This window comes from Salarias fasciatus, chromosome 7 (assembly GCF_902148845.1).
Source record: "Salarias fasciatus chromosome 7, fSalaFa1.1, whole genome shotgun sequence".
Taxonomy (NCBI): Eukaryota; Metazoa; Chordata; class Actinopteri; order Blenniiformes; family Blenniidae; genus Salarias; species Salarias fasciatus.
In genome coordinates this window covers 12,516,691-12,660,869 of record NC_043751.1, presented here as the reverse complement: position 1 = coordinate 12,660,869, position 144,179 = coordinate 12,516,691, and the positions used below count along the sequence as shown (strand labels likewise).

Sequence of the window (144,179 nt, the reverse complement as noted above, 5' to 3'; positions counted from 1 at the left end):
AGCTCCCCCTTACTTTCTCTTTTATCCACTCCTTGTATCTTTTCCCCTGCTGTTTTCCTTGTCATCTGGCTCTCTTTCCATCCATCCCTCCCTCACTGATTACACTCACTCTAAAGAAACCTTTCCATAATCTCCTCACTCCTCTCCCTCCCTCACCAGCCTTATTAAAATCTCTCCCACTCCAACACTGTCGCCACTAAATGATCTGAGGCGTCCTCCAGGCACTTCGACTCCTTTCTCTCTTCCTTCCCTCTCTCCCTCTCTCTCTTCCTCTCTCTCTCTCGCTGTCAGGAGTGACGCACAGCGCTGCTGTTTGAGAGAGATAGCGGACCTGACTCTGGCAGTGACGTCATGAGGTTATTCCAAGCTGTGCTAATGCAGAACTTAGACCTGCTACACACGCACACACACACACACACACACACACACACACACACACACACACACACACACACATGCGCGCACACACACGCGCTATCTTTGTGGGGCCTTCCACTTCAAGTAATGTATTTTCCAGCCGATTACTTAGCGATTGCTCTGAGCCCAGCCACCACAATCAAGTATCCCACCTTAATCCTCCTCAAATCCTTACCTTAACTCAACGGTGAGCGTCTCTTCACCGTCAAATATATGTAAACTCATGTGGGGCAGGCGACGTGTTCGATCCATCAAAATAGCCTGGGTGTGTGCTCCCACTTTACAGGCCTCACAAAGGGAGCACAAAGTGAGACTGGGACTCAGCTTAACACTGTCTTCCACACAATATGACTCAATAACAAACATACCCTCTTTTCCTGTTTTCCTTCACGATAGATTAATTATTACTTTTTATTATTATAATTTCACAGTCAATAAATTCTACAGTCACACACCTCTTTACAACACCTTGTTATTGTATCAAATGTTTAACATTTTTGTTCAGTTTAAACAATCAGTAATCTGAAAAGTTACTTTTCCTTTTCTTTTTTTTTTTTATTTTTTAAATCTCAGAAACATAATCGCGGATAAACAGTCAGACCATCATTAGTGAACTAGTGAAGCCCTGCCCCAGAGACGGATAATGGAAAAATATCCCAGCTGTCCAGCCATTAGTGGGGTTAATTTGGAGCTGGGGAGCTCGATTGCTGCACCATCTCCTCCAGTAATGAGAGCAGAGATGTGCTCTGCTCTGCTGTGTTTTCACAGGTGGTTACTGGACTCTGAGTACCCATGATGGATGGATCGCGCCGTAACAACCCCTGGACAGCTGTTTAATCACTGCTCCCTGCTTGTAATTTACCTCTTTGTGGAGTTGGCATTAATAAGCCCATAAATTCATAATTAATTCATCACTTTTGCGATTCGTGCTGGATTTGTCGTTTTATTTCAGCCATTTCTTTTTCTCTGTTAGCTTTTTCTTCGTCAGTATAACAGACTGGATTCCTGCCGGGCTGTCAGAAGTGCACCACCTCAAGAAAAAAGCTCCGCAGAGAGAAAAGATCTTCGCTCAAATGAAATTTTTCCAAAGCCTGATTTCACAGTGTAACAGAGTGAAACCCTGAGTCTGAGTCCCCAACTGATTGGAACTATAAACAACCAGGGAGGAAGAAGAAGGGCCGGTCTTTGCATATTCCTTTGATGTTGAAAATCCGGCAGCAGTGGTGAAGTTCGGTCGGTTTGAGTGAGATTCACATGAATAAACCTGGACGGCCCATTTTTCTTCCATTCCATTGAATTCAGAAGACATAATGCCAGCTCTCGGTTGTGTCCCATATTAGGCATCACTAGTGAAAGCAGACGCAGCTGTACAACTTAAAAAAAATAAAAAGAACACCTTATCTACAGTGGGAAAACTCCACCAACGACAGCGTTAACTGCTGCTTATTTTGAAGAGCAAAGCTTGTTTCTATGCTTATTATACGGCAAACTTACACAATGTGTGCTCTGACTCAGATTACTGTTAGTGTGTACCACGATATGTGGACGCTGTGTTTTATTGTGGTTGTGGTCTCCAGCTGCATACTTGACGTTAGGCAGCCTCCAGAAATTGGCCAATCGGACCCGTGGTTTCAGCAGAAGTTGGGTAAAGCAGGCAGATGTTGCAGTGTTGTTGGACTGTGACCACAGACGATATCTGAGGGAATATAAACAGCGGGAGAGAACTGATGCTGGGTATGAGTGCTTCGGTGGATGTTTCCGCTTCGGTTTCATTTGTGTTTACCGGCTTACATCAGCCAACTGACGCAATGCAGCGAGGAAGAAGAAGAAGAAGAAGGTCAAAGCAGATACAGCAATGTTGCAGAACGTCTTTGAACATGAGCTTTGTTTGAGAGTGATGTGACATCTGCAGTCTGTCAGGAGAACTTTGACACTTTTCAAGTAGTTGCGTTGCGTTCATGGTTTCTCACTCTTTCTTTCTGGTCAATCTCTTTAAAGTCAGTGTGGGTCACAAAGGAAGTGGCAGACTTATGTCTGTGTCGTTCATTAACCAATCTACATTAGTGAAATCGAATGAAACAGAACTGCATGTTGATGGTCACATGTATACATCTGTTGTCACCTTAAATCTTCGTTTCGTATTAGAGACTGTCTTTTCTGGGGTTGCCTCTTTCGCTGGGGGGTTTCGGACAGTAATTCTGCATCTTAGGAATGAGACTGGCCATGCAGGGGGGGAGAAAAAAGATTTTTTTTTTTTCAAGTTTTAGTTCAGTTGCTGGTTTCATGACCCTGCAAGCTCAAAGTTGATTCTGCAAAAAAAAAAACAAAAAAAAAAAAAACAATGAAGCACCTGGTTAGCATGCACAGTTTCAAAAATAAAGCTGTTTTATTGAGGTCGGCTTCTCTTCTCAGGTCCCAAAACTTTCTTAGAAAACCAAACAGTGCAAAGCTCAGCTGAGACGAAGCAGGATGATTGCTGCACCTGACTGGTGTGTGTGAGAGGGGAGGATGGAGACGGTTGTCCAAGCAGACTGAGAAGCAGTGAACTGAAAGGAGTGAGTTACGGTGTGTCTGCCGATGGTGGGGCAGACAATCGGAGCAGAAACACAGTTTCTCGGCTCTAACAAAGAGTTGAGGACTTCTGGACAACAGCAGTGATTGAACAGAGTCCGATCACTGCAGCCGTCCAGCTCAGGCTCTGGGGTTGGAGTCTGCACTGCTGTCCATGGGATTGTGCTCATCTGGAAGTAAAGACACTGCTCCAGACAGTGCTCTGAGACCTCCAGGAAGCTCAGAGTTCCTCTTCCTCCACCTGCGTCCGACCACTCCGCTCCATCCTTCAGCTTGGATTAGTACTTCACTGCACCACACCCTCTCAAACTTACACATCCTAGATGAAACAGTCAACCGCATTTAAGCATTATGATGGGTTCTCTTAATGTGTTCAGCAGATGTAAAGATGAAACACTCAAGGTAGATTTATGAGTACAATAAAACCCCTTATGTCTTGTAATGATGATGAATCAGCAGTCGTGCCTCACTTGATCCAGTTCTGCCTGATTGAATTTCAGAATTCCTTCAAAATAAGATGCCCAATTTGCTGGGAGTTAAATGGTAATTTCAAAGGATTGATACCATCCAATTGTCCTGTCAAATCTTGTAACATGTCTTGATATTACAGAGATACGATTTAGATTTTGGCTTTGCATTGTGGGAGACATTCAAGTGACATTTATTTTTCATAACATGCACATTCACACACGGCCCTGAACGTGTTACTGTCTCTCCACACTGACTGATAATAACAGAGCAGAGGAATAAGTGGAAATGGGAATAGCTTCAAAGATTATCCCCCCCCCCCCCTTAATTTTTCTATCCTGCTTTTTCCTGAAGCCTCAGTGAAACAATATGAAGCTCCACAGTCATGTCTTTGCCCAGATCCGTAGAAATCGAAAGGAATGACACAAAGAGTTGAGAAATATCTGATCAATCCAGTAGTTTATTCTGACACTGCAGTCTAAATATTGAAAAGCAGTGTCAGCCCTCATAAAATGGGGGGGGGGTCTAAGCTTCACTCCGCTCATCAGCCACCTCCAGCGAGAGGAGATCAGTGTCATGAGCTTATGAACGTTCACATGATTCACAGCTGTAACTGTCATTTATTACCAGAGCTGTTCAATGAGGGTTGTTGCCCAGTTCGCTTCACGATGACGGATAGTTACTACGAATCCAAAGCATTTCCAAACTTCATGTTCTGATTACTGGCCAATGTTCCATGTTGTGCACTGAGCCGACTGAGAAAAAGATGACTGGGCTTTCTAATATGGAAATGTTTCCCTGGCTTTTGAAGCTGCTTTTTGTGTAGCAGATTTGCTGCCCTCTGTCTCTCTCCATATATATAAAAGAACAATACAAATGGCTCTTGTTGTGAATCAACTTTATGAATGATTATCACGGATAGTTCATCATTAAAAGGATGGGATCTGATATGCATCAGATGACCTCAGGAAATGACATGCCAATTCACTGATATCAGTCTCATAAAATACACTGAAGTCCTTGACTCAGAAGACGTTGGCGTTTCATTCACCTTTATGCAGCATTAAGACAGCAACTGATGATTCTACAAAAAATGTTTATTCACAAAAGAAAGCAAACACAAAACACAAAAACGTAAGAAAAAATTGACACTTTTTTTTTTTATCTGTCTCCAGATTTCATACCTAAATAACCAAAAGAGACAGAACATGTGCCTCTTTTACTGTCCGAGAACAGATGTTCACCATTTTGTCCCCTGCAAAGGTGTACTTAGTTACCTTGAGGTACCCTGGGGTCTTCATCGCTGTAGATTACACCCTGGGGCTCAGAAATGAACATCAGCTGTACTCTCGGTTTTGGCACTGCAGTCTAATCGAATTCACTCTGTCTTTTCCACCTTGAGAGGGATAAAAGTGTAATTCTTTTAAAAAGTGTGGGCCATTTTGGATGCTAGTAGACCGGCAAAGTCCTGCTTTGGGCATCGCAAAACCATTTATGCGACACCTGATTTATCTCAGTGAAAACCGAGTCTTTAAAGGGTCAAAAGTCAGAGAAAATACAAAGAAGCCATTATGCTTCATGCAACCTTTTTTCATTGGATGTTCTGTGTTTGATGTAGTGTAAAAGTTGCCTGCAAGGTAATAAATAACATTTTGGTTGTAGTAGAAGTGGTCGCTGTCATTCAATGAGCAGCAGTTGATGCCTTTTGAAACAGGACTTTACTTTAATCATGTTAAATAGCCACATCTGATTTCCATTTAAAATGCATATATTTACTTGGTTAGTAAATGAAGTTTAGAGTTAGTCTACAGTAATGTAACACAGTGTAGTCGCCTGTGATGTGTGTGTGTGTGTTCGTGTGTGAGCGGCAGAGAAATCCTGAGAGAAACTAAATCGAGATGTGGCCGTGAATCAGCCCATTAGACAACCCTTCATGTGCAGTTTTAATGCAGGTTTTTTTTCTCACACCCCTCAGCGTATCCAGTGTGCTTAATCTCCCGGTGTTGTCGGCTCGACAGCAGAAGGCCGACGTCGGGGATGGATGTGATAGATGGTTGTGGTGCGCCCCACACTGTTTATCAGGCCCCTTCTTCTTTACTGCCTGCGTCTCTCAGGCTCACAGTAGTTAAATACTACAGATAAAAGCATATAGTGAGGGGCCCACATAAAAACAGCCACTCAGCTGATTTATTAGGTTGTCCTCCACCAAAGATACGTATGTGATTCTCATGGCTACAGTGCAGAGAGGACTGACTGGTGACATGACATGTTCTTTAAAGCTGCTTTGTGTCCTGCTGATGGTTATCAGCTCCTTACTGACTGTTTTTCTGTGTTTTCAAGCATTTTCCAAATGTGCAACCACTGAGATTGTAGCGTTCTTCAGATGGTCCCCCCGATATTTGCTCCAAATGCCAGCTTGCGGCACAGGTGGTCTCAGTTTTCTGTTCCACATGTGACTGTAGCACCGACGCTTTGCACGCGTTTGGCAAGGATTTGTTAATTTAATATAATGTGGGAAACACATCTTCTGTGTCCTGAGTGTTTATTCTGAAGCTGACACCATGATGGCCATTCCAAATGTGCTGCCTGCAGTTCTCCTCTCTATTTGATTGGCATTTAGAGATAACAGAGGCCGATGGAAGGCGCATGTTTGCTCAGAGCGCTGCAGCAGCAGCAGCAGCAGCAGGCGGGGGAACCAAAAAGAAGAGGCGACAACGAGAGAAAACCAAGAGGTGGGAATCCTGAAGTGGCTATGAGCCCTCCGCTGATAACATGTTTCCAATCCTGACTGGCCTGCACAAACTTACATCAGGATTCTTCTTCTAAAGAAGAAGACAGATTTTATAAATAGTGTATAAAAAAGGTAAGTTTTTATGAACTCATTTAAAATATTGAAATATCCACTCTCTAAACCCACAGCATTTTTCAATTTAACTTCCTACAATCTGAATTCCGTAATGAATGAGCAGTGTGAACAATCTACTGTTATGCATTGATTACTCTGAAACTAATCGTCCATGTTGTCCTTGGTCACGTTTTTATTGCCAGGGCTCAAGTTAATGGATGATCAAAGATGACGATTATGTAATCTGATTAAAAGATTGAGTCCAACAGAACATCAGAGAGAGCGATGTCAGTTTTACATCTGACCTCGAGGTCAAGGCCCCCATTTGGCGTCTACGGCATGATCTGGTCATGTGACTATGAGCCTCAACGCTCATGTTTATGTATGAAAGAGGAATCCTCAGGGTGAAATTATTTTCACGATTCAACATTATTCAAGAGGGATCTGTTGTGATATTCAATTCCTAGTCAAAATTGCCACACACAATGGAACACAAATTAGAGGAATGGAGAACTATAAAAAGCTTTATATGACTTTAATAAGGGCACATGCTGCAGACACGAATGTGTGCGTGCTCATGAGTTTGTGTTCATGCATACAGATTTCCGTCTCCAGGGATTCTCTACATTTCTTGTTTCGGCTCTTACATGAGATCATGCCAGGGATCACTGTGAGTGAGCCTATTGTTCGTGCCTTGCACGTTTAACGGGGCGTAATTCTCGCATGCGTTTTTGTTTCCATCTTGCTGCTCTTCTTACCCGGGAAACTTACCATACGGGCTTTGAGCTGAAGTCCACACGGAGCCGGTACATGATTAGAATCTTCCAGCCCGACCACAGCTACCACTGCCGTCACCGCCGCTGCCTCAGTTCCTTCTAAGAAATAGATCACCTCCAAATATTGTGTTATGCAACTTTTTAAACAACTGCAGATTTTTCTCCCTCCCGTCTTCCCTGAGAGACACCGGACCACAAGCGTGCCTGAAGGCCAGATGCAGATGATGGTCTGTCAGTTTGCGGACCCACGGTCAGGCTATCATGATGACATTTACACTCCAAGAATGCCTGTAGCGCTCATTCCCCACCATCTTTCCACCCTCAGCCTCAGCAATGTAGGCTAATTCTCCACTGCAGAATGTGGATTGTTGTGAGGGATTGCTTTTAGGGTATATTACTTAAACCACGGCCAACTCAATCTTAGTGTATTCCTTCTTTTATTAGTGGCACACACATTTACATATAGTGTGAGTGAAATTAATCAACTGGACAAAACAGGCACAAAACTTACTCCGACTGACAAATGATGCTTTCATCTAAATTTGGAGCAAATTTCTTGAACTGAAACTGCTGCTTCCCAAACCAGAAATCTAATCTCCACCTCACCCTTAAACTGACCCTAAAATCTCCAAAGAATTATTGGCCTTTGTATATGAAGATTGAGCGTGGAACGTTTTATATGCCGTCCATGTATACAAATGTGTTTAATGCGATTTTCAATTTTCAATTAGATTGAAAAAAATCACCCATGTAAACTGGACCCATGTCGCTGCCTAACAACACTCAGAGCTCATGCCTCTGTAAACGAACAATCTTTGCACAAAAGTGATCAGAAGTTTCAGAGCAACATTTGTTCCCTTGCAGACAAGATCTAGAACAAAGTGGAAGAATTGACCCTTTTCATTTCGTACAGTGAGTGTGGTTACATGGGTGTTTTTAATTTGGAATTGTTTTATTCTGAATTCAGTAATTCTGAATCATTCATGAGCGTCGTGTTTACATTGGAAAAACGAAGGATTAAATCCTCTCTCATGGGGTTTGCAAAGCGTTCTGATTGGACGGGGGGCGGCCGTGACATACTTACGCCTCCCGGAAGTAAACAGCGTTTTTCTCTTTCTTTCTTTCTCGATTAACATTGATGCTACAGCTTTGAAAATGTCCACGTTAAGTCCGCTCGCTTCATTATATCCAATTCTTTTAAATTGTCTCAATGCGAGTCGAAACTCAGATGGGGGGGCCGCCATCTTGGAAAATTGCATCATCACGACGGAGCATGCGCAGAACGATCGGATCTACATATCGATATCTGTATCGCCTGATATACATATAATTCTACTTCCAAAAGGGAACAAACTCACCGGTCTATTTGGGATTCAACTTAATTCTGAATAAAGCGTTCAGGTATTTCCATGGTCATTTTAGAGTGGAATTAGGCTTTTTTTTGGATTTATAGAGGAATAAAAAGTCCCATGTAAACGCATGGAGCGTAAGATGTTGGACTTTACTGTTCCTCGCCATTGAAGTCCAACATCAGACAACACTCCTCGCTCATAACTTCTGCAACCCGCTTGACGTCTACTGTTATTGCAAGACGGGGAGGTACTGCAGTCATAAACATGGTCGAATATCTTCCATTCAAAGGCTGCTGATCACTTCGTTGAGTTATTTTTATTTTGCAGATCGAGCCAGCATTTCTGGAATGGGGGTTATGTTTATTTCAAGCAACACAGTGAAACATCAAGGAGTGTAAGTGAGGACAGATTAAAACGCTGCAGGGAAGTCCCTCTGGTCCGAAGCTGCTCTTCGCACGTAGAGCACAAAATGCTTGAAGGGGTCACCCAAGCTTTCATCAACCCATCTCAACACCTGATATCTGCCTCTCCGGCTCCGCCTCCTTTTTTCTTGTTGACCTTTTCTGTGATAGAAGCCCTGATATGATGAGGGCTATATATATTTAGACAGATCACAAGCGCGAGCCTCGGCTTTGAAGCCCACGATGGTGGCGATGACAGCCGCTACTGGAGACGCTAATGAGGCCGTGGAGGCTGCACCTCTGATGCAACCTGGACGGCGCCCAGCTCATGCCACCGCCGTCACATGGCCAACATCAAGCCTCTGAAAGAGCTGATTCCTGTTTACACCGGGCCACTTACAACAGCATCCTGGCCTTGCGTTCGGATGTGATCGTCAAATCCTCCAGAGAATAACCAGGAGGAGATGTGACATTTCGCTGACAGCAAATGCTCTTAACCGCGGTGCGGGGAAAGCCTCGGCCTGTCCCTCATGTTTGATGTACGACCTTCTCAACATAAATCTTGGCCACAAGTTCCATTTTGATAAAATATCTGAGGAAGGAAAGTGAAGTGGCGGTTGCCTGAAAAGTCGGCTTCCTGTATGGAGCCGTGCTCCACGGGCCCTGTATGGATTAAACATGGACCAGGGCCAAAACAAACCACAGGTCAGAACAGTGAAACAGGGATGCTGGAAAAACACTGTGAACAATCAAATCTATCATATCTGCGACTTCACTGAGGTGAAGCCATTTTAGCAACTGCGAGGCACCGAAAAATGTCTTAACCTTTAAATTCGCTGTAGTCTTAATATGACAGGACCCATGTCTCACCCTCTGTTAGTTCATCCATGTAGAATTTTAAGATTTAGGTTTCTGTGAAGCTTAGAGAAGCGAGGGGTCCCTCGGGTAATTTGGTTTGTCCCTTCAGAGCTACTGTACAAACATGGCAGATTCTCAGAGGACTTCCGGGACGAGGACGAGCTCCCTGCATTGAGGAGATGAAGAGTTCATCCAGAGGTAACGCGCGTTTTTATGGGAGAATGAAGGCAGGATGATTTTCATTTAATAAACACTTTCTGACTTTAAAATGTACAGTTGATATTACATTCTGTCTGACATTTAATTCAACTCCTGACAATCATGAACCTTCCATAAATTACTAAAAGTGTTGTCAGTTAATAAGTGATTTATAACAGTAATAAAACATTTTCTAATGATCAAGTAAAAAGCAACTGCAGGTGTCACTTATTTACTCATTCCTATTAAAACTTGTGATGTTACACTCACTCAGAACTTTTTGCTTTCCTTAGTATTACTTGTGTCAAATACAACTTTTTGGTATGAGGTGTTTTCATTATTTTTCAGATAATAGATACATTTTTTAGTGGGAATACCCTTTAGAGTTTCCCCAACAAACCAGTAATGATCATGTTTTTAAAAAAGCTGAAAAGTTTGTGATATATTTGCTTTAAAAAAACAAAACAAAACTAAGTTGTTGCTGAATACTGAAATCTGACGTTTGATGTTTAAAATTTTGTTTTTATTCATTTAAAGTTGAAATGAAGCATCAGATTTACATATCTGAACAAATCAATCAAAGTGTGAAACTACATTTACAACTCAACTTTGTATTTTTCTGGGTCATGTGACTCTAAACAATGGAAATCTGTATAAAAGTGAGATTCAAAAAATAACCTTGTGCTCCAGGAAGAGAAATAGTGATCTCTAAATTATATTTTCAGCTCTAATCATGAAGTTTTTCGCAATATAATAATGTCCTCTTCCACTGCAGGTACCTTGTTATTGATCTTCATTGTTTTGTCTCCACGCCGCTACAAGTGTGAAGAAGAGAAATGGCAGCTTCCAGCAGGATATTTCACGATGATCAGAGCTTCCAATCGGCGACCCTTTACCATTAATCACCGTCTAGCAGCTGCTTTCATGTTCACTCGTGTCACGGTCGAGACACTGCGCTATTGTTCCTCCCAAAGCGAAGTGACTGCCAAGTCTCTGCTCACCCCATCCAAGTTTCACACTGGATAAAAACCAGACAGTGTTTGTTTCATGTGCCTGAGTTTTGTAATCTGCACCAGGAAAAATCACTTTGATGGAGAGGCCTCTTAAAAGATGGCAGAAGTTGACCAAAACACATTTGTCTGTCACCTAGTGAAAATAAACCGAATGTGTACAAATTGATCCTGCAGGCAGGGACGATCCCGAGCAGCGCGGAGCATAAACACTGTCGGCTCTGTTTTGCTCTGAGGCACTAACAAATTACACGAGGGGGAAATTCCTTTAAGTGATACCGCATCATTTATTGATGTTTTCACCCATGTTAACAGCGTCACTTGTAAATAAGTGTCAGTGGCACGGTGCAGTTTCAGAGAGATCCATCTGGATCTTTTGTCAAACACAGAGACTTTATGGGGGGCTCTGGTGGTCAGGTTGAGGGTGGCATTTAGACAAGGTGTGAATTACAGCCGTATAATTCACCAACCTTTCGCAAAGAAACAAAAATATGCACATTAACCTTTTGATCCAATATTTCACCACAACTTACTCTGTTTTACCCAATCCAGGAGTCTACATACGTAAAAGTTCTGTTTAATTTCCCTGAAATTAAACAGACTGATGCTTCTTGATCAAGATGTACTGACTGTGATTTTATGGCTTAGGAGATTCAGAATTTCTCACGTGTACAAGGCCAAGACGAGGGGACAGACTCCTGCCGTAACAGATGGTTGTATAAACAGCAGGATGAGCAAAGAGCTGTTAGATCTGAACTGGACAGATAGGAAGCTGAACAAACGTCACACTTTTCTGAATCACCTCCAGGAGTTTACACTTTCGCCACGTTTATTAATGGACTGGCCTCCACAGTGCGTCAGTGGTAAGTAGTCCAGCCCCGTTATTCTGTTTTAGATTAGCTCTGGAGCTGGCCAGTCAGCAGAGTGTTGGTGTGTCCTGGAAGAGTTCAAGTCAATTTACATGTTTTGTTAAAAAAATAAATATGAAGTGAATTTACCGATTGAATTAGTAGTCCGAGACATCAGTAGTTTAGTTCATAAATGCCAAACCTATTTTGTTGTAGTGCTTTATGGTCTTTCAGGGTGAAGTTTGCATGTTCTACCCCGTGTGTGAGCTCGGTTCAGATACAGTTTTGTGCTCCACTTTGACCTTTCTTCATATTCCCTCTGTAAATACAACACTAATCATGAGTGTTTTCATAATCAGCTTGCCAATATCCTAAATTCTTTCCAGTTTAGAGCAAATTGAACCAATTAAACTCAACATGCCCTTTGTTTTGGTCTATGGATGCCTTAACAGCTCATTGACCCTGATCTGTGATCAGGGTTTAGTGTTATATCAGAAGGCTCACAGTTTGATCTCCAGCACAAGAACAGGGCAGCTATTAGTTCATCAATAACTGCAATTAACCTTCTGCTCCAGAAAATGCAACCCACTCACCTTTCTGATGGTGGCCACATGTTTTCAGCCTTGCAGATGGGTGGTCGTCTATTGTTGACAGGACAGAGAACTGAAGTTTTGTAGATTTCTATTTTTAGCAATCATTGACGATCATTTGTCTTTCACTGTTGTCGCTCAGCCGAAACTCTTCCTTGCATGCGTTTGATTAATGACACGTTCAAAATCCCATTGAATCGAACCATTGTGTTTTTGAAAGCTTATTGGTTTATTAATTTTTTCCAAGTTTTGCCCCTGAGCTTGTGCCACATTATTAAGCCTTTAATTTATTCCTTTTTGCAGCTGTGTTCCAGAAAAACAACTGAAGAATACTCCATGTGTTCGAGGACGCTCATCTCTGTTTTGCACCATTTCATAAAGAATTTCTTTGGATTTTGGATATTCAGTTCTTAACCTTTAACCCAAGCTTTCGCCACTCTCCCAGGAATAAGAGACTAATGAATTTCTGATGACAGATAACAGATTTGTTTCGCACTCCTGTATATCTCTGATCACCTACGGCGCATCAGCCATTCAAGACTAACAGTGCTGAACTACAATCAGGTTCATATTATTGGCTTTATATTCCTGTGATTCCCACTCTGAGCTTGGTTTTACTTTGCCGCCGTTGTGTCTACATTGTGAATCTCACCGTGGGTGTCCTGCAGTGTTAGTGCGACTTTATCTTTCACATTCCTCCGTGTCAGACAGACTATCGTCTGGTGTGGTCCGAAAGGTAAACAGGACCCGGGGGGTCTGGGAGCTCCGGTCTGTGTTCACTCCTCAGAGTCAGAGTCAAGTGTTGCCTAATGGAGCCTGTCAAAACCACCCGTAGCCTAAAACCACCTGCCTGGAGAGGCCTTGTGTCTCGGCGTCGGCTGACGATGGTAATACCCAGCACCCCTGCAGCCACACTCAATAGTGTGCTGTCACACTTGATTTATACACTAAGCGGAGAGGAATAAATGCGACAATTAATCTTAATTAAGCCTTGGTAATCCTTGCAGAGGCCTGTTAGCGGTGACTTATGTGACCTCTGAGATGAAATTGCGGCTGTGTGTTGATGTGTTCGCTGCAGTTAACAAACCTGACGGAGTTTAGCTGTGGATCGCGGACGTGTGGTTTCTTTTACGTATTTCTGCTGTGAGTTGGACCCCTTTCGCAGGCAGCGTATGAAGTTAGTGAGTTATTAACAATCTGTGATTGTTGAAACCCCGACAAGCATTTAAGCGAACGTTCCTTGGCACTGGCTGTTGTGAATACACACAAACGGCTCGCTGATATCCCTTGCAAACCTTGGCACGGCGCGGCATCCTGTTGTCATCTTTGTGAGTCGCTGTGTTGCACCAGGGCCGGACGGTGTGGCCAGAACTCTTATCCCAACTGTGATCTTGTTTGTTACTTTGAGGGAACGCACAAAGTAGTAAGAACATAATCCCACAGAAATAATTCAAATCCCAAGGAGTATTTTCTGTTACAATCCTTTCCAAAAGAAATTATTAAATAGTTTTTAATCCATAATTTCACATTCCCCCAAATTGTGACCCCTGATGATATTCACCTCAAAGATCAACATGTTACACGAAGATTATTGCATCATATTAAATGCATATGTAATTCATTTTTCAGTGCTAATTTCCTAACTCTATTTCCAATTTACAGGCGCCAGATAAACGTGAGGAAAAAATGCGAACTCCGCTCAGAAAGGTGAGAGCGGCGAACAGCCCTCCACCGTGGAGCCTGACATCAGTCCGCACCTCTTAAAGAATCTGATAATTCACATTTTCAGGGATTTGTTTCATTTAATCTTACAGAAGACACAATCCCAGAAAATGAATGCGGAATGTAACACCCACTCAATTGTCAGAAAAATCTGTTGAAGGATTTTGAAAATACAGAAGTACAATACGACCATGATAGCATGAAGAGAAACAGTGACGTGAAATCTCACACGCTTCACGCTTGCTTTCTGAAAAGTACGCACACTTGGTCACAGTGGACTCACATCATGGACACTTCAACATTTCAGCAACCTTCCAATGGATCTGCTTTACCAACTGAGGCGCAGCCATACTGACACACTGTGTTGTATCTTGGTAGGAATGATTTTTTTTTTTTTTTTTTTTTTTTGTAGCGGTTCAGCCTGCATCTGGAGACCCTGAAGCTCCTGGAAGGTAAATGCTGGTCCTCCAGAAGGATGTAAGAGGGCTCTGAAACGATTCTCCTCTGACAAACTCCCCCATCTCAGAAACATTTCCACCGATCTGGGGGCTAAATGGTCAAAAATAAAAAGAATCACAGAGGGCCATATTAACCAGTGTCCTGCTTCAGCAGTCTTTATACGCTCCCGCCTGCGTCATCCCCGTTTCCTGACGTCAGCGCCTCCTGCAGAGCACGTGGCTCGGCAAGCTCCTCTCTGTGTCGGTGTAGTGGAAACTCCGTCCAGCTCCTCTGCCAGTCATCAGAGATCAGCAAAATATCAAGCCAGGGAAACGTGAAAATGCTGAGTTCTTCCCAGATGGTGTGCCTGCTGTTGCAGCCAACGATGTGCATGCGCCACGAGCCGTGCGTCCAAATAAATATGAAATGCTCTCACACACATGCATCCATAGCTGGGTTTGTCACGCACACTCAGCCGGGGCAACACGCTCACATATCCATCAGTGAGTCTCAGTTCCCCCGCTACATTTTATCTTTGGATTCCTGAGTGGTTAGTTAGTCTCAAGGCTTATCGGGCCTCTGAGGCCGAAGCCGGAGCGCTCGTGTAAGGAAAGCAGCACTTTTCCTCATGCACTAGACTAATAACAAGCTCTGCTAGGTTTTCATGCCCGGTGCCGATTAGATCAGAGCCAGGGCCCGATGGTTTGGTTTGTCTGAGCGCTCCAAGTCTTTTTGCTTTTTACCACTTGGACTATGCGGAGGCCCTCCCCTCAGGGAACGGTCCAGTCAGCGCAAAACAGCGCCGAGTGAAGCAGGCAAAGTCCAAAACATACACTGGTATGAGCACCAGGAAGTCCAGACAGGAAAGGACCTGGGCCTTTTTGGAAGTCATTAAACTGTTAATCTGATGCTGCAGGAACAGGACACACTTCAGCAGCTCCCCGCGCCTCTCCTTTGCATAGTTTATTCAGTTTTTCCACTGAAACAGTCTGCAGTTTCTGTTGTTGTGGTTTCGGGGTTTTTTTTCCACACAGGAAAGCCTTTGTTTGATTTGATTTTTGATGATAGCCTAACTAAATTATTGAAGAATTAAATGAGTGTGATGTTAAATATTTTAAAAACCCACATGCCATTGTAAAGTCACAGGAAAATAATTTTATCAACACAATCAACTAAAGAATAAACAGAAGTATGAAAAGACCGAAATATATAGATTAAGAACGGATCTCATTGAATTTCTGATTTCTTTACCTTGCTGTGTTTCTTTCAGTCTCTGCATCCTAAATGTTGTTTGGATCTTTTTGAGGTCTCCCTCTGACGTATCCCCCCCCCACCACCCCATGAACATGGTGCTGGTAGGACAGCGAGAAGAATAGTGCGGCGCCGGTCCGGCAAAAAGGGGGGAGGGTGTTTAAATTTTTAAACATATGCCATTTTAGCGCTTTAATTATTGAACACTCACAGTGAGCCGTGAATAAGTTGTGCATAATGCAGACCCAGGGAAATGTTTCAGCGCCATATATTCTGAGTAAATTTGGCTCGCTGCTGACTGTACCGCTCATTACAGTGTCCTGAAACAGACAAAGGAAGCAATCAGACGGTTGTGTCAATGAGATGACCAACATGTAGGAACATTTAAAGAAGAGGCGGGTTTAACACTGTCTGATTTATTCATCAGATTTCCTGCAGCTGAGTGAATTTTGTTGTAGATGGTTTGATACAGAAGCGTGCAGGATTACAGAAGCCAGAAATAACTCACAATTTCAAGCAAAACTACTGGAGATGTGGGTTTCTGTATATTACCACAATATTGTATGCACTACACCCTTAAAGACTGTAAAACCACTTTCCAAATGTAATTTATTTGCCATTTTGTAATGATTCGCTGAAAAATCTTCAAGTGATGAATTAAAAAAGGCATCTTGAGTTGCATCTTTTGGGCGTAATTAAACCTCATATGAAGTTTCTTTTTCTATCACCATCTCAGTGTTTTTTTTTAAATATGAGTAAACTTTGATCTCAAGACCAAAACGTGCCTCAAATCTCAGTCCACACACACTTGAAATGTGCATGTAGTGTATAGTGTAATGTATACATAAATGTGCATATAGCGATCATGGTTTACATCAGGTTAGATAATCAAGCCAATGCATCTTTGCTTTATAAATCCTCATCATCTCAGCAGTACTGAGCATCTCTGCCGGCTTTGCCTTTAAAGGGTAACAGCGATGTGTGTTGGTACAGAGTGTCTGAGCGTGTACCCGGCTCGTATAAACACTCCTGACACGGGGTAATGTTCAGTGTATCCTGGGGCACACACGCTCTCTGTAAGGAGAACCAAATCTCTTTAGCTCTAAACAAAAGCATCAGCTCTGCAACCGGTAACGGAGGAAGAGGACAAGGAGGACTGCTGTGGATCAAGAATTAATATTATTTTCTTGCTTGAAAATCAAACACTGGGTTTGGTAGTCAATTAAACACACTTCCTGTGCCAACACTAAATCGCTGTTTAATTAGCATCAGTCAGAGAAATTCTTATTACCTATTAAACGGTACATTTATAGAATTATCCAGTCAGATGCTTTAGCTGAGCTGCAGCAAAAACCGATGACTTTATATTTGGGTTCATTTCCATGGCAATCGAGTAAACACATCCTGGGTTTGAGTGACCAGCTGAGGAAAAGTGAGTCTACATGTGAAAATGAGGAACTCAAACGTAGGAAAACATGCAGAGGATGGCGAGCGTTCGGCGTGCGTCTGCCATTGTCCAGTGCGGCACTTTTCTGTGTGGTCACCTTGGTAAAAGCTTCTATCACAGGAAAATATGAATCACAGGCAGAGATTCAAGTTACGGTTTTGATTTCGGGTACTGAAGTATTGAATGAAACTATCGATGCCAGATCTACTACTTCAGATACCCATTCATCCTCTTTGTGTCAGATTTATGCCCAAGATGTTCTCTGTTCTCCTCGGAATGCTGAAATGCTATGGAATAAGAGGAACGTCATTCCTGTCTTATGAGGCACATAATTATCAGCCTTTCTGGGTTTTTTAAATCTCAACATCCAGCACACTCTGCTCACACAAGATCGTTTCCTGATGTTTACACTGCTCAGCCTTCACCAGATGACAACTGTGAGCGAGGGCTTCTCGATCTTGTCGGTTTACTCAAGAAAACCTTTCCGCCATTAAGTGACGTCAAAGAGCAACTGTGAAGGCTAAGTAGGGCTTTTTAAATCCGTTGTCCGTCTACAAAGCTGCCCTCGCGCAGCTGTTAAATCCCTCCCGCTCGTTTTGACGAAGGCAGAACTGCGATGAGCGGCGACGCTTTATATTCTCATTTTAAGCAGCTAAAAATTGTTGCCTTAAAAGTCTCTGTTTATGGTATCGGCTACATTGGTGTTTCCCATAAAATGTTCCTGACAGAGGGGAGAACAAGAGGGCAGAGTGAGAGTTTGTAAATGGAGGTCTAAATCTGCCTGCTTCCTCTTGAGGGACCACACACTTTATGGATTACTTCCTCCTCCTCCTCTGGTCCGAGAGCAGCGTAGCGTGTGCGGGCGCCATGCTCTGTGATGGCAACCGGGATAAATGGTACAAACAGCGGGGGGGGGGGACACATGGCAGCTTAAAAGCCTCTGTCCCAAATAAAAAGTTCGAAAGAAGCCGAAGGGGAGAGGCCTTGTCAGATTGTAGAGATGAAGACCAGCCATGTGAGTCGTGAGCCGACTGGACGAAGAAGGGACGAGCTGAAGTCCGCAGCTTCATCTTGTCGCAGGGACAGGAAGCCCGCGCCGCCGCCATCTCTCCAGTCTGCTCTCTTTGTCTGCCTGCTTTTTGTTGGAGTGCCAGCCCCGGCGCGGGTCGGCCAACATCAACCTGAAGTCTCACCGGGCCGAGTCCTGTTTCAACGGCCTGACAAGTGATTGAGAAAAATAGAGTCGCCGCGAAGGCCTGCTGAGGTTTGGAGGATTTGGCCTGAGGAGAGGAAAGTTGACTTGCATGGCTCACTGAGAGCCCGCAGCTGCTGGCTGATCCTGATTGGTGCCCTAAATTGTTCCGTAGGTTTTCATCCTCGATGATTGTTTGTGTCTGGCATCTGAAAGACCAATAGCATGCACTTCAGATTCCTCTGTGTGTAGTCCTTCCTACGCAGCAAGAAACATTCCCCGATAGCATATTTACACTGCAGCTGAATAAAGTGGCCGGCCGGCCCAGGCAGTGTCACTAAATTACAAAGGCTTGGCGGCGCTGACCTTCTCTCCCGATATGGATTCTGAACTAAACACAGAGTCTCTGCTGCCATCGAGCACCTCCGCTCGCTGTTTCTCAAACTACAAATCTGTAGCTCCTGTTTATAAATGAAACATGAGTCCACGTCAGAGGACGTGCCAGTCCTCTCCACCCAGCTGGTATCTGCTATGAACCACATTTACTGGAGCTCGAAGCCTCTGAATGTCCTCAGCTGCAGTCTGTGAAGGCAACATGTTTTAATTACCACAATAACTCCAGACAACCTTGAAGTAAATTCAACAAACTTGGCAGAGCTGTTCTCAATCATGTGAATGTTGCAGTAAAATTACAAATTTATCGTTGACTTTCGTGCCCACTGAGGAAGATCTCTGTAACAGCAGCTCCTGGAGCTCCTGAGTGTCTCACGTTATGTGGGCAGAAAATTAGGATGTTGAATATAAAAGTCTTGGGAGAACACCGATCACGTTATTGCCATGATGCTACAGAAGTGTGTTTGTGTTTTGCTGGTTGTGTGTTGGACTCAGTAGTCTTCACATGGACTCGTTTGTGAACTGGATTCAGTCTTTTTAATTTGGTCTGAACCTTTTACATTGTAATTGTTCCATCTGAAGGGAATTGAACATTGTTTGTGTGACATTTAATTTACCCATAGAAATCATACGATATCAGATCAAAGATGGCTTTTGGATCATTCTCATCTTCCTAACCAGCACTGTTGTGGTCATTTATTCAAATCTGACAGCATCTTCACTCCAATGGAAGACAAACTGTTTAGGATTTAGTTGTCAAATGTCTTTGTAATTTTTAGATAAATTGTATTTTGTTGGTCAAATCTCCAAACCTCCCAGACTCTGACCTCATGTTTGTAGCATTTTGAGTTTGTAACTGAGAGCACACTTGATAAATCTTGCAGCGCTCCATCACTAGATGCTGTATATTATGAGTTTAAGCAAACAAAATTGTCATTTGCACTACTGTTTGGAGGAGGATTATCCTTGCATGGCAACAACTCTAATGTTGACACTACCAAAGAGCTTTTTACATTATCTTGTCACACTTCATATAAGACACTATCATCTAACAATAATGAATAAAAATAAAGAGAAAAATTGAATTTCTGTATCTTGAAGTAACAGAAATGATCATGTCCTCACGTTCATGTTTGAAACTTAACTCACTGTTAAATGTATATTTTGGTCCTCAGTGTGTAGCAGCACTACTACCTGTCACAACTTATTGTGGATGAACTGAAAGTGTCCAGAGAGTACATTCAGTTTTCAGTTTGACAGTCCTGCATTTTTCGCTTCATCCTGTTGCCACGGAAAGACTTTTATCCGCAGTGTGTCATGGGATTTTGTCGTCCCACACAGGTCCTGGTGATCCTTCTTCTGAGAATCAACAAAGTTCCTGCATTTCTCCCTCCTTCTGAGGGCTGTTCCAGGTAATTTGGTCACATAAACATTGAGGACAAGGCACAAGTTTGCTGCAGTCAACAGTTTGTTTGTTTGATTATTTGTGATTCTGCTTTTGGAAAGCGCTCCCTATGGCTCTCATCATTTTTCCTGACTGGAAAGCCACCGTGGAACACATTACCCATGACCCCCTGTTTCCCTGACAAGTGAAAAGAGCCTAAGGATCTGTTTTTGGGCCTCAACTCCAAACAGCATTCCTCGTGTTTAGGAAAACATGTAAACTGACGTTGAAAAAATAAAAGCGAGCAGTCAGCTCTCTTGGCCTTTCTCAAACGGCCCAGACGCCCATATGAAAGCTGACTTTTGTGTGCCGGACAACTCGCACACAAGGTGCACGGCCTGTGTTTTTCCTGGCTTGTCTTGAACAAACACGGACGAATCGCATTGCGCTGCCTGTTGTGCCACGATCCTCATCTGCGCTTTTATTTTGCAGCATTTAGGAAAGCTTAGGAAGTACTCCTCTGAACAAAAGAGACCAAGATATATAATACAGGTTCCTGCAGTTTCCCTGGGTTAGCATAAATCCCAGGCTCAGGCGGATATCTAGTGTCTAAGACATGCGCCGCGTCCTGCGCCAGCCAGCTGCCACATGGTCCAAGCACGCCGTAGTTGCACAGCAGCTTTGAAAAACTTTGATCTAAAATATTCAAAACTCATACATGCAACTTTCCCAACTCCCCCGAATATATATGCAATAAAATGTGTGGCTTAGATCCCCTTCAAACCTTGAAATTGCATTATTCATCTGAGGCAGTGTTTCAACTTTCCCCCTCTTTTTGCCTGCAGCACTCCCACCCACACCAGCGAATTAAGCACCCATCTTCTAATTCAATCACAATATTCTTCCCCGTCAGTCTCCTTGAAGTGATTCCTGTTTGTGCGCATGCATTGTCTTTTATGCGGAGTGGAGACACACAAAACTACTCTATGTGTTTATGCCACTGAATTTGGCCAGATGTGTGTAAAGATTGGCGAAATAATGTTTAAGAAGTGTTCAAATCACTGCAAGTAAGAAGTAGGAACGGTTGAATTAAAAAAAAAAAGTTTGTGTAAGAGAAGTCATGAAAGAAAGCAGTAGGTTCTGCATTTTTTGCTCAGTTTGAGTAACACAACACAGCCTAAACTAATTACCCTCTGCTTAACAACAAGCATGTTTCTAATGCTCCTTGATTCCTCATGTCCATGTCCTGCAGGCACTTCTATGTGTGTGTGTGTGTGTGTGTGTGTGTGTGTGTGTGTGTGTGTGTGAGTATACACACGGGCAGATAAATTGACTGCGTCAGGAAGTGTGTGCACGTGCATGTCGGTATATATGATGGTGTGTGTGTGTGTGTGTGTGTGTGTGTGTGTGTGTGTGTGTGTGTGTGTGTGTGTGTGTGTGTGTGTGTGTGTGTTGGTGAAATAAGTGTCCAGATCACCTCAGTGGAAACTTGGCCTTGAGCCAGCTGTTGCTCGTGAGGACGGGTAAACACACGGCGATGGATCACCTTCTCTGCTCCCAAGTGTCGGACTCAATGTAAAGTTGTTTCCATCGCTTCGTTCAGCTGCTCATTCTTCTTTCTGTGTGTTTCTCACTCATTCAGTATTGAGTCATGTTTGATTTATGATGTAAAATTGGGCATTTAAAGATCAAACATTGACTAAACACACATTTTCTCTGTATGCATTGTTAAATAAACCAGAATTTCTTGATTTGTAAAGATGTAGACATGACATCGGTTTGTTTTCATATTGGGCAGCGGGACATCACGGGGGCTTCAGGGTGAAGCGTTCTAATGGTAAATAACTCTGTAGGAAACTGGCCTTTGGATGTTCGTGCTTCCTGAGTATCCGTCTGATCTGTCAGCGGCGGCCCCAGAGGCCGGCGCAGGTCTGAGGAAGGTCACGTCAGACGACTGCCCCCCTGCGCAACATCAAATCCAGATGTCTGATGAATTGTTCCTCATAAAAGATTCCTTGTTGACAATGGACCGTGGCATTGCCAAATAGGGTAAGACGGTTACGTTTGTAGTCCCCAGTCATTCAGATTCCTGCGAGTAATTCAAGATGGCCCCCTAGATATGCTATTCGAAACAATTGAATTAGGTTTTTACAGTTGGGCTGCCCTTCACTGCTTATATTGTGGTGGTTATACTACAGATTAGACCCATAATTCAATGCCTTCAGAAATATATCTGAAATAAAGAGATGCTTCACTTCTGGTCTTCTCTTTTTCACACACAGGTGTTCCAGTTCGCTTCCATCTGGCAACACTGTTCTTCAACACCTTGTTTCCAGCCAACATCATTATTAAATTCATTTTATATTCAATTACCACACACAAATATACTTTTGGAGATTTATTTTGAAAAAATTGTGGCACTGTGATGGAAACGACATCGTTACAAAGTGCATTACTTGTGTAAGGTATCCTTGTTTCTCTGGCTGATTTCAACGTCTCTCTCTCTTTTCTTCTTCTTGCTCTTATCTGTAGTTTGTGAAATGGGAAGGTTTCCTGTCACCCACGAAATAAACTGTTCAGATAAAGCGACATTGTTTCAACTCTCCCACAGTAAAGTTACCTTTTGGGCTCTGATAAGACGGGAAGAAGAAGAAAAAAAAAAAGTTGGTTGCCTGGCCCCTGGTGCCAGCAGTCATCCTGTGTGATACATTGCACTGAAAGGGCCATCTGGAGCTGGGCGAACATGCGCTGAGAGGTGATGGACAGGACCCGGCCTCCTCCTGCTCCTATCACTCCCTGTTAGCACTTCTTTCCCTCCCCTGCCTTTCACTAATCACAGCTGACAAGCGGATACACAGGGCTCAGTATGGATGGAAAGAGTCGTGCTGGCCTCCGTTTGGGGGGGGACGAGATATGAAAGAGCTTGTGTGTGAGCAGGAGACAAAAAAAAAAAAGACTACATGTGTGGCAGCTTCTTATTTTTCAAAACAGGAGATTGCATGTGCTCTGTTGTGTGGGTGTCTATTTGCATATGGTGCCTGTTACCTCCTTCAGGTGAGAGGGTGTTACGTGGATTTCCAAGGGAACACACACACACGAGCCTCCTGACCTGTAAACACACGTACTTATACAGTCAGGAGATCCGCCATGCTGAAACATTGATGCAGACCCTTGGCTGTGACGCAAGACATCGTCGGTCACACTCAGAGTGGGGTGATGGGATAAATATTTCAATGACCCGGCAGAGTGGGGAGATTAGGAGTCAAACTGGAGGGCAACCCAAGGGCTATTCTGGGAATCCTACTGTCAGGCAGTCTGTGTGCAGGACTCCCGTCTCCCCCATCAGCATGGGTGATAGAAAATGCGGAAGTCCTAAATTAGAAAATAAATTCACGTGACGACGGTTTGAGACCTTAAGATTGGCTTAACCTCACAGAAAGTACAATACCAAGAACCACGAGTCAGAGTCCACTCACTGTAGTGCAGCACTGTTTGCTTCTGAATATTTATTACACACTGAAAGCAGCTTAATGGAAATATAGGTCAGCTTTAACTCAAACAAAGCAGATTTTTCTGATATTAAAACAGAAAAAAAAGTTTATTCTGGTATTACCAACGCACGTTTTTCCCCCTCGGTTTGTAAAGAAAGGAAAAAAATATCTAAACAGAAGTCATATCTCGTGAGCATAAAGCCTGCTGGGATGGCAGAGGAGGATTTGGGGGGTTTTCACTGCAGCAGCATTACCGTGCTCCATGTGTGGAGCAGGAACTCAGGGGTGTGAATGAGCCGAGTCTCACGGCTGCTTGGAGAGCTGGTGACAAAACACACCGGATTTGCCCTCAAAACGGACACTCGCGCACACAGCTTAAATTCCTCAGCTGCGTTCATCCTCGAAAGTGTAACGGGAGGCTACGCCGTTTCTGGAGGAACCGGGAAGTGGCCAGCAAATGGTTTATGGCTGGATGTTCACAAAATGGGAATAATGTTTTGCAAAGACTTCCTCTGCTGCTGCTGCTGCTGCTGCTGCTGCTGCACGGACCGGGCCGTGCAAGCCACAAAGAAAAGAGAATGACAACACAAGTCAATGAGACGGCGCGCCGCAAAGGAGGCCAAAGCGGGACGTGCGTGCGCAGAGGAGAGGTGCCCTAGATCTGCACGTCTAAGTTATTCTGTCATCCAGGCTCCTTTTCGTGTTGTTTTGGGCAGCGGTTCATCACCCCGCACCTGGTAAAACAAAGAGAAATGCATGTGCTGGCAGCGCATCTCCGTGCGTAAATGGAGAGGCATGTGTGCGTTTTCGCTGCTACTTTTTCATTATGCGCACAATAAACGGTGTTTGTTTTGTCACTAACTCGTGTCCTGTCCCATCACCGGACCGGTGTAGATGCTTTATAGACTTCCTCATACTTCATATCTGCCATGAGTGATGGCGATGCCCGCAGAAGCCTCCGGTACCGGTGCGCAGAGTAGCACTCAGGAAAGGAGCGTCAGCGCGCCGGATCGCAATGGTTATGTGAAAACATGTGTCATCCCACTGTGCCGTGACCGGGACTATGAGTCGTGGGTGAGGCTAATGTTCACCAAAATATGGAGTTCCCGGAGACTTCGGAGTGCGGTGTGCGTGGGGTCGCTCTCGGTTTTTCTCGCTCTGCTGGTCAAATGTGCAGAGAGGAGAGCTGAAGGCGGCAGCGGCGCTGACAGCAGACTCTGGCATTCATCGTCCCCTCTCCACTTCGTCCTGGGCTGCGCGGCGGAGCTGTTGCAAACTTGCTGGAGCGCGGTCTCGCCATTGTTCACCCTCGTATGTGCCTTCTTCTGGGTCGGCGTGTACTTGCTCCGCCGCGGGGTGCCGGTCCGGACCGCGCTCTCCCTCCTCACCCTGTGCCACCTGGGCGAAGTGGCGGCGCGGTCTCTCCTGGACGGGACCGATGAGCGGCTGCTCCCTTTCCCCACCGCGGCCGTGGTTGTGCTCGTCTGCGTGGCCGCCGGCGCACTCATGGTAGCGCGGCTGAACCGGGGCGTACCGGTGATCGTTTTCATCAGCGTGGTCAGGACTATCTCCCTCTTCTCGCTGCACAAAGTGCGGGCCACTTGGAGACCGTACGTCGCGTACCTGGTTGGAGTGCTGGGCATCCTGCTGGCGAGGTATGCTGACAGGCTTCTTCCCAACCAAGGGAGACACAAGGAGGGCTGCAACCCCGTGACTGGAGCCAGGGAAGAGATCCCGGTATTTAAAAGGCGCAGGAGGTCCAGTTCGGTGATTGCCTCAGACATGGCACACAGTCAGTCCAACAGTAAGTCCCATCGCCGGACCTCGCTGCCATGCATCCAGAGGGACCAGGTAAGAAGTTTCTGCCCCGTTCACTGCCTCTATTTCTGCTTTGTTTTTCTGTTCCCATGACGAATCTGGGCTTTGTGGCTACATGAAGGATGGAAGAATCGGTGCTTTTGCAATAAAAAGTATACTTTTATGTTTTTTTTTCATTGCTTTTTATTACACGTTTTGGAAATATTTATTTAAATTTGTGGACACAGGAAATGTGCAAATGCTGAACGTCCTAAATTAGGATATAAAGTCACAGACGTCAAGTGTAACACAACAACGATAATACCACTGAAATTCTTATTAAGTATTATTATGATTCTTATTATGTAGACATCTGTTTGTTTTTGATCTTAACCATCTTTGCTCCTATCTACATAGTTCCTCTTCAAACTGATCTCATATGCTGCCAATTGCTTCCACCTCCAGGAAAACATTTCAACTCAGTTCTGCTGCATTTCCAGTCTTATTCTTCAGATAATGTCTTGGATATGTTATATTTTACAGAGATATGATGAATAATTAATATCACTGTAGTCTTTCCTCTGGGAATGCTGCACACTTTAGATCAAGGTGATGTTTCTGAAAGAGGCCAGTGGTTTAAATTCAAACATTCTTTTTTCACCATTTGAAATCAAAGTATCAAATTTGATTAGATTTGCTGCTAACGGAAGGCTATTTTTAAGTATGTGCTTTCAAGTGCTGATGAGAAAGGGAAGCGGACGATACGACGTCAGTGATTCATCTCATTCCCAATTATTTATGCCAAATATTTTTCCCAGATGATCTCCGATCGCCCGTGCTCTCCCTGTCCAGGTCCCTAATGCCACTTGCTTCTCGTCACTTATCAGGCCTGGCTGTCTTTAAACCCCAGGAATGCAGCAGCACTGGCTTTTAAACCTCCTCTGTCAGTGATACACACTCATACCTGTGTTAAGAAGGAGGAGGGGGGCTTCGCTCAGACAGACTCGTATCAACTCCTCGGTCCATTTTACGGAAAATCAATGAGCGCGCCGAGCATGTGAATGGGAAACAGACTTTTGGAGTGATCAAAGCTCCCGTTGTGACCTGTGAGTGTGGTGAGGTTTGGAGATGAGAGGCTGCTCTGTCGGCTCGGCCACTTGAAAGATGCCCCCGGCTCTCAGGGCTAGTTAACGTTGTAGTGTGCTTATTTGTTTTTGCTTTGTGGTCACACATGTGCACATATTGGGTCTGAAAAGACTCTTAGATATTTTACACTTTACAGTTTTTTCCTCCTCATTTGGGTTTGATGTTGTTGCTTAGTCTGATTCGCGTGTCCATCTTCATTACGTCGATTTGCTGGAGTTGCTTTGCTTCAGGAGAGGAGTATGGTCGTATCTTTGTTTCCAGTGAGTGGTGAACTGGAAAATGGACGGCAATCTAGTTTGAGCTGAATAGTTGCTGTATGGCTTGAAGCAAACACGGGCACAAATGGCTCGTCGCGCCTGTTTTAATAAGCTTTAAGTGATGGAAACAGTCGGAAAAATATTTATTCACACGCTAATAAATAATTCAGCATACTCAGTGTTTTTTTTTTTGCTTTTAAATCTGAGTTAAAACTTCTTACACTTTGCTCTGTGTGAGCAGACAGAATAATCCCTTAATTTCCCTCTTTACATCCCAGCTGTAACAGCAACGCAGACATTAGGCAGCTAAACCGCCGTCTCAGCAGTGTGGAGACACTGAATCTGTTGAAAACAAAACAAGATGAACAGCATTATGTTTTGGATCTAGACGCCATTACTTTAAAACATTTAGGATGGAGTCACTTAGAGAACAGTAAAACAGCCCTGAGCTCTGGACGTTAGTCATAAACAGCTCACAGTGATGCTGCCATGGCAATTAACACATTTTCGTCTGGTTCAGATTTTATACTTTTTTTGTGTGTGAGTGTGTGTGTGTGTGTGTGTGTGTGTTTGTTTTGCATCAATGCCCCAATAAAAAGTCAGAGTGGGTTGGAGCCACCAGACATTCACAGTAGATGTTATCATGCAGCAGTGCAGACTGTGGCTGGAGCCCTCTGTCGAAGGATGATCTCAATTACAGCTTTTTCTTCTTGTTGTGCTTTTTAATGCCAGCATTACTGGACTGCCTGTGTGTATTAAAGCTAAGCTTGTACTAACGTTTATGTGACAAAACATGAACAATCTGTCGTTTCCTTTCATCTGTGATGGAGCTCCTGAGCAGCTGACCGGCGGCGGCCTGCCTGTAATTGAGACGCACACACATGGCGTGCATATGCTGTCTTAACCGTGTCTTGTCTGTGTGGTCTGTAATGTGTAAACAAGCCCGTGCTGATCCACGCTAGTCATCGCCTCACGCACAGTGGGCTCCGGCCTCCCGGGGGGGGGGGTCGGACACACTTTTTGGGGGCCTACAGTGCAGCCGCCACATGATGCTGGTGAACAGGAGAGACGGTCTCTGGGAGAAAACACATAGATTTACTGCTCTGAGGTAACAGGGCTGTAATTTTGTCTGAGCTGTATTGTTGCAGGAGCTGAAGAGGTTGGTTGATGTGTTAAAAGTTCACCTTTCTGCCGTGCCTGATAGAGTTATGATGTTTTAAAGTAGGAGCGTAGCAAGGAGACGATGTGTACTCTGTTGACCTGGTGATGTTTATACTGCTGCTGTGCATCTGAAGTGTTCAAAGAACAGTGTGGGGCTTGATGGAGGACCCTGCTTGATACTTAACTTTGTTTTTCTCCGGGTGCTTCTCCCACAGAATTGAGAGTGTTATTAAAAACGGGCCCTTTAGACTGATAGTTGCTCTGTAAAAACTGTTTATTCAGAAAATAAATAGAGCAAAGAGGAATCCCTCCTTCTCCTCTTACTGGAAGTTTTAAAGCTGCCATGTTGCCCTCCTCTGCCAAAGCCATGCTTCAAGGCTGCGCTTAAATCTGCACTATGAAGATTTGATCAGCAGCCATTTTCCTTTCTTTTGATTACAAATGGGCTGCCAGCGTCTATCGGCTCACTGTAAAGGTATGTTTTGAAATGTTGTGGTCGTCCTCCCCGTCACGGGCGCAAGAAAACAGAGTCATTATCAGCGGATCTGATGGTGGTTAGCAGGGCCTCTGTGGGACGCTCCTTCCTCTTGGCTTCATACATAATGACAAGCCGGTCCTCTGTATTCGATATTGGACTGGAGGACGAGGTGTGGACTTGCGGTGTGGATCGCTTTTCACAGCATGTGAGGAAATTTGAGTCCAAGGCTCTGCTGCTGCAGACATCAGCTCTGTGGAGAGGTTTCCTCCTCACATGCAGACAAAAGCAGCCTGTCCTGATTCCAGCGCTCATCAGACATTTTAAACTAAGCCCATCAGGGCTGCAGAGTTTGAGCTGATTGAACAGAGAGTGGGAGTGAGCTACTTTTCAGACATTTCTCTTTATGAGCTGCTGGAAGCCACTCCCTCTTTCTCTCAGGAACTCCGCCCCTTTCCACAGCGCTCTGCTCTCTGTCCTCTCACTGACACCAACACAAATATTATCCCAACCAGAGGAGGAAATTCTTTCTTAACTTGGATGATAAAGATATTCTTGAAATCTATGATAATGACTTCCTGTGGAATGGGATCCAAACACAATTACTGTTGCTGTTGTAAATGTTTCCTCTCCCTCTATTTTTGCTGCACCTTCCATAATTGAATTGTGTTTAGGATGGAGGAGGTTGCTGATGGCCTGTAGGACTGTGATGTACCGCTTCGTGCTGTCCTCCCATGCAGCTTGTTTGTATCCTAAACACACAGCATTATGGGAAATAGTTTTTTTCCCCCCCCTTCACCTTGGATAGGAAGTTGATATCAGTACGGGATTATGCATCTTGTGATTGGACGATCCGCTTCAGACTCTCAATCCCTGTTCAGGCCTGGTGTGTTCGCTGCGCTCGCATTGCGTGTGGGAGGAGGAGGGGGAGGCGAGGGGTGGAGGAATTGGGGTAGGAATGAAAGTAGGTCATTCGAGGTTTTGTTTGGTAGCCAGACAAAACAGCAGGCTTACCCTTACCCCCCCTGAACGCTGGAAGAGTCTTGCGTTTGACTGATGCGGCGTAGCAGCTTTCAACATGCTCGTGCTCCAAATTTGTTCGCGATACCTTTGCAGTGTTGGCAATTCGGTGTGTGAGTCCACCTCAAAATGGGTTCTGGTCTGTTTTAAGTGGTCGACGATTCAGTTTACTGAAGTGATCAAGGTGACTCGCAGGTCGGTGCAAGTGCAACTGTGACATTTGTGTGTTGCATTGGTGAGCAGTAAGTAGACTGGTCTTGGTTGACTTTTGATTATAACGTCTTGAGCACTTTGATTGAATTACATAAAAAACATAAAAAATCTTTCCATGCATATTTCTCAAATTTCCAGTCACCATATCCCAAAACACTTCATATAAGATTAAAATCCAGAAAATTCTGATTTTAATACTATATAGTGAGCACGTGCATCTCCAGTAGACAAATATACTGTTACCAAACCAGGAGTCAATATTTTTTACGGTGTGTTAACTAAAGGCACAAAAACAGACACAGGATGAACTTACCACTGTGACAACAAATTTCCATTGGTGTGTACAGTTAAGTTTTTTCACTTTGTATTATTCTCATACTGCATTAGCTCCCTGTGAGCTGGTATTGATACATTATTCCAGAATCACTCTTCTGATCATCAATACATCTGTCTGATTATGACTTTTGGGCTGTCAGCTGACAGCAGACTGGATAAAATGAAATCTTTTATAACATTTTTTTTCTTCCAGTTTGAAAACACATTAATTCAATAGGGCAGCTTGCCAAAAAAATTTTAGAATTTCACTCAGTGTTTTGTTTACATCTTTAAAACTGTAATAAGTTAAAAAATGTACTTAGATCATTGAAGCCACTGAATGTCTGGTGAGACCCACGCTTCAGTGCACCTCTTAATGCTGATAAAGCTTCTTTATTGTAGAATAAAAACATGAAATGTGCATGAGATCAAAGTTCAGCCATGAGGTAAACTTAGAAGTCTGAGCAGAAATGATGCTGCATTCATGTCGAAATGCAGACTTTTCTGAGGACTTACCTTCCTTCCCCTAAGATTTGGAATGACTTCCCCAATCAAACAAGACCTGATCCGAGGACTGATCAGTTCAAGACAATGCTAACTGAACACTTTATTGCAACGTTTGCACCGTTTTGGAGATGATTTTGCTGTATTTGATCATCATTCGCAGCAATTAACACAGTGAGAAAACAGCTTCATCGGCAACAGCCAGACCTGAGAAACTTCGACTTAACCTTTTTGATTTTTGATTTTTTTTTTTTTTTTTTTTTTTTTGCTTTATATGGCTCAAACATCTGTGTTCAGTTACTCCGCTACCTTCATTCACAGCAGCAAGAGCAGCTCACATCTTGATTCTCTATTTCTGATCACCTCAGCCAATCAAACTCCAGATCCAAATTGAACTCTCCCTCTTTCTTCCCCCCCCCCCCCCCCCCCCGAGCCCCGGCACGACCACTTTCTGCTTCCCTACTGATTACTATGGAAAGTGTGCGTGTATGTGTGTGTGTGTGTGTGTGTGTGTGTGTGTGTGTGTGTGTGTGTGTGTGTGTGTGTGTGCGTGTGTGTGTGTGTGGTGCCAGCAGCTTGATGGCTGCCAGCTGCTGCCGGCTGAGAGGTTGACTCCGCTCTGGGAAACATGGAGGGCCTCTAACCACAGACACAACCCGACACAGCTGGAACTGCTAGACAGGCGCAGGCCTCCAGTCCTAACACACATCACACATATTAACACCTCAGGTTCCTAATAACCGCCTCGCATTCGGACAGAATGCGGGGCGAACGCCGCATTTTCTCGCGTGCGTCAAAGAGTAGATTACTCGCTGTACTTTCTTCTGCTCGTCGTTCTAAACTGAGGCAATTATGTCGCTCAAGCTTTCTGTGTTACTATAAGAGATCGAGTATTTCAGCGGCGGAGGTGAACAGAATGTTCCTGGCGCAAACGTGTGTATGAGTTGAGTACGTGGGTGTCTGAACTCGTGCAAAAGTGTGTTTGTGTCTGTGAGGCAAAGATAGTGAGAGTGAAGGACTGGGCACACTTGATGGACGTACGTCAAGCTACTGCGGGTAATCAGGGATGGATATTGGATTTAAATCCTGCATAAGGAGTGCTCAGGTGTGAACAGCCATAACTGAGAGTGATAGCTGGATAATGGAGAATGGAGGATCTCCCCCCCCCCCAATATGAGTGAACCTCATATACTGTGTGACCATTTCAAGCAGCCCTCGAATTCAACTTTTAGTATTAAAAAAAAGAATCTATACACTCTAGAAACAGGAACAATCTTGTATGATAACATTACCAGAAGTTTTACTTTGGGAAATATCACCATTGTTCTCTGTCTAGCCTTTTTCATGAGGCAGAAATATGACAAACATGTACTATCTGAATACCGCTGGGAAATATTGCAACATTACAACACGGCTGGAAAAAAAAGACTCTCAGATATGAATATAAAAAAAAAAGAAATGATCCAAGCATTTGTATTAGCAACATTTATTTTTTAAATTTCCTTTTGCATATTGGTATAGGTTATTGGGTGTCATTCCATATGTGGTGCGAGAGTTTGGGTAACTGATCACCCCCCCCCCCCCCCCCCCCCCCCCCCCCCCCAACTCAGGTTTTCATCTGCATTTGTCCTTTGAAGCATCTTTTCGGGGAGCCCTCCTCCAGGACAGTACAGCCTCACATGAGGGGACATTCCTGCGCCGGCCCTGCCGCCGTACGAGCAGGAATGTGCAGGTTGAGCGGAGCTCGAAGGACGGGGGCCTGTGGGGCCCGTTCGGCCGACCCTCCCCTGCCTCTCCCTCACACACCGTGACCCGAGCCAACACCACCTTCCTGGGCTGTCACCAGGTGTGCAGCTGGCCTCCGCCGAATGAATAGACACTCTCACACTGCCCGGGGAAGTGTGTGCTCAAGTGTGTGTGTGTGTGTTTGTGTGTGCTCGTTCGTGAGAGGGGAGGTAAAAGTGCAGAGCAGGGGGGCGGAAAGTGTGTGACTGGATGTAAATAGCTGCAGTCTGTTTAATGTGTGAAAAACAAATGGAAGAAACAACTGTTAATTTCCCCCATTCAGAGTGTGGAAAAAAAAATAATAAGAAGAAAAAATTGATCTTGTGGCCTTTCATCTGTGTCCGTGCTCAGGCAGGAAGTTCAGCTAATCCCCCAGGTCCAGTGTGGCCATTGTGTCTGCCGTAGAAACGGAGCAGGCCCACAGTTTCTGCTGCCGCTGCCATGATTCATTTACCAAACAGGAACATTTCGAACCCCTCTGACTAGCACTGTCCAATAAATCCAAACACAGTCAGCTATTAATTGATTATATATTTCAAGAGCATGACAAGGGAGGCGGTTTCAGTGATGGATGACAGTGTTTAGTAATCCACTGCCTGGTCGCTTTCTCAGGGTTTCATCTTTACGGGCTATTGCAGATATTTTACTTTACTTTAAATTGTACGCGCAGCAAAAGGATGTCCCTTAAACATTCCAGCCGCTCTATTCCACCACAGGATTGTTGTATGTTATTTCCAAAATACCAGTGGTTGAAAGAAGTATTCAGAACTGTTACGTATGTAAATATTTTTTCAACAACTTGTACGTAGAACTGTGGTGGAAAGAAACAAAGTACTTTTATTCAGGTTCTATGCGCAAATCGTGCTGCTTGTTTTACATGGAAGATATTGGACAGTAGTTTTCACTCTTTTTCACATTTAAGGCAGATGATTTCCTGGAGTTTGAGCTACAACTTAAACAATAACTCCATGTTGAATGTGTTGATATAATGCATGAATAAGACATTTATACTGCTGTATACCCTCAATAGTTAAGTATTTAAGGATTACTTCATTTCAGATTTCACATCACTGCAAGGTTCAAAATGCCAAAAGCATCAAAACATATGTGTGTGTGCATGTGTGTGTGTGGAGAAGAGAAAAATGCAGACATTCTTCCGATTTGTAGTTTTGTTGAATCCAGAATCAACATTTTTACACTATATCTAATTGCATGCACTCATAATCAAGTTAAAATACTTTGGATAATCAGTAATTAGTATTAATGTACTCATGTCGGAGCTCTCTGATGTAACAGCATTGAGCCTTTGGACCTGTGTGTTCAGTGTGTGCTGCGTGTTTCTCCCACTAAGCAGCGCGGTGTAGGGAGGCGTGTTATTGTAACCTCTGCCTGGCGAGCCCTCCCTCTCCGTCCAGCCCGCTCGCCATGAGCCCGTCTGTCCCCGCAGCCAACAAGGCTTCTGCTGTTCCCCGCTCAATGCTGTGTTTTACTCTGAAAATACGTTACAGAGCGAGAGGGAGAAGAAGAAGAAGAAAAAAAAAAACTGTCTGTACATCTGTCTGTCAGGTGGGTTATTTCACCTCTCGCAGGGGCAGGAGTCTCACGGTTTGGGTTAAGGGCTGTTTTTTCACAGTCACTTTCAATTAGTCAGGCGTTAAAAGTGCAACATATAGCTGGAATACTGTGCTGAATTTGCATGGTGTTGTACAGCGTCTCTATGATTTAGCAGTTCTGGAATGCTTCTCATGATTCAGGCCATTTCTGGATCGCCTCGGTCGCATTTTTTGAAGATAGAATGCAAACAGTCTCCTGGAAGTGGGTTAAAAAACAGAGCGAGAGGTTTCATCAGTGAGCTTCACGTTTGTCTTCAGCTGTTAGCATCATCCTCCATTCAAAGAGCTGAAGTTCATGTACGTTGGAGGTCCATGCATTACTTATTAATGTGGGATACCAGACAAAGTTTAGAAAAACTTCATTTTCCCCCAGTGTGCTAAACTGGATAAATATTTAATTTATTTTGAAAGGGAAAGTTGTCTCAAGTTGACATTTGCTTGTAAGGTACATGTTGAGGACAAGACGCCCAAAAGGCCCCGAGATATTCCCACACTTGCAAGAGTTTGACTCCTTGCTGTATTATTCAGTTTGAAAGTGTGAGTTTCTGGAGGATTGTTGGGGATGAAGGCAGCAGTCGTGACTCGTCCTCGCTCTTATTTTCCAGAAGTGCGGCTCGGGCCCTCTGCTCTGTGAGCGTGATGGAGTGGCGCTCCCTTCCTCTGCCACAGTGCTGCTTTCCCCTGCACTGTAACCTCAAACACCTGCATGCACACACACACACACACACACACACACACACACACACACACTCGCTTGTGGTCCAGCAGACTGGCTTGGCAAGGTCTCATTGATTTGTTGCTGCTGTACTCTGCATTGCCTGGAGACACTTAGCGATGTCAAGGCTGACGTCTTCCAATGTAGGTGACATCCGTTTATGCTCTGCCACAAGCAGTGGTTATGAACAGCAGGCTCTTCTGTGTGTGTGTATGTGTGTGTGTGTTGTGCAGACAGACAATCCTGTGTCTTGTAGATAGTGGCCTGTTGGTTCCAGGCACCCCTTCCTGCCCAAGATAGCCGCGCTCTGCAGCTAATTGCTTTAGGGAGCACGAGCCCGCGTGGATTCAGGGACTCTGTTTCAGGTCACATCTTCAGCTGGAAGGAAAACCACGTGTCAGAAAATTAAAAAAGAAAGAAAAAAAAAACATGCCATGACAACATGTAAGCCTCGTTGATAAGACACATGGCAGAAAAGTCCAAACGAATTCGCAACTGCAACTCTCCCTCCATGCTGTGTAGATAGCATGCCGTGTGTTTGTCTGAAGTCTCTCAGCGTTACAGAGACAGGAGTTGAAAATTGTTGCCCTGATTAATGTAACCGGGATTGGAACAGGCATACTGGGCCTTTATTTTAATGGTTATGTGCTCGAGGCCACCTCAGATTTCTACTCTCTCTTACGTCCATAATGTTTTCCATTAGCTGCTGTTCCATTCATACTTTTTATGGTGGCTGCTCCGTCTCCTCCGGCTGGACGGCAAGAATGAAACCCCCAAGCCTACTTTAGCATTCTTCTCTTCTCTTCTCTTCTCTTCTCTTCTCTTCTCTTCTCTTCTCTTCTCTTCTCTTCTCTTCTCTTCTCTTCTCTTCTCACAGCCATGCCACCAGCACAGTGCCTCTATAATCTTCCATCTTGACTTCAATTGTTTCTCAGATCTGTGAGCTGATATGTTCGCATTTTTCAAAATCTTTTTTTACCCTCCGTGAAAATAATGGACCCTTCGCCGTGTTTCCTGCTGGTCATGGTCATACCTGCTGAGGGATTAAGAATAGCGACGGGTTTTAGCCGGCGATCCATCAAGATGTGAGGGTGACTGTTTCCATTGTAAGGATGAGGGAAGGCATGTGGTGGTTTTGGCAAAGCTCCACAAACCGGAGAGGCAGAAGGACTTTTGACGTCATCGGGAAACGTGACCCACTTCTCAAGAGGCAGGGAGCCTTGGGCTGGTTGAGCAGATGTTGCACAGATGAGCCTGCATGCACGCACACACACACACACACACACCAATCACCTTCTCTTCTTTGTGCACACTTTCTTCTCTTTCTCTTTATTTTCCATTAAAATGCCCACAGAAAATGAATAAATGGCACAGGAACTTCTGCCGGGACTCATTTGGGTTTGTGGTTGTGCACAGGCGTGAACTGATGTGGTCGTCCGCCCACACGCTGGCAGAAGAGTTAAAGCACGACGTAGCGGAGGGTGTTAGTGGGCCATCCAGGTCATATCTAGTGGGTTCTCTCTAAATGGGTCTCTGAGGGAGAGAAAGGAGCCTGAAGCAGAGTCTCCAGAGTGTCTTTCAGCGACAGTGCTCTTGTTATGTAAGGTGGAGGTTCACCTCTCCGTCAGCTCCATCAGTCATCAGGTATGCTACACTCTAATTAGTTAACTTAAAATTGAAACTACTTAAACCTTTCATTGATTATGCCAAACGGTTTTTCTCCTGCTTTTGTAAGCTGGTGAGTCGGATTGTGTGCCATAATTTGGCTTCACTGGAATTTGTTTTGCAAATCAGAGATTGGACCGAGGAACCGCTGAGCCTCTCTGGGAGGCAAGACGTGGAGCTCGAAACAAATAAAATCAGGAACCGCTGATCTTAACAGTCTGGCTCATAGGTGTCACAGAAGAACCCACTAAAGCTCATTCCCTGACTCTGCAGTTACTATTAGCTCTGCGGAGCTCTTTAGCATGTTTGAATGCATTGTTCTGGTTTTGTGGCCAGTATTATTACAGCTTTACTCTAAACCAGCAGCAGCAGCAGCAGCAGGGGACTGCTTTCAGTGAAACATCCTCTGTAGTCGAAAAGCATGGTATAAAACAGAAAAATAACTTTGAAATTTGATTTACAGGCACCAGTTTTTCTCTCCAAAGGTGCTGGAGATCACGATGGAGTTAATGAAAGCAAAAATACTGTAGCTGCTTCTAAATGTGTCTCTAAAACATGGTGACGTTGTGACCAGTGTGTAATGATTCTATACTTGCACAGTTATAGCACATTTAAAACGGTTTAAGAAATGTTCTTTTGTCTGATTGTTTTTTTGTGTCTGCTTCTGTGAGTCTGAACTCATTTCCCGATGGGAGATAGTAATCGCTTGTCTAATGTGATTTTCTAAACTGGATACCCTTTCTTCTATTTGTTGCGTAATCAGTCTTTCATTTGCTAATTCCACAATTGGGATTTAATTGAATGAAGACCCTGGTGCAATATTTTTCACAAGATTTGAAGCAGCTCTGTGCACAACAGTATGGTCTCTCTTCTCTATTTTCACTGAAGTCTTTTTAACTATTTTGAATATATTTGGTGCACATCTATGGATATCCTCGTTTTTAATAGGGGTAAAAAACCTTTTATAAAACTGCACTGCTTCAAGTCAAGCTACAGCTGGGAGTCAATATCTGGCTTTTCAATAAAAATAAATTAGCACATGTTCAAAACATCAGTTGAAAATAATTCATGTCGTTGCCAAATTGTGGTTAATCGTCAAAAGTTCACACGGATGAGAGGTTTCCTCTGATCGGGGGAAAAAAAGTAACAAAACAGTGAGGCACTCATTTTTTTGGTCTTCAGTTAATGAGATAAAGATCAGGCCACTGCTTCCGTTAAGCATTTCTGAATCACTTTGGGTTTATATATTTTGAATAATTTTCATGTTTAAAGGCTGAGTTTTTGTCTGAGAAAAAAAAAAACAAACAAACTAAAACATCTTCTGGTCTCACATCATTCATGACAAATGCATTTTTAGATATCAAATAGATTTGACATCAATTTACACAGTTTCACCCAGGTGGTCTTGGCGTCCTGGAGAGCCCTGCATGTTTTTGATGTGTCGTTACTGCAACACACCTGGCTGTAGAGAGTGCATTCTGCTCAGTTCACTGGTTTTTCCCCCAGTTGCTTTGGTGCATTTCTCACATCACTTTTTACATTATTTACATTACATTTTTACGTTTGCACAAAAGTTAGTTAATTAATACAATCTGCTTGCTCACTTGCTCAAAACGGACAGTTTTCATGTCAATAGAAGTGTCAGCTTCATTAAAATGAAAACTCCTGACACCGTTGTCAATGAACAAGATGGTCAAATGATTTTGTCATGTTGTCATGACGAGTTTTCTGGTGACACGCCCAAAAAAATGCTCAAGGCTATCTATCGTTACAACCATTTAAAAACTGAAATAAAGTTACACATTATTGCATTCAGTGAGGCAACTGAGTACAAGTCACTGAATATGTATGTGTCACATTTTTATTGCACATACACATAAATACTGGAATCGAACATACAATATACACAGTACTGTGAATTTTTCATGTACATCCAGATGTTCCGTCTGTCTGGACACATGTTTTCATCTCTTGCAATGCAGTGAGGAAAGTCTCTCCTCGACTGGTGAGTCCTCCCTCTGCAGGACTCCGCTTGACAGATTGACAAATAACTCTGCATTTTTTGTATGAAATGACTCAAGCAATGAAATACAGACTTCTCATTTTGCAGAGGACGACTATTCAGCATTCTCAAGTATTGTTCATGTGTTCATTTTGATCATGTCATGTACAGTGATCAACCATTTTTTTTTATATATATCTAAAACATTCAAAAACTTCCAGAAAACACCAATGTACCATTTACTCTGCTATGCAACTATCAAATCATGATCATGTTCTAGATGTTGACACTTGTTAAACACATTGAATGACTTTCAGATGTTGAAAGCAGAAGCCTTCATGTAAAATAGACAGAGACACAATCCTGCAGCCATAAAATCTAAATATATTCAGATGGCTTGTGTAATTTAAAATATGATTAAATCCATTTGCTTAAAATCTTTTGATCATGTTTGATGTTTCATATAGTTGTTAATCTGGTTCAGCTTAGGGTAACTGTTCATGTTTGGTTTTCTTAATCTTTCCAGGTGTATGTTTGGCTCAGCTGTTTCCTCTGATTATTCAGAATTCAGTCCAACAAACAAGATGGCGGTTGCTCAGGAGGGAGCTGTGATGAGCTCATTATCTCTGACGTGTCTCTGGTAATGGAGATTGGTCACCTTCTTCGAAGCAACTCGATTTACTCCCACTGAGGACTGTACGCTTCCCTCCGTGTCCATCTTCCCGTGGTTGCAGCCGGGGGGGTGGGGGGCGCCGAGCAGAGAACGAACCCGAATACATGACACGATTCCCATATCTCTTCAGCCTCACACGTGTACCAATGAGACATGCAGACACCTGCATGACGGGAGCCGGAGTCTTTGATGCCCCCTCAGATGTAATAAGCACCCATTCACGGCGCGCCGGCAGAATGTTAGGGCTGATTCAGGGGCCGGCAGATGAAAAGGTCAGTGGGCTTGTTTTGAGTGAGTGTAAGATTTCCATCATCACACCGCACGCTCGAGCAGGCTCAGTCCAAACTACACAAACAGTGTCTCTGAAGCCCTTGACAGCCTTGATTCTGCCATTAAGTCAATAATCTGCCCTGGCTCTCTCTCTCCTCCTCCTCCTGCTCCTCCTCCTCCTCCTCCTCCTCCTCCTCCTCTTCTTCCTCCTCACTCCTCCACAACTGACCCGCCGTTGGTTTACGTACTTCCCTTTTTACTTATCCTCGACAACTCTTATGCAAACAGCGGCGTAACTTTCCCCCCTTTTGTGTTTCCCTTTCTCCCACCGTGTCGTTTTCCACAAGTCTGTACGCTTTTCCTCCCTCGCCGCTTCTCACCCAGCATCCTTCATTGTTTCCAGACAGCGGTGAAACATATTTAGGGGAATGTGTGGAACGTCAGAGTCTGCACGGAGAACGGCAGGGACGCACGCGCACGCGCACGCGCACGCAAACAGACGGACATCGGGAGCTCTTCCAGGAAAAGTGGCATCTGTGCAGCCCATTAGACGGGGATGGAGTGGACCTGTGCGGGCCTTTTACATATGGTGGTCAGCTGCTGGAACGGAACTGGAACCGAGGGTCACATCTGAGAGAAAACATCAGCAGAGATGACACACATGGAACACACACACACACACACACACACAGACACACACACACACACAGACGGATGCATTGTCCTCAGACTCCCATAGTGTCCTTCACCGCCGTCCTGGTGGCGGCACGCCGGCCAAGTCGTTCATTTCTGCTGGGTTGCAGGTCAGCCAGCGATCCTGCAGGCTGCAAATAAACCCTCCCACTCTCGCAGACGTTCGGGGCCTCAGCCTCTTTTTGTCATTCGCTGAATCGAAACCTCCAAAAAAAAAAAAAAAAAAAGAAGTCAGCTTTCTATGTGAAGCAAGCAAACTGAAGAGTAATGAGTGGAAACGGTGTGGGAACAAGAGAATTCTCCTCAGTAGCAGCTCAGTTATTACTGCTGCTCAGCCCTCCGCTGTAATGGGTCTCTGGGGCGAGGGCGTGCCCCTCTGACCCCAGGAAGGAGAGGAGCACGTGGAGGTTTTCTCAGATGTAAAGGAAGGAGTTGGCCTTGTCTTCAGACCTTGCAGCTGTGATTCATCAGTGTATTTGTGTTGCTGGGTCAAATTTTGAAGTAAGCAGCCAGCTCCATATCTTTTAACTTCTCCTGTTTTGTTCTGATTGTCAGACGCACATTACTGCCAGCAGAAAGAGCTCGTGATTTTTGCTTTTAAATTATTTGTGAAATAATCTTAAAGTAGCTTATGCTGGTTTAATTATTAACAGAAATTCAGTATTGTTGCTGTGATCTTCAGGTCCCATCGGACGCACGTGCAATTAACTAGGATGTTATAAGCTGAGTGGCTGCCACTGCTATAAATATGTATTAAACAAGATTACAGTTTTTTTCAGCACAACCCAAACACACTATTTACAAATTTTGAGTATTTACAATAAAGTCCGTCCAGAACAAAGCCATTTATTGATTCAAGAATCATATAAATGGGAAACACAACTTCACTTGTAGTTAATGCTCTACTTCATGATGCAGTTAAAGGTAAAGCGATCCAATGCAATGTTTTACAGCTTTCCAAAGTGAGTTTCTATTAAATTGCATTAAAAGTGACTCAGTCGACCTCTGCTGAGTAATATTCGCAGAGGTTTTCCATAAAAAAACAGCAAAAACAAAAACCGCAGATGAAGGTTTGAAGGCGAAGTGTAGCTTCTGGGTGGTAAGGTGCCGGTCAGGGTGACATGACTGGAGGCGCAGTCCTGAGGGAGGATCCTGCTCTCGTTGTGCCGGAGCACCTGGTCGGAGCCTCGGGCGGCGGACATGGCTGCGCACGCTGCATGAGTACAAGACTCATTAAGTTTACTGGCCGGCCAGGTGGACTGCAGCCTGTCTGGACACACACCACGTGGTGCACAGACGCCAACGCCGAGATGTATACATCTGCTTGCTAATAGGAGCACAAACAAGACATATTCGCATGGTTCCCATGCAGACGGAGGGAGGTTTTATTCACCTCTAATCAGATCACCTCCAATATAGTATCATTATAACCAAATTAGGGATGAAGCAGAGTATAGTATATCAGGTTTAGTCTAGAGCTCAGTCACATTTGTGGCGCAGAAGTGACACGGAGCACTTGTTCGAAATGCAATCAGCTGAACTTGCGTCATGGACATTAGAGGCAGTTAAAAATATAGTTTTGAGAAAGGTGACTGATGTCTGACGAGGCTCGCTCATGTAACAACACGTTTGTGCGCACGTGGGAACTCTCGCTCCGACTCCTGAAGTCCCTCAGCGCTGAGCTGCATGAGCGGTTATATATACTGATTAGTATCAACCCGTCTCGTGCAACACTGTGCAGCACGAAGGTTGGAGAAAAAAAAAAAAAGTTCCAATGAGAGGAATCCCTTTTTGGTGTTGGGCGTGCACACTGTGCCAGTTTTCTCTGTCCCAGATGAAAGACGGGCGGTCGTGACGGTCTCTCGTGACGGTGGTTTAAAAACGGTGCAGTGAGAAGGCCGCTGTCACACTTTTACCTCCAGAGATTATCTGACGACAGAGTCAGAAGCTTCACAACCGCCGTCTGATGAAGGGTTCATTAAGTTCTGGCGACGTTACACCGGTTCGCGTTAGAGTCGAATATTGTTGCCCACGTGTTATTTTCATCTGTTTGAGTTACTCCATTTTAGAAATGTGTTCTCTCCACTGCTTTCATTCCTGGTCCTGCAATCGTTTTCAGCCATACCTTTAACTAGTCATTTAAGGGCTGATTATATTGTGTGTATTAAGAGCCTTCTGTAACTTTAAATCAGAGTCTTGAAACTTGATGCGCTTTCGCAAGATTAACATTTAGTGTCGCAGTTTAGTGAATTCAGTCATGTCTTTGACAGAACTGCATTATCACGTCACACTGGGTGGAATAAGAACTTGAACAAAGCACCGCCAAGAGCTTGACCTCAGTCAGACACGCTGCTCTTGACCCTTTACACGACAGTGTTTCAAGTGAAAACACGATGTTTTGGTATTTTCATGTACCTTTCATGTTGGGCCAACTAGCTGGTGCTGTTTGTTTGTTTATGTAATGAAACCACACACACTTGCACACAGAGAACAATACACTGTAAACATGAGCAATGGCGAGTGCATGGACGTTCATCTGGACAGACGACACGGTTGGATTGGCATTATGGGTGACTCAACAATAATAGTTCCGTCTCGAGAGCGTTTTCAAAAAGTTGCATCTTCACTGGCTGAGACCACTGTTGTCATGTAAACACCAAAACACATCAAGTTTTCCATTTTCACTTGAAAACGTTGTGTAAGTGGGACTTCGGTAAGACCGCCCTGTTCTTCAGATCTGCCACAGCGAAGGAAAACTGCCGTCTGAAAGCTTTGCACCGCCTACAGTGTGTGTTCTCTATTCAGAGCAGGACATTCATGCACGTTGCGCAGCAGAGAGTGAACTCCTAACATTGCTGAAATGGCTCTGAGAAGCCTTCTCAATGAAACTGGAAGAGTTAATTCCACTGCTGTCGGGTCAGGACATGTGTTCATGGTTAGAACCATTATGACTTCAAATCACTTCAAATTTATAGCATGATTAAAAACCATCCGTATATGTTCAATACTGAGAACAACATGGTAATCAGTACATTTTATGGTTGCATGTGGAGACATAAAATGAAATTGGGTCATGTTATGTCAGTGTGGTTGCAGTGCCTCATGTTATGGTATGTTAACAATGAGACTTTTTTTTTCTTCAACCCATCAGAAATTTGAATTAAAGGCAGCTGCATTAAATTAAAGACCCGAACTGTGAGAAGCTATAATATGCATCTCATTCACATTTTCAATTCATTAAGAGCATAAAAATATGTGAGCTGCTTCATTAGTAAAGCAGTCGTGGTAAAAATGGAAATCACTCCGCCTTAATCTTCATGCTGATTGAAAGATAGATGGCCCAAAAAAACAACAAAAGAAAGTGTCTTCTCAATCACAGAAACCTGTTTTTACTCAGTTGGATGATTTTTTTCCCCTTTTAATCAAAAGAAATAATATTACAGAGAGAGACTTTAATCTGGTTTTAGAATGAACCACAGTACAGATAAAGGTTATGAATGATTTTAGGTGCAACTTGGACTCAGATAAGGAAAACGTCCTTGAGTTCGTTGAGGACAAAACTGAAAGTTTAGTTATCGGTCCTAAAGCTAAGAGAGAGAAACTTTTGTCAAAATTTACAGGCATTGTCTTCAAAATCATCTGGATTAAAGAACCTGGGTGTCATTTCTGACTCTGAGGGTGGGATACGCCAACATGTTTTAGCACGGTGGTTCAAACAAGTTTTCAGGATCCACACATACATGTCTACAACCCTTGCTTGGACATCACAAGTCACAGCCTTACCATTTAAGGATTGTAAAGTCTGAGATTTTGGGTCTCTGTTCAGAAAAAAAAAAAAAAATTGGAAATAAATACTCATGATTCCTCTTCGACTGAGTTCACACTTCATCTGATGAATGGATTATCTGATCCCTTAAAATCAGAGAGAAATGTTAACCTTCTGGTCCGGCTCACTTTGTGCTCACACTGACGTTTTAAACATCAGACGAATAGAAACAAAAAGCCTGCTAAATAACTGTTAAAACATATTTTTGGAAACGGCTGGAGCCGCTTTGTGCTGACCTAAGTTCAACACAATGTGTTTGGGATTATTCTGGTGGATTTTTACCAGCTAAGAACTCAGTGACAGCCCGTAAAGCACATAAAGAGGTCTCCGTTATGCACATTAATAACCATATTCTGTGGGATACAGCAGATTCAGAAGTCCATCACGTCCACTTTTTTCTGGTCATGCATTGGGGTTGTTTTAACTGGCTGCAAATTACAAGTGTGAGCATAACTTATAAGTTTTGGGTAACTGTCCGTATTTGATCTCAAGAGCCTTTCAGTTTACAAAACTTGATCTCTCTAAACTGGGAAATTTCCTAAAATTGACTTTTCTCCAAACTCCTTATTTGCTCATTTGTTCTCCCTGTGATATTTTGTCATTTCCCATCCCTCAGACTCTTGAAATATACTTGAAACTAACCTTTGGGAAGCTCACCTTCTACTTTTAAAACTTCTGAAAAAGAAATCATTGTCTAGTCTCATATTTAGAAAGGTTTTTGCGTGAAAGATTATAGACAGCAGTGTGAACGTGTAATTTGAGATGTCGACAGTGTTTTTTGAGTTTCACTCACATTTTAGCCGTAGTGTGTAGGAGTGTCAAATTTATTTTAATAAAGCTGCAGACTCTGATTCAGCTTTATGAGAGCCTCATTATAAGAGATGTTTGTATTTTTGGAGTGTTTTAAGTTCTGGCAGCGCTCGCCATCTGTCTGGGCTCACCTAATGGTCTGCGTGGTGGGAATGTGCACGGGCCTCAGTAATGGAGTCTGGATCACATGTTTGTCTCTGCGTCGTCGTCTCTGATAGGCCCGTTGTTCTTAATTACCAGAGTGACTGTTTATCCACACTGTTTGCCTGGATCCTTATCAGCCCTAACAGTGTTTTAACTCCCAGAGGAGAATGTGTGGGAGATGGCGAGAGGAAGTGTGCATGCGGGTGTGTGTGTGTGTGTGTGTGTGTGTCTGTGTGTGACGCACAATAGCGTACATGTCAGCGTCCATGTTTGATGTACTTTTTTCAGACGAGGGTCAGGGTATGGGGAATGCAGAACATGCAGATTCTGTCAGCGATATCCCGGCTGCAGTTGTGCTGAGGAGGTAGTATTGGGGACGGAGCAGCGGACGCCGCCGCCGCTGCAGTCAAAAGCGAGCATGCAAGTCAAAACTTCAGCCCTGAGTGATGAGCGTTCAGGTTGTTGCCTCATTCCTCAGCTCTGAGGTTATCAAACAAACAATGAGTTGTGTGTTTTCCACTCCAAATCGGGAGCCCTCGTAAAAAGCGTGACAATTTTACTGTGTCTGGACTGTAAAAGTGTTCATCATCAGTCGACTTTCCACTGAAGATTTAGCTGCAAGATGGAGTTGGCACGGTGCGTGCGCACATGTGCATATCTATATGCTTTTGTTTGACTTCTCGTGTGTGCGTGCGTGTGTGCGTGTGTGCATACTGAAGCATGTGTGTAACCTGAGCTCCGGCCATCTCCCCGTGTGTGAGTAATGGTCCCTGTTTTATTGGCCCGCTCCTCAACAGACTCTATGAGTAATCACATAATGCGTGTTCTGACGTCAGAGCCGTTTCCATGGTAACACAGTGCTCCCCACTCCAGGGAGGTGCGTTCGGTTTTTTTTTTTTCTCTCGCTCTCTCTCTCTCCCCCCACATCTCGTCCTCAAGCCTTCAAAGCTCCGACTCGGGATGGAGACATTACTCCTCGAGCTGAAATCACCTCCCTCTCTAATCTGTAGTTTCACAATGTGCTCGTATGATTAGCGCTGTGGACTTTGCTCTCTTTTACCTTCTGCTCTTTTTTTTTTTTATTATTATTATTATTTCAGTCCCATCTCTCCATGTCCTCTCCACTTATTTCAGTCTTTCTGCCCTTCAGCTCCTTCCCTTCGTGTCACTTCCTGCCCTCTCCTTTCTTTATTTTCCTCCAAACTTTTGCCAAACAAACCACCTCGTCTGTTTTCATGCCAGATGTATTCACTTCTTTCCTCGCCTTTTATGCACCGTTGTAGTCCACTGTTGAATGAGGAAGAAGCTGACTCCCTTGTGTATCTGTTACTGTATTAAAGCAAATGTAGGCATAGTGTGGAACTGACCTAAAAAGCTGGATCAAAAAAAAAAAGTTGCTAAAGTAAGCTGATTTTTTCTTCATGATCATGTTAGTAAAATACTGCTTGGAGCATTACATACAGTATGTACCTCCATTTTTTTTCAGCCAAAAAAGGCCAAAATTCATCGAACCCAGATCCAAAGTCTGACTTTTTCCAAACCTGAAAACCATCAAAATGTCAATAATCGGGCCAGCCTTGATCTCCGGCGAGCAGCAGCCGCTCTGTCTGGCTAGCCGAACGCTCGCACAGAGAAGCCGTTAATGGCTCTGTGTTATGTCTGTTGTCAGTGCTCAGAAACACCGGGGCTGAAAGCATCCCGCTGCCCATTTCCAGCCCATTTCCTTCCCCTACCCAAAGTGGCGTGTTGCCGTTCGGACAAGGGGCATCGCTGTCTCCCAGATCGGGACGCCACTCGCCACCGCCTCCCCTGTCATGTGGACGCTCCACACGGGAGCGTGATTGGCTGCTGACACTGAAGACTCTGACCCGCTTGAGTTGAGAAGAGCTGCTTTGCGTCTCCATTATCAAAAAGACCCGACTCACTCAGGCATCCGTCTTTAATTTTGCCGCACGCCGCCTCTGTTCAGGTGCACACGTGAAGTTTCTTTGTGGAAGTGTGAGAGAGAGAGAGAAAAAAAAGAAAAAGAGGCAGACAGAGAAACCACAAGAAGTGGTTCATGAGCGTGTGTGAGTCTGTGCGGTTTGCCAGAGAGGCTGCCCCACCAGATGACAACCATAAAATAAAAAAATAAAAAAAACGACAGAAACCCTGCCTTATTGGTCAGCCTGGAGTCACGGCTCACTTTCTGGCTGACTTGGCCTTGACTTTCAGAAACAGACCGCGCCATACCCATTAGCGTGCTGCTGCATGTGAGTGGAATTTTGACCTGAGACCCTGGAAGCGCTATCGAACCATAAACCAATGAGCCACAGTGGAGGGCAGAACGGCCCGAGGCGAGGCCTGTCCTGCCAGTGTGGCTCCGCTGGTTGCCCACAGTTTAGCGTGGCACTGCCAGCTCAGCAGAAGGATCGAACGTTGTGAAGGACGAGCACAAGGTGAGCCTCGGAGCCTGGCGGCACAATATTTACTCACCGAGCAGAGGACGTTGTGAAATAACGGGGAAAAAAAAATGTTGGAAAAGTAGAGGAAACATTTTAAATGAAGATTTAGAGGAAGCAGACATCACATGAGATAGCAGAGTGTCTTCCAAAAAAAACCCTCACATGATTCCCTCCCATCGGCAGTTTAGTGGTGTGCAGTCCATTATTGTTAATCGTATAGTTTGCATCAGAGTCTTTAATGGATTGTAATGAAATGTGACACACAGTAAATGCTCTCTTCTACTAAAACAATCTCCCTGCGACCTGGCAGGCGTCATTTAGCCACTGCTTTCCAGCTCATGACAGGTCATTATTGCCGCTGTGATTAGTTTTGTAATCTTATAATCACAAGCAGTGAATGTTTTGGATGTAAATGCAGGCTGAGTTGAATGTGCTCGCTGGATTCTCGTTTGATGGTGGTGAGTGACGGAGACGGATTGGCGTGGATTGGCGCTCTGTGTCCGACCTTTACTTTTTAACCCCTGCTGGTCATCACTACCAGATCCATGTGGTTCAGACCAGTGCAGCTGTACTAATCAGGTTATATGTGGATAAGCAATTTATTTTGGGGTCTGTTTTCTATTAGATTGGTGCACACATGCGTATAATAAACATGCAAATTATTCAGATAGGGAAAAAAAAAAGTGCATGCCCAAATTTCTACAGTTTTTACTGCAAGGAGGCCGTTTGGTATTTACAAGTCCTGCACAGAGCAGCCTTATCAACTGAACCGGTGGAGCTGTTTATGGCTCCGTTTTACGATACCTCTTTCCTCGTCTGCCTTCCTAATTAATTGAACTACTTCCCATTATGGTGGATGATCCTTCCAATTGGGTATGTTTGGTGCCAGGAGTTCTTTTATTTTTTTTTATTTTTATTTTTTTCTTACAATGGTCGTCATTTATTCAGCGTTTCAACAGACGCTGTTTCTGTTTTTACACGGTCCACGGAAAGTGCAATTAAAGCAATTACAGACGAGAAGACTCTCTAGCTTCGGGCTGCAGGCTGACTTTGCCGGACGTAAACTGAATGTGAACCCCTGCTGAACACGATCTGTAAACTCAGACTAATCTTTCTTTTCATTGTGTGATTAATTATCCTGCCATCGTTACTGATTGGCCAATTAAGGCAATAACAAATGAACCCTGGAACAATGCGGCGCAGTGATTGAGCGAGGGTGAATGCACACTGCATGCATGTTTTCTCTGCTTTCTTTTTTTTTCAGACAGTAGCGCGGCGAGCCTGCTGCGCTGCGGTGTCTTTGGAGGACGGCGTGGGGAGCAGAATGGGAAAGTCAAAGGTCTCAGCAAATTGTTTCCTCAGCTGTGCCGCAAAGTGCACCGTCTATTTAGGATCGACTAAAAATTTGGAAGCGCTGTTGAAGTGTTGTTATCTTGAACTTTCAGCGTTGTGAGAGTTTTTCTTGGTTCCAGCAACCGGATGCAAAGTGTCTCCAAGTACAGTTTTTTTTCCCCCAACAAAACAACAAAGAGACATGTTTAGTTTTTAACACATTTATTGTAAATTTATTTATACACAGATGTATTTATTGATTGCTCACAAATCATTGAAATTCTAATCTGATGCTACTTGGTTGTCCCCCCTAAGCTTAATTGCTGTATAAAATATGTTCACATGCAGCTTTTTTTTTTGTGTGGGTAAGGGAGGTTAAATCTACATGCAGCTTATAAATGTTAATTTATTTCATGATTGTTTTCTCTTGTGAAAACCCTACCACACTGTACTGCGTAGCGATGCCACAGGGGGATGGGGGTTTGGCTTTGCCTGCTCTTTGGATATAATAAGTGGCGTATGTTAAAGAAAAATCAATCCTAAAATGTTTTCTTGGATGCGGCGCGCTGCTGTACGGCGGTGGAGTGATTACATTTCTCACCTCATAGTGAAAACGCCGGCAGTGTGATCTGAAGTTGGGCTTGGCGCTCTCTCTCTGGGGAGTTTGCGTGTCTCCCTGCATGCATCGGCTTCCTGCATGCATTTGAAGCTAATTGGTGACTGAATTGCCGGTGGGGCTCGGTGTGTTTGCTCTGTGATAGACCGGTGTACCTCCCTCCATGGCCCCATGACAGTGGGTTGGAGAATTTAGATAATTAAGCTGGATGGATGGACGAGGAGTCGACCAAACATTAACGCTTTGACTGGTACAGGAGACTTTAAAATCAGACAGGGGTAACATGCAAACCACACGCAGAAAGGAAAGAGCCAGTCATGTTGTCCTGCAGCGCTCCGGCTAGTTTGGGTGTGATGTCTTTAAAGGCCGTCTCATCCTGTCAGCGTGTCGAGTGCCTCGGGCAAAAAAAACACTGAAACTAAAGCCGTCCACAGTAGTGTGTGCCTCGGCATCGTCACCGCTGGTGTGTGGGCGTGTAAATCATTATACGCTAATGGGTGAAAAAGTCATCGATGAGAAAACAGATAAAGTAGTAGCAAACAAATGCTACGAACAGTGTTGTGTTTCCTTTTGTTTATTTGAAGTCATGCTGAATCTCCCCCGATTGCATAAACTTGTTCTCCGCCTCCGTTTCGGCACAGTTCACGCGCGTCTCGCTCGGTTATCTGCTGTTGTTTGCTGCGAAAGATAAGTGGCGCTATCATATCGTGTGTAGTTACTGTGACCAGCATGGCTATTGTTTTCCCTTGTCAGTGAGAGGGAGGTCAGGAGTAGGTCTAAATAATCCAAAAAGACCAAAAAGAGGCATGAAAACTGAAGAAAGCTTCTTAGAACAATCCAAAAGCATGGACACAAGAACTGAAAAGAATTCGTTGACCATACAGTTTCTCCCTCCCGCCAAGGGTTTTGTCTTTTTCCAGCCCAACAATGCAAATAACAATGTGTTCTTAATGACTTGAGTGGTTCAGGTAAAGGACATGAATGATTAACCACTATCATACCAGACCTCATATAATCCTCGGTGCTTCATGAAGTCTTGTTTTCTCTAAGCCACCGTCGGAAAACGCAATAATTAAACAATAAGCTGCCAACATAACTTGCAAATGCACTGAACAAAACTCGGTGTAGCTGAAACCTGAAGTATTCATGCATATTTATGGGCTGAGTTGTTTGTTCCAAATATCCATCTCCTGACAGCAGTTTTGCAATTATTTATGGTTTCTATGTTTTAAGTGGAACAGGAAGACTATTTCGGGCGATAGCTTTTCTCGAGTGCGCAACTGCTTATGAAAACAGATGGAAAACACGAAGTAGTGCTTATTTATTTTATCATGAAAAGATAAATATAGCGAGCGCGGGGCGGGTGAGTGATCGCTGCTTTTATAACGTATGATCTCTGCTCCCTCTGTTCCACGGCATCAGAGACATTATCAGTGAGAACCGAGTCCAGTGAATGTGAGGAATGCGGGCTGACGTCACTGGACGCACCGTAGCTTCTGTCACATGGCTAGGTAAACACGCGTCGGCCCGCCGTGCGGCCCGCCGTGCGGGTGGTGGCACCAGTAGCTCTAATCAGGAGAATCCAGGAACAGAGCATTCCTTCAAGACGGCTTCTCTCTCTGTTATTGAGCGTGGAAAAAAAGAAACAAATGCTTTGTGTATTTTTACTAGGATTCCTTCCATGTTTAAACAGCAGACTAACATAGTTTTTTTTCCTCTCTCACTCTGTCTCTCTCTCTTTTTTTTTAAAGCAGTGTTTTTCTTGGTTGCGGTCTGTCTTAATGCTGTTCCAGCTCCTGAGCAGCACACTTGGGACACATGCACGTAATTACTCATGGAGAAGCGTCCATGTACAGCCCATATATCTGGATGTGCTGCATGTTGACATGTATACATGGACAGACTGACAGGAGAGGAGCTGCAGAACGAAATAGCAGAAAAAAACATGCAGTGTAAACAAAGAAGAGCCAGTGTCCTGTTATTAAGAGAAATATAACCAAACATTTAAACCAGTAATAGAATATCTCTTTCCTTTTTCTCAAGAAATATTAGTCTATTTTTCAAAATATAGCAGTTTTTACTACTTTTTAATAATTGTCAACAAATATAGTTATTAGTCATCAAGGCTATAAATTCATGTCCATTCACCATTTGAAACTATTACCACTTAAACCAGGCACAGTGTTAGAAAACTGTTGACACATATACACTTTAATTAAGGCAATATAACAGCAGCAACCTAATAATTAGACTAAATAAACTTACTCTGCTGGGATCAGCTCCAGTGCCTTGCACTTTTTTTTTTATTTCTGTTGTTTTATCTTGTTTTTTTGCTTTACATAATTGTTTTCAGCACTTTGCGATTCTCATGAATGCAAAGTGCACTACAAATTAAATGCATTATTATTATTATTCATATTATAACCTTAAGTTGGACAGAAGACGAATGGGAGAATTTTTAGCATGACAGTGAAAATTGTAACCGAATTGTGTTTCTAAGTGGATGCATGAAGCTTTAAATTAGAGGGGGATTTCTCAGGGAGGAATCTAGACTGAAGCGCAAGAACTGAACCTTGCTTTTAAACTAACAATTTTTTTTTTTTTACCAAAGCAGCTCTGAATTCACACAACATGGCAACGATTTTCATGAAAGGTTAAAAAATAACAACAAAAAAAAACAAAACAAAACAAAGAAAAGTACTCAGTTTGTGTTTAAATCCTTTTTTTAGTCTTCAGAGTGATTTTTTTTTCATAAATTATGGTGAATTTTATCAACATTTATAATGATTGTTAGATATGCTAACAGCCGAAAACAAAAGCCATGTCTGTCCTGTCAGTGTACCTAAATGCAGCAGGACAGTAAATAATTGCAACCTCCTGAGCTCCGTTTTATCGCCCGCTTGCTTGATTAAACTTATGATTAGTTTCTCTCTTTTCCTGACTTGCACAGCAGCAATAAAGTGGCGCTGCTGGAGGCGGCCATGCTGCTTGTTTATTGTTGTGTAAATGCTGTAAACTGCAAAATTGCGATCTTTCCAACTTGTAACTCTCCCAGTTCCCAGCTGCATGAATTCACATTTACTCCCAACGATCGTGCAGTAAACTTTTGAAAATCAAAACCAGGGCTGAGGGACGTTTTAGCAGAGGCACGCTTTGGTGATATTGTGCTGCACTTAACTTTAAAGTGTCTCATAGAAACGAATGGGAAGTCATCCGGTTGTTAAGCAAGGCACATTTAAATATATGACCCCTGTTCACTCACTGCAGGACAAGACATTGTTCAAATAACCCACATAGAGAAAAAATCACCGATTATACTGCTGAGCGCTCCACCTGTGTTCGTCTCATTGCCATCAGACTGTATTTGAGACACTTCAGCAAAAATCTCCCAGTAAATGACCAGTAAACAGCCGGCATCGGCAGCAGCCCCACCAAGCAGTTAGAAACTAACGAGCCGAATAATTTACTCAGAAGCCGGTGGAGAACAAAATGGTGATAAAAGGAGGAATTTTTATTGGACTTTTGCAAAAAAAAAAAAAAAGAAAAAAAGAAGTGAGTTGTGTCTGCCAGCCTGGTCTTTTTCCCAGGACATCACATGCTGCTGATATCTCAGAGACGTTCACACGTGTATAGGCTGGATAGGCTGCCAGCAAAAGACGGGAGTAGCTTAAATATCAGCGGACATGACCATGAAGAGAATAAAGTAAGTATATGAATGTCTGCAAATGAACTTATGTAATGTATTTTAATTAATTTTAAACATACTTGTCAGCACAGCACTTCAAGGAAAAGTTCTAAAATTGTATTAGTTACAAATCCATCTGCAAACATATAGAAATGAAGAAAAACAGTAATTGAAATAGGTTTGAAGCATATCAATATAATGTGAAATATAGTGAAGCCATAATTTTATTTTATTTTTGTGCTCACAAACTATGTATTGTGTTACAGAATATTGAGAACTTTTCAGTGTTTGTTCCTTAACTTTACTGAAGGTATCCACATTGTCACTTGATCACAATAATTCTTCGCTTGGAACACATGATTTTGTTGCTCTGTGATTAATATTTAAGTCTCAAATTAAGTTATATATGAGTCATTTAGCTGGTAATGTGAAATATGCAAAGCACCGATTTTAACACAAAGCTCTTTTCCTGTTTTGATATGAACTGAATCGAAAGATGTCATCCATTTCCACACGGTATCAGTATTTTATGGTCTTTTATAAGCAGCTGCTTCCAAAGTGATCAAAGGATTTTTGTGCAAATCAACAGTTCAGTGCTGTTACATATAAAACAAAGCCTGTTGAAGTTGTGTGAACGTTCACGCAGCTCACCTCACTCTCTCACACTTTGTGGTGTGTGGTGAGACGCTCCCACGCTGGGCACGCTCTACGCCCGAACCGTGCAACGGAAAGGGACTTCTGCTGTTCAAACCCTCTGCCGACTTGAATCTGGATGAAATTATTCAATCATGGAGTCTCAACAGTAGCAAAGAGTGGGCGAAGCATAAAACATCCGCATGCTGACAGTGTTTTTGTAATAACTGCCACTGGCAGAAGGGGGCAGCAGATTTTACACACTGCAGGTCTTCTGAAGCGCTTCTCCCGTGCAGTCGTGACACATTTAAAGCAGACAAACTGACCGGTGGAGTAAAAAAATGCACTTGCTGGCAGTGAGTCTGGGTGGTCCGGCTCACTTTTCAGTCGAGCTCCCCTGAAGTTAAACATCGTGATAAATACCTTTTGCCAGAGGCACAACTGTTTCAAGACACACTGACAGCACATCATTAGCACACGATCTTCAGTTATAACCATGCCATATATCATTGATTCAGAGAGCGTTAAGATAGTGTGTATTGTTTGTCGCTCAGCCTCAGTGAGCTGTCGTCAGGGTGTGATCCAAGTAGACGGCTCTCTGTCACTCATGCAGCCTGCCGTTTATTTCCCCAGAGGACGGCCAGCATCTCCTCTATCTTATCCCCCTGTTTGCTTTTGCTCTTAGCCGGGTTTCCAGGATGCTATCAGCGTGACGGCCCATACCTAATGGCTCTGATCACGTCTCGTCGAGAGAGTCGCCCACCAGAGTGCGCCGGGAAAGGCTATCTCCTGTCCCCCCCCTCCACCCGTACCGACACGCTCCCCGCAGAAGCCCGCTTTCTCCTCCCCCGCGGGATTCTCCCTGACAAAGTTAGCGTTTTACGAGATAATGGCAGAAAACTCGCCCCTGGGGTTGACCTGAACCTCTTGAAGGGGGAACTTGCTCAGCAGTGTGAATCCCTCCACCTGCAGAAAAAAAAAAAAAAAAAAAAAAGAGGAAACAGAGATTTATGCCCCCGCACGGACACACATGCTGTTTATCCCAAGCTTGCATTCACACACTTTCATGCACACACACATGCTTTCAGTACATCGGTGAGTACATAGGTGCTGTCCTGACTGCACGTTCGTGTTTACACATCAGTGATTTATGAAGAATATAGAGATGTGATTTAAAGGCATATGCTTGAGTGGGCAATTGCTGTCTGTTTACTGAAGTCCTGTGGGAATCTAGATGGGACTGTGAATGCTGCTATAGTGTGTGTGTGTGTGTGTGTGTGTGTGTGTGTGTGTGTGTGTGTGTGTGAGGCAGACAAAACACAGTACCTTTGCTGAATCAGGCAAGTGAATAAAAGATTAAATAATGTATGCATGCACAAATTCCCATGCTGCTTTCAAAACATTGTCTTTGACTGAACTCTGCGTTCTCGGATTCTCGTTCCTCAGCCTCCGAATGATCTGACAGCGAAAAGCCCTGAGACGGGATCAGAGCTCTCTCCGAGAGAATAGTTCCACATGTCACCATTTAGCCAAAATTAACACTGTTCAGAAGTTCAGTGTTTTCCTTGGTTTTCACGTAAAGGTCAGCTCCAAATTGTTTTGTTATTCATCTATTCATTAACTTTGAAAATCCGGCTTGACGTACATCGCCTCTTCCAAAAGAAATATTGCCTCTTGTCCCAGTCAGAGTTATGGCTTCATAAAAACATTTTACAGTGGAACTGTAAAATTCAGGCTTGTTGTTGTCTGAGACCTGCTGCGCACAAAACTAGCACAAATTCGCCTATTTTCATGGCTTCAGTGACATTGCTGTGTGAGCAGATTTGTAAATTGCCCCCTTTCTGCAATCATACTATTGTATTGTTCAGAGACGCTTCATATAGTCTTGAAGATATCATACATATATCAATGTTACATTTCCATTTTAGAAAATGAAGGTGAAGCAGGGTGAATTACCAAGATGATGAATGAAAGGAAAATATACACTTTATCAATATGCTGTCCACTTTATTGGGGGGATTAACACTAAATAAGTTTAATAACACGTGAGAAGCACACTAGAGAGAGTTTGTTGTGGTCTTGATGTTTCACTCAGGTGGATCGATCACTGTGTGACAGCACAGGCTCGGTTTCTCTGTATTTTACAGGAAGAACGGTTGTGGGTGGGTTTTATTAAATGAATTACGGCGCCATAACCAATTTATTTTGACGAGGCAGTTCCCGGCGAGAGTGCTGCGACTATAGACCGGCTAACGCCGTCGACATGCCTTACAGTGTTTGGATCAGCTGGGAATTGAGTCCCACAAAAGCCACCGGCACCTTAAAGAGCGAGCCGAGCCGAGGCTGGTAAAACAAACAAACAAGGGAGAGCTGTGCTCCCTCCTCAGCTCTGCAGGCCCCTGCAGTAATCCTGACTGTACCATTATACACTAATGGCTTTGGCATGCTGCTTTCAAATGGGTTGCCAGGTCTACACCACCAGATACCCCCCCCTCCTTTTTTTTTTTTTTTAAACCAGGCTGAACATGCTGAGCTGGAACTTCATAGGCGAATAAAAAAAAAAAAAGCACATGTACAAACATGATATTGCTTGTAACTACAAAAAAAAATCAATGCTCTTTTAAACGTTTGGAGATTTCAAGCCGGTATTATCAGCTTTATGGAGCAGAGGTTCCTTTTGTGGGTGACACATTTCACGCCGTAGCGTTTGATTTTCGAGTTTTTGAGGTCAGAATGTGGGGCGCTCCCAGTGAGGCTTTTCTCTGGGCCACAGCATCCTCGTGGCCCGTGCCTTCACCCTGGGGGACCGGCAGATCCATCTCCGCTCAAAGACTCATTCACTTGCTTCCTTCTAGGATCAGGCTTAGTCTCCCCCAGGAAACGTAAGGACGATAAATCCCATTAGTCACACTCGAGAAATTAGAAGAGCCAGAGTAAGAATGTGTGAAGAGCAGCGGAGGGGCTAAATAACACGGTGCAGAGCGCAGAGGCAGCGCTGCAATGGGAAGTACGTCGCGGGATCATGTTTGCGCTTTTCAGCTTTTTTTTTTTTTTTTTGAAGTGTGAATTTGTTCATTAAGTGAGTGTTTTGCAGGTCGGTGCATGAAACAAGAGTGCGAGAGCGTGTAGCGGTGTGCTTGTGCTAATCCTTGCATGCACACCAGTGTGTTCCTCATTGCGCGCTCGCAGCTGCCTCCCATGCCCTTGGCAGCCCACCTCAACAGTTCCCTTCCCTTCCCTACAGCGATGACGCAAATGCCCCACGATGACTGACCCCCACGGTAAAACCTGTAAAACATTAGCCAGCATGAATAGGAATGACTCTCCGCGCTCTCCCCCGGCAGGCATGCAGGGAAGGATTTATAGGTGTCCTCCTCTGGCCGCCACGCTCAGGGTGGATGTGGCAGAGGAAAAGGTGAGGCATGCTCTCTCTCTCGCGCTCTTGCACTCTTTTTTTTTTTTTTTTTTTTTTTTTTTGGAGTCACCTGGACAAGGAGCCACACAGTTTGGGCCACAAACACTTCACAGTTTTACTGTATCCTGTAAACACGCCGGTTAATTCTTTGCACTTCTGCAGCTGTTTTCTTCATGAGTCCCATGAAATTCCTGATAATTCATGATGTTATTTTTTTTTTTTTGGAAGGATGACAACTGGAATTAAGATTATTTAGAAAATACAAAGAATATGAATACAATTTAACCAGTGCTTTAGGGTATGTTTAACTTGATTTTCTGATCTCAAGTTGAGATTTATGATACAACATGTCCAAATCTACCTCATTTTATGCCAATTTTGTAAGACCAATTGACATCCCTTCTATTGGCCTTTTCTAAGAATTCAGTGACCATTAACGCCAACAGCTGGAAATAAAGCAACAGAAGTAATTTCCTGTCAAGTTGGCCTAAATCCGCACTACAAAGAGAGGACAAGATTATATGAGCACCAAGAAGACCAAAAGAATTCCTGATCAAAGCAATCAAAGCTCAGTATGCAGGTTCATTAAGATGTTATATTAATCCCACTGAGCAATAGACGGCTAGTAGACGTCTAGTATTTTTTTAGACCTGATTTCAACCGTCTAGATTCCGTCTGTTTTTAGACGGAATTTAGACGTTGCAGTTTAATCAATTATTCTATAATTATTTATTAAAAAAAACAACTGTAAGGTGCATAGCTAATCTCCAAATACTGAACTAATATAATTATGAAAGCTGTTGAGCGATATACAGTATAGTATAAATATAGCCGAGATTTAGACGTCTAAATCTCTACCGCATTTCAACGTCTAGATATAGACCGAATCTAGACAACTGAATTTAATCCATTATTTAAAAGTTGTTTATTTAAAACAATAACTACAAGTTGCAAAACTGATCTCTAAATATTGGATTGAGATCATTTTAATAGCCGTTGAGCGATATACAGTATAGTATAAATATAGCCGAGATTTAGACATCTAAATCTCTACCGCATTTCAACGTCTAGATATAGACCGAATCTAGACAACTGAATTTAATCCATCATTCAGTACTTTAAACAATAACTACACGTTGCAAAACTGATCTCTAAATATTGGATTGAGATCATTTTAATAGCCATACTCGTTATAAGGTATAGTTTAGATGTAGACGTCTAAAATCCCTAATTTCAGCGTCGATAATTACACCATTCAATTTATTTTACATCTTTAGAATACAGGAAAACAAAAATCTGATGGAAGAGCCAACTCTTTGAAGTGCACAGCTTTCACAGTAGAGTGATCGGTGTTTTCGCGTTATTCCATCAAAACGTATGAAACCTCCACAAAACCTTCGGTAAATCTGAAAGCCCAGATCCTGCTGAGCACTCGACAACGAAGTTTGTGGCTGAAATTCCCTTAGATTATTAGATGTCGGTTGTGTTTTCTCAGCCTCTGTAACGCTGACTGCCACCATGTTGCTTTCGTTGTTGACAAAAACCTCTTTGGTGTACTACGCTCACGTGACGCACCTTGCAACCACTTCTGGGAAACGTTCTTCCGCTCAAAGAGAAGTAGTCCGTGATAAAACTTAACTACTTTACAGTCTTGTGGAGATTGTACGACTATAACCTGAAAACGCCTTCAACTTGTGCCTGTGGACTGCGCTACTTCCAACTGTGAAATCCTTGTGCTCATGCGCTCCACTGTACTGAAACAACCGCAGAAAAGTTGGTCGAAGAAGTGCTGTTTCAGGCATACAGAGGTGGGTGTCGCAGCAACTACTACAGAAATTTTTTTATTTTTGCAATGTTTGGTCCTTTTACCGTCATTCATTAATTTAGCATTTGCTTATTTTAATTAAGGGCCTGCTCTCTCTGTAGGAATTGAGGTTAAAAGCTTCTGCTTCGGCTATTTTCCAAACATTTTACTGTTTAACTTCGAAGACGAGATATATTCAGATGCCAATACTTGACCATAATACACATAATTCACCATAATTCATAATACAATAGGCAGCCACATTTGCAGTTTTTCTTCATTTGTTCTATTGCTTTGTTTGCAGAAGCAATTCGGAAGAATTTTAAGGAGGCTACAGACGACCAAATCCGCTTGGCCATGGGATTCTATTTCAAACAGGCCCCAGCTCGGACTGGTGGAGGGGGTACAGGAGACCAGGACACCAGTGGTGTAGTTTTATTTTAAAGGTTTGGTTTGCAGCAATAAAACAAACAAACAAAAAAAAATATATAAAAAAATGTTGTTGTTATTGTTATGGTTTTAATTTTGTATTTACAAGTTGTTCTATTTTTTCAGTGCAATGTTTATGTAACCCAGCTCCAGAAGGGTTAATAAATAAAATCAATTAATTTGCAGTCATTATGTAATTATTTCCTTATGTTTATAAGTGTTTTGTATTTTAATTTGAAAAACCTGAAGTTTATTTTGAAGACCGGAAGTAGTAGGCCGCGCTAGTGAAGCAGTTTAACCTCACTAATGCACAGACGGAGCACGCCACTTCACTTCCGCGTGAGAGAGAAAAACGGGAAAAAAGGTATGGAAACTGTACAATTTCGCAGTCAAACTGAGAAATGAAGTAGTTGTTGATACCATGCTCCGAAAACTCCGTTTCAGAGAGGAAAAACCGTCGTTGAAGCACTTTCCGGCCGCGTTTCTCCTGAAAAAACCATTGGTAAGCTTGCCGCTGCGTGTTGCAATGTGTGTGTATGTGTAGATGTGAGGCGACCATGCTGTTTCAATTAAGGGTGTTTTGTACATCTTAAGTTGTTTTTGATTCATGTTTTGCACTTAAAAACATTTATATTAATGGATTGATGGTGAAATTTGACTGGAATGAGCACATTATGAGAGTTTCACTGTGTAAAATGCCTCATCTTTTGCACATGTGATGCGAAGTTAAAATGTGTTCAGGAGTACAAGAAGTCATTTTAAGTTCATTTAAGTTGCTTAGAAGCAGCAAAGCTGTAATTTAAGTTAGTTAGGTTATGAGAACGGATGTATTTCAGTGAAAATCTCTTCTCTGATGTTAAAAAAAAACTAGAAAATGAGAGAAACACATGAGGAAGCACATGTTATGCCTTCATGTAGAAGTAAAAATTTCTTGGTTGAATGAAATCTTTAAAACATTATTCCTTTGAATTTTAATTGATTAAAATACATTTTGACATGATAAACTCTTAATTGTTAAGATTAATTACGGTTTTCAGCATGTAACCCATAGTATTTTGATTCCTGTTTCATAAAGATTATCAGTGTTGTACAACCACCTTGAACTGAACATTTAGGTGATCATTTGAAGATGTTCTATGCATTGAATTGGACTGTAAACCTGTTTTCTAAATACAGGTCAGGTTCTATTGTGATGCTTGGAAAGAGTGAAGCTTCAGCTTTCATGTCTGACGAAGCTGATGAGCGATCCAACTGATGGCGAGCTCCCAGTCCACCTTCGGTGCTTCAAGCAGAACTTTTAATTCCGCCACACCACTTAATGGATTAAGTGGTAGGATTTGTGTCAGTCCAACTGACCGGCAGCAACGAAAGCCTTCCTTGGATATCCTTGAATCTTGACTTTTGACTTTTGGATCCAAACCACCGAGGAACACTCCCATTTGGACATTTATTTATTTTATTTTATTTCTTAGTTTATGGGCCCAAGGTTGTAATGTTATTGTGTTTAGTATTGTTAAGATCTTTGTGGAACTAAAGAGTTTCAAATCATTCTGCCTCTGTGTCCAGTGGTTATTGTTTCACTTGGCTCCTACGAACCGAGTATGTGACGTGTATGTACCCTGAAGTTGGTTACATTTAAAAAAAAAAAAAAAAAATGTTTCTTATATTTTATGTCGGTAGTTTGTATTAGAGTTTGTGCTTCTCTTTTCAAGTGGTGTAAAGAAATTAAAAATTTTTTGGACATTCATATTTTTGAATTTTATTTAAAAGGTGTTGGTTTTGATTACAGTACTAATGGTTAAAAAAAATGTTAAAATACAGGTTTCTGGTGAATAATAAAAAAATTGCAATGGCTGCATTTTTATTAGAATATCTTAATACGTTCAATAGACGTCTATAAGACGAGTAGTTTTTGTAAGGGGTTTAGATCTGGTACAAAAGTAAATGTCTAGCAAACGTCTAAATTTATACGTCTATAAATAGACGTTCATTTGCGGTTATTTAAACGTCTAAGATCAGAAGAGGTGTATGAATTTGGTATATAAATGAACGTCTAATAAACGTCTAAGTTTAGACGTCTACAAATAGACGTATATTAGTGGTTATTTAAACGTCTAAGATGAGACGAGGCGTACAGACGTAGACGGCTAAAAGACGGCTAATAGACGGCTAAAAGACGGCTAATGCTTAGACGTCTAAAAGACGTCTAGCTTAGACCGCTAAAAAACTTTCATTTTTAGACCACTGGTAGACCAATTTTAGACTAGACGTCGAAGAACAATTAGACGTCATTTAGACGTCATTTAGACCGAAAAATGCTCGGTGGGATGGTTTACTGCTTTCCGCCCATAATTGAAACCATCAGTGTTTTTTCATTATCATATCATGTATAACATTTACAGCACCTCTGTGAAACCGTGTAAAAAGTTAATGAAGGAACAGTTTTCAGATTGTCCCAACAGAAGCAGCTACGTGGCAGTAGTCATGAAAATACCTCCATCTGCAGGTGCAAAGCAAGATTACATCTCGCGAAAGGTGTTCATGGTTTTAACACTCCTGAATGTCAGCGCACAGGTCTTCGATTGTTGCCTTCGCGGCGTCCTCTCGACTAATCCGCGGTTACTTCCGAAGCCTTCACATAGCAGAACTTAACAGGATTTGACCTACTTTCTTGAGTCAGCTGAAGTGAAACGGAGTGCAAGGGTGTCAGAGTCAAACACCGAAGACGTCACAGCGTTTTTGACAGAGAGCAGCGAAAGAAGAATAAAAGCAAAATAAAAAGCAAGGGAGGGTTTAGAAACCTCTGGGCAGAGGGTGTGAGTGTGAGGGCGACTCTGTCTCGGTGTGTACTTCAACGTAAGCAGGAGTGTGTGTGAATTCATGACTTTGCAGGCCTGAGATCATGCCGAGTTTAATTGGACAGAGAGGTGGTTCATGAAAACCCTGGGGTCAAGCTCATTGGAAATCCTGCAGACTGATCTCCCTTCCCTTCAACGACGCGTTAATTAACCCGAGCATACTGAAAGATCAGCAAGCGGCTCCTCTTTACCCCTCTTGGAAAGAGCGATCTCACACTGGCCGTGTCCTCGGCAGACTCTGACTTTGCATCTCTGCGAATCCACTGCACCGACAAACCAACACACAACACACACGCATCGGATTCATTAAAGTGAAGCAATGAGAGATAAAATAAGATGTGGGAGACAGAAAAACTGGAGGGAAGCAGAAAAAAACAGGGGAAGAAGCCCTGCTAGCTAGTTATCTTGCAATGAGCTATATTAGGATGTCAGTTTCTGGTTCTCATTTCCAGAAGATTCTGTCAAGTGCTCTGTAAGTTAACGACAGCGGGCGAGGCTTCAGGCTAATCAGGTGTGAGCGTGGAGCCGCCGAGCTGGAGGTGTTGCTGCTTCCACCACTTCACACCCACAGAGAAGTGGTTTTTCAGCTGGATATTGGCACGAGGAAGCCAAACAACGAGCCCGTTCCAGTAGTTTGTTTGTGCTGCGACACCGTGGTGTTTACCCAGCACCTCAGAGGCACGGCAGCTCGCCATGGTGGTGAGCAGGGCATGGCTGCGCGCTGGCATCCGCGCCGCTGCCCTCTTAACGCTCCAGCTGAGAGCGAGGCTGGGAGTCGACTTGGCTCGTGCTATTTCGAGTCATGAGAGTGCAGCTCAGCTGCTGACGGGGAGGCGGGCGTCCCGCGGCTCGGCCGCCTCCTCTGCATTTGTGGCATGTCGCCTCTCACATGCATCCTGTCCCTTATTTACCTTTTATGCTCACGCATGTTTCGCAACAAACTCCTGTCGAGGCGCACACATGGACAAGACACATGCAGGACGGTGGACAGCGGCTCGAGAGCGGCTGAGACACCTGCAAAAATCTGAAGCTGCAAACGTCTTCAGCTCCTCAGCAGCGTGAGAGAACCAGAGGTTGAGTGAGGATGCAGCAGCAGGAAAAATTCTAAAGGTCAAGGGTTTTCCTTTTCCCAGCTTGTTTTTTCCTCCTTTGAAGCTTCAGTAAGAAACCGTTTTTCTGAACTGTAAGAAAAAAGACGGCATCAGTGCAAATTAACAGGGCGAAGTTACGACGGTTCCAGACTGTATTATATGAAAACTTCCCAGATAAATTAAATCCAACAGGGGTGGGGTGCAAGCTCTGCGAGGGGACCTGGCGAAGGCAGGCTGATGTAGTTTTTATTTGAAAATTGGCAATAAAGAAAAATAAAATGTTAAAAAAAAAAAAGCAACGTTTGAATTTTCAGTGGCAAAAAACAAAATGATCCCTTGTTGGGAAAAACATTATAAAGTAACTATATTTCAGCTAATTATAGTGACATGCTAGGGATAGTGATAGTTATTCTGTAAATTCAATAGATTGCAGAGCATCTTCCTCCAACTGATGTAACTTCAGACGAACTAATGTGGAAATGTGGAAAATCGTTCATTGAACTGATCCACACAGTGGTGACAGCTCAGCTCGATGTGTTACAGCAATGCTGCAGATCGGTCCACCGGTAGTGTGATTTCACTGTTATTTGTTTTTAGAAAAACCCTCAGTCTGACTTCATCTGAAACATGCGGCTGAACTGAGGAGCAATCACTTTTTTTTTTTTTTTTTAGTTTTTTTACTCTGGTGTATTTCTGAAGTGCATCACTCTGAATAATGAAGGCACAGTAAATCTCCACAACGCATCCACAATGGAGCAGAGTCTCATGAAAATGCCTCAGAGCTTATTGAGTGTGTCATGTCGCTCTGGTAGCTATAACACTGATTGAATATTGACATGCTTGTATTTTCAGACACAAAGCCTTTTTTTTTTTTTTTCCTCACATCTTTCTAGGACTGGCTGCAGTCATTAAAAATGCTGAGTGTTGTCCCAAACGATGAAAAGCCACAACTGGGGCTGACTTCTTCTGAGTTCCCGGGCGGTATAATGAATCTAGCATATGGTTAAACAAAGGGCATAACTTCTTCAAAGTTGTTATTTTTCCCAGTAGGTGCACTGAGGCTTCGGGACGAAAACAAATCCATTTGGAAGTTTTACTGCTCGGGCGATGTTGTGTTGCCTGGAAGACGTCCCTGAAAAACAAGGAGATATCTACGAAATTGCTCAGGAGTGGTTTTACCTCTTCAGACATAATACTGGCAGTGACCTCTCGTATAATCTCAGACTGATCCTCTCCATCTTCCATTAGCAAAACAAGGTTTAAAACCAAGCACCAACAAGACTTTCTGTTTATGCTTTTCTATCATTATTGTTTGTGGAGGATCAGCTGGTTATAAGATAAGATCTTCTTATTGGTCCAACAGTCTAATGGGGGATTTTTTTTTCCCTTCATTTTTATGATTGATGTTACTTTTTTCTTCGTTGCCCTTTGCCTTTTTGTGCTGTGGTTTGACATCTGAAAGTTTCTGTGATTTCCCATCACATCCACACAGCACTCATTGTTCAAGGAGTGCACTGTCCATGTGTGTTTCTTCATCAAGTCTCGGAGTCGGCCTCAGAGAAAATGAACTCCGCTGCAGCGTGTCAAGTCGCTCCGTGCGAGAGGCTATCTACACCGCTCAAATTTTATGCTCAGCTTTGATATTGTGTTTTTCTTCTTCTTTTTTTTTTTATTTTGGCACATCAAAGAACACATGTAGACTTCTGTGTAGTCTGGGTCTGTCTCTCACTGCAGACAGATGAAAGGTTGGGTTACATAAGACCGTTAGGCTGAAAGTCTGTGCGTGTGTGTGTGTGTGCGTCCCTGCGTGCGTGTGTGTGTGCCTGGAGAGCTTCACTTTAATGCTAGGACCTTCTAATGGAGCAGGATTGTACCGCCACTGCCTGCGCCTCTACTGTCAAATCGAATCTTTGTCATCAGAGCGGAGCGGAGCGGAACGAGCAATGCCACATTAACCATCTCCTCATTTGTGAAAGAAGCTTCTCTAAAGGTACTTTGGAGGAAATGTGGGAAAGTCCGTGATCACGGACACATTTGTTATAAGTGTTTGGTGATTCAACAGGTTCTGGAGCAAGTATTTGTCGAAGGCGTCCTGTTTGATCAGCTACTGGTGTACTGGGGATTGTATCTAAAAGGGTTTCCACAATAGAAGTTTGTGTTTTAATTACTTTTGTTGGCAGCAGAGAAAACTGTAACACCTAACTGGATAAATACAAAGACAACCACAGTAAATCCGCTGGAATCGAGACTCAGATCGATTCTATCAGAAACAGATAATACACTGAATGACACTTTTAACCAAAGACAGATGTTGAATTAAGAATTATTTGGAAGTATGATCATCTCACACTGTCGAAAATGTTGGAAAGCTACAATACGTGTTTGAGAAATTGAACATTAAGTCCAGGAAACAGTTCTGTATTGATTTGTAGTTTATTCTATTCTATTGCTAGTTTATTTTTTCTGGCAGTTTTCTCCTTTCTATTACAGTTTGTGAAAAAAAAATAAAACAAAACAAAAAAAGTAGCACAGACTGACTTCATCCCAACACTTAAATCTTGATTTGCGTCCCAAACAGCTGGTAGCTTGTTTCAATAACCACGGAGAAAGATCTGAGCATGAGAAAATGTTGATGTCTACTGAGAAAATGGGGGAATTCTTTGTTTTACATTTCAATAAACTCTGAGAAATTTTTCCTATGGAAAAGCATTGAATGTAATGAAAGGCGTGCGTCAAGTTACTATGATAATGACCTTGTGTGCTTCGTGGCTTGGTCACCGCATTTCATGCCGCGATGCCTATTGTTGCCAGAACCTTGACCAGAGGATGAGGTGTTCGGTAAAAAATGGAAACCAGTGAGTCAGACAGTGTCTCACTCAGCTGAATCAGGCAAAGGAGCATTAAGCCAGCGGCTGCCCGAAGAAAAACATTGAAAACATGATTAAAACCTGTTGTGACTTCCAATGTTATTCACAGCTTAAAAAAAAAAAAACTTTGGTTCTCCCGAGAAATCGGAGCGTGACGTTCTCCCAGTAAGACGTCTTCCCATGAGGAGGATCCGTCCTGTTCTTTTTTGCGGGAATGAAGTGGGCAGAACGGAGTTGGAAAAAGAGATTACCAGGCTTTAGGAATAATTTAGCAATATTTGTCTTGAAATGTGATAACAGCTGGAGGGTTGTTTGTTTATGTTGGTCACTGTCAATCAAATTTAATTAAACCATGCCCACACGGTGCAGATGAAGCAAATTAGCTGAGATTTTGAATGTCAAACAGTTCATAGACTTTTTCTTTTCAGCTTTAAGCTTGATAGTCGGTTAAACATTAAACTTAAGACTCAATTACTTTAGATCGAAATTGTTCAAAGATAAAACTTGAACAGTGTGAACATCGCAGCAAATCAGTGGGATTTTTTTTTTCTAGTTAATCAAGTAAAATGCCAATTTTCTATTTTAAAAATTTAAAATCAGAACAACTTTCCACTCAGAAAACTGTCCCTGGCAAGTGCTGACAGCAGGGTCTGTGGATTATCTAAATCACACAGGATGCAGTTTCTGCTAAGACACAGTGCTGCAGAATTTTTAATTAAAGCTTTAGTGCTGCGAGCAACAACACTAAATTTCTCTTGACCTCCAGTGAACTGAAGTGGGGGATGAAAGCATCATATTCCAGAATATAAAGCGCAGACCATCTGAACTGTTTTTAGACAACCTGAGAAAATTAGGACATTTCAAACATGGGTTAACAGTAGCTAAAATTATCCTGTATTCCTGTGAATAGACAAATAAACTAATGATTCTTCTGACTACAAAGCGCATGGGTAACTTCTTTGTTTTAAACTAGGCGTCTCTGTTTACCCTCCACAAAACATCGTCCCCATCCGCCACTGTTCTCATCAGTGTTTCTGCTCACGACCTCCACTGGCACCGTCAATTACACCTGAATTATCAAATTGGCTCTTCCACTGAGCCCTGTGCCTCGCTGTGTGGAGCAGCCATTTGTCACAGCCACACACCGGCTTAGACCGGGCTTCTGGGGCAGAAAACCCCAACAGAGGCAAGGGGGGGGGGCAGTGAGGGTAATGTTGCCTTGGCTCTCCTGCAGCCCCCTTCACCAAACAACGACAGAGCTGCACTCTGGCATCTGGTGACTCCTAAGAAGGTGGAAAACGGGTTTACAAGGCCTGTGGGAGGACGCAGTAGCTGGTAATTAGACAGCACAAAAATCCTCAGCCTCCACAAGCCCCCTGGAGCAGTGAATAGGAGCTAAAGTAAACTCAACTTCACTGTGAAATTGCATTAAATGTCTGCGTTTAATAGAAAGTGAAAAACAGACAAAACCCATTTTTTGCATTAAGGAGCATTTTCCTTAACTTCCTTCGCATCAGTCCTGCTCCGAATACATTTCTGTTTTTTTTTTTTTTTCCTACTCCACGCCATATCTCCTCTGGAGCCACTCTGTCACAGGAAACTAACAGAAACATGATGAGCAGGACGGCGGTTTGAACATGTTTCTGTTTCTGTTTCCCGCAGATGCTTTCTCGCCCAGACTGGGACCACAAGAGGGGCTCCCGAGGATCACAGGTTAGCGCTGATAAGAGATGAGAGCCACAAGTTAACGGGGTTGTTACTGAAAGTTACCGAAAGTTAGAAAAGAATACAATTCTCTAAATTCTTCACTTACTCTTGTTTTACCTCATGACATGCTATCTTAGTGCCTATTTACACATAAGTTGATATGTTAAAGTTTATACATGAAATAGAGCAAATTAACTATGATTTGGAAAGTAGATGGGCTAAAATGGGGCTAAGTATGAGTAGCATTACATACTGGAGAAAATATTTTGAAACACACAAGTTTCTTAAAATACTACTTGATTATAGTGATGTTAAGGCTGATAATTCCATGAATGTGATCGTGCATATGATCGTACACACTGAGAGGCAGAGCAATAATGAATAACAGACATGCACAGGAGGCTGGTCCCCGATAGCTGTCTCTCGCCTACAGACACACACACACACACACACACATACACACACCTTATAAATGACGTAAGCGAGGAAACTGTTACCACTGACGGGCCTGTTCACACACTCACTTTAGCTGCAGTTAAACAGCATATCCAGAGGTGCCACTTCCTCCCAGAGTCTGCACTGTACTGTTCATTTAAAGGACATGAGTGTGTGAAGGGGCACAAACCACTGAAAACCAGACAATTAATGCTGAACGAGTGTAGAGGTCAGACACAATGACACATCTCTTACATTACCTTTCCCATCTTCTCAGGAAGGGTGTGTGTGTGTCTGTGTGCGTGGTTGTGTGTGTGTGTGTGTGTGCATGTGTTTGATAATTGATGCATAACTGTTGCAGAGAAGAACAAACAATGGCCTTGGCACCGGCGCAGCCACATACAGTATCGGTGCGTTCTGTACTTTGTGTCCTCCTATCAGGAGGATATCCTCTGCAGAATGAATGGATGCTGTGTCTGTGACAGTGTATGCTTGGGTAGCAATAAACGCCGTTATGGTCAGGAGGGGTATTAGGGGGTTTTTCATAAGTAGGGAGCAAGATTGCATGGCAGAGAATTGGGCTTGAAAACAAATTACAGCCTGTATAATTTCGCCGAGATGCCTGGGCTTGGTGTCGCGGTATCCTCCTCTCAGAAATCAGCCTCACAGGATTACGCCGCTGCCTTTGCAGTGAGGAGACCCTCAAATAGCATGTTACCCTTTTGAAATACTGTCCAAGGCTCGTATCACTTTGTTATGTGGGGTTAGTAGGCAAGCACATATTTTTTGATTGATGCATTTCCTAAGCTGCAGCTTAGACTAAGTGGTCAGTGCAGTCTCTTTTTTTTTTTATTTGGACTGGTGCTGTGCATTCATCAGTGGGATCTCGTAATAGTCCAAAGACTGACAAGATGTGTAAGAAGCCGAAGCTTGTATTGGCATACCCCTCCAGCTCATGGCTGTTTTCCCTCTGGCTCTGCCGCCTTGGACCAGGCTGCTGGTCAGAGGAGCCCGGTTGCTCCTCACTTCGCCATCGCGCCTCATAGCGTGTGTAAATCAAGACCAGAGCGCTTGATTGATCTCTGCTGTGTCGGAGTCGCCAACATGCACACATTAGCAGGCTCATTTTCTAAACCGCATCTTTTTTTTTCTTTCTTTTTTTTGTTTTTCTTTTTTACTCCCTCATCCAAAAAAACTAGCAGTGGATGTTTTAGCTTAGAAACTGACAGTGAAGTTATGTATGGAAAGAGCTATTTAAATATTTGTATTCCAGTTGGAAACATATTGGTTTTGGAATATTACCCAGGGACATTATTGGAGAAAAGAGTGTTTGTAAGGCTGGGTTTTTGTGACTGTTATTGTAAATTACAGAAGGGTTTGGAACGGCGGTCTGCGAGGCAGACAAACCGTGACATTGCAGTCGTGCTGAAGATTCCTCAAAATCACTGCGAGGGATTCAAACATTGATCATTAATTATGAAAATGCAGGTTTGGGAGTTGAATAAGGTCTCCGAACCGTTCTTGTGGTTGCTCCCATCATAACAGTCTCCTCTGGAGTATTTTCTCATTTATTTGTAGCAAAGACTAAAGTTGAGGCTGAGGAGGAATATAAACATTTGGCTGAGCTCTGCCCGGGAAATGATTCAATTTGCCACACAACACAGAGGAATTAGCTGCTTTCAAGCTACTGCTTTCTATGATGTGCCTTTGAGCCGTTCCCATTTGTCTGAAAGACTTTTTAACTTGGTTTTGTTTAAACTGTGCCTCCACGTTTCTGCAAATTTCTCTCAAAGTTATGACTGGTGCGGTGCCGATGATAGATGTACGCTTCGCTGCTTGTATCGCGTGGCGAATCATCAGTCACTCATCACCCCGAGAACAAGCCATCTGTTTCACCTCATGCATCTCTTTTGTGTACTCCCCCCTCCGCCGGCCCGGTCTTCCTCTCTCCCTCTTGTTTTTCGGTATCTCAGTCGGCTCCTCCGCTGGAATCAAACCCTCTTAAATATGCGAGAGGAAATAAAACGCGGAGATGGTGGCATGTTTGGGGTCGTTCGGTTTGACCTTTCCCAGTAAATCTTTAACGAGGTAGTTATTTCTTTCCGTTTTGTTTTGATGCCCCTCTACACCCCCCCAATTGACCCTTCTTTTCTTTAATGAAATATATAATAGCGTGTAATTGTATCCCAGCTGCAGCTGAGGGCCTGGCCGAACAGCGCTTCAGTCTGACGGAGGCTTCGGGAGGCGGCGAGGAGGGGGGGGGGGGGGGGGGGGGCCGGGCGAGCCGGGAAGTGGGAAGTGCAGCGCTGCTGGTTTTTGGCAGTAGGAGCTGAGGCAGGGTCCCGGTGGAGATTCATGTTACCTTTCTGCTGTGATTCACACCGTATCACTCCTCTGTTAAGGCGACCGGGTCGCCGGCGTCTTGAGCTCCTCTTCAATTAATCCATCCGGACAGACGTAATTACGGACATTAGAACTGGCACCATCCATCAAACAGAAAAAACTGCACGGTGATGATTTTTCAAACAAAAGTGAGGGACATATTTCTTATCTATTCCCCAGCTTCTTGCTCAGCACATTCAGGCCCTTCTGCTGCGTGTGTTTTGCGGGATGTTAATTGCAAAATAAGCGCGATGTGTGTGTCTGCCCCTTATGACGAGCCAGAGTTGCTTACATTATTGAAAAGTGTTTACTGGGAGAATCAAATAGCTTTCTCCTCTCCAGCAGGCCCCAGAGACATTTATCCAGTCTCTGCAGTCTCTCCTCTGGGATGCATTATATTCTCACCATTGCACAATTTCAGAGGCCCACATATCACTGACGTTTTACTAGAAGACTGCGTGTTTAGATGACAGACCCGAGGGGTTAAAAGTGCGCATAGTGGACCCTCTCAAAAATTACAAATATGTGACCTCGCTGCCTGTGCGTCCCATTAATAATTGTCATTCGACAGAAGGATTAGTGAGTCTTTGCTGCGCAGAGCGTATCTGGACCGTCCTCCAGCAGGAATACCAACAATTCTATTTTCCATTGCAACATCAGATGGGTTCGTTTTGCACCGTCCCATGTGAGAGATGTAAACTTTGTCGACAGCTTATTGCTATTCATTTAAATATTGTTGGTGCATGCATACGCTCGGCAGATGTGTCTGTTGGTATCATTTCAGTCTGTAAGTCAGCCTATAAATTAAAAGTTTCAGTTCTCCAGTTCGTAAAATAGAACATTTGTATTGATTCTTCATCAAAAATTGTTTGTAAATTTTAATTTTTTGCATTTTCGTGCACATTTTTTCCAACTTCAAGGAGCTTATGAAGCTGAGTGCAAACAGCTTCTCGCCCCTCAGCAATGATTTCTGGTTTGTTTTCACCGGCGCTCACTTGGGTTTACGCGAGCTGCCGTGCAGGCGTTAATCTATGGCGTGCTATTGATGTACTCTTCCAAACTGAGTTCACACAGGCAATTAAGACCATTGATCATGCACACTCTTGTTATTAATGCTAAAATGTCATAACAGAGCGTTCACGCATGGTTTAGCTTTTGACTTTGCTTGTGCGGGAGTCATAAAAGCTGTTTATTGACGGTGATGGTCACTTTTACCTAATGTAGCATGTCGACACAACCTGGAGTTCTGTGACCAGATTCAGTACAGATTAGTGGTAATTACTTTGAGTCAGAGGAGCTGGCATGGAGCTACAGCAGAGGTTGTATCAAGAAGTGATTACAGCAAATCGGAACTTTAATTAAAACTCACAAACTGTAGAGAGCTCAGGTTGATCCACAACAAAAACAGCTTCTCGGACAGCACAACGTTAAGTGGTGGGAATCACAAGTCATACAGTAAAACACTGATGTAATATCACTATTTTTGGTAGTAATGTGCTTTATGTGCACATATTACTGCGGTTGTTGATGAAAACAGTTGAAAAGCTGCTGTCTCTCTCAGTCCTGCCACTTGTTGGCGTTGTAGCTCATCACAGTCCTAAAACAAATATTTATTTGCTGTTGCTTCTCCTCGTTGTTGTTGCCTTATGTGCCACATAGAACCACGTGCACACAACTGAGACATTCCGAATGAGAGAGGAAATGAAAAGTAACACACCAAGAAACTATTTGTTTTCTGTTTCAGTAACTCAAGTCTGTGAGCTGAGAAAGTTTGACATTGTCCACAGTGACGGACATCTCCTTTTTATTTAGATATTGCACATTTTGACACATCGCATATTTTGTTGTGGTTCAGAATTTTTTTCTTTTTAATTTTTGATAACTAAAGCTTATTGTTTTTTTTTTTGTGTGTGTGTCTGGACGTTTAAATCGTATTGATAACAATGACTCTGTCTTTTGATTGGATGTTACTTTGATTGTCCGAAGGTTTTCTTCGGTGCCATTAGTCTTGGATTGGCCCTATGATAGAAGAATGGTGCAGTCAACACAAACTTCAAATAGCTTGTTTAAAGACATAGTTGCTTAATTTCTCCACAATATGTCTCCACTGACAGTGTTTTTTGTGTCTATGTGTGTTTTATACACAAAGACATGCATTTTCATTTATACAACCCCAAATATTCAAGTTGAATTTGATGCATCAGAAAGTAGTTGTAACTACTTTCACTGTCAGTCAAAGTCACTCGACAGCAAACTGTGTCTTGAATGACAGGATAAACAAATGAGTGTAACATTTAAATCAGTCAGCTGTAGATCTGGATGAAAGCCAGACTCTCGGGTGCGTTCACTTTTTGTGCCAAGCCGACCCAAGAGGAATGAGTCATGTATCATTCTTGTCATCTCACTATTCCCAAAAAGGCAAATTTCCCCAAAAGTTCAAACCTCTGCTTTAACGCCGCCTCGTTGCCGTTGAGTCAGGACAATAGTTGACAATCATTCCCAGCGTCGAAACGTGTTTATTTCACTCAAAATTTGTAATATTATAACATCTCAACGTTTCCAAATCAAGCATCAATAGTATGAATTCAACAGAGCGCCAAGCAGCTTGTTTCATGTCTCTCGACCTTCTGCTCTCCCAGATGTTTTCTTGACTGATGGTTCTGTTTATGTTGTACTTAAGACAAAAAAAAGAACGAAAAATCATTAATCTCACTTAGAAACAATGAAATGATAGATCATTTTTAAAGTAAGGAAGCTGCTGCTTTAATAAACCAACTCCATTTTCTTTCTCTCCAGAATGTAGTTACTGTCAAGCTCACTACTCTCAGAGGTACTGATGGATTCTGAAGGATGCGTTTTTCAGCAAATCCCCAACAGAGAGGAGTTTCAGCCAGTGGTGGATATAGTTGTTGAGAGTTCTGACAGAGAGAGAGAGAGAGAGAGAGAGTGTGTGTGTGTGTGTGTGTGTGTGTGTGTGTGTGTGTTGCTCTGAAAGTTGTGCAAGTCAGTCGTCCAAAAAAAAAAAAAAAGCACATATATGCTCACTGTAAAGAAAAGCATGTGTGTAGGGTGTGTGTAGGGTGTGCAGAAAATGTAGTTTTCTAGTCAGGGTAGATCGCGCTTGGCCATCTTGGTAAAGTTCACTATTATTAAAAGAAAGAAGCAAAACAAAAAAGAAACCAACCCCCTCCCCTGCTTTTTCACAGGGAGAAATGATGGAGAAATGATTTGCCTACAATGTGAGATAGATCCTCTCTAAATGTTTCAAATATGTTTTCATCGCAGGAATCGATTCATTTCAAAAACAGCTTGACTGTCCAAAGTAGGAACGTCCACCTGAAAGTTTTTTTTTTTTCCCCCTCAAGGGGCTTTCAGCACTTTTTCCCGGACAGGGGTCACACTGTGGGGCTCCATTCCCTCAGAAAGCGAGGCGGGCGGCTGCAGAGGTGCCTGATGAATGACACTAATCATCGAACCTGACAGGAAATGCTTATATAACCCCACGAAATTATGCAACACACTCACAGTTTGATCTCCTTCAGGATGTCCATTGATGACTTTTTTCTTTTTTTTCAAGTTTAAAGTTGCAGATTGTTGAAAGATTAGGAACATCAGGAGGCGTCTTCCAGCCAAGACTTCAGCCTTTACGGATACATAAAAGCTCCAGCCAGAGATGGCCAGGACTTCACGTTCTTTATCTCTTCCTGCAGTCAGACTCAAGTTTTAACTCCTTGTCTTGCAAACATTGTGCAGAACAGTTAGGAAGGATGTTTTTCTTTCTTTGTTTAAACATCTATTCACAAAAAAAATTTGTGTGTTGTATCAGACAAGTACGAGCAATTTTTCAAAGACAGACTCGTACAAATCAAGCGAAGGAAAGACGCCGGATTCCTGCGGCGTCCTAAAGATCATGTCTCAAATGCAAAACATTTACCTGGAATCTTTCTCTGGGATTGATTTTTCATGTCTGTATCAGAGCATTGAATTTCTCCGAATTCAGTCCCAAAACATTGATCATTACTTTCCCCTCATCGGGCCGCTCAGGTCCGTTTCAGCACAGCCTCAACACACAAAATACACAACCTCCTCACAAAGTGTGTGCCTGTGCTCCTCTGCTGCATGCTTCTGTCCATCCAAGTTTGATAGAGTTCAGTTATTTATTCTGAGTTGGCCAAACATTAAATGTTTTATTTTTTTCACTCAACTTTAAGTTGTGCTTCCCTGCACATCGGTGTTATCCTATGCTGACTTGAAATTTTCCCTTCTAATAACTTAACTTGAATTGCTAATAAAGACATCTTTAATCACTACTTCTTTGCAAAGCAGTGACATTGCTTACAAGTTAATGAAATACAAATTCATTATCCTCAGGATAACAACTTTTGCATCATAGTAGTTTCTCTCTGCCTTCAGGCAAACAAAACCACAGGGAGTTGTTTTCGTTTCCCAACATGCCTTTTACCTTGTAAATCTTAACTATAAACAATACATATAACAATATAATGTGAAGATTGTAAAACTATTTTATTGAAATTTATATTTTTCAAATTGAACATCACTCCATTAATTACACAACAATAATCTGTTTTTAGTAATTTTCTGTGAGAATCACTAGTGTTACATAACACATTATTTAAGACACTACTTTTGTATTTTGTTTGTCTATGTGCCAAAATGACCATGCATGTGTGTCAGATTTTAAACACAAACAGCAGCTTGTCTGTTTCATCAGAGTTACTGAGTGTTGTCATGTGGAGGAACTCCCCAACACGAGGGGAACACACACCCTTTTGTTGTATTTTTGCAGACCGACGAGGAAAAAGTATATATAAATACTGACTTATCTGATAAGATTCAAGAAAAATAAAATGGAAAAACCTACACAGTTCCCACAAGTGGCTGTGAATGAAAGGTGTTCACACATGTGTTGTTCAGGTCAGCCCCTCGCTGCTTAGCCAGTGTAAACACAATAATTCTGGGTGCCTGGCAGCGGGTGTCAAAGTCAATGGGACATTGGGGGAGGAAAAATCAGATAACATTCTTTGGAGGAAAAAAGGAACTCTCAGGCTTATTAGATAAATTAGCTGGCAGCCAGGACTGACCTGTGTTTAGTTGTGGTGGTTCGAGTCCTGCAGGCACAGCAATTAAGAGCCGGTTGTGAACTTTTCACTTTACCCACGTGAAAACAAGGCAGGCTCACACCAGGCCGCGCTCTTCAAAGCCACACGGCAGACGGTCAGAAACAGATGACGGCTGTTGGCCGTCTGAGGGGTCAGGAGAGAGGAAGTCAAAGGTCAGATTCGAGCTGGGACGCAGCTAATGAATCCATTCATTAAGCGTGGAGTAATACACAGCTGCACCCAAACCCGCTCAGCCTCATGTTGTTGTTCAGATGTTGAACAGGCCGCTCGTATGTCAACGTCCACCACTGTGAAGTACCACTCTCTGCTCCTCCTCATGTTTGTGCTTTCTCTAAGCTGGAAGGAGCCATATAGGGTATAAAATAAGGCCTGGGATGTGTGAGTGAATGTAAGGCTGCTCGTGCGTGTGTCCATGCGGGTGCATCGGCTAGAGTGACAGCACGACTGCAAAACTCCACTGAAAAGTTCAATCACACATTATGGTCAGAAAATCCCTTTATAGTGGAGCTGTAACTCTTTTATTGGCTGATTGTATCTCTTTATTGATACATGCAAAAGTGCTTTTTCCAAACATGATTATGGTGCTTTACATGTTGTATTCATCATGTATCAGTGTAGTTTCTGTTAATGGTGAATAAAGCCATTGCTGTTTCTTTCAGATTTGTTGCTTGTATTTCAGTTAAAATGTCTCTATGTTAGGATGTATTATAAGTCCTTAGACGTTAACACCATTGCTTTATCACAGGGGTGGGGAACCCTGGTCCTGGAGGGCCGCAAACCTGCATGTTTTCCATGTCTCCCTGCTTCAACACAGCTGATTGCAATGAGGCTCGTTATTTGGCTTTCTGCTGGACTTGGCCATGAATCTTGATTCGATTCAGGTGTGTTGAAGCAGGGAGACATGGAAAACATGCAGGTTTGCGGCCCTCCAGGACCAGGGTTCCCCACCCCTGCTTTATCACAAGGAGTACAAGATAGACTTTTAAATAACCTTAATAGTTCAGATTGATAATTTTGCTAACTTGGCGCTGCTTGGTGCATAACCTGATGCACGCAGACATCAGACATCAAACCACACATATTCACACATCTATCTGCAGTGCAGGGATCGCAATTCACCAATACACATGTCATTTATTGTACATGGAGACCAGGTTATATAGAAAATAACTATGTCTACAGAAGAGAACATACCGACACTCCACAGAAAGGCCTCCAAACAAGTCAAGACCTAACTTCACATTTTTTTCTGTCTGAATTGAATAATTTAACACTACATAAACTTGTGTAGCCTCGCTGGAAGTTGTTTTCAGTTTACCTCTAAGCTTTAGACAACAGAATCAATATGGTGACAAGTAATGTGCTTTCTGTCATCTGTAACCTACCAACAATGTCTCTAGTACAGTAATGCGAAGGCCAAGACCACTGCAGCACAGTGTGGTCAACGATTGTTCATGTGAGACGATGGATGAGTGATGAGTCTACTTTTCAATTCCTGTCATCCCTCGTGTATCTTTCTTTATATTGTTCGGTGTTCATGTCAGACAGGGTCATATGAATGAGGTTAAATGCATTTTAAATCCTCTGAAGAGAAACTCAGGCTTGAAACTGCTGTGAGGACTCAGTTTCAGCCGAGTTTGAAGGGTCTATTGTTATGGTAGCAATATGATGAGGCTGGTGTCAAATTACAAGCAGTCAATGCTAGCGGGTTCAGTATGTTGTAAGAACTGAGCTGCTAAGAAATACTTAAATAGAGAGGCTACACAGCTATTTGTAAATGATGCATTTTTGGGGGGAAAATTAAAGAATGGGAAGCGAATCCTTTCCTTATGAAGAATTAGAATGAAATCCTGAGAATTCCCATGGTGGGCCTCCTTTAGGTACATCGTTTGTAGTTACTGAGTAACCATTCAGACTTTATTGCTCTCACTGTGTGGAGATAAAGCTGCTGTAAACTAAAAATATCACCCACTTCTGCATAGTTTGGCTTCCAGTTCTGTAGGATAAACAAGAGTGACGCCAATGTCACAGTTAACCACATTATGCTGTCACGAGGGAGCCGCTGACATACTTTACGCACCTGCTCTTCACGCCTGCCACCACGACGCTGCGCTCAGCCGCCGTCAGGCCGAGCCATTAATTAACATCAACCGGCATTAGCTGCAGCGGCGGTGATGTTTATTTCCAGCGTCTCTGTCTCCTTGTCGTCCCGACAGTCATCGGGCACCACCGTCATGGTGGACATCGCCGTGATGGGGGAAGCGCACGGGCTGATCACAGACCTGCTGGCCGACCCCTCCCTGCCCCCCAACACCTGCACGTCGCTGCGCGCCGTCAGCAACCTGCTCACCACCCAGCTCACCTTCCAGCCGCTGCACCGGCCCCGCCCGGCCCCCCTGCTGAACCTCAGCGACGCCTACACCTGCTCTGACTCCGAGGAGGGGCCCGAGAAGGGCGAGAAGACGTCCATCCACAAGGTAGAGGAACTAGTCTTCTGATTTTTGCTTTTCTGTTTACGATGCTAAGATGTTTCATCCGTTCATTTTCTATACCAACAGGAGGAAACCAGAGGATCTGGATTAAAAACTACACATGCACTACTCTATTCGGAAGCAACTCGAATAATCCTTAAATGGAAAATGTAGTCCACCTTGTTACGGCCAAATTATTTATACGCCACTCGGCACTCCCCACACATGTTAATCTTTTCGCCTGTGTTTCGGCTAATGAGGGCTTCCTGCTCTCGCAGCTTTTAGCATCATAGAGTCGAGTGAAGAAAAATAGAGCGCGTCTACTGCTCTGAGCACTGTTCTCCCTTTCATACCCACAGCTGTGTCAACATGGCAGATGTGCAGAGCTAGACAGTGTGTGTGTGTGTGTGTGTGTGTGTGTGTGTGTGTGTGTGTGTGTGTGTGTGTAGGCAGGCATGTATCATGTGAGGCTTGTTGAAGAGGAGGGGCAACATGAAGGTGAAGTGTTTCTCTAAAGGTTACAAAGAGAAGCCAGTGCGTGTCGGACGAGCCGTTCCCCCCATCGCGATTCCGCCTCCAGCTCCCTTCTTGAACGACATTCCCATTCTAAATGCTCATGAGGGCTGTCATGTCATTTAGCCCACTGCGTGTCTGACAGGTGTATTTTTACATGATGTAAATGTTCTGACAGCAGCGATGACGAGCCGTACCTGAGGAGTGGTCAGCTAAACTGCATTCATTAAGACTTCACTCCCAGGAGACGCGGCGCCCTGATCGAACTATCATCCAGCAGGGAAGGCGCCCGGTGGAGGAGAGGAATACCCGCCTCTCTTTTCTGCTGGTTTGATGTCCATCGCTGTGCATATTGATGCCTTTCATGCACTTTTTCACATTCGTTTTCCATCCACTACAGGGCATGTCCTTCAAAACAGCCAGTATATGCTTGTGCTGTACAAAGATCAAAAACCGTGATTGACTACTTGACTATTTTTCATTTAAACAGATAGAAAGTCAATTATAAGACTGATTTAACTTCGACATCAGCAGACATCAGCTTTTTACAATGTGAAGATGGCCTGGTTTTGCCTTGCCGCTGACAGAGGTGGTGTGTGTGCACGTTTGTGTATTTCTGTGCAGCGTGTTCCTGTTTTTTGCTTGTGTCTGCAGGGCTTTCATTAAAGAATCCAAGTATAAAGCTGCAAAATCATGTCACAGCACCATTATTCCATTTCAAAATGAGCCATAAATGTTTAATGCACTCTAAACAAAACATGCTGGATTATATGGTATATATATTTTTTTAGGACAGCCTTGGACTGTCGATCTGCATGTGTATGCAATTCAGTGCGTGTGAAAGTGTCAGAACTAGTCTGTGCATGTCCATACTTAATGATGAGCATGTACATGTAAAGCAGAGGTTGTGTCAAGGCTCCAAAGTAAATGCAAGCTGGTGAAATGCCCCCTAAAGTGACGCAAACCAACACCCTGCGTGTGTGTGTGTGTGTGTGTGTGCTTTCACTCAGTGTGCGATGTTCTGAATGGGCTCATTCAGGATTCTGAGGCGAGCTTTACTAGGTCACACTGCAGAGGGCTGGGATAGAACGAGCCTGCAACGTCTAGAGCTGCTGTGCCGAAGTGCTGCATGGCGCTGCACAGATGGAGACATCACAAGGGCACAGAAAAGACCGACAAAGCTCACGACTGTGGGACTGACACAAAAGAGAGTTAGACTGAGGAGGACAAAGGCAGCGCTCCGATGATGAAATGGATCTGTGCGATGCAATACTGACTCTGATCCCTCAAACGCACCATGAGCAACATTATGGGCACAGCTGTCTGCAGAGGCTGGAGAGATGTTTCTTTTTTAGGTTGGGAAAGCAGGAAAATGTGGAAACTCTCCAGTCAGAAGAAAAGTTCAGGTTATCACCTGTATCATTTGTTTCATTTTGGCCAATTACAGAAAAATCTCTCATGTCAATGACTCATTTTGGTGGAGACCAAGCGAATTAATGCTAACCTCATCTTACAAATGGGGAACTTATCTAAACACATGAACAGTCTTGTGGTCATGTTTTTGACTCATCAGGTTCCTCTGTGGTTTTTGATTTCACTCATTTATGTGAGAAAATGAAGCCAGATTTTCTGCTGGTGCTAACTGTGTGCGCGTGTGTGTGTGTCTGTGTGTGTAGCGTCTGAGGCGGAGCGTCCACCCCGGCCTCCTGAGGAGGATCTCTTCCACGTGGACGACCACCACCTCCGCCACAGGTCTTCCTACCATCGAGCCGGGGCCCGTGCGGAGGGACCGCAGCGCCAGCATCAAGCCCTACCATGAAACACTCACCTGCAGGTAGACAAGCCTCTTCTGACCTTTTTCTGTCACACACCAATCTCTAATCCCCCCCCCCCCATTTAAAGCTTTTGGTTGAGGTGAAGCACAGCTTTTAATTTTATTTTCCCATACAAGTTTTTCTAACCTTGAAAAGTCAATGTTGTTTTATTAGTTAATCCATCTATGTATAATAGCAGCCGATATTTCCAGCTAATGGCTGTGGTGCCGTCAGGAGACCTCCTACAGCGGCTATGACACATCGCTGAGCATTTTTCCCACGAGTGGCTTCAGCTACACCAAAGACATCAGTGTACATAAACAGTAATGGCACAGCAGTTTTTTTTTTGTTTTTTTTTTAGGAAGGAAATCTGTGCAGTGGGACCCAGAATAAAAAATAGGCCCCACAGACAAAACACATTAACCTGAATAACTGAGACACGCAGCGACCGCTCCGCATATTAGTGCTGCAGACAGCATCAGCCTCAGACTGCACTGATGCATCGTGGTTCATAAACATGATATCATGAACACTGTGTGGTTCAGTGTCACTCTCTGAAGGTTTTTTTTGTGCGGTTTTGGAGATAATAGTGTTGCAGGATGGAGGAGGTTGTGCAAATGTAACTTTAACAGACATGCAGTGACTTTGCAACAAACACAGGGATGTTATTGTTTCCATAAATCACAAAGATGCATTAAATCTCGAATAAACACAGAGTCATAATTTATTAGAGTATTCTGTGGTTTCCAAGTGTACTATTTAGGCACAATTTACTGTGATCAGTGCAGAGATTGCATTCCTTACAATTACTGCCTGATTACCAGGACATACTGTTTGGATTATCTCAGAGCAACAATGTTTTTCATGATTTTAAAGGATTAGAAAACAGAGTTTCAGCTCGGAAATTCTTCTGTGTGCAAGCTTGCATGCACCTGAGTATGAGTTATTGTGCCTTTGCAGTTGTGATGGACGCCATGCTTTGTACATGCAAACAGTTTCTAGAATATTAAGTACTGCATGTCCTAGTAAGAAGGCATCTTTTTGCATTTCTTGTACCTCATTCAGCCTGATCTCTGTGGCCACAGAGTATACAGATTTCTGATGACTGGTTGTCAGCTCATACACATGTTTCGGGGTGTTTCTGTGCTGGAATGATTCATTTCAGATACCTGTGGGCTGTCAAATGAGGAGAGTGGTTTTTACATAGTGCAGGTCTGACTGTGTGATTTTCTGCTGTTGCATAAGAACATTTGTCTGGTCCCTGGTTTGAAACTGCAGTTCAGTTATTAATGTAAAGAAGATGTTCAGACTGTCTGGCTCAAACACATCCAAAACTGCACACAGCCTTCTGATCAGTGACTCTACAGTACCATATGTTCCATAGTAAATGCTAACCATAGTTCCTATTGATGTGTTCTATTCTTTCCTGTCCGTTTTGAAGGCTTTGTAACAGGTTTAGTTTAATAGCAGCAAAATTGTTTATAATTCTTTTTTAACTGTGCTGCTATCTTGTAATTTGCACACGTACTTCATTTGTAAGAAGGTCCATGCTGGCTTTAATGCCTATCTTTGTGGAGTTTATATATTTTCTTTGTGCATGTGTGGGTTTTCTCCAGGTACTCTGGTTTCAGCACACAGTGTAAAAACAGGCATTTGAGGTCCATTTCCAATGAGTGTTAGTGGCGTTGTCGCTTTTTGATCCTTCGATGTCGACTCTTCCTATCACTGTGAAGCAGAATTCACCAAGCGTTGGATTGTTCACTCAATACTAAGGAGCGTGAGCTGGCTTTAGACTGTCGTGAGACGGGTTAGTTTTACCTTACTGATGATGAGGTTGTTTTTTCTCCCTCCTTATTCATCATTTAGAATCTGAAATCGACAAAATTTATAATGACAATGTCTGAGTCACAGTTGGGCGGATGGCAAGGTCCGACAAATGCTGCTTGCAGCCTTAATGATTATTTATTTATTTGATTTTATTAGTGTCAGATGCACTTTTTGCTGTAGTTCTGATTGAAATCTGGGTCCAAGACTTCACCCTATCTGCAGCCACGACTAGAGTCGTTGATACAGAATTTAACTAATACTTGAAAAGAAAGTCACACATTAATACTGAGCGTGTTTCCTCTGTTTTCAGCCAATACTGATGTGCAAAAGGAATTAATACTCTAAAGCTTTGATAAACTTTTATTTGTTCAAACTATCTTTCAGATCTTTTGGATTAGCTCCCTGAATCATTTTAATTGCCCAATCTACAAAAAAAGCAAACAAAAGAACTCACTTTTCCTGCAAACTCCCTCAATCTAATTACCAATATACTTCAAATTAGGTGCAGTCCATATAAAATGAGGCGTGACTCTGCAGCTGAAAGGCCTATTTCCTCACATTATTTTAGAAACTAATTTTGGGTGCACAGGTTAAAAGAAAAAAAAAATCTCAAAGAATTGCCTTCTTTTTCAGTTTGGAAATGAGAAGTAAAAACCAATCTCACAGCAACAATGTCCAGTTATGTGCGCACTAATTGAGGTGAGTGCAGTCGGTACGCTCTGTATCCTCCGTTCGAAGCTGGAATCGTCTGTAGTGGTGAAAGAAGCTCAACAGTCTTTGACTCTTTATTGTTGTCGTAAAGCAGTTTGATTCATGATGACTATGTTCGTACTGTAACATTAAATTGTTGCCAAAAAAACACGGCTCCTTTCTTCGGCGGTAATAGTTTCATTTACAGTGAATGAAGAAGCTCGGTATCCAGTGAGACTGCGCCTTTTGCTTCTTGGCAGACGAACCTTTGGTATTTTCTCAGTTAGTGGCTTTCATGTGATACTCATGTGGTTTTAGATTTGAAAATATTAGCTGCGGCCGTATTTCCATGACTTTTTGCCTACCTGGCGAGCGCGCGCTCATCTGAACGGTAATGAAACGGGACAGGCCGGTGTGCTGCTGCATCCATCAGGTCAGATCATGTGGCACATGAGCAAAAGCAATCTCAGCACCTGCACCGTGAATTCACCTTTGCCATTGTCAAAGTGCGGTGGATGAAAAATGAATAGTATCTGCTGCAGAAACCTGACCTGTGCGAAGGGCTGCTGTTACGTGTTTTATTATGGTGAGCATCTCCTCTGTGAGGCCACTCTTCATGGCTCTGGCTGCTTTGTTCCAGTTAAGATCAATAATGATTTTGCAACCAACATTTTTGCACAATATTTTTGCTTAAAAGGTCAAGAATGTTGAAGTCTGGAATTTTTTTTTTTTTTTTTTATCAGCTCAGCTCCGTCATAATCTTCTATCTGAAATTCTGAAATACTACATAAGTTATTTATTTTGGACATACATTGACAAGATCACAGAAGTCCTCAAATCTTTTGGAAAGTCTTCCTAAGCAGGTCTGTGTGATAGAACAGTGGTTTTCAATGTCCAGCTCCGGTTTCCCCTCAGTTCCTGAAAGGTTCATGGGGTTGTCACGGTTGGAAACATTTGGGATTCAGGGAAATGCCTTTTAACTGCATATCCTATTCATTTTTTTAGAAAATCATTTAAAAATCCTTTAGGATAAGCTATTATGAATTTCCTTAAAAAACGAATATTTAGGGATTAATTTATTGTTAATGTAACAGAGACAGATAAAAACAAAATAAGCTAGAGAAAAACCATAACTTTAACAGTTTTGACAGGTTCTGATTATATAAAAAGACAAATTATGAACATGAATCCATGAATCCATGAATCCAACAGCTGTTAATGTATAACTCATCATTATATGAGTCAAGAAACCAAGAGAACTTTCCCCAAAAAAGCTTGCAAAGAAAACAAATGGCTGATAAAAACAACTAAAATGAGCACAGAACCCTAAAAGAACCCACAGGTTCCATCAGACTTCACCACGACTCCGTCCAGAGAACCGTGTGGGGCGCATCTCTCAGCCGCTGTGTGCACTATGACAGCGTGGTACTTGAACAAGTTCTGTCACTGTAAGCCCAGTGGAGCGGATTCTGTACACAAAGCCCTGTCGCCCCGCGGTCCTGAAGCCCCCTCCGCCCCCCAGCAGGCCCCGGCCAGGGCCACTTATGGTGGTGTGAGTGTAAACAAACACCTGGGCTTCTCCCCAGACTCCCGAACCCCACAGTTAACACACACACACAACACACGCACACACGTACACACACAGCTGCGTCTACTGGCACAGGTTGCGCAGACAGTTGAGGAGTGCTGGGAATCTCTGGGTTTAGTTTACGGCTGTGAAGAAAGGTTTCTACTGAGCAACACTTGAGCTGAATTTTCTTTCAGACATTTGATGATCATCCAAGAAGAAGAAGAGTGGTGAAAGACTCTCGAACGGGGCTCACGCATATTGAAAACAGGTCGCCGTTGCTGGGATCATGAGACCTACGACGGTCTCGTAGCGATCGGCGTCCTGCCAGCGTCTCATTTCTCGATGCAGTAGACAGGAGTGTTTGTTTTTTTGGGATTCATATCGTATAACGTGCATGATGTGTTAGCCAGTCTTGCCAGAACTGGAATGAAACATGCATTTCTTTACAAACAATACATCAGTGATTGTCCCTGATATTTAAAAAGACCCCAGAAGATGTTTGGAGATGCGGGCAGAAGACAGAGCGAGCACACGGACAAGAGGCAGGGAGAAAATGAACACATGGCTTCAATTGTCGACTCTCTGCTCCATCATCAAATCGGTACAATCTTAATTAGGACATTAGACAGGGCCCCCACCCCCCTCCTTTTTCCATCATGTCAGCCCCCAGTGACGTACGGCGTTAAGACGAAATAACACCGACTTCAAAGCTACAGTATCGGCTTTTTTATCAGACAGACCTGGTGAAAAGTGGCGCGAATGAATACCTTCCATTACCCTCCGCCCCAGCCACTGTGCTGTTATCTGCCCAGCGTCATCTGGCTGGGGAGTATGTAGATTACTGGAAGCAGAAATAATTGCTGCTGTGTTTATCGTGGCTTGGACACTGTCCTGTTGGGCTCTGAACCAAAGGTAATCTCTCAACCTGCTGTGAGATGTTGAGTTTAACATTTATGAGTAAACTGCAGAGCAGAAGGCGGCAGGCAGAGGCCCGTCCAGAAACCTCATGCTGCAGTGCATTGTTCAGTTTTCCAGGATTGTTGGTTTGATAAAGGTTCATAAATACAGTAAGAATAGTAGTCATTTCCTTTTTATTTTATATTATTTTGAGAAATTATATGATCAGCCCTGCAAAAAGACAGCTTGTGTTTGCTGTTAATGTTCACGTGTAAAATACAGTGATACATTATGTTGAAATAACTGACAAAATAATTGACCCTTATAAAGATATAATCCTCTGTACGGTCACGGGCCACTGGAGCCAATCCCAGCATGCAGTGGGGCAGGATAGACCCTGGACAGGTCGCCACAGAGCAAACATACAGAGGCCGACAACCACACACACTCACATGCACACCAAGGGGAACTTTACGGTCACCAGTCCAGTGTTGGAGTACCTGGAGGAAAGGTAAGCTAAATCCAGCTCTAGTTTATTCTGAGTCTCATTTTAAAATCATCCTTCAGAGAAGAAAAGGTTTTCTGTGCTCGTCAAGCATCTGATTTTAAGGTTAAAATCAAAAAGATTCTCATTTTTAATGGATATCTAAAATGTTTTTGTACAATGTCTGCGCAGTGAAAAACAAACCTCAGAGTTGAGGAAGACGACAAGATGAGTTGATGGTTCAGATATTCATGAAAACTTAGGATCCCTCCTCAACCTTGACCATCATCCATCCATCCATCCATCCATCCATCCATCCATCCATCCATAATGAGAAGGAAAAGCCCCTGTAGAGAAAAGTCATCCCCCTGAGCCGCAGGGATCTTTTCTAGTAGACAGCCTTGAAGCAAAGGCAAAGAGGAATGTCTTTGTATCGTATTTACGTCTCACCGGAGCAGCTGAAATGACTCTAACTACCCTGCTAACCAGCGTAACTGCGTTGTTTATGGCGACGAAATCGGAGTCACTTGATATCTGACTGACAGACGCCTCCAGTGAAAGCGGCCGGCCTCCTTATTTACATTCTGCGCCGGAGGCTCAATGTCAGTAGCCGAGGTTATTCTGCTGCATTAGCAGAATAGGGGAAGTGTCTGCCAGTTCTTCAACTTTCATTAAAAGTAAACCTTTTAAGCCAAGCTCCGCCGCCTGCCCGGACCCCCCTGACGATAATGTCGTAACTGTTCACTCGCCAAACTATCAAACTATTTTATATTCCACACCTGCGAGGCATTAAGGCGCAGAGGTCCAACCCGGCCGTGCAAACACAACAGAACTGCCTTTGTTGAGGCTTCGGGACCATTATAGTCTGGGTGGGTACGGCTCCAAAGCGTTCCAGAAACACTTTATCAGAAGGAGATAGACACACTGCGGGCCTTTGTGCTCCCTGTGACACCGGGCTCTAATGGCAGGCATTTCCTGCTCTGAGAAGGCAGGTTTTACGACATTTAGGCGGAGGTATTTTAATTGGAACCACCTCCAGTCTGACAGTGGTCTCAGAAGAGAAACATGGAAAAGCTGCTGAAAGCGGCTTGGGAGGCTCCCCACGGTGTCACATGGCTAACTAGCCGGCACAGGCCGGCTCTTTCCGTAAATTATAACATTTGCTGTTTGATTTATAAACCAGTCAATAAATGTGAATATTTTTTCTCTGCGATTGCGGCTGCTGGTAAATTGGTTCTGTGGCTGACGACGGTTCGTCATAAATCTTAAAGAGGGTGGGCTCGGCTTCTAATGAGTCATTTATAACGACGCCAACACGAGCAAATGTTCTGGATTTGTTTTGTTGTTTATCCCCTTTGCATTGTGATAATGTGTGTCTCCATTAGGTCCATTAATGAGACTTCTCTCCGAGCATGTGTGCAGCGTCTGTTTCATGTGGGGACAGCGCAGCAGGAAGCCTATTAAATGTTTTTTCTCTTGACAACTTCTGTTGACTGCTGAGACATCAAAGACAGATGTACTGAATGGCGTTATTCCCATATCTTTGGCGCAGCTTCAGACAGTGAAGTCTTGCACATTTTGCTTCTCTACAAGGGAACACACTTGTACTACTTTGGATATTCCCCCCCCCCCCCCCCCCCCAGTATTTTTTTTGTCTTTGATTTGTGGCTTTGACCTAATTTTGAAGTTTTACTTTGTCAAACAGAAACACTACAGTTTATCACCATCACCATGAACGCTTACGTAATTGCATAAAAGGATCAAAGTTTTTCCTTATCAAACTGTAAAATACAGTCATTAATTGAATTAGTAATGCTCTGTTTTTTTTTTAAATACACTCAAGACTGAAAGTTTCATAGCAGATGCTAAAATTAACCCTGCTAGTACATTCTTTACTATAAAATTTTACGATTTGCGTCACGGGCACTTGCTTTTTATCCCCCACCAGGGAGGCAGCAGGTCTGCGTGATGTGTCCAGATTACCATATTTATGTTCTTTTGAATGCGGCTGATACAGGAACACCCACACACATCAACAGAGCATGAATAAATCCACTCCCTCTGCAAATCATACATTAGATAATTATGCTATTAAACACCCAATGAGATTTAAAGGTGTGAAAATGTTAAAATTATACAGGAGCAAAAAAAAAAAAAAAAAATGTAAAAGGGATGTTTCGTGTGTTATTTATTCACAAACTGTTCTTGTTGTTGAATTATTCAGACTTTAAATATGAAATGTTAACGTGGCTTCTGATCGAAATTAGATATCCTCTCTCATGGAGTTGTTTTACTTTGTTTGTACAGTTGTGGGAGACCATACATCAGACTGAGTCATGGGGAGGGCTCTATAGACAAGGGAGACAGGATACCACGATCAGGTAAGATTAAATCTTAAATCTTTGATCCCAAGCAGGATTGGAAAAATGTTTGCCCACAGGCTTATTGCTATAGCGTTTATCCAAACAAGTAAACATGTCTCTGAATGATTACTGGTGTATCTCGTTAAAAAACACACATCTGGTCTTGTAATATTGCGCAATGTTTTAAGATACCGAAGTTTTTTTGTATTCATGACTGACAAATTAAAACAAAGAATAGTCAAAAATATACAGACATTTATAAATAAGTGTAATTGGCCTTTTGTGTGGGAGTTTAACTGTTTAGGAGAATATTAGCTTTTGAAGTGTATCTTAATAAAATGTCTTATTTAGCTCAAAAGAAGAATGTAGAGTTGTTTCATTTGTGAAACGTGGTGTTTTGTTATTGACAAGAAAAGAGTCATTTTCAGCCAAAGTTTAAGATTAGCTTTCAGTTTAGGCACTGAGAAGACTAAAGAATGATCATATAATTTTAACTTGGACACATAAATGGATAGTCTTAACAGAAATAACTCCCACGCTACCTGTGAAGCTCCTCTCCTACAGACTCACTGCGAGACGTTTCCTGACGGGGACATGGCAGTAATCAGAGATGGTCCAGTGTTAATGACCACTACTCTGGGACTTTGATTGTGAGAATTGCAGAATATAACCTATTAGAGCCAGGCAGGATTAAAGGAAGTGGATAAACCGGAGAAGTAAATCCAACACCCCAAGAAGCCTGATGATATGCATCAGTTTAAGGAGATTAGCAGAGGATTTTCTCCTCTGGGCGCAGTGTGGCTTCGCTTTGTTTCTTAGTTTTTTTTTCTTTCCACCAGCAGAGGACCCGGTGGTTGTGTCGTCTGACTATGACAGCACCCACGAAGCCAACCACAGTGACAGCAGCGATGTAGCACATACGGAGGAGGACACAGAGGAAGGAAAAACCCCCTCCCAAAATGTCATCCTCCATGCACTAATACCTCCAGAAGTAAGGCGGGGCGGAGCGGCTGCCTTCAGTCACATTCGTACTGACCTCTGACACATTACAGGCGGGATGCATGATGAAGCGGTCGCCCCATGACTGTGTTTATAACTCGGTCTCCTTGTGCCGCTCGAATAGGACAAACCAATCCTGGCACCGGAGCCACTACTAATGGAGGACCTGGAGCCTTTGATGAGTCAGCTAAACAATTGGAACTTCCCCATCTTCACCTTGATGGAGAAGACCAGCGGGAAATGTGGACGCATTCTCAGTCAGGTGAGGACGACTCAGAGCGTCAGGGGTCAGGGGTCAGCAACACTGTCAGCACAGCTGTGTACTTTCATATAGAACAAGCTAAATGATGAATTCACATATGCGCAGTGTTTATTTTAACCATTTTCTACTTTCCTTATCATTATGAAGGAACTTCCAAAACTCAGTGAATCATTATTTCTCACTGGATGGTTGCAAGAAAGTCATTCTAATTACATTTTAACTTTGTTTTATTGTTGATACTCTGTAGTTATTGGTTACAAAAGGATTTGAAATGAAATTTCATTGGTTTCCTTCATAAATAAATCAACATGATATACATTACAAAACAAAACAATTTTCAAATGAAAGTATTGTTTTTTTGGAAACACTTTTTGAGTATTTTCATGCCTTATTTAATTAGTGTCACTTGCCATATAGTTGACTAATTTTCAAAAACTTTTATGGAATTTATTCTTTAATGCCTTGTTATATAGATCAAGTCCTCCATTGAGTAAATCTCTTTTAAAATATCCAGCCAGTGTTCATGTTTTGATACATTTATCCAATTCCTACTGAAGGTATTCTTTTGAAAAGGAGTGTCTTCTTTATGTTTCTTTCTTTTTTTCCAGGCACATTACAGGGAAGGCACCGTATTTCAATTCTAATGTCATAAAATAGTTTTTTTTTAATATTATTTGCATATTTTCCATAATTTTGTCACCTTTACTCATGTCCAAAAAACATGTGCATTGTCCTAATCTGCAACTCCACACTTCCTCAAACAGTGCTGCTGAGCACATTGTTATTGTTATTCACTTTTTATTTTTGCTGTCACCATTTTTCATTTAAATAAAAGCCACAATTTGTATTTCAATTGTAGAAGTGCAGGGCTACAATTTGGCCCTTTTATGGTGATGGCAAATTCATTTGTTGTCTTAACAATATTCAATATTGCCCTCCCTGGTGTATATTAAAAGATTTTATTGGGAAAAGGAAAAAAATTCAACCTTTCCATAGAAGCAGGCATAATCAAATTTTTTTTCTCTCTCTCTTCTGTGGACTCTCAGCAAAGCCAATGATGTTTACAAATTATTGAAGGACTTTATTTGTTGTTGCAGGTGTCTTACAGGCTCTTCGAAGACACCGGCCTCTTTGAGACGTTCAAGATCCCTGTAAAAGAATTCATGAACTACTTCCACGCCCTAGAGAATGGTTACAGAGACATACCATGTAAGCTTGATCGCCCTTCTGCTTGCTGCGTCCTCGGTTTTAATTAATCAAACAGCTGTAACAATAGACTCAGCCACTAGAGGGGAATAAGACACAGTCATCCAGTGTTGCTCATAGATGACTGTACAGCCTTTCCATAAGCAGCCCAACAGTGCGCCCTGGTGGTTCAGATTGCACACTGTTACAACAGACTCTCTTATCTGACCTAGATCACAACAGGGTCCACGCCACAGACGTGCTCCATGCAGTCTGGTACCTCACCACACAGGCCGTGCCTGGTCTGCCCAGCCTCATTACTGACCATGGCTCTGCCAGTGATTCAGGTACGTCCATCTGGACCGCCCATGCAGATTTTTACATGTCCTACTGGGAGTGCTTTTGTCTTATGTCAAGTGTCCATATTTGAGTAAATTAGTGCGTTTCGGCTATTACTTTCTCTAAACAGTGGATAATATTTGGTTTGGACTTCATTTTCCCTCTTGCAGTCTCACTATGAGCCATTTTAATAGTGCCAGATCATCCAACCTGCAGGAATGTGTGTTCCTATCCTACTCATAGCTTGTCTTATCTCACTCAGGCTTTTGGCTCTGACATTTATGTACCCAACTTCATTTGAAGTCTAGAATAGCATGAAATTGCAAACAGATTAGAGGTCCCTCTTACTCATATTTCCATAACCTCATTTGTATGCCTTAGTAGGTCCTTTCCTTTGATCCACATATAAGTAGATTTGAATGTTAAAGTGCTCGTCCGTGTGTGTGCGTGTGCATGTATGTAGACGGGCGTATAAAAGTATGGTATATGCTTTCGTGTGAATTCTGCAAACGTTCCCATCAGCCCCCCTGACTTTGCCTGCTTCCCTGTGGCTAGACTCCGACAGTGGAATAACACACAGTCACATGGGCTTCCTGGTTTCAAAGACTTACACTGTGTCAGAGGACGGTTATGGCTGCCTGTCAGGCCTCATACCTGCTCTGGAGCTCATGGCTCTTTATGTGGCCGCTGCAATGCACGACTACGACCATCCAGGACGGACCAATGCTTTCCTCGTGGCCACCAGTGCCCCACAGGTACCCTGTGCTCTTCTCAAACATTACATATCACTCACTGCTTTCCAACACGGACTGTGTTTCTTGGATTGAGACGTTTTTTGCGTGTTCATGTAATCTGTCTGTGTTTCCAGGCAGTGCTCTACAATGACCGCTCAGTTCTGGAGAACCACCACGCTGCCTCGGCCTGGAATCTGTTCATGTCGCACCCCGAGTACAACTTCCTGGTCAACCTGGACCATGTGGAGTTCAAACGTTTCCGTTTCCTGGTCATTGAGGCCATACTGGCCACCGATCTGAAGAAGCACTTTGACTTCCTGGCCGAGTTCAACGCCAAGGTATTTTAAACACATAACCATACAGATGTTGGGAATGTTGAGTTTGTGTGTGTGTGTGTGTGTGTGTGTGTGTGTGTGTGTTTTTTTCTTTTTAAAACAATGACTTCATGTTTTAAAGCAGTTCCAGTATTGGATTGTCCATTTTCGAACAGAAAAGTTGAAAAGTTCATTTATTGTCACTTCTTATCCTGTGCTGTCTTTGCACTAGATTGCTGAGTAATGTCAAACATTTCTACTCTGCTTTTTTGGGGGGTTGAACTAAAGGCGAGTTCCTCATGCCTCAGCTCTTTACGCACTGAGTATAAGCTTCAGCGAAATGTCCTGTGGTTTTAGGGAAACAGGCCCGAGCAAAACATTGCCGCACTTTCAATAAGTTCTGCTCGAGTCAACAACACAAAGCGCCCTGCAGCTTTTCAAGAACTCATTTAAGTGCGGACAAAATGTTGGCTTTGGATGTTGGGATCTTGGGTTTTTCCATTGTGAGTATTAGTACAGTGGTGCTGTGCAATGGCCAGGGCCTGTCAGCTAGCGTTGAGCTTGCTGGCTTGGCAGCAGTGGTAACCACAAAGTCTCTCACAGCACTCCGCTCTGCTCTTCCTGGAAGCAAATTGGTTTTCTGTGAAGTACCCATCAAGTTTTGCACTTGATCTCCCCGGCTTCTTTAGCCCTTCCAGATCTGAAGCTTGTTAAGCAACTAGATATAACAAATTCTTTTTAAGAGTGCAGAAGTTTCCATTATATACTTCAGAAGTGTCTTGTCTCTAGAAACATGGTAAGAGTCATTCAAAGAACTCGAGATTTTCAATTTGTCATTTTTGATGAGCAGATCAATCACATCACATCTAAACATCATCTATGTCACACACTGTGTCCTCCAATGTGTCACTGTGCTAAATGTCAACAGCATGATGATTTCTGCATTCGCCAGGTGGGCGACGATCCGGCCACAGGTATCGACTGGTCCAATGAGAACGACCGGCTGCTGGTCTGCCAGATGTGCATTAAGCTGGCTGACATCAATGGGCCTCTGAAGTGCAAGGATCTCCATCTGCAGTGGACGGAGGGCATTGTCAATGAGTTCTATGAGCAGGTGTGTGAACTGAAGCCTCATTTGTTTTTGTTAGGGATCAAAATGGAGGTTTTTTTTTTTTTTGGTTTTTTTTCGTTTTTTTACAGTGACAGAAACTGCATTGTGGGCTTTTAAGTAGCCCAGTGCAGCAGCTCTGCTCACACCTGTGAAAATGTTGACCTGTCAGTACTATTGATTTATGTCATTCATAAGCATCAGTCCATCCTATACACCACACTTTCTCCACAGCAGAGACTAGAGACCTCTACTGTATTTAGACAATGATCGCTGCTGTGCTTTTCTCTCTGTGTTCTGTCAATTAATGCCACTTCAATTTGTGATCTTGAATACAGGAATCTGTTCTCTACATACTAAGAACAAGACTTCACCTTTGACTTGTTTAGTGAATGCTAAGATGTCTACATGTTGTTATGCCCTCACACCCGCTTTCAACAGCGGGTAAATTGTTGGAAGAAGTTGCAGGCTAGCTCAGAGAGAACATGAAAACTCAGGCCATCAGGATTGAAGCAGGATTTTTTTTTTTTCCCCTGTGAGCCAACAGTGGTAACCTCTGGAACTGTGTTTACCTAAAATGACACCAAAGCTCAGCTACAGGCTTACCAGGCTTTCTGGGGCTTGTAAACATCGCTATTCATGGGTCTGCATTACGCAAACAATGGTGCAATGGTACTGTTTACTGTTAAGCATTTTTAGAATTAATACATTTCTTTCTGATCCCTGTTTAAACTTTAAATCTTTGGTGATTAAATGAAATAGAGAAGTCAAAACAAACGAAAAGGTTGAGCCGTGCTGTTCTGGTTTCTTTCCATTGTGTGTTGAAAATTGGAAGTTTATTTCAACTACATGCCTCCTGTGATCGTAATGCTCCCATTTTAACAAAATTCTGAACATAAACATTGTTTAATTAATTCAGCAAGGCATTTATGTATTCCTTTGTGGTGAGAATATCATTACTATGCATTATGCTTAAGTATTCAATTTATTTATTTTTCACAGTATATTAACATATATGTTTAATGACTAATGATTTATATTTGAAAGTTATATTAATCTTTGCCTTTAAGTATGGCCCTCTGCTCCTTCTTTCCCCTCAAACTTTCAGGACTTCAACATAATTGATTATGCCCCCTCTATTTATGTTTTATTACTTCTTTGTGACATGCAGAGAAAGTAATAGCAGTGCCTTCTGTGAGAGAATTAGGGTTTATTTATCCATGCAGTTATCTCCTCTGCTATTTACACGGTAAACTCACATTCTATGAACACGAGCAATTGTTGGAATTTCTTGTATTTTGTCTGTATTAAAAACGCAGATGAAGTAACTGCTTTGTTTTCTCGCCAGTGTAATAAAATCGCATTAAAGCGTAGCCTCATTGTTATGTACAGCATCGCAGTAGTAAATAGCCTTTATGCCTCCAGCCTAATGCCACCCTCAGTGACCTTTGTTACAGTGTGTTAATGAGAGGCCGTTAATCTCTTCTAAGTGCCCCTGCGTCGAGCAGAATATGCCCGGGCCCTTGTGTACCCAGCTACTTCAGCTAGGTAACACAGCCTGCTTGTTACAAGTCTCTGTGAGGTTTATGAAAGTTGGGGGGGTGGGGGGGGGGCACGCCGAGTGCAGGAGCTCCGGAAGAGGACCGCTCTTCTGCGACAATAGCTTTACTTCTGCTGGACGTCGTGACGCAAGCGCGGTGCCAAGGCAACTGTCGTTTAAGTGGGGCAGAAAATGATCTCTTCAGAGCCGAGGAAGTCCAGCGCTACTGTATATTTAAAGGAAAAAAAATAACAAACCTACAGAACCCAACCTGGCTCAGGTCAGCAACCTTGAGGGTATGATTAAACAAACCTCAGGTTGGCCTTGTGGAATAAAACTATCCAGCTTCCGTGCATTTACATGATGGTTTATACTGCTATATAACTAAACCAGCCTCTGGCTTCACCTGATTATTTTTAATAAGTCATAGCTGCGATATTGTGGAAAATAAAGCTCAAATATGAATACAGGGTTCAAATTGTTGGCTCAGTTTTAAGACTAATTGATCATTTGATTAATTCCTCTAAACCTTGTTTGACAGTGCACATTGACCTGCGTAGAACTGTACACATGAACCAGCAGAGATTTGGATCGACCTTCATAAAAATTTATAGACCAGCGAGGGCCAACTCTAGTGAATGACGGTATGGATTGATCTCGTCTCGTTAGATACAGTGAAGTTACAGTGAATCCAGATGGGGAAGTGCGTATGGATTGGTGGATCTGATGGTATCTGCCACACTTACTACCAGCCGTAATCTTCAGCCGAAGCCTCACTGTTTCACAGAAACTGAGCTCGTCCACTGTATGGATGACTTCTGGTCGCCAAGGTAACAAAGAAGCCACACTATAGTTAGTCGTTCCTTCTCGTCTCCTCAGACGTCATAGACAGGACACATGCTGTGCTTTTATTTTGCTTGTGTTTAGATTGCTTTGACTCCGTTCCGACTGTAGATGCATATCTTTTGTAAACAGTCCGACAGTGGTTGGTCTCGTTTCTCTGAATCAGTCTTTGATGAAGAAGCTTGAGAGGCGATTGTAAATTCAACCGAGGTTTCCTAGAACAGACTCTGCAGTTATATGCTAAATACAGCACAAAGTTATTTCTTCCTAATTGATTTTAAGTCAGTATCCATCATATCCTGATGAGTTGTACATGCGTCAGTGCACAGCAGATCATCTGCGAAGGAAAAATAAACTGTCTGCAAGCAAGTATATGATTAACCATGAACAAGTCTACAAGATTTAACAAAGAACAAATTTATGGTTCATTTTATTGACTGAGTGAAAAAGAAACACTGAATATGAAGAAATAAATCGGTAAATAACCCTCAGCTGTCTTGGTGCCTGGCTCTCAGCTTCTGGCTTTTTAGCTTTGGCTTGCAGCTCAGACTGAAGGCAGGAATCACATATGGCTTAAGGCCCAGTATGGAAAATCTGCCTGTCCCTGGCTTTAATCCGCCTTTTGTTGTTGCTTTTGTAGCGTGGTGTGTGCAGAGGTGTCCGTGTTTAGATTCAGGCAACCAGTGTTGCACAGGGTTTCTTCGATTCCTCAAAACAGCTTCAGTTTGGTTTGTTGTCGTGTCATGCTAAAGATTCATGACAAAATGTTTGGAAGTGTAATGAGGAAGGCATCATAATAATAATAATAATAATAATAATAAAAAAGACAAATAATAATAATAGCACTAATAGTAATAATACTGCTGAATTTTTGAATAGATTTTAAAAAGAGAGAGAATACATTAAAATACACATCTTGCCTTTGACACAGTGTTGAAAGAGGAAGAGGAGAAGTGGGTTTCACTGCTTGATTTAAAGAGATGGAGAAGAGCTCTGTCTCATATGTAGTAGCATCCTCTGTGAGCTGTACCTGCAGAGGCATGGTGCTCTGGGATTAGGGCTAGTTTTAGGCATCATGTCTAAGCAGATAACTTGAACATGAGGGAGTGTATGGGCATAGAAGAGTGGTAGTCAAGGAGCTTTAAAAGCAGGGTTTTATATTGTATATACAGTATTTTCAAAGCAAATCCTCAGCCAGTGCAGTGAGGCTGAAATGTGCTCGTCTATCTGTTTGAAAGTTATAAGACACATTGCATTAAGTGGGCATATGCCAAGAATCAAATTTATCCCAAAGTTCTGTTTTTCCTGCTAATCCTACCTGATACCATTTATATAAAGTATCATCTATACCCATATTATGTCGACCTGGGCCAGTGGAGCCTTGACTCATTTCAAACTGGTTTTTTGGACAGCAGGCATTGTGCATCCTGGGGCAGTTCACTGTCTTTTACTATATCACATTTTAAGACGATTAGGTTACATGTTGTTTTGCTTCCCAACAAAAACATATTGAAACATGGATCATGCTGTTTGTTTACTAATGAGATTTCACATAACAAGGATACTCTACTGTCCTACAGCCATGTAGACGATGGTCAAATTCCCTTTTGAGGTCCAGTTTGAGCCAGCGGACAAAAAAAGACACATTAAAAACACTTTAATATGTATTTCTGAATTTGGAGGTTTCCATATCTGATGTTCCTCAAGCTCCGACCTGACGGGTCGGGGGCAAAGAGTATCTGCAGGTTTGAAGTGGTCATTCATGATGCTGGAGGCGATTTTCCTGCATCTGGTGATGTAAACATCTCTGGTGGTGGGTTGTCTGGCTGCCACACTTCTCCTTGTAGCTTTCACTGCTCAATTTCACCACAGATCAGCAGAAGCAGAGGACACCACATCGCATTGGTGCAGAGATTATTTTGCAGACGGGCATTCTGTCTGCTAAGACGCGCTGGACACAGTCGGATATGGAGAAGCTCAGTCCAAATGTCATGAGGTTATTAACCAGGATCTGTGGGATCACTGTGTCTGACACAGAGGTGAAGTCCAGGAAGTAGACAGGCAGAGGAGTCCGAGCTGTCCAGGTGTGTGAGAGGCCCTGTGTGCCACAGAGGAGCTTAAATGCTTCATAACCAATCACCTTAAAGCACTTGGAATGTTTCAGTATGGTGGGAATGGGGGCATGATGGTTACAGTCTTGAGGCAGAACAGCACAGCAAGTGTTAGTCAACACCTCAGTGCTGATATGCACAACATATTCCAGTCCCACTGCTTTGTAGGGATTGATCTTCATCTTATGGCTGTCTGTATTGTGTGCAGGGCGATGAGGAGTCCAGTCTGGGCCTTCCAATCAGCCCCTTCATGGACCGATCAGCACCGCAGCTGGCCAAACTCCAGGAGTCATTCATCACACACATCGTTGGACCCCTGTGCAACTCCTACGACTCGGCCTGCCTCATGCCTGGAAGGTGGGTCGAGCCGGACCCCGAAGCTGAGGAGCCAGAGGCTGTGGAGAATGAAGAGGAGGAGGAGGAGGAGGAGGAAGAGGAGGATACAGCAGAGGAAGACACCTCCTCCTGTTCAGAAGCATCACGTAAGCAACATTATAAAAAGCGTGAAGCTTGAAACGCGTTTGAACTGATGCCCAATCCATTGGTGATATTGATCTCAGCCGAGGTGTCAAACATATGGCCCGCGTGCCAAAAAGAGGTCCAGGTCCAGTCTACTTCCCAGGATTATATTACAAAATGAAAACAAAGACATTTACTGTAATCTCTGTATGCGGTTTATAATTTATTCATTGAGGATTGTAGTGTTTGAAGAAGACATACAACACGGAAACTTGAGCCTCAACATAAATGATGCAGCACTGAGTAGCATCAGCACCACGAGGAGACGGTGAAGTTGTTGATTTGTCAATGCATGCTAATGAACAAGAAATGGAGGACTTTTTGACAATTCATACACAAAGAGCCATGATTAAAAATGGCACAAAGTTAAAGTATATTAGATTGATTGACAACTTTTCAGTGTATTCATCTCTCTTTGCACGGAAACACATTTTCAGTTGTACAAAAATCTATACTAAAATGTTGTTATGCTGTTGTTTCACTGATTTCATCCCTGAGAATAAACTGGGCTGTATAAATTTAATTAATTGGTCTCTGTGAAAATATTCACATCACTTTAAAGAGTGGTAGAATTATGGGTAAAATTATTGAATAACTGGCCTAATAGGCACAATAACAGAAAATTAAACATGTTAAATGAAGAAGTTTTTTGTTGAAGGGAAAATTTGAAACATTACTTGTTCATTTATTCATGCAATTCCTTTCTGATGAGCATGTAAATCTTGTAATCAATCCTTTATTCATTTCCAGAAAAAACTTCTCCCAAGAAGAGGAGGAAAGTCTTTTGCCAGATCACCCATCACCTGATGGAGAACCACGAGATGTGGAAGAAAGTGATCGCAGAGGAGACCCAGAAACAGGGTGGAGGAGCAGAGTCCGTCCTTTTAAACAATGTAGGCGAGCCCATTCTGGCGATTCACGAGGAGGAGGAGGAGTCGGGCAGCAGAGAGGAGCTGGTGGAGGGAGAGGATCCGGAGGAGGAGGTGGAAGAACCGGAGTGGCCTGTGTCTCTGGGGGAAGACTGTAAACCTCCGGGGCAGCAGGGGGAGGAGGAGGAGGAGGAGGAGGAGGTGAAGGAAGGGGACCCGCAGTGAACCACCAGCCCACTGGGGAGTACGGCATCAGTCAGGACCAGGACGTGAAGAAGTATTACTTTTTTGTTATCCTATCAACTGACTCCTGTTTTTTGCCAGCACATCACTTAGACACAACACTGTAGATGTTTGGGAAATGTGTGCCTATACAGAAAAATACAGGGTGGGAAAACTTGTGCTTTTACACATTTTACCTGCGGTTTCACCAAACATTGAAAGGAGCTTTTTCCTCATTGCAATACGGGATTAATCGTGAACTTTGGGATACAGACTCTTTTGCTACTGTCAAGAGAAGAGGAAGCCTGGTTGCACCAGCTTCACCCCAGCGTGTTGACACAAGACTGCAGAAATTTGCTGCCAATTTATACATAATTACTTTCTGAATGCAGTTATATTATGAAGAAACAGTTACTTGTATTTGTGTTCAATTTTAGCAATTTTTTTTTTTTTTTTGAAGTGGCACCTGGGCCAAAATGTCTTCTTTTTTTTCTATACTGGGATTATAAAGGGAGTTTTAAAAAAAATTAGATATGTCAGTGAAATTTTCTTCCTTTTAACTTTTGCCAAAATTAATCACACACTCATTGGCAGCAGTACAAACATATTTACACCTATCATGTTTTACATTTGTTGCCAAATTAAGTACTTTATACAGTTTTTGGAGCCATTTTGGTTAAACGCAGAGACTTGGAGCTCCTCACACACGTGTTTGTTTTTGTATGTTTGTGTTTAAATGAATGCGCTCACATGCACAATTCTACTGCAGAAGATATTTTTTATTAAAAATTAGAAGATTGCCTGGTATTTGTACATAAAGGTACATGTGACGTCCCAGACATTGAGTTCAAAACACTTGATAATAAATAATGAATATGTGCTGAGTACAAAATGGTAAAGATTACCAGTGTAGAGAAAAACATTTTGAACATAAATGTAATTTAATCTAAATATCACACAAACCAACCAACTGTATTCTATTAAATCAAAATCTCCTAAATAAACTGCATAGTATAGAGCTTTGGATAAATTAGTAATTCATGCCATTTTTCTTTATCTTTCAAATAAGTTTATGAGTTGAGACAAAAAGGCTGTGTTACGCTCTCCTCTTACCAATCTTCATTTAATAAAACAATCTACGAACGATGCTGACCTTTAACCCTCAGGAAGACTTCAACCATCGTAATATAACCAATCATATACATATAATCTGTGAGGACGGTGAGAGGAAAACCCACAGAGATACTAATAAGCTAGGCTCGACCAGCTGCAGCTCCTCTTACAAACCCCGACTTTCTTTAGTAATTCTTACCCCGTGAATCTGTCTGATTCCTCTCCTGGCACCTCAGGGAGACATTCACACACTCCACAGGGCATCAACTGCATGAGGCTCAGCCAAATATAGATCACATCTGCCAGAAGGATGACACAAGAGCAAACGGTTTAGGAGTGTTTGAATATAAACTTTTCACAGACTAACAAAAATGTCACTTTAAATGTAATCGGAGCAGATAAAGAGGGATCGTAACAGTCACTCATACCTCAGTCACACTCGCAGTGCTGTTGCTTTACTGCAGAGGTAATACACACCTCAGTGGGTGACAATGAAAAAAGTTCCTCTTTCCCAAACGACAGTAACACGGCTCAAACGTGTGAATTTTGCGTCGTTAGCAGTGCTGCCTGTCTTTATTGTATGAAACAGTTATTCTCAAAGTGTGGTGCGATCCTCCTAAGGGGGGGGGCCACAGGTCTTTTTGAGAACTTTGAAAACATCTGCCTCTGCAGCAACATTAAAGCACTGTGAAAAGATTTAAATAAACAACATTAGCTTTAGCGCTGGTCCCAGCAAAGACTGAACAAAGGAGCTGAAGTTACAGGGTGACTTTCAGCTCAGAACAAGACCAGAAGTAAAGCGCAGCCAAACGCAGCTGCACAGAAACTACAGTGAAACTCCAAATTGTTTCTGATGTTCAACTAAATTTCTTTTGAAGCAGATGTTTGAAGTGATCTTGAGTTTGGCGAGTGCCGTCCCCTGAGTCAAAACCCTGACCAGGAGTGCAGTGAGGTCATATGTAACAAATCATCCTGCGCTAACCTTGTGGAGTTCCTGTGACCTACATGCATGTCTGCGTCTCCTCTGGGCTGCCGCCGCCTCCCTCCACACTGCGGCTCCCCTCCTTTGAAGTAAAAGGAGAACGGCACACTCGTCGGTCCGTGCCGAAGAAACGGCAGACTTTCATTAAAGTTACATTGTAAAATCGAGGAGGGGAACAACATGTTCAGGTGTCCTTGCCAGTCCCACATTACCATACCCCGCCGCCACACAATGTTCCCGTCTGCGCCGAGTAGGACACTACATCCGCAATGGCCCGTTTACTGCTGCCTCGCCTCTGCGGAGAGAGGGAGGAGGCCACACACAAGCTCAATAATTGGTTGACCTACTGATTAGTAAGACAGTACACAGATACTCATCCCGAACCCTGAGACAGACCAGAATTGTTAGAAGCCACTGAGTCAGAACAGCACGCACCATCTTTTCTGTATGTTGATACATTTTACGCCTAATGAGGAATAGTCGGCACCGCATACACAATGAAGACATTTTATCGGGTTTTGAGGGAACCAGTGTGATCGTGTTATGTAGAAACAGGGACTGTCCAGTATGGGGTGATGCAACTTGTATTTTCCGTCCGAACTCCCGCTTTGTGAATGTATAGATTAGTACACGGTGGATGTGCGAGGGGAAGACAGCGTCTCTATGTCGATTTGAAACTTCCAACAGCCTCTCCGATGTGACTCTGTCCTGCTCTTGCGCTGTCGAGGGAGGGGAGGGGTGTGACTTTTCTTCACAAGCAGGGAAAGTGAAGTCCTAACAAAATGGATGCAGCACGTAGTTCCTCAAACCTTCACAGATATTTTGATAAAATGGTTATTCACTGAGGTTCTCGTTGCATATTTTCTCCTTGCGCTTCCTCTTTGCGTACTGCTTAGCCTCACTGGTACACGCACAATATCTGTTGACTTTAAAGGTAATTGGATCCTCTTCACTGTGTTCATTTATTGATGATCACAATGCTTTTTTTTTTTTTCCAAGTGGACATTGGTTTTCCGGCAGTCACGTGTGTTTGAGCTGATCCACTATATCAGTTTTTTTTATGTCTTAATTTTGATTTTCTTGCTTATTCACACATGTAGAATAATTGTAACAATGGGAACCAAACAAGCTTTACAATTATGTAAACAAAATGAGATGAGTATTTTTATATAGTTTGACACATGGTTAAATAAGTAATTGCTTTCTTCTCACTAGTACCTTGCACTTACCACATGTACTAAGGAAGAATATGTCCAAATACACAGTATTTGTGAATGCTAAATAATGAATTTCCTTGCAGGTCGATGCTCCATTTTGTACAATATACATATATGCTGTACAGTGATGAAATTTTAAAACTACAAAAACTCTTTTAGATATACATTATTTATTTTTAACGTTTTGTAATTTAGACACTATACTGTAGCTTCAATCTTGCCAGACTTACTGGAAGTGCCTATATTGGTATTATGTATCATACAGTGAATATATTTGAAGATCATTAGACGTTGTCACAAACTGAACCATGTGGATGTTGTAATGTGAATACATTGAATTACAAGATTACAATTTCTGTGGTATTATTGTGTCGGCTGTTGTCAATTTCTTTTTCTACCTCTTAAAGGAAATTCTGTTTTAAATCTATGAATGGTGCAGTGCTCAAGTTGTGTGCGTCCTCAGATTATCAAACAATAATTTAGAGTTTTAATAGTTTTCAGAGCGTGGGTGGCTAAATCCATCAATGTTTAATATTTCAGAGTGAATTTAGGAAATTCTCCTAAAGAGCAGGTGAACTCCGCAGTGGGTGGGGTCTTTTATAACACAACTAACTTTATTTGGGAGCTCAGGAGGTTTCCTGTAGGCCTGTACATGATGAAGCCAAATTTGTTTCAGCTCCATGAGGAAATATTGTCTCTGCTGGGCTTGCCTTACTTGACGTCAGATGTTTTAATCTAGATTATCAGCTGAGAAGTGGATAATAAGGGACTTGATTTGAATCTCCACCCTCTTGATGCCCTCCATGATAACCATATGGAAATATGATTGCAGGCATAACAGCAGAAATTACTATCAATGGATAAAAAATACACATAATGTGCAGCCTCAAAGTTAAAAACTACAAAAAGCTTTATCTGTGAGCTTGTCCACATAAAATTTAAAGAAATGAATTTTTCTTTAAGGTTTTTCTTCTAAAATCGCTTCAGGTGAACTGCTCACAGTGGGGAACCATAATCTACTGATTAGAGCATGTGGCATAATAGGAGAGGCTCCCAGCTCCCAGTGAAGTCTCAGCAAAGAAGATAAAAGTCCTTTTGAAAGAATGTGAAGCAAAATTTAAAAGTCAAATTAATTCAACTGTCAGTTAACATCTAATATGGTGAAAGTTACAGGGAGCCTCATGCCAGTGATTACGGGCAATAAATGGGTTTTGTTTACCGGCCAATGGGCTTGAAGGAGTTGAAGGAACATTCAGAAATGGTCTGCGGACTGGTTGCCCCTATAGCAACCAAGAAGGTTGAGATGTAAGATCTGACCACCTGCTGTGTCGGAGAGCTCGACGGGGGGGCTTCATGGCCTTATCTTATGAGGGGATGAGTGAAGGCAGTGAACATACATGTGAATCTTTCTTTCTCCATTTCTATAAAAAAAATCAGGTCAGTTGAGAAAATGCAAATGGAGAATACCTCATACCATTTTTGGTGCCTCCAGGACAATTCTTCAAGTCATAGTTAGGTGAAATATGTTGTTTGAAGAGAATAAAACTGTTAATTCCAACAGAAAACTGATTGATTGACACAGACTGAGCTGCCATTCAGTGTGACAGCGCTTGGAAATGTTAATGACTTCAGTAACAGCTGACATAGCTTGCTAACTTCACATTAGTAACACCAGTGTTGTTTTCTCTGGTTGCTCGGCCGATAGGCGACGGCAGGGTTCTCCCAGTCGGGTTGCAAATCTGTCACAGGAGGCACAAAACAAAACGAGGCACGACCATTCAGAACTCCCATCCAATTTAGAGTGAACCTCAACCACATGTTCCTGGACTAGACGGGGAATTGGAGTGCCTGGGGCTGGAGGCAGTCCGCTGATGCACAAGATTCTGTCCAGGAAGGTCTCAGTAAATGAAGAAATAAATCCTATTGGAGCACTTCTGTAAGAAAGAAGGGTTTAATGTGCACCTACATAACCAGTGTTTTACAGATAGATCCATTCACTGTTAACCTTTTGTGTGTGTTTTTACCAAGCCAGAGAACTTTGCAGTGGAAGGTAGGGCAAGCTCATAAGGCGAATTTACACTCAAGGTCATGTTGCTGCAGTGAATATCAGGACAGTCGGGCTTATTTTCAATCACTAAATTGGGGTGTCTTGCTCAATAAGAGCATATGCATGGAGAAACCTGTCCATTATTTATTTTTTTAACAATTGGACTTTTACTTGTAATTTGGAACAACTTCACACAGAAACTGCAGTAACAGGTATTATTTTATAGGTACCACATTTTTTTCATAGATGTAACTTTATTCACATTGAAGTACACTTTTCATTCATTTGCTTCATCTTCTACAATGCAGTTTCAAACAACTACAGATGCAGCCTGGACAGGTCACCACTCCATCACAAAACAACAAAAGAGATGATAATATGGCACTCACATTAAGGTGAAATTTAGAGTCACCAAATAAACTCATATGTACTTATAGAAGGAAGCTACAGAAAACCCACTTCCTGTGGACAGATTTCCCAGAGAAAGGCCCACAACTGGAGAACTTCTCCCTGTGAGGTGAGCGCACCAACCACTGCAACACCTGCAGCACTTCAATGAAGATCATGTGTACCAATTGTGTGTGCCTTGAATTTAAAGTAATATCCATCCCTACATCTTTCAGTTCAGGGTCACACAGGTGATTATGGGGGGAGGCTCCTGAACAGGCAGTCCTTCACAAACTTTGATTATTTACAAGTAAATTGAATCAAATACCTGCTACTGACAGAACAGTGTTTGACCTTAAGCAGCTGTTCATAATAATAATAATAATAATAATAATAATAATAATAATAATAAAACCAATGATGATAAAGCCAATTTGTGTTTTCAGTAATTTAAACATGACTTATTTAAAAGTGAGCATAATTGCAGAAATGTAACAGCAGGTGCCTGAGAGAACAAATATCCGGGAGTCTCTCCACCTGAGCATGTCTGAAGGGGGGCTGCAGACTTTTAGGTCACACTACGCCACGGGTCCAGCCCATTAGTCATCATCCAGCGCGGGGAATCGGACGCGTAGTTGCGCGTGGAGCTCTTGGCAGACGCGTGGCGGCTTGCAGACGGCTGACCGAGACGTGGGTGACATATGCTTCCGTAACTAGTTCCCGAGACGGCTGTGTGTGTGTGTGTGTGTGTGTGTGTGTGTGTGTGTGTCTAGCGAGCCGATCCGAGCCGAGCCGAGCCTCCGTCCACGCTGCTCTGGTTCCGCCCCGCTCGTCTGCTGCAAAACACGCTGTTCTCCCCCAGCTGGGAGCGGGCTCGGCGCGGGGAGGGGGCCGTCAGACGGCTGGCTCGTTTCACAAGGCTCCACGCTGCTTATCTGCCCCGCAGGATATCATATCTGGCGTCTGCTTTTAACGTTAAATAGTCATGAAGTTGGAGACGTCGTAAAGGAGAAGGTTTGAAGCTGCGTAAGTATCACATTTTATTTTATTTTATTTTTTAACTATCCGGACGCTCGCACGTTTTGACATTAGTTTGTTGTTCTTTTGAAGCACACGTGTTACGTAATTAACGGATTGCCAGTTGTATAATTTCAGAAATGGGGTGACAGTGAGACATGGAGTGGACATCTTCAGACACTTTAACATGCTGCAGTCTACGCATCTGTCTGAGGAGACGGCTGGGGGGGGGGGTTGCACAGAAAATCCCACTCATGTGACATTTTCCAAACGGCAGTCTTTAAAACACCGAGGAACTTTAGAGAAGTCAACTGATGCCGTCCACCGGGATTAAATATTGCAATAATCTCGCTTGTATTATAGATGACAGCACGTGCTCTCGGGCAATTAAATGCATACATAACAGGGAGGAATCACGTGTGATTTTAAGTGCCTTTCCCTCTGAAAGGCACCTCCATGTGAGTCATCTGGATAAAGACAAAATCTGTCACGTTTTTTTAGGTGCGCTTGTTCATCTACAACCACAGGGAAGCAACTCCATGCATGTATGTGTATGTGTGTAGACATGACCATGATGAGCTGCTGAAGTTGAAACTGAGCATGGAAACAAGGAGGAAAGCTGATTTGATTTTGAAAGTGGCCAGATAGACCAGTCTGAGTATTTCAGAAGCTCTGGATACTGAGAATTCCAGGCATCTGTCAGGTTTACAGAGAGCGTTCTGAAAATGAGACAAAATCCGGTGAGGTGCAGTTCACTGGGTGAAAAAAGAAAGGTCTTACTGATGTCAAGGAGAATGGCCTGGCTGGTTCAAAAGATAGACATACAGTGGTGGTGGGTGGGCTGGGGATACAGATTGGGGGAGGAAAAAAGAAACATTGTCTGGTCTGGTCTTCTGGTCTTCTGTCCTTTAATAACAATTCAGACTTCTGCTACTGGTTCAAAGGTGTGGTGGATAGATCCACCTCGGATGTACTGGTTACCTGTGAAGAGTGTTCCCTGTTTTACGCCCATCATGCACTCATGGGAACATCAGTTGAACAAATCTTTGTTAAGGAGAGATAAATGGATGGACGACTACTTCCGTATGAAATAGCATCCACAATCAGGGAAAACCAGAAAGGGATTTGTTGTCCGAAATTAGAAGTTTGATTTCTGATTTTTGTCATTCAGAAAACTTCTGTCATAACTTCTGTATGGATTTTAGAAGCACAGTTTTATCCAATCCTCACAATGACTCAGAAGAAAGCACAGTTGTTGCACATTATCAGGCTGCTTTGACGTAAAGCCACAGTCAGACACAAGATTCAAAACAGGCTGATGAAGTATCTGTGCTGTTTTTTGTAAGAGAGGGAGAATCGCTAATAATGGCAAGGTTGTCACCATCCTGCTTTTGCTGGATCTGAGTGAGAGATAGCTCTCTTAACTGTGTGTGCAACCTTAATTGGTCGTTTTCACAAAGAAATTGCTTCTTTATGTTGTGCTGCTGGTTTTGGAGTTCAAAGTCATGTTGGGGTCATGGAGCATGGAGGAGAGGTTTAAGAGGAGTTGTGAAGTTATTGAATAAACAGTTTGGCTTTGAAACAGCTCTGCTTTTGCTAATTTTACATCTTTGTAAACACAGCCTTATATTACTGAAATGACCCCTATTTTGCTTTTCATCAACATACTGGTGATGACAAGCAAATGTTGCTGAATGACCCTTGAGCATTCAGTGGATTCTGTGGTCATAGGTTTACTGTGTGTTCAGGAAATTTGCCGTAAACAGATTTACTGTCACATTATTGTTCAGCTTATAAAAACTTCAATTAACATGTCATAGGTTGTATAAACCTCTGTAACTCCTTATTGGATTCGAGACTCAATCACTTGGAAGTAGGAATACAGTAAACCCTGCTAGTCTCCAGAAAGATCATAACTTACTTTTTTTTACCAAGTATGGACCACCAGCTACTCAGGAATGGGTGATGGAGATGGCTAAAGTGGCAGATTATGAAATAATGTCTTATAAGCAATTAGGATCTTTGCCACTGTGTAATAAGAAATGGGGAAATTATTTTGAATTCCTGGCAGAGTCGTGGTAGGACAATGACCGTGGGTTGTCGTGCTATTTCCATGCTGAATTAATTATTAATTTTTGTGGGTATATATGTTTGCAAGTGTACCTATGTGTGTACGCATATGTGCACACGTGTGCATGCACATGCAAGCATCTATGAGTGAATGTGCTTTAATATATGTATTGTTTATTTTCTTCTAAAATCAGGATGGACAAAATGGATACAGATACTCCACATCAGGATATAATGGACTCTTAGCACAAAACTGTATCCTTGTAAATTGGGGGTGATGGGGTGATGGTGGGGAGTGGGGATGTTGAGGGAAAGGGGGAGGAGGGGGGTGTTTGGTGATGTGCACAACTGGAAAAATCAATAAAATATAAATCACAAAAAAAAAAAAATAATAACTTACTTTTTTACGGCACTCGACTCCCATTCCTCATTGAGCATTTTTTTAGTTTGAAAATGAACTTTTATTTTTTAATCTGTTAGGGTGTCATACTTATTAAAGATGATTTCAAATATCAGATGAATCAACACTTTATTGAATTGTCCTTCTTCAAAATGACACAAAGCCTCTTGTGTCTTGTTGTCTTTGTCTGTGCTTGATTGAAAAGATTGTTAGTTTCACCAGATAGTTCACATGTGAGCGGTTTCCTGATGACTTTGCTGCATGTTGATACAAATTACACAACTTTAAGACAACGTAAAGAAAAAAACTCTTCTGAACATTAGTTTTCCTTGCTGGGGTATTTACTGTGTGAGCATTATGTCAGTGAGTCCTAACCTGGAGTCCAGAGCCCCCCATTGGATGGCATCAGGATTCTCAGGGAACCTGGAGGATTTTTTGGTTTTAAGTTGTTATAGTTTGATTCTCTCTTTCCTTCTTGTCAAAGGAAACCTAAATTGGACACTTTCTAGACTTTAGAGCAGAAATTATCTATTGCTTGTACTTTACACGGCTTCTTTGTGTGTGTGTTGGTCAGAGTGGGTGTTTTGTCCAGTGGTTGCAATCTTTTGACATTGGGTCCTCTACCTCAGGTCTGGAGGTTTGAGGGCTTCAGATGCTGCTCTTAGAATCTGCTGTAGCCACTCTCCTTGTTTGGGGACCACCGCCCTGAGTGCTCTTACTATTATGGGAACCACATCAGTTTGAACCCTCCACATCTGTTCCAGCTTCCACCCTTGGCACTTCCCAGATGTTCGTGTTCTTTCTTTCTGATGTTGCTGTCAGCTGGTATTGCCACATTTATCATTTCTACCCTCTTTTATTGTTTGTCGACCACAATGTGCGCTTCGTTATCCACCAGCTGTTTGTCACTCTGGAAGCTGAAGTCAGACGGGATCCTAGCCATGTTGTTCTCAACCACCTTTGGAGCAATGTTCGACAAAGATTTGGTTACTTCTAGTCTATACTGAGGACAGAACTCCCTTTACACCATTCCAGCCATTTGGATGTGTCCGTCCATGTATGCTGACCCTACTTGCATTTTACACCCTGCCACAATATGCTGGACCCTCTGGGGCATCTTTGCACAACTTTCACTTGGGGTTTGACCTCCTATGGAAGTCCCTTGCCTCTATGGCCCTTGTGGTCAGTGCTTGTTCTTTTGCTGCTGTGATTAGTGGCTCTATGTTCTCTGTCCATGGTTTTGTAGCCATTGGTAGGGTAGGTCTTCCTGATCTCAGCCACTTGCTCTATACGGCAGTTGTAGATGCTATGTAGGGGCTTGTCTCTTCGCGTTATTGGCTCCTCCTCATTCTCATAAGTTTTTAGCTGTCTGAGGAATTGACTTAGTAGCTCATCCTTTTGGTGTCGTCTTCCTGATTTATTCCTAGATTTTGGATGTTTGATATTGGATAGTGGCTCTAACGATCACTAGACCTTGACCTTGATATTACTCACTTAGTGGATAGCTACAGGACGCTAGACTTCGGATGACACCCTGGATGCATGGTGAGATTTTATGTCTTTGGATTCTAACTCCTCCTTTTGTCAGCTGATTGTTCCAACTGGGTATCTGATGACTGGAAGTGCTTTGATGTTGATGGCCTGAGTCTTGTTCTAACCATTCAACTTACTTTTTGGGTCTCCAGATGTAAGAGACCGACCGTGAGAGAATTCTGGCAATTTCTTCATTGGTCTTGGCTCTAAATCTGTGGTCCTATGTCGCACTGTGAAACCGGGTCAAGGACGGTCAACGTCATTATCTGTGTCCAAAGATAAACTGCAATAAAATTCTAACATTCAGAAGTTTGGGGTGATCATGGGACTGCTGCTTAGACCCACAATGTTTACTTTTACATGTAGTGTGTTTTGTTGGAAAATGACGGTCCAAAACAGTAAATGCTAATGTAAAATGCTAGTAGGCTTGTCACGATAACAAATTTTGCTGGACGATTAATTGTCCCAGAATTTATTGCGATAAACGATAATATTGCCGTTTTTTTTGTTGTTGCAATTTTTTAATTAATGCAACAATTAGGGATGCACCAAAATGAAAATTCTTGGCGAAATCGAAACCAAAAAATGAGGAAACTGTTTTTCTGAAGCAAATAAGGCCTGAACAATGACACACATAATATTACAAAGCATTTATACCTCCAAAGGCCAACAGCGGTCTCACAGACTGCTGATAAAAAAAAAAAAGACGCACTTCGCGGGGCTTTTTTTCTGCGATTGATTTATTTTATATGTGCGCATCTGAACAGGGAGCTAGCTCTGACAGCAGACAATCAGACCGAAGGCCGAAGATATCAACCAAATCCCGAAAGAAAGACAATAAAAAGAGGCATAATGAAGAGATATAAGGTGGAAGAAGCTTTAGCAATGATACAGGAGGTCAGTGAGGGGGAATTGGATGGCGGAGACGTGTCGGACATCAGCGATCTTGACTGGAGTGAAGACGAGGAAAGTTCTGAATCAGAGTCAGAACAGCCGAGGGCCAAACAGCGAAAAAAATGTAATTCTGCTGCCCCAAAAATGTCGGATCGACCTCCAGCTGCTGTCCAGTCCAGCGCAGAACCTGCAGTGGCGCATGGAAGCGCTCATGCGTCACCTCCAGGTATAGAGAATTACTGTAGGCTACTGTCAGTTTACAACTAAATAATAATAACATAAAATGGTGTAAAAAAAATAAAAACTAAAGTAATAAATTTCAACACAACAGTGAACACGGTAGTTGACAGCAGGAGCACTGCAGCGTCTCCAGAGGTGCCAGTTACAGATTCAGGTAAAATATTATATCCTCCATCAAATTACAGCAAACTATGTATTTTTCGTTTCCAAAAAATAATTTTAGAACGAACATATTTTCTGAATAAACACCTTTGTCCTGTGGAGCCTGCAGTCCCAGAATCAAATGAGCAGGGTGAGGACAGGACCGTGTGGGAAGGTGTCCGTCCTGTGCGCAGCCGGGGAGACTTGTTTTACTAGTTTTAATATGTCCTTGATTATTATTGACAGTTAATGATACAACTATTTTGTGTGTGTTGGTGTGTGTGTGTACGTGTTTATCAAGGAAACGAGTGTGCGGAGTGTGAGTGAGAGGTGACGCTGCGCAAATGCGCACTGTAAAAAGTTACATTTTAAAACCTGATTTGAGGCATTAATAAAGCAGACATGAGGCATGAAAAGGTTTGCTTTAGCATTACTGCCACGTCATCACCAATTATTTTCGGCAGTGTTGTTTCGGTGATTTTTTTCTTTCGGCCGAAAGCCGAAAAAACACTTTTGAGCCATTTTCGGCCAAAAAATTTCGGTGGCCGAATTTTCGGTGCATCACTCCTCATTACACTACAGAGCCGAAAGGAGTCAGTATGAGACGTTTCTAGTGTCTTTGGAAAATGTAAATTTATCGCGCCTGGAAAAATAACCGACCTCATTTTTTTTATCGTGCGATTAACTGATTTATTGACTATCGTGACAGGCCTAAATGCTAGTAGATGCTAACAAGTACTTGTGTCAAACTTCCTGTTCAAAACTGGCCTTCAGAGTTCACCTCTCCTTCCAAACCATGACCCTGTCCAGATTCTCCTCCTGTTTTGTTCCAAATGCACAAATGTGACAAGGGTCGAGCGCTCCTGTGTCCACCTGATAGGACGCCTGCAGGGGTCGTGGGGTGCGTGAATTTATAAGATTGTTAAAATTGTACAGTCAGTACAGGCCTTTAAGACCATTACTGGAGGATGTTCATCCATACAGGTGAAAGTCGAGGGCACTTACTTTTTTACCTGTATATATTTGTGTGCACCTTCTGTTTTCTAAGGATGGTTCACTCATCATCGTGCAAAATAGGTTTTATGCATATCAATTTCATGTGTGTTGTGATACCTGCTGATATCTCAATTTCATCTTTGTCTCTAACAGGTGTGGGTGTGAACAGCCATTGTTAGACATCTCAAAGAGAAGCACGGCTGAGGTGTTACACACTGGACAGCTGTCATGAAGAAAATGGACACCAAAACCACAGGCAGCTGGACTCTAAACGGCAGTCCTGCCTCCTCCGTGAAGAACTCCTGCCACCCAAATCTAAAGGTACTGAGTTTGATGGTGGAAAATGGCTCCACACTAGACGATTTTTGACCTTTAGAGGAACAATGTAGACTAATGTAAACTGTTCCTGACACACTCAAGTGAAAAAAGACATTGAGCTATTCCTGCTGGAAGTGCAGATTAAATAGCACAAATAGCAAAGACAAAAAAAATATTGTCCAAATTGAAACCTAAGGATTGGAGAGTGATTGCATCTCAAGTCCTGTGCAGCTTTCTTCAGATTCCTGACAACAGTCAGTGGTATGGTTGTTTAATAATGTAAGAACATTTTCAGGCAACGTGCTGAATATTAGTAGCAGGCAGCATTACATACCTGAGAAAGGTCACAGGAGCATGTGTAAAGTGTCCTCTGACAAGCTGACAGAGGACATACAAATATATTTCTGCTGACTGAAATCCCACCTGACAGACCGAAAGTGAATATGCATGCTCCAGTGTGTGTTTCCAGTGTGGGCTCCCGTATAGGACAGCTCTCATTCTGTAGTTTTTGTCTGTTTAATGAAAAACACTTTCTCTGTGCATGCTGATGCTAGTCCATCAATGTTTTAACAGCCACTGAAAGTTTGAGTTGAATGTCTGGCACGTTAATTGAAGGCCTATTTAATGAACTTGTTCGGTGTTGAGTGCAGCAGTGCTCAGCACATTTGGCACGTTGTATTAGGTCGCTGTGACCAGTTCCTCAGACAGTTTGTGCTTCAGGAGCAGAGGTCAGGGTGGAGGGCTTGGGCCTCTTTATGGGATTAGAAAGCACACTGAACAATAATTAAAAAGCTGCTTAGTTGGGTAACTCCAACAACAATTTTAAGGAATTTCAATAACGCTTGCTTTTTGTCCATGTGTGTTTTCCTTCTGTGTAGTAATCCTTCAATGAACTTCTCAGCGTGGCTCTTTTGACACAACATTCACTTGTTCATTGACAGAAAGGCTTTTTGTGAGCTTGAAGCACACGTTTTTTTAATCAAACATTAGGATTGTTCTGCATGCATGTGTTCCAGCTCACATGCAGATATTGTGATACAGTAAGTAGTTGTCAATGAAGTGTTTTTTGACTGTGGGAGGAAAACAAAATACCCTGGCAAAATCCACGCATGTGCAAGAGGAACGCGTGATACTGCGCACAGAAGCCCCCGACAAGGGAAAAAAAACTGTACTGTTATTGAAACAAAAAGATCTTGATTGAATTTCATTTCAATAATGTAAATATGACAAATTGAAGCAATTAATTTGTAATGTAGGAATTTAAACCCATAAGTATGACGTGTGTGACAGCGGTAGGGCTTTTTATAGACTAACTATAACCTTCACTTCACAGCCTCTAATTAGCACCTGTCAACCATGTCTTCCGATGTGAAAATACACGAAGTTCAGCGTTCCACCAGATTTCTCTGCTCGGTGTAAAGTCGATGGTTTGAATCATAAAGCTTGTGGGGTTTAGAGTTAAACGGGTGCGTGTTACTCTCAATGCGTGGGAACTGACTGGTCAGTTTCACTCATAGTTCAAATCTTTAGGTTACTTAACGTAACCCCGGTTCTCAGAGTAGCATGAGTGAGATGTCTCACTATGGGATACGCCCCCAGCGTATGCCTCAGAAGCATTTATCTCACTACGCCAATCCTGATTGGCTGGTGATCGCGACGCCCACCGAGGGTGGAGCCACCTACCCTTTAAGTAGCCTGCGTCATCTGCGCAGCGTCACTCAAAATAAGCACCTCTTCTCGCTTCGCCCAGCAAGAAGGGCTGTCTGGTGAGACATCTCACTCATGCTACTCTGAGAACCGGGGTTACGTTAAGTAACCTAAAGTTCTCTTTCATAGCATTCGTTTCGATGTCTCACTATGGGATATGGAAACTCCCGTATTGCCAGACATGCTTATCTCGATTGACCACCAGCTCTCAGGAAAGGCCCTCCCCCCTGCCCTAAGAGAGCCCCGCAGTCAGTACTGCATGAGCCAGGCTCAGAGCAGGGATGTCCAGCTTATAAAAGCGGACGAAGGTGAGTGGTGAAGACCAGCTCGCTGCTGCACAAATCTCCTGAATTGACACCCCTTTACACAGGGCCCAGGATGCAGCCAGGCCACGTGTAGAATGGGCCCGCAGGCCCACAGGGGCCTGAAGACCTTGACACGTGTAGGCCAGGGCGATCGCTCCCACAATCCAGTGGGAGAGTCGCTGCTTCGTGATGGGTCTGCCCCTGCAGGGGCGAGCCCAGGACACAAAGAGCTGGTCACCTTCCCGAAACCCCATTGTCCTGTCCATATAAATCCGCAAGGCACGGACTGGACACAGCATGTGCAGCCGCTGTTCTTCCGGAGAAGAAAATGGCGGTGGAGAAAATGCTGTAAGAACAATAGGAGAGCATGAGCCCACCACCTTGGGCACGAAGGCCAGGTGGGGCTTCAGTGACACCCTGGCATTCCCAGGGGCAAACTGAGTGCACGAGGAGTGCACTGAGAGTGCATGAATGTCACTAACACGCTTGGCAGAGGCCAAAGCTAGAAGCAGCGCTGTCTTCAGAGACAGATGCTTCAAGCTCACCTCCTCCAGTGGTTCAAACGGAGCTCTGGAGAGCCCATTTAAAACCACCGCCAAGTCCCATGGGGGCGCCAGCGGCCTGCAAACAGGAAGCAGCCTGCGTGCCCCTTTCATGAAACGGCAGACCAAAGGATGCTGGCTGACCGTTTTTCCACCAAACCCCACATGGCACGCGGCAATTGCAGCCAGATACACCTTTATTGTGGAGAAGGCTTTACGTTTGTCAATCAAGTCCTGCAAGAATGACAAAATAACACCAACAGTGCACTGAAAGGAGATGTGTCCTTTTTTCTGACACCACTCCTCAAACACCCTCCACTTACAGTCATAAAGAGACCTAGTGGAGGCTGCTCTAGCACTCTGAATAGTGTTAATCACATTCTGAGGGAGTCCAGCAGTATTTAAATTACACCACTCAGGGGCCAGGCCCAAAGAGCCAGGCGCTCCGGATGTGGGTGAAAAACTGCTCCCCCTGCCTGTGACAGCATGTCCCTGCGGAGGGGAAGCTGCCATGGCTGCCCCGACAGGAGCTGATAAACCTCCGCTAGCCAGTGCATGGCCGGCCACTGCGGAGCTATCAGAACCAGCGTGTGGCGATGCTCCCTGACTCTGTCCAGAGTCGGGGGAATCAAAGCCAACGGGGGAAAAGCATATAGGAGGACCGACGGCCAGACGTGCGCGAGCGCGTCCACGCCGAGCGGCGCACCTGGATCGCGTATTGAGAAAAACAGCGGACATTGCGCGTTCTCTCTCGACGCGAACAGATCCACAGTGGCTCTGCCAAAGCGGGCCCACACCTGCTCCACGAGGGCTGGATGTAACATCCATTCCCCGTAGAGCGGCGCACCCCTGGACAACAGGTCCGCCCCCCGGTTCAGAGCCCCCGGGACATGGGTGGCTCTCAGAGACCGGAGGCGGACGCTGCTCCACAGGATCAGTCTGCGTGCCAGCATGTGTAATTGCCGGGAGCGCAGACCTCCGTGACGGTTGATATATGCCACCGTCGTCGTATTGTCCGTTCTCACCAGGACATGATGTCCCCTGAGAAGCGGGAGAAAGCGTCTCAGTGTGAGAAACACCGCCAAGAGCTCGAGGTAGTTTATGTGAGCGCGCTGGAGATCCTCGCTCCAGACGCCCCTCACGTAACGGTCCTCGCATATACCACCCCAGCCCGACATGCTCGCGTCTGTGGTGATCACTTTCCGGGACAGTACGGGGCCCATAGGCACCCCTGTCACCAGACAAGCCGGGTGGCGCCAGCGACGCAGTGCCATTACGCATTGCGCACTGACCGTCACCCTCCGTGCACCATGACGCACGGGATTCAGCCTGAGGGAACGCACCCACAGCTGAAAATCCCTCATGTACAGACGGCCGAGCCGGACTACAAGGATGGCCGAAGCCATCAGGCCCAGTAGTCGGAGGCATAATCTGAAGGGGACCAGATTGCGCAGGGTGAAACGCGAGAGGCAGGCTCTGAAAACGTTCACCCTCGCCGCTGACAGACGGGCCGTGAAGGACACCGAGTCGAGTGATAACCCCAGGAAGATTATTTTCTGCACTGGAGATAATACACTCTTTTCCGAGTTTATCATAAAACCCAGGTCGATCAGGTGTTTTATGAGGATGTGCGTTTGCGCGATGGCGTCCTCTCTGGACCGTGCCAGGAGGAGCCAATCGTCCAGGTACGTGGCCAGCCTGATGCCCTGTCGCCGCAGCGGGGCAATGGCCGCTTCCGTACAACGCACAAACACCCTTGGGCTCAGAGATAACCCGAAGGGCAGCACTCTGTACTCGTAACAAACACCCTGAAAAGCAAACCTCAGATATTTCCTGTGAGGAGGATATATCGGAATGTGGAAATATGCGTCTTTGAGGTCGACTGACGTGAACCAGTCGTTCCGACGCACCATACGCAGCAGGGATGCGTGTGTAAGCATCCTGAACTGGTATGTTCTGAGGTATTTGTTCAGAGCCCGGAGATCCAGGATTGGGCGAATCCCGGTCCCTCCTCGTTTGGGGACCAGGAAATACCTGGAATAAAAGCCGCTCTGACATTGTCCGGGAGGCACCACGCATATTGCTCTCTTTTCCAATAGCGAGTGAATTTCCTCCTGGAGAACACGAGCTGACTCTCCGCGCGCCTGAGAATGCACTATACCAGAGAAACGAGGGGGAACGGCTGCAAACTGAAGCCTGTAACCCCGCGATATCGTTCTCAGGACCCAGGCTGAGCTGGGGAGCGCGGCCCATCTCTCTGTCCTCAGGCAGAGTGATGTGACAGCGTCTGTCAGACCGCCTGTCACTGGAGACTCCATAAACGGTGTTATGGCGCCCCCTAGTGACAAGATGCGGTTGCAACCGGCGTGCGCCACTGCGCATGCGCCGGGTGTTAGTGCATTGACAGGTCCGGTGTAGCTCCGGGACCGGAGACGGGACGTCACCCGCTCCGGAACCGGGAGCGACACGAACTGTTTATGTTCTTGTTTGTTAATTGTGACTGCGCCCTCGACCTGCGGTCTGGATGCGGCAGTGGAGCACTTTTTATTAAACAAGAACAGTGAAGTGTGCTTGTGTGACTTCGGGGAGCGCACGCAGTAGCGGGGACTCGTGGGCTCCGGAAATCGAACCAAGCACGCTGAGGAAGAAAGACAGGTGGGGCTGCTGAACGTGCAGCCCCGGCACCGGTCTGAGGAAGGAGACCATCAGGTCGGCTTCTTCTTCTTCCTGGCCTGCGGACCGGCAGACTGCTCGTTCTGTGACGGCAGAGCTGCTGTCGCTGCAGTGGCCTTTCTGGGCCAGCCGGACCTCACCTCCTGTCTGGGTGGACCAGCAGGGGCAGGACGGGCTTTCGGCCGTGTGGGGATTTTAAACTGAGGGAAAGAAGGACGTGCCGTAGCCTGCGCGGCGCTCTGCCGCGGGGCTGGGGCAGGTGGACGCTCGGCTTTGCGCGGGAGGCAGAGCTGGAGAGCTTCATCCTCCCTCTTCTTCGCCTCGCAGCGCTGCTGCATTGAGGCGAGAGCGGAGCCAAAAATGCCGTCTGGTGTGATCGGCATGTCCAACATGTCCTCCTTCTCTCTGTCCGATAGGTTAGACAGGTTGAGCCATCTGGCTCGCTCCTGTAACACCATCGTCCCCAGAGACTTACCCGTGGCCTGGACCGCACAGCGCTGCACGCGGAGGCAGATGTCCGTTATCACGGTAATCTCGTCCCACACCGCTGGGTCAGGTTTGGTCGCCATGTCCTCAAACAGCTCCGCTTGGTAAGCGGAGAGCATGGAGGAGACATTAAGCGCCCTGACAGCCAGTGCTGCTGCCCTGTAAGCCCGCTCAGTCATGGCGGACTGGACGCGGTCCGCTTTGGAGGGCAGCGTGGGATCCCTGGATGAAGCGGCTAGCCGCGGGTGCAAATGTGCAGCGACTAGCGGCTCCATGGGGGGCATACGGAGAATACCGAGCTTCTCCATGCCCTCGCAATCCAGGGAGGAAGCTCCGTGGATGGAGCTTCTGCCGCTGAACGGGTGATCCTTCCATGAGGAGGACAACTCGTCGAGCAGCTCGGGGAAGACGGGGAGCAGCTGCTTAGCTGTCCTCGCAGCCTGAGGGAATTTCTTCCCTTCATAACGGGACCTGGTGGTCTCCGTTATCGCTTCAGGCCAGGGGATGTTCAGCCGGGATGCAGCGCGTTTACACACGGCCTGCATGTCCATGCTGACAGCGGAGGGAGCGGGCGCGCTCCCCTCCTCGTCCCCGAGGACAGCCTCAGCGCCTGGTGTGGCGGGCTGAGCGGCAAGCTGAGCGGAGGGAATGAGGACATCGTCCTCACTCTCCTCCTCGGATATGAGGAGCTCCGAGATTGTCTCGTAGTCATCCTCATAGTCCAACTCCAAAACGTCTTCCGCGAGCGGAGTCGGGGCGGCTAGGTCCAGCTGGGAGCCCCAGCTGCCGCTAGCGCGCGGGCCGACAACCGCATCGTCACCTTCCTTCTCCCCGCTGGTGACAGGTGTGTCACCCGCAGGAATGAAGGGGTCCTGACCGGACGAGCTAGCTTGGCGTGCTAGGCGTCGTCGGAGACTCTTGGCGGTGAAGCGGGCGCAATGCTCGCAGGAGCCTGGGGCCTCGATAGCCTGCCGGGCGTGTTGCAGCCCGAGGCAAAACGAGCAGACCTGGTGTGAGTCGCGGCTCGATATCTTATTGCCGCAGGCGCAGGCCCGGGCCCCGGAGTCTCCATCTCCTCTGGTGTGAGAAGCGTGGGCGTCCATCGTGGTTAGCTGGAAGCTAACCTGAGGCGCCGCGAAATTAGCTGGTGTGCTAATTCAGAAGGACGGAGTTAGCTGGTGTGCTAAACCGCGTCCACCGTCCCGTGGTGTGGTCAGGTAAGGACTCTCCAGGCTATGGTGAAGGCTGGAGGGTCGCGAAGTGTGGCAGCTAGCGCTCGGCGATGGAGCAGAGATAGCTCCGTCTGTGAACAGTTAAGCTAGCTGTCACTGAGGATAGAGATATGCTACACGAAGCGAGAAGAGGTGCTTGAGTGACGCTGCGCAGATGACGCAGGCTACTTAAAGGGTAGGTGGCTCCACCCTCGGTGGGCGTCGCGATCACCAGCCAATCAGGATTGGCGTAGTGAGATAAATGCTTCTGAGGCATACGCTGGGGGCGTATCCCATAGTGAGACATCGAAACGAATGCTATGAAAGAGAAATCTAAATTTCAAGTGTTCCAGTTTGTTGGTGAAGTAGCTTTCAACACTTGTCTCACAAAAGGTTTTCAGTTTATTCTTAAGCAAAGGCACAAAATAGAATATTTGAAGCTTGTTGCAAACAAAAGTAAAAAGAAACAAACGGAATAAGCGTGCAGTCAGTAAGCTATCTGTTTGCAGCTGGTATCGATCACGAATAAGCTGATCTTTGGGAGGCAGAGTTAGGTTTTTCAAGTCAACATCATGAATGCAGTTACATGCAGCTGATGACCACCAGAAAGAAGATAACGATTTACTTCAATGTAGTTGGTTTTAAATTTGTGATTTTTGATTGCTGTCATATTTACTGTCTTTTCAATGAACAGTATAATTTTTAAAGGCACTCTAATTGCTGCTAAGCCGCTTCCAGGATGTCCGCATTATTACCGACTCTGGTCAGGCCTTCTCTGATTACAGGTTTCCGTTTCTTTGGGCCACTGGTGTCTGAAAGCCGATCCGTCATGTGGTACGCCCCTGGACTACTCTTTAATTTGTGCTTACACTTGAATCCTGATCTCAGACAGATAACATTAGTGTGAAGTGATGCACTGAATTGTGTTGATAAAATTGAGGACTGCTTTGTTTTTTGTGCTTAATAACTGAAACGTATTTTCAGATAATAGGGTTGAACAACGGTGCAATGGTTTAACCCTCTTATTTCACAGCAAGAATATTTTTGTTGCGATTTCGTGCTCTGCTGCCTTTCTCTGCAGAGTCCACATGTTTGTATAATGACAATGATGAGAAATAGCAAGTCAACTTGCCCAAAAACATTACAGGTTTCTAGAGAACACATTTGGAGCACATGCAACAGTGTGGATTTAAACCATGCTTGAACATATTTCAGTAAATCTTAGCTGAATATGACAGGTGTTGTTCGGCAGTCTTTTCTCAGCTTGCTGCATTTTCATCCCTGAGAGGACAGACATGGCTACCGCTCACCTGTTTTCAATTACGCTGAGAGTGGGTTGGTCTGAGAGCTCATATTGCAGAAAGATGCATCTGTATCCTGGTGGGATTGGCTCCTCTAATCCCCTCTTTGTTACAGACTGTCAGTGTCCACAGGTGGCAGAGCAAGAAGAGGAGGGAGCTCGCAGGCACGGAGTGTTTTGTCAGCTTTGGTGTCTGCAAAGATGTGGCTGCGCTTCAGATTCATGTCATGCATCCACTCAGACAAATACATTCACTCAGTCTGCAGGTGGAGCTCATGGTTGAGCTCACTTTGCCTTGTTCTGTTTGGTTAAATTAGTGATTATTTATTATTATTTAATTGTAATCTTGAATAATGCTAATTAAAATCTATTACTCAATCTTTTGGATAATTACTTATATACCTCTGAGTGGAAACTTGTATCGGTGAATCTGAGTTCTAAAAATAAATGGGAAAAATGCAGTATATTTGAAGCACCAGCACTATTAAAAATGCATAATTATAGCAATACTGGTTGGTGTATTGGAAATTACAATGAGCACACAGACTTTTGAGCTGCTTTGACAGTTCTTCTTTGTTTTTGTATCTCGGTAGATGTTCCTTGCAGCCTTGTCCTTTGCCTACTTTGCCAAGGCGTTATCTGGCAGCTACATGAAGAGCACAATAACACAATTGGAAAGGAGATTTGACATCCCCAGCTATCTGATCGGCATCATAGACGGGAGCTTCGAAATAGGTGAGCCTGTCAGTCTCTCTTTTGCCCTTGTGTTTATGTAACTGTTTGTGCACGTGGTTCACGCTCAGTGAAAGTAAGCCAAGATAATAAGTCTTCATCATGTCTGCTGACGCCATACTGTGTAGAATATATGCATCCCCCTTGAGCTTTGAAAAGTCCCCAGTCGCAAACTTAATTGATCTTAATTAGCGAAAAATCCTTTGATGCTGCAGTATGTCTGCTTTGAATAGAGGGATTGTACAGCGCTTCATGCAGCGTCCAAACAGACCCGGGACACTGAAAGAAAAGCGTGTAGTATTTTCTGTCCAAACCTCAGACAGAGATGCCAGTGAGCATATGTTCACGTTGACTATAAAGGCTTTCAATAGAACTCGGATATGTTTGCACTTTGCCAAATTCCTGTTAGGAGTTTAATGCATACATGAACAGAATGTAGGTCACAGTCGGTGTTTATGAAGCCGCACACATGCATTTATGTTTGAGAATGGTGAATCTATATGTAAATCCGTGCGAGAAGCAGCCTGTGTGGAGCCTGTGACTGAGATTCTCTACGCGGTGGGTCTTATTAAATCGTCTGACTGCTCTCAATCTCATTTTCTGATCATCTCACCCCTGCAGGGAATTTGCTTGTGATTGCCTTTGTGAGTTATTTTGGTGCCAAGCTCCACCGACCCAAGATCATAGCAATCGGGTGTCTCTTGATGTCTTTCGGGACCTTCTTGATCGCCATGCCTCATTTCATCATCGGCCGGTAGGCAAAGTGCCATGCCTGAATGTGTAGCCATTTAAAAACTCTGTGCACATAGTTCCTTGATTGTAAATCTGAAGCCATATTTCATTGCTGGTATTTCTTCTATCTTAAATGTAGCCAGTATCATATTAGTAGTCCACATTGTGAATATCTAACAATACCTGATGCTTTCTCCCTTCCCTTGTTTAACAGTCACATTGGTATTTTATACGCAGCTATAAGATCGAAACATCAATTAGACCGTCAGTGAATTCAACCAATAACTTCTCTCCATGTCCAGCAAGCTCACTTGACTCCTCCAGGGCAGGTGACAGACCCTCTATACTGCCTTCTAGAGGTAAGGTAGCTGCGCTGTGCACAGTCAAAAAATGTCTTGCTTCTGTTTTCATTTCTTATCCTTTTATATTTGCTAAATTGAAAATGTTTGCACACTCTCAAAACCTTTTTTTGTGCTTTTAAGTCTTTGTAGGTTTAGATGTTTTAATTGTTGAATATTTTTTCTATTGCAAACTGCAGGTTGTGAACGAGAGTCCAGTGTTTCCATGTGGATTTATGTCTTACTGGGCAATATCCTACGTGGGATTGGAGAGACCCCAGTGCAGCCTTTGGGAATCTCTTATATAGATGATTATGCTCAATCTGAGAACGCTGCACTCTATATTGGTAATGCACCTCACTCAGTGTCTGTAATTTGTGTCAATTCTTTCTTCAATGCAATTATTATAAAATTACCTTCTGATGTTGATATGATACCTGCTAACACCCATTCCTAAAGAAACAACTTCAGTGTCTACATACACACCATGTGATCCGAAATAATGGCGTGTTATGACAATGTGTCATTATTCTGTACATGATATACCTGAAGCAGTTGATGGCATTTTAATTCCAATTTCCTGACCCTTCATATGAGTCGGATCAGAATAATCAACGAAGCGCAGATGATGTGTGTTTCACTGTAGCCTGATGTGTGTGCGTTGAAGTGTGAAAATCTGAATGAAAAAATAACAAGAAGACAATGCTCACAACATGAAGTCTGCATTTCGGTAGAACATGCACATGTTCAGAGTATGGGAAGTGTTAACAGTTAATTGGGATTATTTGCCTCCTGGCATCTGACTGCATGCTTAATGCAGCCGGTTTGGCAAAAAAGATGTGTGGAGTAAATTCAAAAATCAGTTGTTGAAGAGTAGAGAATGATCTTAATTAACTAAAGAGGCTGTCAACTCGAGCTAAATAAACTGTTCTTTGTTGTGTATTGCAGGTTGTGTTCAAACCATATCAATTATCGGTCCTGTCTTTGGGTACTTGTTGGGGTCACTGTGTGCCAAGATCTACGTTGACATTGGCTATGTGGACATGGGTGAGTAAAGTAATTCAACCTTAAATAAATGAAGAATAAACTAAGAAAGTTGCTCAATAAACTGTAGTTTCTAATTGAGTTGTGTTCATCACCTCTAATATGATGAGTACTGCTCAGCCAATACTCATTCTTTCTTCATCATTAATGAGTAAATCAATAGATATTCTATATATAACATCTACAAACATCAGTCAGGGGATCCTAATGTTGTGGCCGAGTCGCTTTACTTATGAAACTCTGACTCCACATATGTGCTGACGGTGTGCCTGCCTCTCCACAGAGACGGTCACCATCACCCCTGCTGACGCCCGCTGGGTGGGCGCGTGGTGGTTGGGCTACCTCATCGCCGGCGCCATCACGCTCATGTCCGCCGTTCCTTTCTGGTTCCTGCCGAAATCGCTGCCGGTGCCAGTAGAAAAGCATGACTCCAGCTGCACACCGGAGCAAACTCGGTTCATCACCGACTCCCCCAACCTGGAACACAAGTTCCGACAGGAGGAGCCAGCTAATCTGCATCTGATGGCCAATGGTAAGATGGGGGTCTTCACGAGTAAGGCTGGAACGTGGTACTTTGACTAAATGCATTTAAAAACTTGAATCATTCGCTGATATAAATATATTACTTTCTACAGCTACCCTAAAATTTTGACCTGATTTCTTTGTGACTAATACAGGCTGATGCTATGTTTACATTTCTAATTAAACTGCTTGTGCAAGTGGATTTTTAATCCTTGTGAATGTAAATGCCATTTAATACCAGTTTTTCAAATGAGAACAACTCCAAATTGACTCGGTGACATCGTCTAAAAAGCCGTATGTTTTGAACATGGAGTTTCTGTCTCCTTGTTGAAGGTTTTCCATCTTCACATCTATAAAAACTGAGGCATCTGAAACAGATGCAGACAGTTTTTGAAGATTTACATGTTTTAATACTGTTGTTCAGTATTGCTCAAAGGTTTACAACGCCAACAATTTAAATTTATGTGTGCTTTATTGACATCTGTGCTCCAAAATATAAGGTGCGTCTCTGTATTCTCTGAGGAGACAGAGTCGTACACTTCGAACATTGCTCGTAAAAAGGATGTCCACACAAATCTAGGTGCATAGCATCAAAGAGACACAAATCTGATAAAGCACCTATAAACAGATGAAGCATACAAGCAAGCCTCCACGTGTACAAACAAATCATCCTGATACCATATTGCACCTTTTACATAGTAATGGTTCAAACATTGTATAAGTTCTTTTTTTTTTCACATTTCTCTGCTGCTCTGTCAGTATCAGTGCCTTAAATATCCCATTAAAGCAGAAATTCGGATCGACACATGGAGAAATTCACTCATTTTCAAAATGTCCTCATGCAGAATTTGTGCCGACACTGAAAAGTCTCCTCGGAAATCCCGTGTTCACCATCTACCTGTGTGTGACCATCATCCAGTTCAACTCCCTCATCGGTATGGTCACCTACAAACCCAAATACATAGAGCAACACTACGGCCAGTCAGCGTCCAAAGCCAATTTCCTGATGGGTGAGTAAAGCTAATAGTTACATGATTTGGAGGATTTCTGGTCTGAGAAAAGTTAAACCTTGGTATTGAACAGGTGTTGGCTGCTTAAAAGTAAGAATTAAAGGGTTCAAAGTGATGTGAGCAGGGTGGTGGTCATAAGTGTTTCATGAGCCAGCATTTGATGAATTTTTTATACTGGAGCTCCCAGTTCTCTCTTAAGTAAATGATGCAGTTTCAAGATGACAAGCAGGCTTCCCACCATCCTTGTGAAATGACAAGTAGGCCCACATTTAATGAGACCAATTAAAAGGTCAGCCGCAAAGCAGGGGAAGACTTTTCATCTTGTTCTTCTTATTGAAAGGTTGAGGAGAGAAATGGAAGACGAGACGTGTCGCACATGTCTTCTCAGTCATTTTCCTCTTTTACGACATAATTTCACCATACTCCAGGTGAAATATAAATGAGGACACTTTGATGTTTAAGAGTGTTCAGGCTTTGATCCATTTTTTGTGGGCGATATGTCTCGACTAAGACGTTTCCCGATTCTTTAAACCCTTTAAGAATGAGCTGTATTCTGTGGTTTGTCAAGGCATGATCAACATCCCGGCCGTGGCCTTTGGGATGTTCTCTGGAGGGGTGGTTATGAAGAAGTACAAACTGGGTATCATGGGAGCGGCGAAATTTGCCTTTGGGACCTCCCTGCTGGGGTACTTCCTGTCACTCCTCTTCTTCGTTCTGGGCTGTGAGAACTCGAAGGTGGCCGGCATCACCGTCTCATACACAGGGTAGGTCACACACATTTTCCTCCGATCAGTCAAACAAAGAACTTTCTTTTGATTAATTAAAACCTGAACTTGAATATTGAAGCTAATGCGCACAGCCTTAGTATTGCATTGTCACATTCCATGTAGAGTAATATCTGCTTCTCATTTGATGAATCTTTTATATGCGCCATTAAAAATACATGTTTTTTTTAATGTCACATGCAGAGCGGGTGGCCTGTCTTATCAGGAGGGATCTCTCTTCTCTGACTGTAACTCTGGCTGCCTGTGCTCGAGGAGAGAGTGGGATCCGGTGTGCGGGGAGAACGGGATCACCTACGTGTCTCCCTGCTTAGCTGGATGCACCTTTTCTACGGGCTCTGGCAGGAACACGGTCAGACATCGCTGCCTTTTTGACATTTTCATCTGTGCCGGTGGTTTGTAAAGTCCAGGGCATGTAATAACCAACAGTGTAATAATGGCCGATAACGTTCCAGTTTTAGCCATGCTTAATATGATAACTTGTCAATGTTGCAAATAAACTGTGAACAGTTTTTTTGCAACCCTGACTGGGAGTGTTGGAGAACGTCCCCTCATTGTATGGGTATGATAGCAAACTGCATAAAGCCTGAAACTAAAGCTTTTGATTCCCAAGAAATGCAGCCTGATTTTTGTGTTATCACATTGTTGACTGCAGTTATTCAAAGATTTTACATTACTGGTAAAATGATGTTAGCACAATGGATCAAATACCTACCTGTACAGGTTATGTCATTACTTTGAAAAAAGGCCAAAATGATTACTTAAATGGAAGATATAGCATTTTTTGCCATTATTACATTTTTTTTAGTTACAGGTTACCGGCTTCAAACGAGGCTCAGGAGTAAGAAAAGTCTGAAAGTCCAGGGGTTCTTTTCATTTTAAGAAGAGCTTGTGATTTTAGTATAACATTATTTGGAAACCCTCCATTAAAACGTGAACTTTTAGAACCCTGTTACTAAAACAGAGACAAATTAAAATAACAAACAAGATTTCTTTTTTTTTTTCCGCATATGGACCCAAACCACTGAGGACGACAATGCTTCACACAATAGTAAACATGAGGAAGTCCCACATTTAACCAACAGTTGCTACGTGTTCTAAGACAAAGCATGAGTGCAGTGGGAGCTCAGGGGTGCACAATGAAGTTAAGCCCCTGTCGGAGAGCTTATCCTCCCACCGTTTGAAAACCCCCTGATCTACATGTTTTTGTCATTTGACAGCAGCATGTGACATTTTGCTTGCATTTGCATGGATATTTGCCGACAGGCCGAGTTCCTCCTGCGGCGCTGCGGCTCATTACGTCCTGTTCTGTCAGGTGTTTGACAGTTGCAGGTGTGTCGCGGTGGCTAACACCCAGCCGGGCAATCTGACGGCCACTCTGGGACAGTGTCCGCGCAGGGACAGCTGCGATAAAGTCTTTCCCTACTTCCTGGCTCTGTCGGTCCTCAGCTCCTTCATCATCTCCCTTGGTGGAACGCCCGGTTTCATGCTACTAGTGAGGTTTGTCAACAGTGTTGCTTGCAGGATGCTTGTGGAAAAATTGTAGTCGCTCGACTCATCATTACCGACGCTTCACCGGTAATCCATTTCTTTTTCTGTACACAGCTTATAAAATACTCTTCCGTCGTAGCTTGCCGTGGAAAAACTGTATTTTATCATCATTCTGTGAGTGTTGGCAGGTTGAAAAGCTGGTTCGTGTTTCACACCCGTGTCTATAGGTGCATTAAGCCGGAGCTAAAATCCCTCGCCCTCGGAATCCATACGCTGGCCACTCGTACGCTTGGTGAGAAACTCCTCTGGTATTCTTCACAATACTGTCTACTTACTTTAAATGTCAGGCACTGAATGGGAAATCCTTTAACTAGATCGTAGGGAGCTGAGTTCCCAGAATAGTGTTTGTGAGTATGGCTATAAGTCAGCACATGAAACCCATTATCAAATATTTATGAACATTTTAAAGATCTCAAGAGGATTTTTCAAAACGACAAATTGCAAATGTATATTCTGATGAATTAGTATGTATTGGTCAGGGTTTATTTGAATATATTGCCATAACTGAAACTGTGTTGTTTTGAAGTGGCCCTAAAATTAGCCTTCATGTAAAGTGACAGTTTTATTTTTATTGTACCACAGCAGGAATCCCCGCACCCATTTACTTTGGAGCCATTATTGACACCACCTGCCTGAAATGGGGATACAAGATGTGTGGAGGAAGAGGAGCCTGCAGGATATATAACACCTCCTCCTATAGGTAATATGAGAACCAGATAGATACAGTCATATGGACTTTAAGTTAACGTGAGAAATGTCTCTGCTGCAGTAGCACAGACACCAGAGATGATACCGTACATAAGACGATGAAGTATATAACTCACAGTAACCACTATACAATACCGAGAAGGGAAATCGAGGAAGAAAAGAATATGAGATAACATACATTATATATTCAGTTTTATTATTATTGAGCACAGTTCTAGCATTTTTTATCCTTGGAGTATGACAGTATTAGGGGGGGCATAATTGTGCAAAGAATATCTTTATTATGGAAATGTGTCATTACAAGAGAATAAAAAGTAAATTACATTTTAGCATCTTTATGAGAAAATGTTTCCAGTCGACCCGAACATAACAGCAGAGTTTTAGCTGTTATCCTGTAAGTAAAGTAAAGTGTAAGAGCAGTTTGTCCCTTCTTTCTCACAGGATCGTGTACCTGGGCTTGACACTGGGCTTGAGGACAGTCTCTTTCTTCTTTTGTATTTTGGGATTCTCTGTGCTGAAAAGACATATTAAGATGGAGGAGAAGAACGCGCTGACCAATGGGAACACCGAGCTGGAGCTGCTGAGGAAAGAGGAGAACAGCTCCATACACTGCGAGCAATTCATACTGGCCTTGGACTGCAACCATGACAGAGAGACTCGATTGTGAGGCTCCGCACAGCCGGAGAGGAACCTCGGATGTCCTGAGGATCACACGCTGTGGACACTTTTCATAGCACACAGAGTATATATTTGTACATGCTTTGTGTAGACATACAACATCTGAACAAGATCGTTTTATAAGGAAATATGCCTTTTCTGGGTTGTAAAAGTGTTTGTGTTTTTCATTAACAGAGATGACTTTTGTAGAGATAAAAAAAAAAAAGAATGTAGCCGTTCTGTATTTCTTGTTGAGCTTGCGTTTTATGATTAAACCTGATAAAAATCTGAACTTTCCTTTCACATAAGCTGCTTGATAGAGGTTGCTTTAGAGATAGTGTTTGGTTCTCATTGTTCAAGAGGTAAAAAACAACAAACATACAAATGCAACACTTTTGTTTCTGCTCACATTTTTTTTATTTATGAACTGAACTCAAACATCTAAAACTCTTTCCATGTACATAAAAGGCCAATATCGCTCAAATATTGTTCACAAATGTGTTTAAATCTGATGGTGAGTACTTCTCCTTTGCCTGGATAACCCTTCCACCTCGTGTTGGGTATGAAGATGTTGATTAGCTTTAGGCTGACCATAATGAAAGGACACTTAAAAATGTGCAGGTTTTCCACACAGCGCAATAATGCTGATTTAATAAGTGTCGAGGGTGCATCTGCAGCAGTGGCCACCAGAGCTGCTCCCTGTGAATTGACTGTTCGTTTCTCCACCATAAGCAGTATCCAAAAGCATTTCAAAGAATTTGGCACAACATCCAACCAGCCTTGCAACTACAGACCAGATGTACCCACACCAGTCCAGGACCTCCACATCCAGCATCTTCACCTTCACGTTGGTCTGAGAGCAGCCACCTGAACTGCTGCTGCAATAATCGCTTTATGTGACCACGGAATCGGGGCCCAGGGGAAGCTCATCTGCATGCTCACCATCCTCATCGGGGTCTCGACCTGACTTCAGTTTGTCGTAACCAACTCAGGTGAGCAAATGTTCACGTTCGATGGCATCTGGCACTTTGGAGAGGTGTTCACTTCACGGATGAATCCCTGTTTTCGCCGTGCGGGGCAGATGGCAGACCGCTTGGGTCGTGTGTGTGAGCGCTTTGCTGATGTAAACATTGTGAGTCTAGTGGCTCATGGTGGCAGCGGCAGGCTTATGTTACGCACAACAAAGGTTTGAATGCAAAGAGATTCTGTGCCTTTTGTGTACGTAGAGTAATCTTTGAGTTCAGTTCATGAAGAGTGGGAGACAAAACAAAGTGTTGCATTTATATTTTTGTTCAATGTACAGTTACATAAGAGGAGAGAGTGGTTCAACCTTTTAGAGAAATCAAAAGTGGGAGGTGGGAGAGAGCACTCCTGATCCTGACGTTACACGGCACATCATTTGATTTTCGACTAACATTGTGCCTCAATATGAAGCTCACTACACTTCAGTTTCAACACAGTGTTGTGGTACCATGGCTTAACGAACAAAAAAGACAAAAAACATCTGCAACTCTTTTATCACTTCAGTAGTAAACACATTTTACATGGTCATGCATTTCTTGGATGAAATTTAATAAAGAAACTGGTATAATTGTGTGCAGTAGTGTCAAGCACTGGGTGCATCTGTTTCAGCTTTCGAGATTACAAAGAAAACGTCAGCTTATATGACTTAATGAAAGTCACTGCTGTTACTGATTTATTGGGGTTGCGCTGTATTAGTGAGATAGATTTAAGGTTCATTTATGCTCAATGTTAGATATGCTTTCTTTTTGTCCTCTTGGAAGCTTACAGACACTGACTAAAGGAGCAGTGCCACAAATAACTGCAGGGTCAATGTAGAGGCGGATAACAAAAGGCAGATGTGTTCAAATAGTGGCAGTGGGATGTTTTATTGGCGTCACGGAGCACAGCTGCCTCTGATTGTGCTTCTTTCTCAATATCAACAGCAGTGCCACCTTCTGCCCAAATACTCATTCAAATACATGGGGTACATGGAAGTATAAAGACATTTGCACCATTTGAGGCACACTTATCTGTTCTTGTAAATCACAAATGATTTCTTACACAGCACTGAAGTGAAGGTTGAGTGAACAACTGGAAAAGCATGCATTGATGCATTGGGTTGGCATTGTGTCATGTATGGATTTTGCACTGTGTTGCGCTTAGTTTTTTAAAAAATGTTCAGCTTGTTACATTTTATAATTATAAAGCATTCTTTTTAAATTGTAGATTTTGTTTTTAAAAATTGTAAAATATGAATAAAATGAGAATTTTGTCCATCAAGGTGTACTTAAAGGTTATCCTCCCATTTTACTGGTCGAACCCACTCACCATTACATTCTGCTTAATGTGTTCCCGAAGTGAATCTGACACCTCAGACACGCTCGGTGGATGATCCACCATGTGTGGCTGCTGTTCGACATGTGTTTATTTGAACACATTATCACATGCAACATTTTAAGCCCTGACATTTTAATTTTACTGATTCAACAACATATCTAAACTTTAGCCTCCTAGATTTCTCCCTCTTTCATTTACACGCTTTATTATTTGAAAAGCAGATGTACAAAGAGTACTGAAAACACATGCTGAAGTACTATTTTTGTTACACTGCTGAAAGTGTGGTCAGTTAAAGTAATACACTTAAAATATACTGAAGTAAAATGTGACATTATTCTTCTCAAAAACCAGTAGTTATCTCCTTTGTGCCCAATGTAAAATGTCTACATTCAAAACACATTCTTTCAGACTAAAGTATATGGAAATGACATTAAGGCAATTTGTTTTGACTGAAAAGGAGGAATTAAAATAAACATACTGGCCGCAATGCTGATGAAAAGGTTTTAATATTATGATTGAAAAGCAGGTTGCATGCCAGTTGCATGCAAGTGTCAGTAAACTCACACACTTACAAAAAAAATACTCATGAAAGTACATCTATCCATCTTCTCTACCAGAGGACATCGGAGTCCTTCCCACCGAACTGAAAGGCAGAGTCCACTCTACAGGTGACCAGTCCGCCACAGAGAGACAGCCACACGCACTCACACCAATGGGCAGTGTCGGCTGATCAATTAAACACGTTCATGTTCTTGACGACTGAGAGGAAAGGCAACATGCAAACTCCACACAGAAGAACGAGCACAGATTTGAACCAACAACCTTCTCGCTATGAGGCTCACCACCACGCCTGATTACAGTCATGTGAATATTTGAAAGAAATGTGTGTGAAGGAATCGGGACACATTTCTAATGTGATGTACTGCTTTAAAGGCCAGTCCAACCGCGTCCATGGAGTGAAGCGACGCAATCTGAATGTAGCGCAGTGGTTACTGGTCCTTCTTGTCTTCAGTCCTCTGAAGGTTCTGTGGGTCAAGAGCAATGATCAGAAAAGAATCGATGATATGACAGATACAGCCTGATTTGTGCTTTTATTTTACCTGCAGCTGATGGTGTTCACTCAGTAATCTGTCGTACTCCTGTGCCAGACCCTTGGCCTGCCTCCTCATGGCTTCCACCTCAGCCTGAGACTTTCTCAAAGCTACACATACAGACGACGCTCGCGGTCATGAATTCATACATCACGTAACGCAATTTAGCCTTAATGAGTCTCTTTCATGTAATAATTGCTCACCGTCCTCAGCAGCCTTCAGTTGACCTGCCAGTTTCTCAGCCTCCAGTTTCATTTGCTGTTTTGTTGCTGACACAGATTTTTCCCCGTCTAGAACAGCCTGAACACAAAGGAAGCCCCTCAATTACCCGAAACACTATGGATTAATGCCCAAAACAGTTTATTATAGAGATTTTAACCTGCAAATGTTTTGGAAAATGTAAAACTACGCTTCCTTATCAGCGAAAAGACATTATTTCACAGCAAAAAAGACAAATGTGATCTTTCATTCTCACTTGTTTGAGCATGAGGTTGTCCTCCTTGTGCTGCTTGGCTGCTTTGACTGCGTGTTCCACCTGCGCCTGAAGACCTGCTCTGTCTTCCAGGACAACAGCAGCCTGGTTCAGCAAGGTCACGACCCGACGCATGATGCTTCACATTACAGAAAAAACACAAACGACAGATGAGAGGGGACCTCGAGGAACAGGAAAATATGAATGAATGAGGAGTCAAGCAGCACTAACAGCCAGAGAAAGAGCGAGAAGCCACATATGTAGAGGTTTCTCTGGGATCTGAACAGCTTCATGTGGACGTGGTCGTACACGTTGGGGTTCGCTTTGGCGTCCTGCATGGGCTCAGGACCCGAGTATTTCTGCACCTCTCGGACAGCATCTGAGAGTGGAGAGAGAGGACAGACGCATGAGAGAGACGGATGATTCAGTATTCAGTCTGACACGTGAGTCAGAGCTGAATCCTCACCCAGGAAGAGAATAATGAGGGCCATGATCATGGCAAAGAAAAACTTGTTCCAGTATGGAGACAACCAGCTCCATATTCTCCAGTTGAAAACCGAACGCCATCTAGAAATGGGTCAGAGGGACAATGCCAGTTAAATCCTATCATATGCAGCGAGTCTGCTCAGAAAGGACGAGGATACACTCTGCTGGTGATGTGATTGAACTGTCTCCTTCGGTTTTCTCAATTAGAATCACATTTCTGTGGAGAAAATGGATTGACTTTGTGTGTGGGAATCGTGTTACCTTTTTGGTGATATGAAGGGTATGCACAAGATGAGGTTCACCACGATCTCTGCATATAGGAAGAGAGCCACAGCTGTCCACTGAAGAGTCATTGTGATTTAATGAGTGCCAGTCAGCAACTGAAAAAGTACATAAAGTTACACTTTTGACCCAAAAAGCAGCTGTCATTGTGGATGCGGTCTATCTTGTGTATTGAATGGGACAGCCTGGAAAGGTCACCAGTCCATCACAAGGAAAACACAGACGCACTCACTGTAGAATCACCAGTTATCCTCAGATCAGGTTTTTGGACTTGGGAGAGTAAATTAGAGAACCAAGTGAAAATCCATCTGCAGAGAAAACTTGTAATCTCGATTCATAAAATCCCACTCACCTAAACTGGGGAAATTCTTCATATGAAATAAAAGTTCTATTTCACAACTCAGCTGAATTAAGAAAAGTCTCCTCACCCTTATTCTGAATTGCATTCTGGGTAAACTGCATTGTGGCATCAACTGTTGAGCTACTGCTTCAATGAATTAATAAACATTTCTCTTTACATTGTAACTTCCACTGGCACAGTGAGAACCATGGACAATACTGAGTATCCCTGTGGTAAACAAAACCTTTTTTATACTGAGCTGACACACACATTTCTGTGAGCCAACATATACAGCCCCTTAGCTATTTTTAGACTTTTTAATCTCAATCTGTCCTTAAACTTAAGCCACAAAAGCCAGTGATTCTGAAATCTACACCAGGAGGTGGTTAAAATTATTCTAACAACAAATGATCATAATATAATAAAGACGATAAACATGAAAGAGCAGAGCTGTTGGCTTACCGGACAAAGTTGTGTGAAGAGAAGTATTGGGAAAACACGCACACTCACGCGTGAGCTCACACACGTTCTGGGCAGCTGCTGAGGACCATCAGAAAATCCACCGTGCAGCCATAAATAAAACTCCACAGCTTGACCCCAAGTAGCCCCTCTGGACCAGTTTACAGATCACAAAACTGACCGGAAGCTTTGTTATTAGTCCACAGAGCGAATTCAGCCTCTTTGTGTGTGTGTGTGTGTGTGTGTGTGTGTGTGTGTGTGTGTGTGTGTGTGTGTGTGTGTGTGTGTGTGTGTGTGTGTGTGTGTGTGTGTGTGTGTGTGTGTGTGTTCTCGTGTTTCATGTTCAAAAATAGTCCAGTGAGGTTTATTCACTCTCTTTTAAAGTAATGATCAAGACTACATGATGAGTGTTTGTCTTTGTTCTACTGTTTGAAAACAGATTATATTACTGTTCATTTCAACTGTAATGTCAATGTTTTTTTTTTATAGAAATCATTCTTTTGTACTGCACTACAGTAATAAAATGAACAACCAGAAGGGGGCGGTGTTCTCCAATAATAAAGTGCAGACAGAGGGACCTGAAGTAGGAAGTCTTGAATATTTTGCAATCAAAGGAGTGAATTTAATCCAAATATTCCTTATGTGTTAATCACACAGGCTTGAATTCGCAAATGAATGGATATAAATTATAAATAGTTGTCACTGAAATGGCAAGTAGCGTCACTACAAAAACCTCATTCATTACAAACATGAAGGCGTTGCTCTTTTTCTGGGCTTTTTTTGAAAAGGAGCACAAATTGGCTGCTATTGGTTCGCTCATAATCACATGAATTGCTTGTGTGTTTTCGGAGCAGAATCAACAGAGACTGAGGGGGGAGTCTTGCACGGAGCCTTCTCTACACTTTCTCTTGGCAGGATTCATCTCCCTCGGACTACTCTGAATATTTTGCCTTCTCTTGTGTATCCATCTTGCAAAGTGTATTCACATGGGCTTCCTCTGTGAAAGAAAGTGATAGCTGCTCCCCTCTTTGACTGCGTGTCTCAGGAGTGCCGGGGAGCCAAATGTTTACAGCTGCACCCTGTGATAGCTTTTTGAGAGAGGGTAAATGACTGTGGCAGAGCTGAATGTGCTTTGATTGCTCTTCCCTCCTCACCATTTCAGATGCTACACCTAACGGTTTGTGACCACAAAACCGCCGCAGAGAGGAATCCATAAACATGAGCCTCTGTTCACTCACCGAGCACTTTATTGGGAACACCTGCACACCTGCTTATTTATACAATTAAATTAATCAGCCGATTATGTGACAGTGAAGCAGTGAAGAAAATCCTGTGCATGCAGGTCTGGAAAAAAAATAACTTCCATGATCATGCGTCAGAAGAATAGAACGAAGACATGCAGAGCAATGTCAGAGATTTTGACTGTGGGATGATGGTTGCTATGCAGGCTGGGGTGAATGTTTCTAAAAAATGCTGATCTCCGGGGATTTTCATGCACAACACTCCCTCAAGGTTAGTCACAATAGTGGAAAAACAAAATGCATCCAGTGCAGCTCTGCAGACAGAGACACCGTATGGACCGGAGAGGTCAGGGGCCAGTGGACACACTGGTTTAAGACAACAGACAGGATGTTGAGGCTACTGCTGCTCAAGTTAGAGAAAGGTAAATATGGATTACTACAGGACTTTTCAACCCTGGTTCGAATCTAGGCTGTTTTCTGTGTGGAGCTTGGATTTCTCCGTTGTGTGCTGGCTGCTCCAGCTTCATGCTACAGTGTCATGGTACAGTTTAGAGATGTAAGGTCAGTGACTATAAATTGCATTTAGATGTGGATGTGAGATTATGGGGGTATTTATCTCTGTGATGGACCGGTGATCTGTCCAGGGCGCATCCGGCTTTCACCCATTGTGAGCTGGGATTGACTCCTGCTCCACACAGCCCTGTCTGAGATGAAGCGATAGAAAAGATGGATGGATGGAGGAACCAAAACCTGAGTCTTTATATGGAATGTTGGTCAAAGCCGTCAAGGTTGTCCAACAGGCCCTGTGTGTGTGGACAGTTTGGCTTTCCCTGGTATTTCCTCTCCCAGCGGTTACCTTGTGGATTAAACATGTCAGGTTTGGAGGTATTGATCCTCATGAGTTCATTTCACTTTGAGATGAATATTGCGCCACTGCATGCTTGAGGGTGAGAGAGTCGATACCGTGGTGCGGAGGTAGAAAATCCTTACAAAATTCATTCTAATTCTAATGAACCCTCAAACAATCTGCTCCTATGTTTTCAAAATTCAGGCACTGCTCTAAGCTTACAGTCATTGTTATAGAACTCTCTCAGTGTATATCTCTAAATGCACATTTAGAGAGATATATTGTTCAGATTTCATTATACATAAATATCCAGATTGAGGTATTACTCTTTACCATTGCTTTTTTAAAGCAATGCAATTAAAAACAGTTACGTTATTAAACCATGAAGTGAAATTAAATTTTAGTTTGAAATAAAACAGTAACTGTTGAGTTCCTGGTTGGTGAGTTTGTAATACGCTAGCATCTGAAACCCCTTTAACCACTGGCACAAATCAATCTCATTACATCTCAAAAGTTACTAAAATATATATTGTTCTACCTAAAATTACTGATATTACCTAAGTTTGTATTTGCTGACCTTCTCTGAGAATTGCCAGAGGTTAACCTCATGTTGGATCATTGAGTCTGGAACTGCAGATTTTGTAGAATTTGACATGCCGCTGGTGCAGCCGAGTGGCCCTTTGTTATTATTGTGTATTTTATAAATCACTGAATGCTGTTAGTTGTAATGGGACCCGGGTGCTTTAGGATTTTGACGTATGTACAATCATTACGGAGAAATTAATAATAATATGAATAAAACATTTGCCAGGAAACATGCAATTACAATGATTAATGTTCAGTCCATAAATTAGACAGTGTTTTGTGGTTCACCATAAAAAAAACATTTTACAGGATTTGCCTTTGTAGGCGAGCTGAGTTTTTGGTCAGGAATTAGTGTTAATGTTGTTAGAATTGGACTCTAATTCACTGATTTGAGACTTGGCTTGTTGCACAGACCCTGAAAACTGCAGCGTGAAGTTGTTTGTTCCCCTTATCTGTCGGTGAGAGACATTTCTGTGCAGTGGCCAGTAATACACTCACGTAATAGTCTGCCAAAGTCTGCTCTATCTTAACTCTTGTGGTTGTAAAGTGGTGGATGAATTGTTCTAAATGTTTAAAACCCCGGCTGAATACCTCGTTTCGCGACGACGGCTCGATCCATTCAATCTGATAATGCTTTAAATAGTCTCATGCTTTGATTATATTGTCGACTAACAAGTGAGCAAAAGGGAAAAATTCCAAGTGTGCTTGGCGGTTTGTTGAAGTCTTTCGCCTACATTCTCAGTTCTCTGTGAATATTCGAAACCTTACAAAACCTGAATGTAATACAAGTGTATCCATCTTTTAGGGATGTTTCTAGCATCTCTTTGAATCAATGCCTTGAAAAATAAATGCAGCACTGATGCTAAAGGATCCCAACCTGTAACAATATTTACTAATGCTGTGACTGAAGAGACAGTATTTCCGTGTGTTTACAATGAAGATAATAAAATCAAACTAAACAGATGATAACGATTATTGTTGTGTTTGCACGTGACATACCTGTTCCAATGTATATGTTAGACTTTTTTGAATGTATTTCAAGTTTTACACTTATATTTTGCTGTTTATATAAAGCCTTTGAAAATCAAAGATAATAGTGAGATAGCTTCTGAATCCACTCCTCGTTTAAACGATGCTGTGTGCACATGACACAGTGACCACAGGTAAATTATGAATTGGTGATATTTTGCAGTTTTGTTCCATACAGTGTTTCTCAGCGGGGCTGTTTGAGGATGTGTGTACCGTCGAGTTTGACACAGTGAGAGGCGTTGAGTGGGAGTAGCTGCGTGGCTCAACAAAGGAGTCGGATAGAAACTGTTCAGTAACAAAGAGACCACCTCGCATTATTTTTTGACGCAGTGTGTACCAATGTATTCATTCTGAGATATGCAAAGGATTTGGGGCTTTTCTGTTTGCTGGAGCAGAGGTTTGTCCCTTCTCTGCAGGCCTTTCCGCAGCCAGAGTTTCACTGTTCAAAGTAAACAAAAGACCCAGATAAGAGACAGAATGTTTTAATTTTCCAGACGGTTCACAATGGATGGAGAGTCTAATTTGTTTGAGCCAATATTTGTTTTCCCCCACATGTCTACATAATTCAGCACTAAATAAAGCAGGGGTGTAATCATGTCCACTGTCCACTTTACAGAGTCACGTTTCTTCAGGTTGTGGCTTGATGCAAAGACAATACTTTCAGAACAGCAAAAGTCCAAGAATGGAACCCTGTGGTGCCCCATATGTTTTTTTCCTATGAGACGACACCTCACCACTCACACTGACAGCCTGTAGTCTTTCACTGAGGTAAAATGAAACCATTCCACAGAACCTGCATCCATCCCAAGAGCCTTGGGGCCTTGAGTTCGTTCAACAGAACACTATGATCCACCATATCAAATGCCTTCTGAAGGTCAAGCATCACCATACCAATATAATGACCTTCATCACACTCTTGCCTGATGTAATCACACAACCAGATAAGAGATGTATCAGTAGAATACTTGACCCCTGACTGAGATTCATACAAGAGACCATTTTGATCGAGATAGTCTTTCAACTGATTGAAAATCACATGTTCTAAAACCTTTGACATGACATTTCAGATTGCTACTGGCGTATAATTGCCAACCACAGTTCTAGCCCTCTTTTTATAGAAACTCTAGCCATTTTAAGTTCATTAGGAACCTGACCTGTGCTCAAGGACAAGTTTACAGAGTGAGTGACTGGAATATATTTAATCACTAGTTGGCAAGCTGTAACAAGAGATGAACGTCAATCTGTTGTTTGATTACACGGGCCTCTTAAAAAGCTATTAACTACACAACCGCTGACACACAGAGTAACCAGCGGCACAGATCTGTTATGACATGATGGCACTTAGAAGTGGATGAAATCAGACTGAAACCTAACAGTCCCTTTGGTTTCTGTTGAATAGAAATGCTTACCGCTGTTGTGCCAGATTCAAACTACCAGGCTGTTGTTCAGTGAGCTCTGTGATGGTGGCCCCATTCATATCTGTCCTTGTGGTGAGGAGAGCAGTGGTGTAATCAGCACACAGAATACATCACTGCGAGCAGAACTGGAGGGCAGCAATCTTCTCACTGCCGCCTGCCCTCACGCGCACCGCGGCTGACAGTCTGTCACTGTCTGATAAAACAACTGGTTCTGACACGTGGCCGTGTTCACACACTGTGTGGACGTCGCTGCATATGTCCCAGTGTCCGCTCAGCGGTACACAGCACACATGCTGAACAGATGATTGGACATTAAAAAAAAAAAAAAAAAAAAAAAAAAAACTTTTTCTAAAGGTTTACTAATGGGGCTCAATTATCACTAAAACACAATGGATGTATGTCAATAGATATCTATACTTCCATTTAAAAGCTGCCTTTGAATGATCACAGCTCTGTATGGTTATCTCAGTTCCTTTTTTCTGTAAGAGGACATCATTTAGAACGTTCCTGAACGAGGAGTTTGCAGCAATGTATCATTTTAAATGATGTCATCATCTAATTTGACCTATATATGCAAATGAGCAGTTATGCAAATTAGATGATGATGTCATTTAAAAATGATACATTGTTGCCAACTCCTTGGTTTTAAAGCAAAATTCTTTTTTTTTCCTTAGAAAACACAATAAAGCATATATTAAATTTAATTGTTAGGCAATAATGGTATTTTTGTCATTACTTCACATTCTACACTTTCATTATTGTTATGATACTGTAATATGTATAATACAACTCGCGTGCACAAACACACACACACACACACACACACACACACACACACACACACGTGTTTTTATTAACATATGTTAACATAGCATTTACTCTATTCATATAATACAAACTTTATCCATTAATTCAACTTCCACAACTACAATACATCTAACTCACAAAAGGTCCAGCTGATGAAAGCCATAGCCGTGCTGCAGCCAAGTTAAAGAATACCTTTGGTTCCATCGGAGATGCTGCAGTGTGGTTCAGAGGCACCTCTATGTTTTACTCTGCAGACAGTATCCAGCAAGTCTTTTTTTTTTCTTTTTTTTTTTTCTGATGGAAGCCATATCAAACTGGAGAGGATATCGAGCCAGACAGGACGTTACTACACTAAAGGCAAGGTGAATCCTCTCATTTTTACAATGAAACACTGAGTGTTGAAGGCGGTTCATATTTAACTACGTTAATGCAGCATTATGTCATACCTGGTGGCAACTGGCCAGAAATCAGAGCTACAGAAAAGCACAAATGTCAAGAGAAATTGATCGAAAACATCAGTGTCAGTATGGATATTGCTGCATTTGCTTGTGGAAGACAAATATGCCATAGAAGGATGGATAACACATACAAAACAGCACAGTGACTGGCAGGTGCACACACAAAGAGACTAGGCATGCGGCCACGCCGATACCAGACTTCTGACTTCTTATTGTCCTTCACATTTTGGCTTAGTGCGATAAGAATATTCCGGCTGATCCTTTTGTTTGAGGCACATCTACTTGAAGGAGTGAAATTTCCCAGTGTGAAGGACATTTGTATCTAATGTGGGATTCTTACACATCCAATAGTCTCTATAATCGCACCGTTAAGCATTCCTGTAATGTCCTTAGCGTGCATGTAAAGTTTCTTATGCCGGTTTACCCTCAGGGTTTATTTGTTCCCTGACAAACTGTGATTAATAAAGGAGAGCACTTGTGTCATTAAATGTTTGCTCTTAGCTGGGCAGAGAGCAGTAATCCACCCAGTACTGATTTGAAGGCAGACTCTGGCTTTTTTTCTCCCATCCTCCGCCACACAATGATGCCGTTAAGGTCATCGCAGGTAGAGGTCATGCTCCATTGTGTCTAGCTTCCTTTAATTCCTGGTTTCTATCTCAGCCATAGATTTTCTTGTCCAGCGATTATAGGTTTTTATCAGAGTCATATATCTTCCGGCTCTATAAAGTGTCCTTCCATCTCTCTAAATGCGGCTTGGCGAGAGTAACATTTGGAAAATGACCACAAGCAACAATTTGTCAAGCCGTGCTGGCTGATGTGCTCAATTCACTTTCTTCTTCTCTACAGTAGCAGAATTACAGTTGAGTGTTCGCTGACCTAATGCAATAGAGGCTCCATACGGACAAACTAATGTGATTTCCCGGGCTTTTATTCTGTGTCTGTGGCTAGATAGAGAGGGACCCTGAAGAGATGGCATCTGAATTGGGGGGGGGGGGGGGGGGGGGGGGGGGGTTGCTTTTCAAGAGAGGCGGCCGCCGAGCGACTTGCAGGACGTAATGTATGAGATAGGAACAGCAGAAAGTTACGGTCGTGATGCGGACTGCAGGGGAGAAAAATGGGCTGGAATGAAGAACAGAGCAGTCAGGGTCAAGCGCCTCTAATAAGCCTCTCACTTGAGTCTGTATGATTAACCATGGAAGTATATTTTTTTCTGCACAGGCCAATTCAACTTGGATCCGCCAACCTTTCCAGCATGCTTCATCCAGGAGAAAAAGACATGTGAGATGAGACTTACAGCGGAAACGGTATAGCGGTTATCAGTTATTCCATGTGTGCTAAACAGAGCATGAACAGATTCTCTGTTTGTTTTCCTCTGCCTTCGGTGGTCAAAAATTGTTTAATGCAGCCTTAAAATTGAATCATCGTCTTGCCATAGTAATGAGACTGAGGCAAAACTGGAGACACTGGCCACCGCTTGAAGTCCACCTCAATATTTTAGAAGATAACCCAAAGCTCTGGATGATGAATTGGTACAGATTTAATCTTCAAGCTGAATGTTTCAAGAACGCCGCGCAGCTATTTGACAGGGATAAGCAATTACAGATAACGCTGGTCTGTGATGTGGTGTGGTTGGATGTCTCCAGGTCACGCTCGCTGATGGTGATCTAAAGTGCTTCGTTATCCCACTTTAGCGTGCAGGAGTTTCTGAGAATCAGCATAGCTTTGCTGCTCCAGATCAAAAGAATAACATCTGAAAACGAGTCCAGCGGTATTCACTGCAGAGATGCACGATAAAGACAATGATGGAGAATGTCAGAGGGAGACATTGTGGTCACTTCCGGAGCCTGAATGGCTGCTTCTTCTGGCGAAGAGATGAATGTCTCATGATACAGGTATCGCCTCTCAGTGTTTCATATTTATTCTCACAGAAAATAAAAGATATCAAAAGGTACAGCTCTTCTGGCCATGTTCTGTCAATATTCGTCTTTACTGTATCTACTGTAACTGCCGCATGTTACAATCAGAATTTGTCTTGTTATTATTTATTTTTTAATATTCTTTTTTTCTTTATTCTCTATTATAGTATTTCCTGTGTGTGGTATCTTAGCTTCGTCACTGCTTTTACATTGAGATCTTGTATAACTAAACAATCACCGGCCGTTCCAGGTTGTGGTGACTGTGAGAAAGTGGCTGAAAACTTACTGTTTGTTTTCCTAAATCAGCCTGCAGGCTGTAAATATTAATCATAACCTCACACCGCAGTGTTTACAGTCTTTACTCACAGTGTGAACACCCAGGTTTGATCCCGGGCATTTCTGTGTTGAGTTTGCATGTTCTCCATGTGCCTCAGCTTATTTTCTGTGGATACTCAGACTTTCTCCTGCAATCCACAGATTTAAACCGGACTCTAATCAGAAAATGTTTGTGAAAGTGGGCATGGATGATCATTCCTTTTTCATGTGTGATTTTAGCACAGATCATTTAAAGTGGATGCATGCAGGGAGAGTATGTTAGAAACTCTGACAAGATAACGAAAATACTGAAGGAAAAACAGACACATGTGCATCAACAGACACACACACAGATATGCAGAGTTGTATAAATATTTGCAGAGACCAAAGCAGGCCCAGTACAGTTTAATAAAACACCTCTTCCGTGCCTCATTTTGTCACTACAAGCGGCCATTATTCAGCCCTCTCTCCAAGGAAACAGCGACATCTTACATTACTGCCGCCACCAAAGAGAAATGATGCTATTAACATCAAGGTTGATTACGAAAGAGCAGCGAGATATATTAAGAGTTTTACAGTGAAAAAAAAATCCAAAAATATTTTTTAACTTATATTGTTGCACATATTCATAGGTTTTTGGTGTGTGAGCGAGCCCTAAACCTATATAACTGTTCATCTGTGAAGTCAAAGTCAAAGCCATATTATAAGAAGAATATGGTGGCAGGCAGGTGGCAGTACAGAGGCTGTAAATACAACTGATGCCATTGCTTCATGTGCACAGTGAGAGTCCTAATGGCAATGACTGAATGAGCATTGCACTGATTTTCCAAATAATTACCATGCCCTGCTGCTGGCCTTGATTAAGATGGTTTTTTTTTTTTTTTTTTTCCTCGAGCAGTCATAGTGCTCCTGTCCATCCCAAAAATAACATCAAGGGAGCGGATACATCGACCAGACCATCAGGCCAGGCTGGTTGTGCTTTTTTGGCTTGTTTGCTTTGGCCGGTGCTGTTCCACCTCAGCATGGAAAAACAAATTGTGGCCTCAAAGTCTATTTAGTGTAAACTGTATCGGTCTTTGAGTGGTAATTTTAGAAGGCAGTCAATAAAAATGATTTTTTTTTTTCTTTTCAGCGTTTGAGCGGAGGTGTGATTTATGTCATCACCAGGATTAGATTATTGTCTGCAGTT

General features: G+C 43.2%; 3 protein-coding genes and 1 long non-coding RNA gene across 5 annotated transcripts; 3 read left to right on the top strand and 1 right to left on the bottom strand.

The window, feature by feature from the left end:
- The first annotated feature begins 24,243 nt into the window (after positions 1–24,243).
- LOC115392606 (cGMP-inhibited 3',5'-cyclic phosphodiesterase A-like) lies at positions 24,244–102,913 on the top strand. 2 transcript variants are annotated; one of them, XM_030097317.1, is made up of 14 exons: positions 24,244–25,503; positions 67,573–67,623; positions 77,792–78,052; positions 80,236–80,393; positions 88,149–88,222; positions 89,047–89,195; positions 89,328–89,465; positions 90,563–90,674; positions 90,884–90,997; positions 91,545–91,744; positions 91,858–92,061; positions 92,990–93,151; positions 97,848–98,121; positions 98,909–102,913. In XM_030097317.1, the coding sequence occupies exons 1-14, from the start codon at positions 24,589–24,591 to the stop codon at positions 99,250–99,252; spliced, it is 3,156 nt and encodes a 1,051-aa protein (XP_029953177.1). In that variant the 5' UTR covers positions 24,244–24,588; the 3' UTR covers positions 99,253–102,913. The 2 variants fall into 2 exon arrangements, with proteins under 2 accessions (XP_029953177.1, XP_029953175.1); XM_030097315.1 differs by having other exon boundaries at positions 89,044–89,195.
- Positions 59,200–60,645, top strand: LOC115392609 (uncharacterized). The gene is made up of 2 exons (XR_003931864.1): positions 59,200–59,596; positions 60,271–60,645. It is a non-coding gene; the product is annotated as an uncharacterized LOC115392609 (long non-coding RNA).
- A 2,971-nt stretch (positions 102,914–105,884) lies between the features above and the next one.
- Positions 105,885–129,143, top strand: LOC115392607 (solute carrier organic anion transporter family member 1C1-like). The gene is made up of 15 exons (XM_030097318.1): positions 105,885–106,021; positions 112,440–112,607; positions 121,422–121,563; positions 122,182–122,314; positions 122,530–122,651; positions 122,831–122,977; positions 123,579–123,677; positions 123,958–124,206; positions 125,042–125,206; positions 125,775–125,970; positions 126,175–126,340; positions 127,304–127,488; positions 127,707–127,771; positions 128,122–128,239; positions 128,689–129,143. Exons 2-15 carry the CDS (start codon positions 112,515–112,517, stop codon positions 128,912–128,914), a joined length of 2,106 nt encoding a protein of 701 aa, XP_029953178.1. The 5' UTR covers positions 105,885–106,021; positions 112,440–112,514; the 3' UTR covers positions 128,915–129,143.
- A 2,731-nt stretch (positions 129,144–131,874) lies between these two features.
- Positions 131,875–134,541, bottom strand: LOC115392608 (B-cell receptor-associated protein 29). Its single transcript, XM_030097319.1, has 8 exons — positions 134,378–134,541; positions 133,555–133,673; positions 133,274–133,374; positions 133,039–133,186; positions 132,811–132,946; positions 132,539–132,635; positions 132,345–132,445; positions 131,875–132,269 (listed from the first exon to the last, which is right to left on the bottom strand). The coding sequence occupies exons 2-8, from the start codon at positions 133,644–133,646 to the stop codon at positions 132,234–132,236; spliced, it is 711 nt and encodes a 236-aa protein (XP_029953179.1). The 5' UTR covers positions 133,647–133,673; positions 134,378–134,541; the 3' UTR covers positions 131,875–132,233.
- Positions 134,542–144,179: the final 9,638 nt, after the last annotated feature.

Excerpts from the sequence above, each read along its gene's own strand:
- LOC115392606 (XM_030097315.1), top strand. The coding sequence starts at position 24,589 with ATGGCGATGCCCGCAGAAGCCTCCGGTACCGGTGCGCAGAGTAGCACT. Across the intron at positions 78,053-80,235 it reads AGAAGACGTCCATCCACAAG|CGTCTGAGGCGGAGCGTCCA; the intron begins GTAGAGGAACTA and ends CTGTGTGTGTAG. Across the intron at positions 90,998-91,544 it reads TGGCTCTGCCAGTGATTCAG|ACTCCGACAGTGGAATAACA; the intron begins GTACGTCCATCT and ends CCCTGTGGCTAG.
- LOC115392607 (XM_030097318.1), top strand. The coding sequence starts at position 112,515 with ATGAAGAAAATGGACACCAAAACCACAGGCAGCTGGACTCTAAACGGC. Across the intron at positions 112,608-121,421 it reads CCTGCCACCCAAATCTAAAG|ATGTTCCTTGCAGCCTTGTC; the intron begins GTACTGAGTTTG and ends GTATCTCGGTAG. Across the intron at positions 122,978-123,578 it reads GAACGCTGCACTCTATATTG|GTTGTGTTCAAACCATATCA; the intron begins GTAATGCACCTC and ends TGTGTATTGCAG.
- LOC115392608 (XM_030097319.1), bottom strand. The coding sequence starts at position 133,646 with ATGACTCTTCAGTGGACAGCTGTGGCTCTCTTCCTATATGCAGAGATC. Across the intron at positions 133,375-133,554 it reads CCCTTCATATCACCAAAAAG|ATGGCGTTCGGTTTTCAACT; the intron begins GTAACACGATTC and ends ACCCATTTCTAG. Across the intron at positions 132,636-132,810 it reads ACAACCTCATGCTCAAACAA|GCTGTTCTAGACGGGGAAAA; the intron begins GTGAGAATGAAA and ends CTTTGTGTTCAG.